This window comes from Orcinus orca, chromosome 15, assembly GCF_937001465.1.
Source record: "Orcinus orca chromosome 15, mOrcOrc1.1, whole genome shotgun sequence".
In the NCBI taxonomy this organism is placed as follows: Eukaryota; Metazoa; Chordata; class Mammalia; order Artiodactyla; family Delphinidae; genus Orcinus; species Orcinus orca.
In genome coordinates this window covers 62,428,855-62,542,124 of record NC_064573.1, presented here as the reverse complement: position 1 = coordinate 62,542,124, position 113,270 = coordinate 62,428,855, and the positions used below count along the sequence as shown (strand labels likewise).

General features: G+C 60.2%; 6 protein-coding genes and 1 non-coding gene across 24 annotated transcripts; 5 read left to right on the top strand and 2 right to left on the bottom strand.

Annotated features, from left to right (window-relative positions):
- The first annotated feature begins 3,192 nt into the window (after positions 1-3,192).
- On the top strand, positions 3,193-28,597 carry TANGO2 (transport and golgi organization 2 homolog). Of its 4 annotated transcripts, none has more exons than XM_004275992.4 (9): positions 3,193-3,240; positions 11,470-11,567; positions 17,433-17,521; positions 21,450-21,569; positions 21,963-22,077; positions 23,030-23,100; positions 25,302-25,455; positions 25,827-25,931; positions 26,421-28,597. In XM_004275992.4, exons 2-9 carry the CDS (start codon positions 11,512-11,514, stop codon positions 26,539-26,541), a joined length of 831 nt encoding a protein of 276 aa, XP_004276040.1. In that variant the 5' UTR covers positions 3,193-3,240; positions 11,470-11,511; the 3' UTR covers positions 26,542-28,597. The 4 variants fall into 4 exon arrangements, with proteins under 4 accessions (XP_004276040.1, XP_049554197.1, XP_049554196.1 ...); XM_049698240.1 differs by lacking the exons at positions 3,193-3,240; positions 11,470-11,567 and adding exons at positions 11,575-14,201; positions 14,288-16,178; XM_049698239.1 differs by lacking the exons at positions 3,193-3,240; positions 11,470-11,567 and adding an exon at positions 11,575-16,178.
- Positions 28,598-31,324: 2,727 nt separating this feature from the next.
- On the top strand, positions 31,325-52,613 carry DGCR8 (DGCR8 microprocessor complex subunit). Of its 4 annotated transcripts, XM_049698228.1 has the most exons (15): positions 31,327-31,496; positions 36,037-36,265; positions 36,364-37,037; positions 37,483-37,642; positions 39,464-39,606; positions 39,768-40,050; positions 41,326-41,523; positions 41,681-41,782; positions 42,342-42,440; positions 43,696-43,778; positions 48,090-48,190; positions 48,420-48,526; positions 49,435-49,562; positions 50,503-50,616; positions 50,911-52,613. In XM_049698228.1, the coding sequence occupies exons 3-15, from the start codon at positions 36,375-36,377 to the stop codon at positions 50,992-50,994; spliced, it is 2,265 nt and encodes a 754-aa protein (XP_049554185.1). In that variant the 5' UTR covers positions 31,327-31,496; positions 36,037-36,265; positions 36,364-36,374; the 3' UTR covers positions 50,995-52,613. The 4 variants fall into 4 exon arrangements, with proteins under 4 accessions (XP_049554186.1, XP_049554185.1, XP_049554184.1 ...); XM_049698227.1 differs by having other exon boundaries at positions 36,037-37,037; XM_049698229.1 differs by lacking the exon at positions 42,342-42,440 and having other exon boundaries at positions 31,325-31,496; positions 36,037-37,037.
- Positions 52,614-53,028: 415 nt separating this feature from the next.
- Positions 53,029-57,449, bottom strand: TRMT2A (tRNA methyltransferase 2 homolog A). Of its 2 annotated transcripts, XM_012535257.3 has the most exons (12): positions 57,109-57,447; positions 56,427-56,992; positions 56,124-56,232; positions 55,699-55,880; positions 55,406-55,520; positions 55,199-55,314; positions 55,011-55,122; positions 54,449-54,571; positions 54,191-54,266; positions 53,804-53,920; positions 53,572-53,668; positions 53,029-53,483 (listed from the first exon to the last, which is right to left on the bottom strand). In XM_012535257.3, exons 1-12 carry the CDS (start codon positions 57,130-57,132, stop codon positions 53,252-53,254), a joined length of 1,869 nt encoding a protein of 622 aa, XP_012390711.2. In that variant the 5' UTR covers positions 57,133-57,447; the 3' UTR covers positions 53,029-53,251. The 2 variants fall into 2 exon arrangements, with proteins under 2 accessions (XP_012390711.2, XP_049554188.1); XM_049698231.1 differs by lacking the exon at positions 53,804-53,920 and having other exon boundaries at positions 57,109-57,449.
- A 60-nt stretch (positions 57,450-57,509) lies between these two features.
- On the top strand, positions 57,510-63,738 carry RANBP1 (RAN binding protein 1). Of its 2 annotated transcripts, none has more exons than XM_004275989.2 (6): positions 57,510-57,811; positions 58,877-59,013; positions 60,523-60,680; positions 62,014-62,142; positions 62,802-62,867; positions 63,326-63,738. In XM_004275989.2, exons 1-6 carry the CDS (start codon positions 57,797-57,799, stop codon positions 63,439-63,441), a joined length of 621 nt encoding a protein of 206 aa, XP_004276037.1. In that variant the 5' UTR covers positions 57,510-57,796; the 3' UTR covers positions 63,442-63,738. The 2 variants fall into 2 exon arrangements, with proteins under 2 accessions (XP_004276037.1, XP_033295418.1); XM_033439527.2 differs by lacking the exon at positions 57,510-57,811 and adding an exon at positions 57,818-58,278.
- LOC117203758 (small nucleolar RNA SNORA77) lies at positions 62,910-63,035 on the top strand. Its single transcript, XR_004486657.1, has one exon. It is a non-coding gene; the product is annotated as a small nucleolar RNA SNORA77 (small nucleolar RNA).
- Positions 63,739-65,934: 2,196 nt separating the features above from the next.
- On the top strand, positions 65,935-81,470 carry ZDHHC8 (zinc finger DHHC-type palmitoyltransferase 8). 6 transcript variants are annotated; one of them, XM_049698221.1, is made up of 12 exons: positions 66,239-66,382; positions 66,597-66,846; positions 73,082-73,203; positions 73,371-73,528; positions 73,606-73,778; positions 73,982-74,084; positions 74,515-74,606; positions 74,768-74,909; positions 75,103-75,223; positions 75,297-75,406; positions 76,727-77,727; positions 80,557-81,470. In XM_049698221.1, the coding sequence occupies exons 2-12, from the start codon at positions 66,743-66,745 to the stop codon at positions 80,780-80,782; spliced, it is 2,352 nt and encodes a 783-aa protein (XP_049554178.1). In that variant the 5' UTR covers positions 66,239-66,382; positions 66,597-66,742; the 3' UTR covers positions 80,783-81,470. The 6 variants fall into 6 exon arrangements, with proteins under 6 accessions (XP_049554180.1, XP_049554179.1, XP_049554178.1 ...); XM_049698223.1 differs by lacking the exons at positions 66,239-66,382; positions 66,597-66,846 and adding an exon at positions 65,935-66,117; XM_049698222.1 differs by lacking the exon at positions 66,597-66,846 and having other exon boundaries at positions 66,237-66,382.
- Positions 81,471-81,686: 216 nt separating this feature from the next.
- CCDC188 (coiled-coil domain containing 188) lies at positions 81,687-84,909 on the bottom strand. Of its 5 annotated transcripts, none has more exons than XM_049697789.1 (10): positions 84,219-84,908; positions 83,798-84,093; positions 83,585-83,725; positions 83,326-83,487; positions 83,182-83,238; positions 83,015-83,074; positions 82,860-82,924; positions 82,614-82,671; positions 82,436-82,485; positions 81,690-82,346 (listed from the first exon to the last, which is right to left on the bottom strand). In XM_049697789.1, the coding sequence occupies exons 2-10, from the start codon at positions 84,077-84,079 to the stop codon at positions 82,160-82,162; spliced, it is 1,062 nt and encodes a 353-aa protein (XP_049553746.1). In that variant the 5' UTR covers positions 84,080-84,093; positions 84,219-84,908; the 3' UTR covers positions 81,690-82,159. The 5 variants fall into 5 exon arrangements, with proteins under 5 accessions (XP_049553743.1, XP_049553746.1, XP_049553742.1 ...); XM_049697788.1 differs by having other exon boundaries at positions 81,691-82,346; positions 84,228-84,908; XM_049697786.1 differs by having other exon boundaries at positions 81,687-82,346; positions 82,860-82,921; positions 83,798-84,909.
- Between the last annotated feature and the right edge of the window lie 28,361 nt (positions 84,910-113,270).

The following is a 113,270-nucleotide window of genomic DNA, read 5'->3' as shown; positions in this document are numbered from 1 at the left end:
TCCTCGGTCAGGGATAACTCGACAGACACCGTGGGCTCAGCCCATCCTGCAGGGCCCCAGGGACTGGCCTCCCTCACGCGGCTCACCGAAAGGCCACAGGTCTGGGCCTGGGGAGAAGTTTGTGTGTGCATTTTCCCCGCTTTCTGGTGTCCATTTCCTCCACCCTACCTGGGGTCATGCAAGATCCCTGTGGGGCTCAGCCACCCGAGTTGGGTTTAGCACAGGTTACATTTCCCTGCCAGGTGGAGAGCAGCCGCCTGGTCCCTGCAGTGACACAGGGCACACACATGACCACAAATGGGACCACAGCCCTAGGCCAGCTCCAGGTAACTTTGGGGTGCAGGGGGCACCAGTGTGGATGCTGCCCAGTGGGGCTTGTTTCAGGGGGTCCCTGACCAGTGACCTTGGCTCGTGCGTGGTTCTAAGCCGTTCTTGCTCTGGTTGCACCTGGAGATGACCAGATCCTCAGCTCACCGTATTCCCCAAGGCTGCACAGAGCCACATGGCCCACCACAGTGCTAATTGGGGGGACCGGGGGGGAGAGACATTCATGTCTTATCCACCCACATCAGGGGTCCACTGTGTTCACCCAGAAGTTCCTTGGTCAGAACGAAGAAATGGAAATGATTTGGGGCTAGAATTCACCACTGGTACCACATTGGGTTCCCCTGTACCCTGACATACATGACAAATCAACCCCCAGCAGCCACTCAGAGCCAGGCAGCCACAGCCAACTGACTGGAATTGGCACTGGAGGTGTCACCAGCACTAGAAGTGACAGCCATTTGGCACCCTGGCACAGGGATATTGCTTGAAGCTCTGGGTGGGCAGAATGAAGGGTCCCTCTCCAGAACATGGCAGACCCTTTCCTGTATTTAGGAGTGGATTTAATTAGCCCAAAGTTCTCTGTGGATCTCTCCAAGGGCATTGGGCCCTGGTCCTCCTGCAGCCCCTCCTCTCATAATGACCTTGTGGCCCAGCACCACCCCTTTCCCACACACTTGCTGATGGTGGCAAGAGGGGCTGGACAGATCTCTGCTGAGAGGGCAAAGGGGAGAATTGTATACCAAGATCGGCCCAAGTGAGGACTCCCTCCATCCCCCCTCATCCCTACCCCCACCTCTCCTGACAGGCTTCCAGAGACCTGTCTGCTGTCAAGCTGGCTCACCAGCTGCACGGAGGGTCAGGGCAGGCAGTGCCAGTTCCACGAGGACCCACCATGACCCAGGCTGCAGATGGGGGTCAGAAACAGAGTGCAGAAGAGATGGTCTCTACCCCTAGACCACTGCCACAGGGCCCAGTAGCCTGGTCTCCTCCATTTTGCCCTCTCTACCTGGCTTCTGGCCAACTCTGTAGGGACATACCTGGGGCATGTGAGGAAAGCTGCAGGGAGAAAAAGGTTTCAGCCAGATATTAGGAGGAACTTCCCAACAGTTGCAGATGCATGAGATCAAAAGGGTGACCACACAAGGTAATGAGCTCCCCATCTAAGGATGTATCTATGTATGTATTTATGTATTTTTTTTTAGATTTTTTTTAACGTGGACCATTTTTAAAGTCTTTATTGAATTTGTTAGCTCCCTGAGCAAGGATCGAACCTGCACCCCCTGCATTGGAAGGTGAAGTCTTAACCACTGGACCACCAGGGAAGCCCCTGGATGTATGTATTTAGAGGTGGGGTAGCAGTGAACCCCTTGTAGTCCTGAGACCACCCCCACCCAGATGCATCTCATTGGGCGATGGCAAGGTGGGATTTAAAGCTCCACGGAACCCAAGCATGGCTGCATCCCCCTTTGCAGGTAATGGGAAGGCACTGCTCAGGAGGGCTTGACCAGTCTGTGTCCCACCCCTCTAAGGCATTGGCCCAGTGATTTGGGGCAGACCACTGCAGTTGCTGCCCCATCCCCCAGGGCATGGTCACTCGCCTCCAAGCCCCCCAGGTCCTGCTTATTCAACACTACTATCTCTTGGCTGAACTGCATGATCCAGCTGCCAGGAGGGGGTCACTGGCACCCACCCAGCATGACTCTCTTGCCAGATGGCAGGAGGGAGGACTGAGTGTCTCACTGGGTCTGCTGCCTGCTGGCCAGGAGTCCTTGGACGTCGGGAGTCCTTGGCTTCCGTACCTGTAAAGGGCTTTTGTTGAGTTCCGGGAGGAACATAGATGAGATGGCAAGAGAGTGGGGTGGAATGGGCCTTTGGGGGTGTCATGCAGGTTTGGGTTTTACTCTTGTCTCTGTTTACTACCAGCCAGGCCCTTGCCCTCTCTGAGCCCCAGTTTTCACAGGGCGTCAGTGCTCCAAGGAAGAATCAGGGCACCTAAAACCTCAACGCAGGGCTGTGGAGCTAATCCAGCCACTGCTACTTGCCATCTTCTTTTGACTTCAAGCAAGTGACATACATACTGCTCTGAGCCTCGATGTTTGCATCTGTAAAATGGGATAAATGAGAGCTGTGTCCTGCAACTCTGGGTTTAGAGCACTTAGCACATTGTTATTAACCTTAATATAACTATTTGCTGAGGGCCCACTTTGGAGCAAGCCCTGGGCCTCTGACTCCCCACTTTCTCTGCACTCAGACCCCAGACACAGCCCAGAGGCAAATGTGCGCAGGGAGCCCAGTGAACGACTCTGTCCTCTTGCAAGGGCCCGGGTCAGTGCCCCTTCCCAGCCTCTTGCTCACTTGTAACCCGGTGCAGATCGAGCCGGCAGCCCTTCATCCTGGGGCCGGCCCTGCAGAACAGCCTCGAGGTGGGTTAAAGGCTGCAGTGGCCGGTCCAGGGTCTGTCCTGAGTTTGGCAGGGATGTCAGGGGTTAGGGGTGCAATGAGGAAGATGGCCAGTTCAGAGGCATGGAGGGGGCAAGCAGGGCCCCACCAGTGAGCATCCCCGCAGAGCCTCCAGCAGGGCCCAGTGCAGCGCGGGACGCTGGGCGGGCAGGTGACATGTCCTCGAGGGCAGGGCCCAGGGCCGGTGTCTGAACCAGACGAGCTGCGAAGGCTGCAGGGGTCACGAGGCGCAGCCGGGCGCTTGGCGCAGCCCCGGGGGCGGGGCGCCGGGAGGTGCAGCCCGGAGCGATGGTACGCGCAGCCAACTGTGCTCCGGCTCGCGGCGCACCGCCCCGCCCCTAGCCACGCTGCCCATTGGGAGCGCGCAGACTGTGTGGGGGCGGGGCCTGGGCGGTGGCGGCGGCGCGCGGGCGCAGCACCCGGAAGTCGGCGGCGGCGGCGGCGGCGGAGGCGGTGAGTACGCGGTGGACTACGGGCGGCGGGTGGCCGGCTGCGTTCCCCGCGGTGCTCGGGGCTCGGAGTCGGGAAGCGGGTCTCGGGAAGTGGGGCGCGGAGTCGGAAGCGGCCGTACAGCCCGCCCTGCCTCAGTTTCCCCTTCTCGAGGCGGTGAATGCAAATCCAGCGGCCGGTCCGGGGAGACCAAGCCAACCCCGGCCGAAGGAGCGTTCCTCCCATTCCTGGAAGGCGTCTCCAGTGTCCCCGCCTGGGTGGGGCGTGGGCCCCGCAGGCAGGGCCGGTGTCCCTCGGTGGGGCATACTGGCCGGCCGGGAGCTGCGCGGTCACCGCGGGGCGAGGGTGGGTGGGCTACGCGGCTGACGGCCCCAGAGCCCTGAGTCACGCTGCTCCCTCCCTGCGCCCTGCTGCGGGTGACAGCTGATGTCTCTCCGGGGAGGCAGCAAGTGCCAGGTCATCTGTGCGTCTGGACACGGTCTTCCTGGGGTGGCTCAGTACTCAGACCTTCCCCCCAGGGCGTCAGGGGAGGGGACTGGTCAGGGCTGCACGCTGGGCAAGGCCTTGTAGCCTCTGGGCTTTAAGATGCCTTCCCGCCCAGCAGCTACCATGCTCGCCTCTGGGCCACAGATTTGACGTGGGCCTTCTGGCCTTGGACCGGTCCCTGAGGCTCAAGCCGCCGTCTGTCCTCCACTGGGGATGTCACATGGTCAGCCAGGCCTGCCGCTGCCATCCTGCTGCGGACCTGCCCACTGATGTTTTGCTGTTGCTGTTTCCATGCGGCAGCTGTGCAGTAATGGTGCTGTATGGGGCTCCTGCAGCTGGTAGTTCTTGGGAATCGCTTTTTGCTGCTTGTTCCTTAGTCTTCTGGGCACCCTTTAACGGCAAGTATTTGTTGGCCAGATACCGTTCACAGCAAAGAAAACTCAGGCTGAGGGCCAATGGTGTTCCCAAGGTCAGTAAGAGCCAGGGTTGGCCTCTCCTCCTGAGCCCCTCTCCCAAGAACCTTCCTGTGTCGGGTGACCTTTCGTGTGGGGTGGGGCTGCAGGAGGGTGGCTGTGTTGGCAGGTGGACACAGCAGAGCTTCTGTTCCCCCCTTTCCAGGTTCCCAGGGCTCCCAGTGGGTGGAGCATGTTGCCCTGGTGCTCCCACCCCCTTGGACCCCTGACCATTCACTTCAAAAGCATGTGTCCTGCAGTCCTGTGGCTGTGTGTTACTGGTGTGTCTGCAGAATGTAGGCCCCTCAGACCAGGCCACTAGCTGTCAGCTCTGCCCTGCTGCCCAGCCCCTGAGCCGTATTACTGCCTCACGCTTTCTTTGTGTTTTCATTTCTGGGCTGTCACTTTGATCATGTTTACCCTGGGTGTAGTCACATGTGGTGTTGTGGGGACTTATTCCTGTGCTGGCTGCTGCTCTAGAAGGCGCCTCCCAGTCCCACTTGCCTGTCCGTGGATGCTGCTGCTTCTGAGGATGTCAGTAGCCCAGGGCAGGGAGGTAGGCGGGCTGCTACAAATAGGGCCACACTCGTCACTGACAACCCAGATGTGTGAGGACTGGGTCCATCCTTTGGCAACATGTCAGCCGGTGTTGAGGACAGTTTGTTGGTCTGGACCTCGGGGTTTGGTGATGGGCTCTGAGAGAATGAGGTCACCCCTGGACCACTGAGTTCCCTTTTCAGGGTATTGATGAAGCCTTTTTTTTTTTTTCCCTCTCAACTTTTTTTTTTAGGTTGCAGAAATAATGGATACACGCTTAAAAGTAAAGAGGCCAGCCCCCACCTCCTGGTACTCAGGGCGGCTCTGCTGGGTCTTCAGGACCATGCCTACTATAAGTATTTGCTTCCACCCTCTTTCAAGGGGCTGGTGGGAATGCCCCCTTCCTCCCCTATTAACCATGTGAGCTATAGGGGCCGCCATAAGGCCGGGCTGGCCCCCGCCTTGTGGGGAAGCTGTTCCTGCCAGGAGGGGCCGGGGTGCGGAGCATCCAGAGCTCGCCGTGGCTCACTGTATCCCTCATCTGTGTTGCCCTTTTGAACCTTGAAGGGACAATGATACTTGGTATGAGGCTGAATTAGTGCTCCTAAGACATCTTGAAGATCTCAGGAAAGAGTGTCGCCATAGAAAATGTGTCATGGTGAAATGCTACTTATCAGCCAGATGACAGAGCGTAGATTGTGGAGTTCTAGGTCGTGGGCGGGGAGGAGGGCGTGGTGTTTGGGGGGTGGCGGCGGGCTGCTTGGAATGATTAGGATGGCAGGGCTTTCTCAGCGAAGGCTCCGAACAGCGACAATGTCTTCCCATGTGTTTACCTCCTCTGCTGGCAGCCTGGGGGGACGTCACACGTCACTTGTAAAGAGCAGCTCCTGCTGTCCTGCTCTGCCCTGTGCAGGGTGGGTGGGGTGCCCAGCTCCTCTGCTCAAGGGCAGATGGACAGGCTGGCTAGCCTTGACCGCGTTCCTCCACATGTGTGCGGTGCTGGGCATAAGGAGTGGGGCCGCCAACTCTAGGGCTCCGTCACCCCCTGCCCAGAGCCCTAAGGAACAGCCAGAGGAGACTGATTGCTGGGGCGCGGGGCCTCACTGTCCCGCTGGCCCAGGCCCCCTTGTTCCTGCTTGCTCGCACGCGTCCCTGCGTTCCTCGCTGCCTCTGGCCAGCGTGCTCCCCTGTCTGACAGAGGGAAGTGCTCCCCGAGGGCACAGGCCCCCACCCCACCCGGCGGTCACCTGAGTGTGTGGGTCCTTGTGCAGAACTCAGGGCAGCCTGGCCGCTCCATCCTGTTCTGAGGAGCTCTGAGCTGGGACTGGATCCGCCTTGCCCGGTCTCCCGAGAATTGCTCTTCCTGCCTCGCCCCTCAGTGCCCCCCACCCAGAGTAGCAACTCAAAGCCAGCGGGGAAGGAGGGCAGGGTCTGTCCATGTTCTCCTCATGGGCAGCTTTCCAGGTGGATGATCCTGTTTTCCCTACCGGAAGTGTGCAGCGTCCAGCTCCAGGGATGGTGCAGAGTGAGCCCAGCATGCAGCCGCCATCCAGATCAGGGTGTGGACACCGTCACTAGCACCCAGACGCTCCCTGCAGGCCCCCATTGTCCCCTGGCCAGGTGGCCTGCCCTGCTTCTGTACCCACGCATGAGTCTTGCTTCTTCCTTGCCTCGTAAGCACCGAGTGGTGTGCTCTGGTGGGTGGGGTCCCGCTCTGCCCCATGCTGCTCAGGCAGGTGGGCACCGCTGTGGGCAGACAGCCTGGCTTCCAGCTCCAGGCTGTGGACTTCCTCGTCTGTGTCACTTCATGGACACGGGTGCCCCACGGGTGCCCTGATCAGTCGGAGTTTTAGAAGCTTCTGTGAAAAGCCAAGAGGGAGACTCACCTTCCAGATACCACAGCATGTGCTGAAGCTCAGGGGCTGAGGGGCCGAGTGGTGGGGTGTCCAGGGCGTGGCCCAGGTGGTGGCAGACAGCATGCCCGTCTGCTGGGAAGCATGGGGGTCCGTGGCTCACACCTCCCACATAGGCAGACCCTGGACACATCCTAGAACAAAGCCCAAACGCAACCATGCACGGAAATCAAGAGAAAGGGGCTCTTGCTTTGGGATGAGGAGGGCAAGAGCCATGCAGTACAAGTGGGGGGACTTGCTGTGGAAGGACAGATGGGTTCCAATGGAGGCAGCACAGGCAGAGGGATGGGCCACCCCACCCCAATGCCACCGCACTGTGGGACAGAGGCCCTGGATCCTGGCACGGTGTGCCAGTGGCTGCTGGGGGATGCCAGCAGACCACCTGAGCATCTCCTGCCACTGTGGTGAGGGTGGGGGGAGCAGTGGCGGGTACCCTCGTGCTGGACGCCCCTGCGCCAGACATTGGAGGGAGTCGGCCAGGCATGCTCATCTAAGAGCGTCACCCCCGCCCAGTGATTCCGCCTCCTGGGTGTCTGCCTGGGAGACAGGAAGGCACCTGTCGGGAAGGTCCTCAGCCTGTTTGTAGAACGTTCGTGCCGGGCCCTGCTGTGTTGCTCTGCATGAGTGGAAGCTGGATGGCAAGAGTGGATAGAAGGCACACGTGCCCTGGGCAGCAGCAGGCAGGTGGGGGACGCCGCTACCCCGGGCGTGGGCGAACTGCACGGCCAGGTGGCAAGAAGACAGGGTGGCGGGGTCCTTGCATGTGATGGAGCATACATCTGTGGAGTACGTGGAGCCATGGGCAGGGGCCTTCCTTCGGGGCCTTGCAGTGAGCACAAAATGACATGCCCCCCAACCCTAGTGGTGACAAAGATGGCTTCTCTCTGCCACCAGGCCCAGGGACCCACTGCCACGCCACGTGGGCACCCCGGGCATTTGTCAGGATGTTCGGCCATCTCACAGCCTGCATGCTCCGGTCCCGGGAGGCCCCCTCAAGACTGCTGCCCATGAGGCTTCCCCTCAGCCCAGGCCACCGTCTGGGGTCTTCCTTCCGTGGGGGCCCGTCTGAGGCCTGGCTGCACCCCTGTATGCAAGGCAGTTGTAAGGCAGCCCCCCAGTGAGATACACATGGGCACAGTGATTCCAGGACTGTGGCCAGGACAGAGCCGGTTGCCCCACTGTGAGCTTTCCTGGGGGCTGCTCGCACCTGGGGAGGGTCAGCAGGGATGCTCAGGGGCACGCTGGCTTCCGAGCATTTCCATGACATGGCTGGAGCAGCTCGTTTGTGTGCCAGGGGGTGCAGATGGGCAGGTCCAATGCCCGGGGCATCCTGAGAGCATGTACAGGGGTCAGGAGACCCCACGTGTGCCCACACTATCACCCCGAGTGCAGCCAGCAGGCACCCCCATCCCCCAGAGCCCCCGTGTGGCCTCTGGCACCACCTGAACTCTTGGTGAGAGAGGAGCCTGCCCAGGATGTGCCCGACCTGGGAAGTGGGTCCCCATCTGTCCCTCCCCTGCCCCGTGGCACTGGGGCCTGGCCTCCTCCAGGTCAGTGTGTCACCTGCCCCATCGGGTGGGGGCCCTGCCCGCCTGGCCTGGGTCCCCCACTGCCATCCTGCTTGCCATGGGGCCAAGCGAGGGGGAGGGAGGGAGCCCCCTCACCTGCAGAGGGCAGGCGTGTGGCATCCGACTGCCATCCGCACACCTGGCAGGGTGTGTGCGTCACCTTAGCGGCCTCCACACCCGTTGGGCCGGCACTGCTTCCTGTATCACTTGAAGCCGCAGGCTTTGCCCACCTCCAGGCGGCGTCCTCCCTGTGGTCGCTGAGGCCCGTGGGTGAAACTCCTCATCAGGCCCCAGGACCTTCCTGCCCACCTCTGCCTCTGCCTCTGCCTCTGGCCACCCGGCCCTCATGGCGGCCCCAGCAGCCAAAGAGCTCTGACGGCGTGTGGACACCCCGGGCTCCAGGTGGAGACAGGCGGGGCGGGGATGGCATTAGAAAGCCGGCGTGCTTCTGCCCCGGTCGACCCCCCTTCCTTGGCACCTGCCAGCCCAGGTGCTCTTCAGGGTGACTTCCTCCTGACAGGCTTAGGTGTCACCTGGTGAGGAGGAGCGCTGAGTTTACCTGGAGCAGTGGGACCTGTTGAACTGCTCCCCCCACCTCACCTTCCCACTCCATGGCCTTGGAAGCCTTGGGAGCGGAGGGGAGCGTTTCCCAGCAGCGGAGCGCCCCAGGCAGGATACCCCAGTTAGTGCCCCGCTGCAGTGCAGTGGTGGGACAGCAGTGGTGTGTCCGGGGCTTGCTCTGGGAGCCCCGAAAGTCACAGGGGTGTCAGGGAGGATTCGCCAGGCCCCGAAGAGGGTGTTGGAGTTCGGCCTGGGTGGGGGCAGGATGGGAGAAGGGCCCTGCACCCACAGGACCTGCGAAGGAGGGTGGTGGGGGTGGTGGGAGTGAAGCGGGAAGGGGAGGGGCCAGTTGGCAGCGGGCCTGGCTCGAGTGGGGGGTGAGGGATTGGAGAGAAAGGCAGTTCCTGATGGTCTCCTCCCCAGGGGCTGGCTTTCCTCTGGTCCTTCCCTCCCAATGACCGCGTCTTCACTCTTCACTGAGGCCGCAGCCCTGGGTTCCGCGCCCACACTTCTGGCAGCAAGCTGCCCGGAGACCTCTCGGCAGCCTTCCTCTGACCACGGAGCCCTTCTTGCCACCACCTTCTGGAGGGCTTGTCTGCCACCCACCTGGGCCAGCTAGGGTGGCAGGGTGCTGCAGCCGAGTTGGGGGGCTCTGCATCTGGCCTGTGAGCAGCGGTGGCCGGCGACCTCACCCAGTGCCAGTCATGCAGCCTGGGCTGGGCGTGGGGGGGATGGCAGGCATGCTGGCCTCCTTTGACGGCCCAGAGTAGTGTGTTCCTGGTGAGGCAGCCCCCTGTCCTGGAGGGGCCGGGGTAGGTGGGATCTCAGCAGGGCTTCTCCCATTGACCTCGGCCAGCCTGGTTGCCACAGATGACACCTTGCCTGGAGCATCCTTGTGTCTGGGAGAGACCAGCCCCCTCAGGGTGGGGGACCTGTGTCTTCTGTGCTGGACTCCGGTCACGTGGCAGGTGCTGGGAGCCCCGCCAGCTACACGGGACGGGTGGGATGACCCGGCCCTGTGACGCCCAGGGTGCTTCCCATCACCCTGCACTGCGTTCTGGGTGGTTCTCATTCTCTGTGCCTAATCTGCTCCAACATTGCCTGCCAAGTTTTAAGTCGTACTTCCTGGGGCTTCTGTTTCTAAAGGGTCTTTCTGGTGCTGGGTGGACCCCCCGTTTACTCTTTATCATGTCCTTTCCCTGCAGATATTCCTGAGCTCCTTTCTCCTGCACTCAGTGGCTGGTTTTTGGGACGTGTGGGGACTGCTGCTGGTTCTTGCTGTGGTGCTTTGTTTTATGTGGTTCTTTCTATTGTACTGCTTTTTGTTCTCGAAATTATTTGTGAGACTTCTCGGAAGTCTGTGATGAAGAGGAAAACTTTGGTTTGCCTGGTGCCCAGGGGCACTGCCAGTGCAAGCACCCATCAGACCAAGTCCCTGGACCCCCGGTGTGGCCTAGCTCTGCACATGGAGCTTCTCATGGACCACCCCCACTTCTGTGCGCCTCCCCTGCGGTCCTGGTGTGGCTGTGGATACAACCCCCCCACCCTAGGTCCCTGTCCTGGGGCGGCTCTGGGCCGTGTCTTCTGTCTCCCTCACCCCTGAGGCCACCAGAGCCCGGTTTGCCCCATGGGCCAGTGCCCTGAGGCAGGAGCCGCTGCTGTACTCTGCTCTCTTTCCTCTCTGGGTTCCTGTGTTCTCTGAGATGTTGGCTAAATCCTGCACCACCTTGTCAGCTCTTGGTTGCTTTTAATATTTTTCACCTTCTTTCAAGCGTTTGAAGTTGCTTTTACCAGGGAGGTTGCTCCCAACAGTCTGCCTACTAGTATTGGGATCATCAGGCACTCCTGGGATGATGGCCACCAGTGGACACTACCAGGCCGCCCTGGCGGGAACCCAGCCTGTTCCCATCACCTTGGGGAACCCTTCTGCACAGGGCCCTTCGGCATCAGCACTGCATGTGGCCCAGCGTCCCTGGTGGGGGGGCAGCGGCTGGCAGCCCATCTCACATGGTGCATGTCCCCTAGCGCCCCAGGCTGCTGGAGATGGTGCTTGTCACAGCGGCAGCGCCTCAACTGCACAGCCACAAAAATTGGTCCTCTGAGGCTGTCACCACATCTGTGCCTGGAGGAACACAGGGCTGAATCCTGGGGGCTGACAGGGAAAATAGTGGGGTGAACCCTGACCCTGCCACCCGCGCCAGCCAGACCAGTGAGCACGAGTGAGAGGAGGGTGGGATGCCCGAAGGCCTTGTGCGCTGGGCAGCTACTGCATGGCTCTGAGCCACGGTTGTGTCTGTGGTGCTGGCCTTGGGCTCCAGCCCCTCCTCGGCTTCTCTTTGCATGGTGGCCAGAGCCACCACGCCCGCCCACCCACCATGCGATGCTGGCATGGCTTTGAAGCCGGGGTCAGTGTGGTGGGAACATCCTCCTGTGAATCCCAAGGTGGGAAGTGTTCCATTTCAGACCCCAGAACCAGAAGCAATTGCCAACAATCCAGGGCCAACGAGGTCACAGGCGTCAGGGGAATGTCTGACCAGTGCCCAGGAGCGTGTTTACAGGGATGGGCGAGTGTCAGGGCAGCCGACACGCGGTCTCCTCGTCCAGCGAGGGTCTGGGTGTTGTGAGCCTGTTCCATTTGGGCAAGGGAGCTTTGCAGGTTTGGGAGGCAATTCTGTCGTCTGCCATTTACTCAACTCATTTTTCCTTCTCCCGCAGACCTCGTTACCCCGTGTGAGCCAAGCCACCCCTTGGGGACCCATGTGCATCATCTTCTTTAAGTTCGATCCTCGCCCCGTTTCCAAAAATGCGTACAGGTAACCCCCTCGTGCTGCGTCTGCTATCCTGCTCGGCCTTGGGAACACGCCATACTCAGTGCCTGTTTGGGCTCCATGTGCGGGGTCGGGGGCAGAGGCCAGGCCTTGGGACACACTGCCCGGGCCCTGCCCTGCCCTCTCCCACAGTGGCCACTCAGTGTGGGCAGGGACCCTGAGTCGATGTGCAGAGATGCTAAGACTGAGCCGCTGAAGGTGGCCATGTGGGCAGGATGGGGGAATGACGTGGGTACAGCACAGCCCTGCACCTCTGACTGGGGATCAGGTGGCAACAGAACAGTGGCAGGGAGCGAGTCCTGGCTTGTGGGGCTGGAGCCTGTGGCCAGTGAGCAGTCTGGGTGGTGAGGGCAGAGTGCGGGGGGTGGGTCAGGGAAGCTGGGGGACCAGCTGGAGGAGGCAGGCGGCTGAGGCCAGGGAGCGGCCACACGGTCTGGTTTCCTCTCCTCCCCATGACCCCTGGCTCTGGACGGCGCCCCTCCATTCCCCGGCACCCTGGTGGGAATCCACCGACATTTATCCACATGGAGAATGAGGCTGGGATGTGACCCTCAATCACAGATGAGCCACTAGTGCGACTGCCTAAGAAGTTTACATCATCTCAAGATCTGGAACATTTCAACTGGCTTCTGGGATTCCGTGCTACCTGATGTGTGGCTGAAGTAACTCATTCCAGGCTGGGGAATGGGGAGAAAGGGGTGCCCAGTGTCCCCTTCCTGCAGGGGAGTGGGCAGCAGGGCCATGCTGGGGGCCGGGAGTTGGCCCTGAACAGCCCCCGACAGAGCATGCCGTGTGAGTCGGGGTACAGCCAGGGGACAGAACCCTGGAGCAGTGATTCGAGCAGGGAATGTCTAACTCGTGGAAATATAAACTGTTGTGAGATCGGGGTGCCCGAGGCAGAGCCTGTCCTTCATCCTTGGGCTGAGACCCAGACCTTGTTGGGGGCACAGCCGTGGCATACCGGGCGGCCGGGAGCTCTCTGGGCACTTGCTGGAAGTCTGCCCGCTCTGCTCACACTGGCTGCTGTCGGGCGTTTGTTGCTGGGGAAGCTGCACCCAGAGCCTGGGAGAGAAGCCTCTCCCCCTGCAGCGTCCCTCCAGCGCCCTCTGACAGAACTGGACCTGCAGCCACTGCAGAGCCCCCAGGAAGGGCGGGAGTGGGGCTGAGGCAACAGGTGGATGGATCACTGGCGCTGTCGCCTCCTGCGCTGAGAGTGGCACTCCTTCCTCCTGACAAGTGAGGACACGCGGCCTGATGGCCACCGAGTCCATGGCTGCCTTGGTTCTTACTCACGGATTCAGCCAAGCCCTGAGGTCACCCCTGTTCTCCTGGGAGGGAGAAGGAACGGAAGGGACAGGGAGGGGAGCCTGCGTCCTGCCACGACCTGCCTCTGACAGCTCCAGGGCTGGGACTCGGTCTCAGCATTGATCTCAAATGTTGTCCTAGCCTGATGGCGCTGGAGGTTGAGAGGGACTTCTGGCTCCGGGGTGGGCAGCTCTCACGTGTGATGTGGGACTAGGATGGGAGGAGTGGGGGTGGGGCTGCTGTGGGAGGGACACTGCAGCAGGGCCGTGAGGAGAGCCTGGTGAGCTGACCCTGGGCCCATCGGAGACCAAGGAGGGGCCCCCAGCTCCTGGAGTGGGGGGGGCAGGCTCAGAGCCAGGAGGCCTGGATGTCCTCACCTGGGCTCCCTCCCACCTAAGCTGTCACTGCCCTGGCTGGCAATGCAGCAGCTTCTACCCCCACCCCAGTGCCCATCACTGAGTTCACTGCCGGCCCCCCACCCAGTGATGTCAGGAGAAGATTTGTACTTTGTGTGTGTTTGTGGTTAAGTATACATGACATAAATTTACCTTTTTTTTTTTTTTTTTTGCCGTACGCGGGCCTCTCACTGCTGTGGCCTCTCCCGTTGCGGAGCACAGGCTCCGGACGTGCAGCCTCAGCGGCCATGGCTCACGGGCCCAGCTGCTCCGCGGCACATGGGATCTTCCTGGACTGGGGCACGAACCCGTGTCCCCTGCATCGGCTGGCAGACTCTCAACCACTGCGCCACCAGGGAAGCCCAAATTTACCATTTTTAATCGCAGGGCTCAGCGGCATTAAGCATTCACACTGTCATGTAACCGTCACCAGAACTTCCTCATCTTCCCAAACTGACACTCTGTCCTCAACAAACACTGACTCCCATCCCCCTCCCCAGCCCCTGGCACCCACCCTCCTTCTTTTTGTCTCTATGACCTTGGCTCTTCTAAGCCCCTCATGGAAGTAGCATCATATGTTTTCTTTTTGTGTCTGGCTTTTTTTCACTCAACATAATGTCCTCAAGGTTCATCCACATTGTAACATGTGTCAGGATTTCCTTCCTTTTTAAGGCTGAATAATGTTCCTTTGTGTGGATGGACTACGTTTTGCGTCGGCGTCCATCCTGTCAGTGGACACCTGTACTGTTCCCGCTTCTCGGCTGCTGTGGACATTAGTGTACAAGTACCTGTCCCAGCCCTCCTTTCAGTCCTTTTGGGTATATACCCAGAATCAGAAAATCCTGGATCACACGGAACCGCCAAGTTGATTTCCTCGTGTGTCTTCTGATGGCTGTGCCAGAGGCTCCCTGCAGCGTTGGTCCGTGTCCTCATGTTGGGTGGTGGAGTGGGTCTTTGTGGCGCTTCGTCGTCATGCATCATTGAGACTAGGTCCTCTCCCCACAGCCGGAAAGGCCAAGACCCAGGGCCGCCGTCCACTTGGACACCGCTGCCCACAAAGCCTGTCCGGGGCCTGGGACCCACACAGTCCCCTGCTCCGGCACCTTCGACATCACACCTGTTTTCACCTGTGTTTGTGAGCTAAGGTCACCCGTGTCAGTAATGCTCCAGGGTCAGCTGATTGCAGAGGACTCTTCCATCTGGGTCTGTGGCCATCCCTGCCGTGTGTAAGCATTGATCTACACAGATCACCTCTGCCCTGAAGGACAGAGTGGGACATCCTCACTCTGATCCTGTGGGCGGTGCCGCTCCTGGCTTTGTCCTTTCCAGTCTCACGGGAACCTGTTTTCTGGCCTCCCTAGAATTAGTTCCTGAAAGATGAGGCCAGCCCTGCCAGCCCCACCGTGCCTGTGGGGTTCTTGAAGCCTCTCTCCCCTCCTTGGGCTGCAGCCGATTTAGAGCGTGTGTCCTGTGGGCTATTCAGCCAAGTGCCCTCGTGGGTGTGGGAAGGGAGGGGAGACAGCCCAGTGTGGCCGGGAGTACATGTGAACTGCCTCTGCAGAGCAGCTCCAGGCCTGATGTTGGGCTGGGCCGTGACTGTCATGGACCCCTCATCTGCACCCCACCCCCATGTCACCAGCCCACTGCCCTCCATATTGGGGCGCCCATCCCTCCAGACGTGGCAGCCCTCCCCCATCATATCCCACTGCCATGTCCCCCCAGACACTGCCCAGCATGATCCTCCAGGCGCCCTTGGGTTTGACCTGCCTTCCAGGCTGCATACCTGCCCACCCACAGGTGCTGCGCCCTCCTGGGGTCGCCCCTGGGGGGTCCCGGCCTCTGCACCGCACCCCCCATCACACCTGAGGTTGCCCAGCACTTGGAACCTCCATATTTTGCCGACACGATGAAAGTTCCAAATCAGGGGACCCCGAGTTCATGGAATGGGGATGTCCTGGGTGGGCCTGACCTCATCGGGGTGGCCTGCAGAGGGACCAGCCCCTCCTCAGGGAGTAAGCTGCTGCCCTTGGAGGGGCCCGTGGCCAGAGCTTGAGGGCAGCCTCCAGGAGGCGAGTGACCTCGGCGGCGCACGGCAGGCGAGACCAGGGCCCCCAGTCACATGGCTTCAAGAAACTGACCCCTGCAACAGCGGAGACGCCGCCGACCAGCACCTGTGTCACCCCGGGGCTGAGCACCTGGCCGAGATGATGGGTGGGCGTTGCTTTAAGCTGCCGCATTTGTGTAGATGTTTGGCTGCATAGAAGACCAGCATACTCCCGTCAGTATGGTGCTGTCATGGCTGTCACGTCACCACCCTCTTTGTCAAAATGTCATTTAGACCCACAGGTTGATGCTTTTACTGGCTCCACCTGGAGTGACTGCTGGGTCAGCTGTTGCCCTTTGGGGTGGCTTCCATGGAGGTCATCACTACTGGACACTTCACTGGACCCTGGCCTGTGCACCCATCACTGCTGCCAAACTCCCCCCGGCGGTGTGCAGACCCCTCCCGACTGTGCCCAGACCCACCCCTCAAATGGTGACAGACCCTTTCCATGACTGTGCCCAGTGGGACTCGGAAGTGAGGAGTGAGGGGCTTCCTCTCGCTTGGAGCCTCCACGTGGTACCATCATGCCCACCAGCAGTTCGGCTAAACAGTGACTCTGATGAAAGCAACCCAGCGCTTCAGGCTCCTAGCGATTAGCAAACATCTCGCTTCTTGTCTACAAATGGGCAGTTGGAGTAAGAGGACAGAGGCACTGCTCTTTCGCTTTGTTCTTTTCCCTAAGTTTTCCTTTCTGGAGTCTTCACAAGAATGGGAACCAGAAGCCACGGCACCGGCCTGGTTCGGGCTCAGCCTCCTGTCCCCTGCGACTGCAGGGGTCAGGCGAGCGGGCAGGTGAGGGGCGCTGGGCACCTGAAGGAGGACGCTTGATCCTGGCACAGGAGCCACTGCACCCTCTGGGGGGCCCAGGCCCCGCAGCCAAGTCTCCCCATGCGGGGAGGGGGGGCATTGCGCTGTCCTTCTCCTGACTGCTGGTTAGTCAGCTTCTGCCAGGATGGGTCCCGGACTGGGTCCCAGGGGGACAGGGCAGACATGGCAAGGGGCCATGGGGTCCAGGTCAGGGCCTGGCAGCTGGAGCTGCAGAGGATCCTTCTGTGAGCGGCTGCAGCTTGTGTCAGGGACAGTGAACCCCCCGCCCCCTGCACCTGAACCTGGTGCAGCCCTAGAGCCAGCTGTGTGGAGGGACAGCCAGGTCACAGGCTAGACAGGCATCCTGAGGGTGGTGAGGCTTCCAGGGTGGTCCCTGGCAGTGCCAGCGCCTGTGGCCGAGGTGACGTGGGAGGCACAAGTCGGGGGTGACACGTGCACACAGGTGAGAGACTTCCAGGGCCCTGGGGTGCCAGCACTGGTTTTGCCTTCAACTTTGTGAGTGTCTTTGTTAATTCACATTTTACCACAAGCCAATATTCATGAAATCAATGAGTCGATGCAAACAGTACTTCTGAAGACTTCTGAGGATCTGACCCCTGACTCAGCGAACTTGGTTTCAGACCCACTGTGGCCCCAGGTGCCGTGCCCGCCTGCGGTGCTTGGAGGGTCCTTCGGTGGCCACTCTTAGACCCCGGGGTCTTCGGGACCCTGTGGGGTGACCCTGCCCACTCAGTCGCCGTCTGTGTTCATAGTTATTTTAAATGGCAGAGCTGACCGAAAACTTCGTTTTCTTACCTCAAAACCAGGGCCCTGAAAACATCGATGTCTTTGCTAATTGCCAAAGAAATACTTGTTTGATTCATAATACAAAACACTAGTGAAACACAGAAAAGTCCTCACTCGCTCCCTCCCAAAGACACCCCAAAGCGCGGGATGGAGCAGCCCTTGGAGTCCCTGAGCGCTGGTGGGAGGCTTACAGGGTGTCCCTCAGGGGAGGGACCGAAAGGCAGGAAGACACGCCCGCCCAGCGCCCTGTTCCGGGTGGCGGAGCCAGCAGGGCTGAGCCGGCAGCCACCCATCTCCTCCTCCCAGCGGGTTCCCGTCCTCTCTGGGACTTGCCCAGGTTGCTGCCTACCAAGGTGCTTTGTCTTGGTAACGAGAGGAAACACGTGACTCTTCCACATTCACGCGAGACCCTCAGCCGTGCTCTCTCCTCAGGCTCATCCTGGCCGCCAACAGGGACGAGTTCTACCACCGGCCTTCCAGGGCTGCAGACTTCTGGGGGAACAACAACGAGGTCCTCAGCGGTGAGTGTCCCCGCTGTCCACCCAGCACTGTCCACTCAGCTTCACGTGCCCGGATCCCCGGGGGAAGCAGCTGGAAGGTGGGGGTTGTATTTGGATCCACCATCCGCTGCGGTTGGTCTCGTGTGAGGCATGATTTCAGACTGGTCACCTCGGAGCATCATGGTTATGCGTGCACGCGTGTATGTGTACATGCATGTGTATGTGCATGTGATTCTGTTAGACACATGCACCCCTTGCCCCAGGGAGAGTGGCCTGAGTTTGGGGAGCAGAGGCCCGGCTGGCAGGGCTGGGGGAGCCGATGGGGAGCCCATGGGGTGGAGTGGAGGTGACCGCACCCTGCCTGCCCTGCCGGTGGCTCCCTTGGAGGGAGCAGCTCCTATTCCTGCAGGCAGGGGCCACTCGGAGGACGTGCAGACAGTGTCGGCCGGGCCAGGGACCCTCTGCCTGCGGAGCCTGGAAGCTCGTCTGGAGCATCCACGAAGGCCTCCAGTGTGGACTGGGGTCGGGCAGTGGTGCTGCGTGGGAGGAGGATGGGAGTGGGGAGACCAAAGTGGGGGTCTGAAAGGAGGTGGGGAGAGCTGTGAGCGGGGCCCTCAGGGTGGGAGTGCAGGAGGGTGGGAGTGCAGGAGGATGAGGCTGGGTCTCGGCCTCACCAGAAGCTGCTCAGGAGACCTTGGATACCTGCTTGCTCGGGAGTGCGGGGTGGGGCTGGCGGGGAGGCCCCCGCTGCCTGACCTCTGGGCACAGCGGTCATGTGTGTGGGGACTTCAGCCAGGCTGGCCATGGCTCCCCCAGAGGTCCAGTGGCAGGCCTGCTGGGCCACGGGAGGGGGTCCTAGGGGAGCCTGTGGGCATGGCCAGGACCATCCTGGGCTAGGACGGAACAAAGGGATCGTGGGGAGAGGGCAGGCCGTGTGTGTCACTGCTGCAGGGCACGCATGGGAGGCTGAAGTGGGGGCTGCTCAGGACGGGTGAGGTGAAGGGTGAGGAGCTGATCCTTCGGGAGAGAGGCAGGAGGCACTGCTGGGGCACTTTGTCGATGAAGACATGGAGGCTCAGACGAAGGGTGAGCCTGCCTGGGCCCCTTGGCTGTCCTGGCCCCTGGGCTCCACGCTTCCTCCCTGCTCAGTGCCCATCCCGCTGGGGAGCCCCAGCCACTCAAGTCCTTCACCCTTTGCAGTGGTTTGGAGGCGGCCCCTGGCGCGTTGATACGCGTCCTGCCAAGCGGGAGGGTGGCCCTGCTGCACCGCAGTGCTGGGTGGGCCCGTGGCCACCACGCCTGGCTCAGGCCTGGGAGACCCCAAGGTCCACCCCCTCCCTCTGTCTGGCGTCGCCCAGCGTGCACAGAATTGTAGCAGCAGCGTCAGCATTGCTGGGGACTTGTTAGGCGTTCAGGAACCTCTGGGTTCTGTTTCTTCAAGTCCTCCGTCTCCTGCTGTCTCTCCTCAGCCCCCCCAATCACACGTGTGTCAGTTTATCTGAAGTGATCAGTGCCCTTCGGTTATGCTTGGTTCACTTAAAAGCCCTCTGTTGTCCCTGCTCCTTTTTAGGTGGTTTCTATCGCCATATCCTTTACTCACGTTCACTAACCTTTTCTTCTTTAGTGTCTAACCTGCTTCTAATCCCATTCTGCATATTTTTCATCTCACACACTGTAGTTTTTATCTCCAGAAATTCCACCGTGGTATCTTCCTTGTCTGGACTGTGTTGTTTGGCCAGATGTGGAAGCTTCATTCACTTTCTAGTTGTTGGTTTGTCAGAGGCCTCTGTGCTCTGGATGTGGATCCTTTGCTGGATAATTGTGTCACTGTCTCATTTTCTTCATGATGTCCTTTGGTGAGCAGAATATTTTATTTTAATGAAGTGCTGTTTATCTTCTGTTTTGTGACTTGTTCTTTTTGTGTTTTACCCACAAAGTCTTTGCCTATCGTGAGGTCGTAAAGATATTTTCCTCTGTGTGCTTCTGGAAGCCTCCTGATTTGGGTTTATGCTTAGGTCTGTGATGTATCTCAAATTAAACTTTGCGTGCGGTGCAAAGCAGGGACTGAGCCACGCCCACCTCTCCGGCTGTCCCCACAGCACCAACCAGTGGGCCTCCTCTGGCCTGTGCATGACTACGGCAAACTGGCTGAAAGTCAGTTGATCACATCCGTGTGGGGCCGTTGTGGACTCTTGTGTCCCACTGACATGGCTCGGGTGCTGCAGCCTCTGAGCAAGTCTGGGAACCAGCTGAGGTGAGCCCTGTGGCTTTGCTGCTTGTTGGGACTGCTGTGGACGTCCTGAACTTCAGGGCCAGCTTATGAATTTCTATAAACACCAGCCCACAGGGTCTTCACTGGGATCATGTCACCCTCTTGGTCATTTGGGGGGAACTGTCATCCTTTTTCTGTTTTGTTTTATTATTTTTTTATTGAAGTACAATTGATTTACAAGTTTGTCTTAATTTCTGCTGTTCAGCACAGTGATTCAGTTATATATACATATGTGTATATTCTTTTCCATTATGGTTCATTATAGGATATTGAATATAGTTCCCTGTGCTGTACGGTAGGACCTTGTTGTTTATCCATCCTATATGTAATAGTTTGTATCTGCTAATCCCAAACTCCCACTCCATCCCTCCCCTCCCCCCCCTTGGCATCCACAAGTCTGTTCTCTATGTCTAATGAGTCTGTTTCATAGATATGTTCATTTGTGTCATATTTCAGATGACACATACAAGTGATATCATATTATATTTGTCTTTCTCTTTCTGACTTATTTTACTTAGTACAATAATTTCCATCCATGTTGCTGCAAATGACATTATTTTATTGTTTTTTTTATAGCTGAGTAATATTCCATTGTATATATGTACTACGTCTTCTTTATCCATTCATCTGTCAGTGGACATTTAGGTGGTTTCTATGTCGTGGCCATTGTGAATAGTGCTGCTATGAACATTGGGGTGCATATATCTTTTCGAATTAGTTTTCTCTGGGTATACGCCTAGGAGTGTGATTGCAGGATCATATGGTAGCTCTATTTTTAGTTTTTTCAGGAACCTCCATACTGTTCTTCACGGTGGCTTCACCAATTTACATTCCCACCAACAGTGTAGGAGGCTCTCTTTTCTCCATACTCTGGGAGAACTGTCCTCTTAACCATGTGAGCTTCCCGGGCAAGGAACAAGACTCCTCCTTTAACTAGGTCTGCCTGACGTCCATCCCTCAGCACACACGTCTTTCCTGTAACGTTTTCCTAAGTGTTTTGAAAATCTTTCAGTGCTGTTGTAAATGATTAATTGAATTTTCATTTTCCAGTTCTTGCCAAGTATTCACTTACTCCAGTAGGTTTTTTTTGTAGATCCTTTTGGATCTTCTTCACATACGATTCTATCTTGTACAAATAAGGACAGTTTTGCTTCTTTCAGATCTTTGCAGCTTTTAGTTCTTCTACTATTATAACTTATTACTGTTATAATAATAATATGTTAATGACTTAGCTATTTTCACTCCAGTTGTCAAGTGAAATGCCCCTCTGGCCTGGGAAGACACTCTCCTGGGGCTGTAGTGGCCTTGCTGGCCCTGCGGCGGGGACCACGGTTATGGAGGGTTGCAGCCTGCGGGGCTCCTAGTGAAGGGCCTGCCGAGGGCTGGGTCCTGCCTAGGGAGGACAGCCAGTGTCCCTATACCTGATCGGGATGCGGGGCTGGGGCCTGGCGCGATTTCTGCGATGGAGCTGGTGCTGTGCCCCCAGCCTGATGCTCACCCAGGCACCAGGATGTGTTGTGCAGGGGCCGGGGGTTCCCAGGGGCATCAGGTGTTGTCCCGGGAGAGGGTCTCTCCCACATACCCATGGTCCCCAGGGGCTGCCTCAGACTGCGGTGTTCCAGCCCCCGTTTCACCACAAGGGCTGCTGGGCTGGTGGTGACACTGTTGTTGCCGCAGGGCTGGACATGGAGGAAGGCAAGGAAGGCGGCACGTGGCTGGGCATCAACACGCGGGGCAAGCTGGCGGCACTTACCAACTACCTGCAGCCACGGCTGGACCGGGACGCCCGGGGCCGAGGTACGGGGCGGGGGGCGGGGCTTCCTGGGCACCTGGAGGGATGGGAGGAGTGACGAAAGGAGGGGCCCTGAAGCCCCCTGGCTGGCAACGCCGGGAGCCACCCTCGGCCTGGCCATATGGCTCCCACTTGTGGCCATGGCATGGCTCCCGACTGCCGTGTTGTCACTGCCCATCTGGTGGACATATACTGTCCCCACTGAAGACGTTTCCCCTCGTGCTGGACTTCCACGTCAGGGCACAACAGGAAAAATTTTCAAAATCAGAGTTCTTGGTGCCGACCTCCTTGGCTGCCGGGTCGCTGAGGTGTGGCCGTCCCGTGGGGGACCGTCAGTCTCCCCAGGAGAGGGGCTCAGTCCTACCGCCCCGGCCATGGGTGTGTGTCCCCTGATGCAGGTGAACTCGTGGCTCAGTTTCTGACCTCAGACATGGATAGCTTGTCCTACCTGAAGAAGGTCTCCGCAGAGGGCCACCTGTACAACGGCTTCAACCTCATAGCGGCCGACCTAAGGTGGGTCTACCGGCTGGGGACGCAGCCCCCAGGCGCCGCACAGGGCCGGGTTGCAGGCTTGGCAGGCAGCGGGAGCCGGGGCATCTGTGGCAGCCTCTCTGGGGACATTACACCTGGTGGGCTCAGGGAGCGTCCCAAGGGCCGAGCCCCTCCCAGATCCACTGTCCTGGGGACTCAGGGATCCAAGCTGGGGCAGTGTGAGGGCCGCCAGCTCCTGCTGTGGGAGCTGGAGTAGGGCCGGGGGTGCACGCGGGCCAGATCGGCCCCTCCGTCTCGTCTCCTCCCCGCTTCTGTGGCTGAGGAGCCCGTTTTTGAGCCATACCTCACTTGCCCTGTGGTCTGGTGGCAGAGGTGCCCCGGTGGAGAAGGCGGTGCAGGCACAGCTGGGTACAGAGACCCCGGGCCCCATGGTGGTCGGGCACTGCCGAGTGCTGGGCAGAGTGGGTGGCAAGGCTCACGTCGGGTTCTGCAAGGGGCTCGGCAGACGGCTCCTGGGGCAATGATGCTGTCCATGCCACCCATGGGCCCTGTCGCCAGAGGATATGGTGGCCGGGAGCTTTCTCCCCCCGGGGTGGGGCAGACCAGCTGGGAGCAGGGCAGGAGCAGGGGCAGAGGGGCCTGTCCTAGAGGCGGGAGGAGCAGGTCCCCCAGGGAGGTGCAGGCCCTCGAGTCTAGGGCGCCTGCGCTGGCTGTGAGATTCAGGAGTCAGGTTGCTGGGACTCTGCAGGAGGCTGGGGCCACGTGGGGAAGTGGCAGTTGGGGTGTGGCCAGGCCCATGTTGGCACACACAGAGATGCTGGGCAGGGTGGGGGGCAGATAGCTCAGCAACAGCGGTGCCTGCACGGATGGTGCCACCCGAATGCTGGGGCCCGGCCTGTGGGGCTTGCCAGGCAGCGAGGGTTGGGGACGCCCTGTGGCTCCTGTCTGACCCTGTCTCCCCTCTGGTCCGCAGCACAGAGAAGGGAGATGTCATTTGCTACTATGGAAACCGGGGGGAGCGTGAGCCTGTTGCCCTGGCACCAGGTGAGGCTGCTCTGGCGGGTGGCACAGGGTGGGGCTGCTCCTGTGGGGACCCCAGTACTTTCAGGGACCGGGTCCCTGCTGATTTCCCTCCTGGTGCTGTTTTTCGGCCGTTCGTGTACCTTGTGCCCAGTAGTGGCCATGGCCTCACCCGGTCCACATGAGGCTGCACACAGGTTAGGTTGCCTTCCCCCTGTACCGAGTCCCTGGCTGTCTGGAGAGAATTGGAAGCTAAAAGGCACAAAAGGACGCAGAGACCTTCCCCCGCAATTCTGTGGCCTTTGTGGAAGCATCTGGAAACCACCCCATGATGCCCTCAACTGTGACTAGAGATGCTTCTTTTCTGCTAAATTGCTGCTTAGAAGGAATTCTTTTGAACTCCATCCTATTTCATCCCTGAGCCAGCCGCGCCTGATCCATGTCCCTTAAAAAAATAAATAACAGCTCCATTGAGACATAACCGCGTGTCATACAGTTCACTCATTAGAGTGTGCCTTCAGGTGTTTTACTCTATCTACAAAGTGGTGCAACCATCACCAAAATCTAACTCCAGAACATTTTCATCACCTCACCAAGAAACCACACCCACTGGCACTGTCCCCGGCCCCTAGAAACCACTAGTCTCCTTTCTGTCTCTGTGGATTTGCCTATCCTGCACATTTTACATAAACAGATGCAGACAATATGTGGCCTTTTGTGTCTGGTTTCTTTCCCTTTGTGTAATGTTTTCAAGGTTCATCCATGCTGTAGCGTGAGTGAGGGCTCCATTCCTTTTTATGGCTGAATAATATTCCATCGTGTGGATTTTCTGCCTTTTGTTTATCCATCATCCACTGAAGGACACTTGGTTGTATCCACCTTTTGGCTATTGTGGAAAATGCTGCTGTGAACGTTTGTTATGTTTTTGTGGGGAAACGTTTTCATTTCTCTTGTGTGTGGACCTAGGAGTGGAGTTGCTGGATCATAAGGTAACCATTTAACCTTTTGAGGAATTGCCAGACTGTTTTCCAAAGCAGCTGTACCATTTTATTTTCCCAGAAGCAACTTATGAGGTTCCAGTCTCTCCCCATCCTCGCCAAGACTTGTCACTGTCTGACTTTTTGATCGCAGCTGTTCTGGGGTATGGTGCGGTCTCACTGTGGCCTTGATTTGCATTTCCCTGATGGTTAATGACGTTGAGCAGCTTTTCATGTGCTTGTTGGTCATTTGTGTATCTTGTTTGGAGAAATGTCTATTCAAGTCCTATGCTTGTTTTTAAATTGGGTTGTCTTTTTGTTATTGAATTGTAAGAATTGTTTTATATATTCTAAATACAAGTCTCTCATCAGTTACATGATTTGCAAATATTTTCTCCCATCCTGTGGGTTTTTCCCCTTTCTCGTTGGTCTCTTTTGAAGTACATCATTTTAAATTTTGATGAAGTCCAGTTTTATGGGGGTTTTTTGTTGTTGCTCATGCTTTTGGTGTCACATCTAGGAAGTCATTTCCTAATCTGAGGTTGTGTAGCTTTTCCCCTATTTGGTTTTAGCTCTCATGTTCAGGTCTTTGAGACGTTTTCAATGGACTCTTGTGTGTGGTGCGCAGTGGGGGTCCTGCTCTGTTCTTTGCATGTGGCTGCCAGGTGCCTGATGGATACAGTGTGGTGATGCCGTGGCTGGCGGTGTGACTATGGGCCCCACAGTGCCAAGTGGCAGTAGTCGTGTCAGAGTTGGCCCAGAGTCCGGTAGCAGCAGAGGGTAGTGGCTCTCTGTCCTTGGTGCATCTTTTCAGGCCGCATGGCTCTGGGTTGGCTGCCCCTGCTGCCTCTTTTGAGAAGAGGCTCTGGGGGCCTTTCCACCTTGAGACTGGGACTCTTCTTGAGAACTTGTCCTGAGAAACTTGCTCTAAGCCCCTACAGCGCCCCCAGCCAGGGACCTGGCCTACGCCTCGGGCCGGCCAAGGTCAGCGGGCTCCCTGACCCCGGCTGACCCCGGTGGGCCGCCTCCTGGCCTCAGGCTGTGGTGCTCCCAGCCTTGACCTTCTCAGGTGGACCCCCACGTCGGGCTCCCCCACTTATGGACGGACCTTCCTCTGCTGTTGATTCTGATCACCCACCCCCAAGGCCTGGCGAGTTCCTGGATGCATGTAGAGAAGGGGCGGGTGGGTGGAGTTCCAGCCAGAGTCCCCCCCACCTCCCACGCTGGCCGAGCCAACCCCTCCTGCAGGGACCTACGGGCTAAGCAACGCGCTGCTGGAGACGCCCTGGAGGAAGCTGTGCTTCGGAAAGCGGCTCTTCCTGGAGGCCGTGGAGCGGGCCCAGGCGCTCCCCAAGGACGCCCTGGCCGCCCAGCTTCTGGACGTGCTCAACAACGAAGAGGCGTGAGTGCTGTGCCACACACACACACACACACACACACACGCCCCCCCCCCCCCCAGCTCTGAGAGGTGGCTACTGTCCTTCCACAGGGCCTGCACGGCTCTGACCGGACAGAGCCCATGAGCTCGTGTCCCTGGGCCTTGGGAAGCTCCTGGTGGCCCCAGCACAGGGACTGGCCCCCACAATGGAGCCCTGAGTTAAAGGCTAGATGGAGGTTCGAGGCCTTGACCTGGAAAGTGCCCGGAACAACCCTTGTGGTTCCCCCAGCCCCTCTCTGAGGCTGGTGGGCTCCTCAGGCGCTGCAGGGCTGTGGCTGAGCGTTGGCGGGGATAGGTTTGGGGCGGCCAGTGGTGACCCCTCCTCTGTCCTTCAGGCAGCTGCCAGACCCAGCCATTGAGGACCAGGGCAGGGAGTACGTGCAGCCCATACTTAGCAAGTACGCAGCTGTGTGTGTGCGCTGCCCGGACTACGGCACCAGGTACGACGGATGGGCCGCTGGTGCGCCCTCCTGTCCCTGGAGGAGCCCATCTTCCCCAGCTCCTCCCCACCTCCACCCTGTCTAGAAGCCATTGCAGGTGTCTAGGCAGTCCCCGGTGGTGGTGCTGGGAGCCCTGGGGGTTCCGAGCAGGGAGGTGCCTGGTCAGCCCAGGGCCTACCCTGCTGAGAGTGGTGGGCGATCAGGGCTCATGCTGCAGAGGGTGGGCAGGGCGGCCTGGGGGTGTTTCAGAGGGGAGGTGATAGGACTTGTGGGCAGGGGCCTGCAGGACCTGCGGCTCAAGGCCCTGATGCCTCACAGGGGACCCTCTGCTCGCCGAGACAGAGGCTGCTGCTCTTTGTGACCCATCTCGAGCCAGGCCAGTGCCCAGCAAGGCCCCTCGCACCTCTGGTCTGATCCATTTGGGGCTCTGACTGGCGTGCAGGGGTCCAGGGGCAGCGGGCTGAACGCAGGCCCCATGCTCTCTTTCAGAACCAACACGGTCATCCTTGTGGATGCAGATGGGCACGTGACCTTCACAGAGCGAAGCATGCTGGGCACGGACCCCTCTTGCTGGGAGACCAGCACCCACGAGTTCAGGCTGCAGAGCTAACCCCCACCCGGGTGTGGCCGGGGCTCCCGGGAGGCCCTGTCACAGGTACTGCCTGTGACTCGGCCAGCGTCCCCCAGGGCCAGAGCCCTCTGATGTCTGTGAACTGTTTGCATCCCCATGTCAAGCTCGGGGTCCAGCCTTATGACAGAGGCCCATGGCCAGGTGTACGGCAGGCCCAGGTGTGCTGTGCCTCCCCCGGCCCATGCACAGAAGCTCACACAAGGCACACGTGACACCCATCATGCATGCGCGCACACGTTACAGGCAGTAGACGTGTACACACGTGCTCAGACACACACACGCTCCAGGCATGCACCCCCCATGCGAGCCAGACACGCAGAGCTGTGCCTCTCAACACCCACACGTGCTTCTGGCCAGTGAGTCTTGCTGTGATCCCAACAACAAGAGTGGATGTCTGTTTCAAAGCGGCCCCTCCTCTCCTGGGCGTAGCCAGTTCCTGACCACCAGCCCTGCTCTTGGAGAGGACACAGGCCACATTTGAATGAGGAAAACCTCCTCCATAGCAGAGGCACAGGCCGCTGGGTGGGTCCGGTGGTTCTGTGGGTGCCGAGGGGTCCTGTGCACGGAGCTATCCTGTGAGGGAGCATCCATATGCAATGGGCCGCCTCAGCAGGCTCTCAGGCCTCCACCTGTGCAGGGGGATCATGGGTTCCGGGCAGGCCCATCTCAGGGAGGGGACACAGTTGCCCCTGCCATTTCCCTTCTCCTAGGGAGTTAAACTTCATAATAAGACTCTGTACTTAAATGTGAGACGCTGATAATAAAACTCTGAGGCCGTGGTGAGCCAGTGCATTCCAGGCCCTTGACTCTGTGACAGGATGACCAGAGCTGCTGTCCGGGAGCCCCCAGGAGCTCCTGGGGCCCAGACCCCGGTGCAGGGCTCTTCCACATTTCCCTTTTGCTCATGGCCTCCTGAGCACTGTGACGGAAGCCAGGAGTTCATCCGGGTGCAGGTGGGAGCCCCGGGGAGCCGTGCACACGGGCTGGACCGTGGAGGCCAGGGGATGGCAGGAAGGGCTGGGCTTCAGGTAACAGAGCAGGTGGAGTCTGTCCTACCCCAGGGCCCTTGTTTTGGGCAAGCACCTGGAGCTCCTGTCCCCAGCTGGGGCCGGGCATTCGGGGGTCCTGTGTCCAATGCTGACACTCAGGCTTCCCTCCGCCTCGGCGGTCGACCCAACTTGGTCTTCTCAGTGCAGTGACAGATCGGGTGGGCTGTAGACCTTGATTGGGCCCAACCTGCCTCTCCATCCCTTCTCCCTTCCTGCTCACCACCCCACAGCCAGGCATGAAGGGGCTCCCAGTATGATGCAGCTTGTGCCCCCCACCCACGTGTCCAGCTGAGCCATGGCTAGCCAGGCTCCCAGCCCCGGCACTGCCAACACCCTCTGTCTGCTTTAGCAGGCCACCCCGCACCATGGAATGGACCAGGTCCCCACACCAGCGCCTGTCCTGGCCAGGCAGGTCTGCCCTCGTGGGGCGCCGCTGAACTGGGTACAAAGCCATCTGAAGAGCCTTTCAGATGTTTGCCGCTGCCCCAGGGACGGGCCTGCACAGGAAAAGCTTCCCCACACTTGTCATGGTCCCCTCTGCCCCTGCCTGCCCTGGGCTCCCTGGCAGCTTGGAGCCCCTGAGGAAGGGGCAGCCCAAGACTTGTTTCTATTGTTATGGGCTGAGTTGTGTGCCCTCCAAAAGATATGTTGGACCCCAGCAACCAATACCTCAGAATGTGATCTTGTTAGGGTCTTTCCACAGGTAATCAATCAAATGGGATCGTTAGGGTGGCCCTAATCCAATATGAGTGGTGTCCTTATAAAAAGGGGGAAACGTGGACACAGGGACAGACAGGCACCCAGGCAGACGTCTGTGAAGACTGGAGCTGGGCTGCCTCACGCCAAGGAACCCCAGAAGCTGGGAGAGAGGCCGGGACACGTCCTCCCCTGGAGCCCTCAGAGGGAGCAGGGCCCTGTGACACCCTGCTCTCAGACGTCCAGCCTCCAGAACTGTGAGAATAAATTTCTGTTGTTTAAGCCCCTCACTTGTCGTACTTTGTTATGGCAGCCCAAGCAAGATTAAAATATTGTGACCTTGCTTTACACACAAGGAAACTGAGGCTTGGGGAGACACAGTAACAGCCCCTCAGTCCCCAGGTGGGTGGGGAGGCAGAGCCACGAGGCCAGGAGGGAAGAGGATGAGGGCGAGGTGGTCCTCAGGGTCCTGCCACACCTGGCTCACCCTGCTGCCTGGCACCCCTGCCTTCGCCTCACTTGCCCTGGCTCTTGCCACTGCTCCTGCTCCAGGGCCTTTGCTCTCGCTGTCCCCTCTGCCTGAAGGGCTCCTTCCCCAGACACCCAAACCGCACTCCCCCTCGTGTCCCACAGGTCTTTGCTGAAGTCCCGGGCAGTCGACCTGTCTAAGGCAGTCTTCCCTCCCTTGGTCCCTGCTCTGCATTGCTCTGTAACAGAAAGCGCTGTCTGATGTGCTGTGCATTTTGATTGACTGTTTCTTCTGTGTCTTCCTGTCGGAACAAGAGCTCCAGGAAGTCGGGACCTTTCCTCTCTTGTCTACCCCTGTATCCTGATGCCCAGGCCAGGTAGATGTTAGAGCTGAGGATGACAGTGCTGGCCCTTCCCAGGCCCCATTGGCTCAGGCCAGTGTCTGGAAGTGAGGTCGGTGCTGTAGGTAGGTTTGGGACCCTGGGAAGCTGTCTCCTAGAATTGCTTTTGACATGCCCAGAAAGGCCTCTGTACTTGTCACCAGATGCATCTGATCCCTGAGTCCCCAACATGGGTCTCTTCTCCTGGGCAGAGACTCTGCCCCTTCCCAGATGAGCTGCTTCTGTTCTCCGGCTCCAGGATAGCCAAGCGGAGGTGTGCAGGCACAGAGGCTGGAGGCGTGGAGCTGAGCGAGGCAGAGGCATGTCTACGAGCACACATGGCCAGCCTAGGGACACAGGAGACCTTGGGTCTAATCCCATGCGGGCCTGGGCTCCTGGCCTTCTGCCCACAGAGACCGCCCCCCCATCCCCCCATCATCCCATCTTTTGGTCTCATCTGCCAGCAGATGGCATCATCCACGCTCTCCAGAGGGAAAGGTTTCCTCCCCCAGCTTGGGCTGGAGTTCCAACTTCCAGGTGTTGATCTTTGTGACTCCAAGGCTGGAGCCAGGTGGGGATGGTGGGGAGGTCCCGTGGTAAGGTCCTTGTCCATCACCCAGTTGGTGCCAGGCCGAGTGGAAGTTGGCTGTAGTGTGCAGGGCTGTTTCAGGTCTGACTGGGGTAGGCAGGGTCCCCACCTCACCAAGCAACAAAGCGTGGCGAGGTGGCTAGTTGGAGGGTGGTGTGCTGAGGGTTTCCATGGGCTCTGACTGCACTGGACAAAGTCAGCAGCTGGCTGAGTCCAGGAGCCAGACCCTTACAGGGCTCGGTGTCCACTGGGGTTCCCGGTGCTGTCCCCTGGCGCAGCCTGACAAGCAGAGGGGCAGGCAGGGAGGGAAGGGCCTGGGTAGGCCTCCAGCTTAGTCACCTGCAGCACCCCTGCCCCACTTTTTTGTAGGAAATGATTTCAACTTGCCACAAACTTGAAAAAAATAGAACAAAGAATCCAATATCCTTTGCACAATTCCTCCCGACTGTAACTTTACCTAACCACAGTAAACTGTATTACAACCATGAAATTAGCATCGACCTTTTCTGAATTTTACCAACTGTCCTGCTAATAACCCTTGTCTGAGTTCAGACCCCTCATCCCACTTAGTTGTCTCTCCTTCAGTCCAAGACAGCTCCTCAGTCTGTCTTTGACTTGAACAATCCTGACACTTTCTGAAAAGCACTGGCCCGTTTTTTGGGTAGAAGGGCCCTCCTATGGGTTTGCTGGATCTTTCTTCACGATTACATTCAGGTTTTGCCTTTGAGGCTTTAATGTGGATATATGTCCCTCTCAGGAAGCCGTCCATACGTCCCTTTACTGGTGCTTTTCTCATTTTTAATCGAGGCATCATTAACACACAAAGCAACACACGACTTTCAAGTGCATCCTCTGATGTTGGTCGTGTGCACCTTAGGTCACCTGGTGAAGGGGTCTCCCAGGTTATTTCTTGAAAAATCACTGTATTCACTTTGCCGTTAGTGAGTCTGGGGCGGGTGGGAACTCTGCAACTCTGCCAAACTGACAACCCCCGTCTGTTTCTCATTCTTTGCCCTCTGTCTAGCACCCCTGGCTTTTGTCTGCAGCAGCCACCGTGCCGGCTGCAGACGGGAGAGCGTGTTCCCGGCGTTCCTGGGAATTCCCGCCTCAGCAAGAGCGGTCCCTGCTCCACGGCTCAGCACCTTTGTCAAGGTTCCTCGCGCAGGATCAGCAAATGGAAAAGTGCCAGACACTTGCGCACACTTGTCTTTTTTCCCCTAGTGGTTACGTTTAATGCTTTTAAATGGAAAACGGGTGATGTCTCTATGTGTACGGTCTCGTCCTCACCGTGCACACAGGAGAGGCACCCTCTACTCCCGGCGTCCTCCGCGCTTCCCCGTTCCCGGCGTCACCCGCGCTCCCCGTTCCCGGCGCCCCTCGCGGCCGCCGTCCTCCGCGCCGCGAGCCCCGCCCCGGCGGCGACCGTTAGCGCGGCCGCGGCCTCAGCGCCTGGTCCCGCCCACGTGGCCGCGCCATTGGGCCGCGCGCCGTGGCCGGGAGCGCCGCGCGCCGCCGATTGGCTGCCTCTGCAGCCCGCTCTGCGGTTCCCCCAATGCGGGGCGGCCGCGCGCAGGATTGGCCGCGCGCGCCAAGGTCCGCCCTCCGCTCGCCCCGCGCGGCAGGCGGGTCCCGCCGACTGGAGAGCGCCCGCGCGGCCCTTCTGGAGGGCGGCGGCGGCGGCGGCGGCCGGGCAGTAGGGATCTCCGCTGCAGTTCGGCTGCGGGCAGCTCGCGCCGGCCGCGGGCGCCGGAGGTAGGTGCGGGGCGCGAGGGGCGCCCCGCGGCCGAGCGGGCGGGCGGGCGGCGCTGCGGCCTGCGTGAGGCGCGCCCTTCCCCTCCCTCCCTCCCGGGCCGAGGCCGCGGGCCGGGGTCGAGCGGGCGGGGGGGCGCGGGCGGGCCTGGCCTCTCCGAGTCCCGGCCTTTGTGAAGCATCATGGCCACGGGCCTCGGAGCGCGGGCGGGGGGCCCGCGGGGGCCGGGGTCTGGGCTGGGCCGGGGGCGGTGGCGGGCCCCGGGCCGGGGGGCGCCGCGCCGGTCGCTTTCCGCCTGGGCAGACACCGGGGTGTGAGGAGGCCCCTCGTCCCGCGTGCCCGAAGCCGTAGATGGCTTTCAGGCGGGAAAGGTACCAACAGGGGCGGTGCTCGCCCAGGACCCTGCCGGGTGTAACACAGTTTGGGAAATCTGAGAAGTCGCCCGTCTTCACCAAATGCTCACGGACTGAGTGTCACGTAGGTGATCAGGATGTGGTTTTGTCGTAACAATGACCATGATAGAAATAAGTGGAAGGTGGCAACCTGTTGACAGAGGTACCTGTCAGGTGTCGTCCGATGGACTTGGGTTGCTCAGGGTAGGAACTTGATTTGTCGTTTGCATGCTTGCATGTACCTTGTTACCCGGTGCACGACAGTCCATTCTGGGGCTGGGGACTGTGCCAGGCCAACCGCTAGGCGGGGATCCTGTTTCCTGGCGGCGGTAGAGTGGGCCAAACCCTGCTACAGGCGGTCACCCACCAGAGGGAGTGAATGGCCAGTCGGCAGTGCCGCCTGTAAGTGCGGGTTGTGAGGCCGATGGAGGATGACAAAAGGACGGGATGAGGTCATACTGCTGCTGGGTTGGGCGGGAGGCTGCAGCGCCGAGAGGCTTGAGCGAAAGGCAGCAGCCACAGCGCTGGACCATCACAGACGGCACCTCCATGCCAGCCAGCAAGCGGACTCCAGTGAAGGGCACTGTCCAAGCGTCTCGGTTTTACCCTGTGTCGGGATCCAGGGGAGCCTGCTGCAAGTCTGCTGCTGGCTTATGGTCCACTTGGCAAGCAAGGTTTGCATCCGTGTGTGCAGTCAGCTGAAGCAGTAGTGAGGCCGATGGCAGGAGAGCCACCCTTTGAGCCTTTTGTGGCCAGCCACTGTGCAGGGCACTTCCCAGGGGTTTTATAATCTAACCGTGACCTTGGGGGTACGAAAGTGAGTCTGGCTGGTTTGCCCAGTCTCGGCTTCAGGTTGGAGCTGCCCTCTACTCCTTGGTGATCTCGTCCAGTCTCCTGGCTTTAATGCCGTCTCTCCTTGACATCTGCATCTCCATCTCCAGCCCTCGCCTCCCTTCTGAGCTGCAGCCTTATGCCTGTGGCTGCCTCTTCCACATCCCCCCGCGTTACTTTGATGCCAAGTAGCCATGTGTAAACCTAAACTGTGATCTTCACTCACCCCAAACACTCCCCATGCTGCCTTCACCACCTCTGCACGTGACATCTCTGTCCTTGAGTATGGAGTCACTCCTAGGCCTCCATTGCAACCCTCAGGACAGTTTCTCACCACCTCCAGCGTGACATGCTGGTCCAAGCTCCCGGTGAGCCTCTTTATTCTTTTCTTTGCTCTCACCCTTGCTCCTCCTACTGTCTACCCACCTGGGGTTTTTCTGGACCTACAGTGTTTCTTTTAAACTGCAAGACTGTAATCCCGAGGCAGTACAGACTGGAGCCAGCTTACCTGGGTGGTAAAGCCGCTCCACCACTTTCTAGCTGTGTGACCTCGAGCAAGTTGCTTCATTTCTCTATCCTTAACTTTTTCTCACAGTGCTGTGTGAGAGCTGGTGAGTGACAGTACCTAAAGTGCTTAGAACAGGGCTTGCCTGAGGGTTGGTTGCCACTGCTGACCTTGGATCATGTGACCTCACCGCTTGGACCCTCCTGTCCAGTGGCCCATCTCTCAAGATAAGAGCCAGAGTCCTGCTTTCCCTCGCCCTCATTGATCTGGCCTCCTCTCTCCCCACTGGGCATACTGCTGTCACCTGCCACCCCACGCTCCTACCCGGAGGCCTTTGCTCTTCTCGCTGTTGCCTGAAATGTCCCCTCCTCCCACCCCAGCTATCCACCCGGCCCACTCCTCTACCTTCAGGTGGACGTTGGCTGTGAGGCCTTTGCTGCCCACCCGTTTTGAAGCTGCCTCCCCTTCCCCAACTCCTTGCTTTGTTTTTTCTTGAACGGTTCTCAGTTTTTCTTAGTTGTTACTTGTCAGTCTCTCTGCTAAAACGTGAGCTCTGTGGCCAGGGGTTTTGTCTGTCTCATGCCCTCAGCATCTAAAATGGTATGTGTGTGCCACCTGGAAGGTATTGATAGGTACCGACAGGCAACAGGGATGGTAAGGAGCTTGCTTAGGATGGCCTGCTGTGGAGCCCTCAGCATGAGCTGCTGCCCCTGGGGCTGGGCAGCTTCCCTGAGCTCCAAGGACCACACTTTCCACGGCTTCTTGGAGACTCCACTCTGTGCAGCTCTTCAAGGCTTCCATTCTTCAGTTTTTATCATTCTCATCCTGGCTTCATGCTGCTCTTAGCCTTTGAACGTGGTAGCAGGTGTCCCCGTCCTGTGCCGAGTGTGTCTTCAGTGCCCCCCGTCTCCTCACATCTCTTCATGTTAGCCTTTTTAGCCCCAGAATCACGAGTTGGCTCTTGCTAGGGTCTCTGCAGACCTGCCTGGTGCCAAGGGGTTTGGTCCTGGTCACATCTGTGTTCTGTAGCACTGGGTATGCTGACCTTCTGTCCTTCTCTGAAATGATCTTTCTTGGTGCCAGGAGACTGGCCCTACTCCACTCAGTGTTCCTCGTGTGTGTCTGGCTACAGCCTCCTCAGCGATCACTGCGGTTCTGAGTCTGTCATCATTTGTGTGCTATGTTTCCTTGGTCCTTAGCACCTTTGACAGACATACCTGTGTGGGAGGTATTATGTTAAATTCCCGCTGAAATCAGAAATGTGAAGACATCTTAGAATCTAGGAAATAGATTGACAGTCAGTGGTTGTTGCCCTGTAGTTCATGGTAGTGCCCCCATCAGAGTAGGTAGTCTTTGGGTAGTTGTTGGATGAATTAATCAAATCTAAACAAGTCTCTGGTTTTTATGTTATGTCCCCTTCAAAGTTCAACCACCACGCTCTGTCCCTTCACTGTAAACTTCTTAAACATGTGGTGTCTGCTGTTTACTGTTCTGTCTGCAACCAGCAAGCTGCCCCGAGTGGGCGTGGGCACGCACATGTGTCTGCATCCGCGTGCATATGGCATGTTTGTGCGTGTGTCTGCACGGTGTGGGGGTGTACATGTGAGCACATGCGTGCGTTTCTGCACGTGCTTCTGCTCTGGTGGGTGCCCTCCCTCCTGCAGGCCCCTGTGTTTGGATGGCCCCCTGCCCTGCCTTCTCAACCTTGTGTCTTCCCTTCCGTTGTGCTTCTCCAGAGTTGCGTCCTCAGCCCTCTTCTCGGTCTGCATTCCCTCTCTGGGCGGCCTCTCCTGCGGTTTGGGTGACCGCCTGGCTGATGTGTCCTGGCGGCCTCAGCCCCGTTGGCCAGGTCTGCCCAGAGGCTCGGGGCGCCCTCCTCTGCAGGCGCTGCTTGACTGTCCCTCCGGGGAGAGGCCTCGTTGGTCGTCAGGGCCCCCTTGTCCCAGCTCTCCACCTCTGCCCACTCAGCAGTGCGGTCAACTCTGTCTCTGCTGTTCTCGAGGGCACGGGCACCATACCTGGCGCAGCTGTTGGCCTTCCTTCTCAAGTAGGGACTGAATTGTGGCCTGAGGGTCCCTTCACTCCCGGTGGCTTCTTGTTGCCCCCCAGGATGGAGCCAGGCTCCGGGCGGCTCCCAGGACTCCCCGTGCCTTGGCTCCAGCTGTCTCCTGCGGCTCCCCCGACCCACCCTGGCTGGGCTCCCTTCCCTGCGGTCACCACCCCTACCTCTCCCGGGAACAGAACCACGCCACCTCTGGCTCCCCCAGCCCGCTGCATCACTGTCCCCATCCACGTGCCCCAGGGTCCCGGGTGACAGAACCCCTGGCCCTAGTGCCGCAGAGTTGAGCCGAGGGTCTCCCGCTTGCCCTCTGACTGACCCGGCCCTCGCAGGTGAGTGGATCCATGTCGCTCTGGTGCTGGAGGGAAGCCGCACACCTTCTGTGTGTTCTGGAAAGGGCAGCCTTGCATTGCATGCTGGCTTGCCTTGTAAAAACTGAGTTAGGGGGTGCTGCGGTGAAGTTTAGTGGAGGATTTTTTTTTTTAATCCTTTTTGAGCCTAAACATAATATGGTTTTTGTGTTTCTCAAGTTGGAATTACCGTGGACAATTAATAAAGTATTTAATTTGGGACTTAAGGTACAATTTAGGTTCTGAAGAAAAAAGTAAAGTTCGATTGTTTTGAAGCATAGAAGGTTCTCTTTTTGGGCAGCATTCTTTTAAATTTTCACTGCTCTGTCAATAGCACTGGGCTCTTGGTACCAGGACGCGGAGGGCTCTGTTGCGTTGTGACGACGCCTTTACGTCTCTTTGCAGGTGGAGGAAGACGGGTGCCCCTCCGGCTTGAGGACAGACTCGCTTAGTCGTCAGTCATTTAAGCTGAGTGCATTGTGATTTCCAATAATTGAGGCAGTGGTTCTAAAAGCTGTCTACATTAATGAAAAGAGCAATGTGGCCAGCTTGACTAAGCCGCCAGCGTGTGCAGCGCGGGCAGGACGGCACCCGGGTCTCGACGGACTTGTGCATGTTAGCTGTATAGATTTATGTAAGGTTTTTTAAAACTCTGGTCTTTTAAAATAGTCTTAACCACTTTTACTATGGAGACATGTGAGAGCCCCTCTCCTCTCCCGCGTGAGCCCGCAGGAGGAGCGGTGATGGAGAACCAAGCTTGCCCCCTCCGAGCGCTGCCCCGTGGACAGTCTCCACCACCTCCCCTGCAAACGTCCAGTGATGCAGAGGTAATGGACGTTGGCTCTGGTGGTGATGGACAGGCCGAACCCCCTGCTGAGGACCCGCTCAACTTCTACGGAGCTTCTCTTCTCTCCAAAGGATCCTTCTCTAAGGCCCGCCTCCTCGTAGACCCGAACTGTAGTGGCCACAGCCCGCGCACCGCCCGGCACGCACCTGCGGTCCGGAAGTTCTCCCCTGACCTTAAGTTGCTTAAGGATGTAAAGATTAGCGTGAGCTTTACCGAGAGCTGCAGGAGTAAGGACAGGAAGGTGCTGTACACGGGAGCGGAGCGCGACGCGCGGGCAGAGTGCGGTCTGGCCCTTAGCCCTGTCAGTGGAGACGTGCATGCTTGTCCCTTTGGCGGGAGTGTTGGTAACGGGGTAGGCGTAGGGGGTGAGAGTGCGGATAAGAAGGATGAGGAGAATGAGCTGGATCAGGAAAAGAGAGTGGAGTACGCAGTGCTGGATGAGTTAGAAGATTTTACTGACAATTTGGAGCTAGATGAAGAAGGAGCAGGCGGGCTCACGGCTAAAGCGATCGTGCAGAGAGACAGAGTGGACGAAGAGGCCTTGAAGTTCTCCTACGAGGTATGTCGGTGTCCCCTCCTTTGGAGCACTCTTAGCAAAACCCAAAGAGAGGTGTTTGGGAATCGCAGCATCTCTGTAAAGCTGATGTTGCAGAGGAAAGAACACCCACAGGAGGTGGAAACGTAAATGTGAAAAGAGAAAGCCATCAGGAGTCCAGGTTTTCAAACTTTGCTAATGAAAAGTTTGGCTGACAGGTCTGCCTCGTACCCTTGTCCCAACTGAGTTGGAAGGAGCTGCTGGCCACGCTCCCTGGTGGCACGCACACCTGCCTGAGCGTGTGCTTCAGCTGGCGGTTTCATTCCATTTGTTTTTCAGATGATCACGCAACATAGAGGCACACCTAGGCCCCCGAGAGCGCCTCCTTTCTGTGTCGTTGTCAGTGACACTGTGACACTTGCCTGGAGGGCACCGGGGGGCTGTGGTGTCTGAACAGCATATTTTGCAGGATGATTTTGACAACGATGTTGATGCTCTGCTGGAAGAGGGCCTCTGTGCTCCCAAAAAGAGGCGGATGGAGGAGAAATATGGAGGAGACAGCGACCACCCATCAGACGGAGAGACAAGTGTGCAGCCAATGATGACCAAGATTAAAACAGTGCTCAAAAGTAAGTCGGGCCAGGAAGTAGCGAGTGTTCACGGGGCTTTGCATGTATGGGCATGAGAGCCCTCGGTGTCAGGCAGCAGGTGTGTGTCTGAGGCCAGGAGGGCCCTGTCTGGTGATAGGAAACAGACAAGATGTGAGGACACACCCAGATGCATGATGGCCCAGCTGCAGGTGGTGCAGGTGCTGTGGAAACCAGAGCAGCTGGGCTTGTGCGGCGTGGTGGGGAGAGGCCTTCTGAGGGGGTTGGGCAGATCCCTGGGGAGGGGGCATCCAGGGTTATGGATGCTGGGCCCAGAGGCGGTTGCTCGGCATGGTGGCTGGTGATGGTTGCAGTCCGGGTTCTAGATTCTGTGCCAAGTGTCGGGGGAGCCACTGGAAGCAAGCAGGACTCGTTCCACAGTCTGGTCTGAAAGCACGGCTCGCGGTGCACGTGTGACTCCTGCACTTTGAGTAGAGGTGGAGGGGTCGGAGACGTGGTGGGGAGCGGTCAGGGGATGCCCAGAGCTGGCCCGTGCAGCCCCCCTGCTGATGCGGAGAGGTCTGAGGGGTCTCCGTGTCTGTTTCTGTCTTGGCCTGGAGGCACCTCTCAGTGTCTAGGTGGAGGTGTCAGGTGGGTGGTGGAAAGGGGCTGGAGGGACACAGGACTCAGGCACACAGGTTACATCTTCTGCTGAGCACCAGCGCAGGTGGCCAGCGTGATGGGAGGAAACCGAGGGTGGCCGACGTACAGTCTCCTGGCTGCGGAGCGGACATGTTGGCAGTGCTGGGCCGCGCGTCTGCCAAGTGGGCCGCAACAGGAACAGTAACAGACTATGAGATGCACGCGAGCTCTCCGGGCAGCTGGGCCAACTCTGTGACAGCTCACTATCGCAGACATGCCTTGTCCCATGATGTGCTCAGCTTGAGCTGTGTGAGTGCCTCCTTCTCCTTACTTAGCCCATAGCTGGTTGCAGACAGCTCCCAGCCCAGCCCGCGGTGGGCATGGGGGTGCCTGACGGGGTCTGTGCGTGTCCAACCTCACATTCCCTCCCAGGGCCGTCCTGACACAGGTGTCTGCTGGTGTTGGCCACGTGTGGGTGTCAGACCTGGCACAAGGGTGTCATTCCCTTTTCTGTGAGAATAGCTGGTGCTGTTTTCATCTTGTATGTGTCTTTTTAGATTTCACTTGGTTTTTCACTTCCATTTCTGAATTTTTAACTTGTTCCCAATACCTGTAAGAAAAGTAAGTTTTACTTAAGTCTTTGCCATGTGCTTTTTTCAGCAGCCAGGGCTGTCAGTAGCAGCTCGAACAGCACAGGCTTGTCACCTGGTCACAGGGAGCAGTGATCCACAGATGTGCAGTTACTAGCAAAGCCTACCCAGGCCCTGCGGTGCCTCTGGCCACACCTGTGGGAGGCGGGCGGGGAGTCAGTGTCCACGGTGCTTGCCAGCCGTGGAGGCAGAGCTGTGGCGAGGCCCTGTGTCTTGCAGAACCCTGCTCTAGGCTCCGAGGCCTGCCTGTGCCGTTAGGCTGGGGAGTATAGCAGTGAGCAGGGTGGACAGCTTCCTGCTGCACGGAGGGACTTGGAGCCTGTGGGTCACACCCAGAGGGACAGGCACAGCAGCAGAGGGAGAGCAGAGTTTTGCAGGTGGGGCTGGGTGGGACTTTCTCTAGTGGAGGGCGGGGTGTTCCCCCCTCCTACATTTTAGAGGTTCTCTGTAACGTTGGGTCCACCTTGCTGTTGTTTCTGACACGGGTTGTAACTTTGGAAACGTCCTGACAGTTCTTACTCAGTTACAAGCGTCTTTAAGTGATTGCAGGGTGTTCTTGTCTTCTGTGCAGGTCGTGGCCGTCCACCTACGGAACCACTGCCGGACGGGTGGATCATGACGTTCCATAACTCCGGAGTCCCCGTGTACCTGCACCGAGAGTCTCGGGTGGTCACCTGGTCCAGGCCATACTTCTTGGGAACGGGAAGCATACGGGTAGGGGACACATCAGTCATGAATTTAGTCTCGTAAGTTGCAGGAGGAGCATGCATGTCTGCCCACGTTGCATTGCAGCCAGACAGGCAGGTGAAAGGCACCGGACGTTCAGATGTTTGGGGCCATCCTTGTAATCTGTGTTGCAATTTCACTGTCCACAGAAACATGACCCTCCTCTGAGTAGCATCCCCTGTCTGCATTACAAGAAAATGAAAGACAATGAGGAAAGGGAGCAAAACAGCGAGCTCGCCCCCTGTGGGGAGGTGTCTCCCGCCAAGCCCCTGAGCCGATCTGCAGAGCTGGAGCTCCCCCTGGAAGAGCCCGACTCCTTGGGGGCTGACTTGGGGCCCCCAGATGAGAAGGATCCACTGGCGGCCGAGGCCGCCCCCGGGGCCCTGGGGCAAGTGAAGGCCAAGGTGGAAGTGTGCAAAGATGAATCAGTTGGTAAGTTTCCAGAGTGAACTTGGTCCCTGAGGAGGAAGGGACCTGTCCGTGCTTGCCTGTCCACTCCCGCATGGCTGGAGAGGCCGTCTCCCTGAGCTTAGGAGATTCTGCCTGCTGACCTCTTGCTCCCGACCCGCACACTGGTGCTGCCCTGCAGTGGCCTTTTTCTCTGGTCATGTTCGCGATCTTTCCTCAAGTCTTGCTTTTCATGAAAATGGAACATGCTCGCATGGAGTCCTGGTGTACCAGTGCGCAGAGTGGGCGTCTCCACCACGTGGTGTGGATGCCACCCCCTTCTCAGACCCTCAGTTGCTCTCAGGTGTGGGGCGTTCCTCCCTGTCCCTCCTGCATCTCTTCCATGGTGGCAGGCTGTCTTAGCCCCCATGTGTTTTTGGGGTCTCTCACTCTGCTACTGCCCGGCCTGTCTGGGAACTCCTGCATGTGAGGGGCTGGGGCTGCTGCTGAGGAGGGGGACAGTGGTGTCTGGCTCCCCGTCCCAGCTAGCTCTGTCAGCGGGTGGGCTGTTCTCGGGACACAGCTGGAAGGGAGCCCTCCCTGTAAGACTCTAACTTGGCGGTCTGCCTCTTCACACCGTCCTTCCGCACATGCAGGACACACCTGAGTGTGCTCCTGTTTTTCTGAAAACAACTGCCTCCCACCTCTGACCTCATGGCTCTTGTTTCCAGACTCGCTTCTCTGCACTCATGTGTAAAGAACTATGTGGTTTTGGTTTGTCACTAAGTGTGCAAGCACGTTGTTCTGTAGCTCACGTGGAATCTCAGGCATCTGCCTGGTGGGAGGAGGGGTGCAGGCAGGGCGCCAGCAAGACTGATGGGAAGCCCTGGGGTCCTGGGGGAGAGGTGGAACAAGTGCCATGGCCCTGAGCTGCCTACTTGCTGCAGGGCGTGGGGGCGGCCATGGTGGGCACGTGGTGCCTCGGCTGCTGCTGGCCGTCCAGCACCTGTTTCCATATGGGGAGAAAGGTCCCAAAGGCTGGTTGCGGTTGGCTTTTTTTTTTTTAGATTCGTTTTTGTTTTTTTATTTTTGTATTCTTATTCTTGTTCTAAATAAACTAAAGGACATGCCAGAAATTTGTCCCTAGGGGACCTGGCAGGGTAATTTGAGCTGGCAGAATGAAGGGACGTGATTCTTTACTTCCCTCGCCCTTGGAGAGGAAAGGGGAAGGGGGTATCGTGTGGCTGGGACCTGTCCTGCTCACCGGGTGGAGGGCGTGACCTCCACCCGTGACTTGGGTCTCTGGTGAATCCCGTATAGACCTCGAGGAGTTTCGGAACTACCTGGAGAAGCGCTTTGACTTCGAGCAAGTTACCGTGAAGAAGTTCAGGACATGGGCTGAGCGTCGGCAGTTCAACCGAGAAATGAAGCGAAAACAGGCTGAGTCAGAGAGGCCCATCCTGCCGGCCAATCAGAAGCTCATCACTCTGTCTGTGCAGGACGCGCCCACGAAGAAAGGTGAACGGGACTCACAGGTCTGATGTTCCTGGGATGTGTGCTCCAAGGGTGCTGCATCGGCCTGTGTCTGCCCTGCGGCGCAGAGGTCCTCTCCCCGCGGGCTGGGGTGTGGTCACTGCAGTCCCCGCTGTTGCTGAGACGGCCCCTCTTGTCACAGAGTTTGTCATCAACCCCAATGGGAAGTCGGAGGTCTGCATCCTGCACGAGTACATGCAGCGCGTCCTCAAGGTCCGCCCTGTGTACAACTTCTTTGAATGTGGTGAGTGTGACCTTCCCCATCTCACTCCTAAAGCATCAAGCACGTCACTGGGGTCACTGCTGGGGAGGTGGGAGCTGACTGTCATTCCCCTCTGCTGGGTAGGAACGAGAGGGGAGGTCGAGGGGGATCAGATGGTCACCTCCCCGCACCCCCTTCCCACTGCACCTCCGAGGGTGGAGGGGCTGCAGCCCTGCAATGGCCACAAGCTGTCCTCTGGCCACCCGCATCACTCCTTAGTGAAAACCAGAAGCTCAGCGTCCGCTATTGTCTTCCTGCTTCTCTGGCTCACAATGTCTGCATGCCACCCCTTGCACTCCTCCGTCCATCTTTCTCAGACGTTGGTCCCTGTCCCCCTCGACTTCCTGGCCATGCTCTCTGCCTGCTGACTGTCCCTCAGCCCCACCCCAGTGCCTCAGGGACCCCCCCACAGGCCTCTGCCTTCCAGCAGCAGCCCTACCCCCACCTCGTCTTGTCTGTCAGCGCGAGCACATTGTGTGTGTGCACGTATGCTTTTAATGTCTTGGCAAGTGTGTTTTAAAATGGTAATTTTAATTTTAAGAGAACCCAAGTGAGCCTTTTGGTGCCTCGGTGACCATCGATGGTGTGACCTATGGATCTGGAACGGCAAGCAGCAAAAAACTCGCGAAGAATAAAGCTGGTAATGTGCCTACTTGGTGTCAGAGACCCGTGTTGGCCCACCAATGGCTAGGGAAGGCTGTGGATGGGGCAAGTCTGTTTTATTTGTGTAATCATCTACTTGGATCTTTTTAAATTATGTACTCACTGGAAAAGATTCAAATAGAAAAAGTAAAATGTGAGAAATGAAAGTAGAGGCCCTTTTCCATTCAGATGGCTGGGCCAGCGCCTCCCGCCCTGTCCCCAGCGCTCACAGATGCTGGTTGTTCTGTGCTGCCTGAGCCCAGGGCACCGTCTGTTTAAACCCAGCAAGGCAGGGTTGTGCTGAGAAGGAGAACAGGTGGCATCTTCCTCAGGTGGTTTTGATGTCCATGAGGACCATTTTTCCAAGTCCTTCCAGCTCCAGACTTGGGACTGCCACTCCTGGAACACAGCCAAGCAGGCCCTTGGGAAAGCTGGTGGTTTTTGGTGGAAGTCTGATGCTCCTCCTGCCCGTGTCCTGCTGCTGGCTATATTCCTGGCACTCCTTGTTGTTGGCGTGCTTTTCCAGAAGCCGCTTAGCCCCAGCACCAGGGTTATTTGGCCTCTTCTGGGGAGTGGACCACATCGCAGGCACGTGATGGATGCACCCCGGGCCCTGGCACCCCCATCGCCGCGTTGTCTTCAGAGCAGCTCTGCCTCTTACAGAGTGCGGAGCGTTTATCGCAGTCTCACCGAGTCTCGGGTTGGTGGAGTGTCTGTGCTCCGGGGCTCAGAGTGCCCCTGGGCCTTGCTCTCTTCTGGTGGTGAATGCCGACGGTGATGGGACCCCACCTTACTGTCTGGCTGACCCTGTGTGAAGCTGTGCTGGGTTCACAAGCTCTGCCCGGTCCCCAGGAGGTCTCCTGTCAATTTTAGAGAGATTCTCTCCAAAGGCTCTTCTGCTTCACAAGTGGGGTGTTCCTGGGGTCTCGGAGCAGAAGCCTGTGAGGGTCCCATGGTGGGTGGGGCCATCCTCATGGCGCTGGCGCCTCGCCTCCCACCCCCACCCCATGCTCCTCCCCACGTGCTCTTCGTTTTGCACCCCTGTTCATGGGGTGCCTGCACTCGGCTTCTCGCCACCCCTGCGCTCGGGCCTGCAGGCGCCTCCCCAGAGTGTCCTTTTGGCCCAGCTGCTGCTCCCCACCACACCCTTTGCCTGTGCCTCACGTGCAGGCCCTTGGGGCTCTGTCCCCGGGGCCCAGGCTCCCTCGGCCGTGGGGACCCCACCCTCACCCTCAGTGTTCCTCTTTCCACAGCCCGGGCCACGCTGGAAATCCTCATCCCAGACTTTGTTAAACAGACCTCTGAGGAGAAGCCCAAAGACAGCGAGGAGCTGGAGGTGAGGGTTGTGAGCCCACCCTGGTGTCAGACTGTGCTTGGGTTTAATCGCTCAGGTGCCAGGTGCTCCGTCTCTTGTATTTCATCAAAGAGGAGACCTGCTTGTCTTTGCAAGCAGAGGAAATGTTCTTGTTAGAGAATTCTGTCCTTGTGTCTTGCCGAGGGTCGTGAGAAGCTGCGGGTAAATGTTTCGGAAGGAAGCCATGCTCCGCTGACAGCAGATCCAAAGTGGAGTGAGCCTTTGAGGCAGAGGCTGCAAAACCTAGATTGTTCTTTATGTTAAGAACCATTTAAAACTATTTGTAAAGTTTTTTGGGTAAATATGGTCCTATGGTTATTTGTAGCAAGCGCTTCTCACTCTGAAGAATGCATTCTTTTTTATAACACCATAAATTTTTCCCTTTTAAACTACACAGTACAGTGGATTTTTGTACATTCAGAATATTTTCATCACTCCAAAAAAAAACTTTGTCCCCATTAGCAGCCACCCCCATTCTCCCCGTTCCCAGCCCCTCAACCCCCAGCAGCCACTCATTTACTTTCTGTCCCTGGATTTGCCAATTCTGATGTCTTCTGTCAGTGGAATCATACGATGTATGTTCCTTTGCGACTGGCCTCTTCCACTTCACGTGCTGTGTGAGCTAGTGAGTATTATCAGATTGAGGACGTTTCTTCCACTCCTGGTTTGTTGACAGTTTTTGTTAAGAATGGGTGTTGGATTTTGTTTTTTCTGTTTCTGTTGAGATGATCTCGTGGTTTTTGTCTTTGACTTTACTGATGTGGGGGGGTGTTTCATTGACTTTTGAATGGTAAACACACCTTGCATTCCTGGGATAAATCCCACTCAGTCGTGGTGTATAATCATTTTTATGCGTTGATAGGTTTGGCTCACTGGTATTTGTTAAAGATTTTTGCAGCTGTACTTATAAGGGGTACTGTTCTGTATTTTCTTTTCTCGTGATGTCTTTGGTGTTGGTATCAGGGTAATACTTGCCTCATAGAATGAGTTGGAAAGTGTTGCTTCCTCTTTCATTGCAAAGGATTTGTATTAATTTTTTTTTTTTCTTTACGGTACGCGGGCCTCTCACTGTTGTGGCCTCTCCCATTGCGGAGCACAGGCTCCAGACGCACAGGCCCAGCGGCCACGGCTCATGGGCCCAGCCGCCCCGTGGCATGCGGGACCCTCCCGGACCGGGGCACGAACCCGTGTCCCCTGCATCGGCAGGCGGACTCCCAACCACTGCGCCACCAGGGAAGCCCTTAATTTTTTTTTTTAAAGATAAACCACACGCTTCTTTGGTGGTACAGTGGTTAAGAATCCGCCTGCCAATGCAGGGGACATGGGTTCGAGCCCTGGTCCAGGAAGATCCCACATACTGTGGAGCAACTAAGCCCTGCGCCACAACTACTGAGCCTGTGTGCCACAACTACTGAAGCCTGTGAGCCTAGAGCCCGTGCTCCACCACAAGAGAAGCCACCTCAATGAGAAGCCCGCACACTGCAATGAAGAGTAGCCCCCGCTTGCCACAACTAGAGAAAGCCCGCACGCAGCAACAAAGACCCAACACAGCCAAAAATAAAAAGATATACCATGCAAGCACAATATTTATTCCTTCATTTATTTATTTATTTATTTATTGGCTGCACTGGGTCTTCGTTGCAGCACACAGGCTTCTCTAGTTGTGGCGTGCAGGCTCTGAGGTTTCAGCACACAGTCTTAGTTGCTCCGCGGCATGTGGGATCTTAGTTCCCTGACCAGGGATCAAACACACGTCCCCTGCATTGGAAGAAAGATACTTAACCACTGGACCACCTGGGAAGTCCCGGTATTAATTTTTTAAACACTTGGTAGAATTCACCAGTGAAACAGTCCAAGCCTAGACTTTGCTTGGTTTTGAAGTTATTTATTTACTGATTCAATCTTTTTGCTTGTTAATACATCTTCAGATTTTCTACTCCTTCTTGAGCCACTTTTGGGATTTTGTGTCTCTCTAGGAGTTTTCCCACTTGATCTAGGTTATCTAATTTATTGGCAAATACACATTCATAGTATTCCGTTATGATCCTTTTGTTTAAACTTTTTTAAAATAAATTTATTTTATTTATTTTTATTTTTGGCTGCATTGTGTCTTCATTGCTGCACGCAGGCTTTCTCTAGTTGCAGCCAGCAGGGGCTGCTCTTCATTGGGGTGTGCAAGTTTCTCATTGTGGTGGCTTCTCTTGTTGCAGAGCATGGGCTCTAGGCACGTGGGCTTCAGTAGTTGTGGCACGCGGGCTCAGTAGTTGTGGCTCATGGGCTTAGTTGCTCCGCGGCATGTGGGATCTCCCCGGACCAGGGCTCGAACCCGTGTCTCCTGCATTAGCAGGTGGATTCTTAACCACTGCGCCACCAGGGAAGTCCCTTATTCCTGATTTTTAGCAGTTTGAGTCTTTCCTTTCTCTTGGTCGGTCTGACTGAAGGTTTGTCGATGTTGTTCGTCTTTTCAAATATCCAACTTCTGGTTTTGTTGATTTTTTTCCTATTGGTTTTTTATTCTCTATTTATTTCTGCTCTTGCCTTTATTATTCTTTTTTTCTGCCAGCCTTGGGTTTAGTTTGTTCTTCTTTTTCTAGTGTCTTAAGATTAAGGTATTGATTTGGGGTCTTCTTTTTAAATATGGAGTTTACAGCTATAAATTTTCTTCTGTGTACTATTTTGCATCCCATAATTTTGCTTTAATATATGTTGTGTTTCTTTTGTCATTTGTCTCAAGGTATTTTCCTGATTTCTCTTGTAATTTTTTTCTTTAAACTAGCAGTTATTTTAGGAGCATTTACTTTTCATATATTTGTGAATCTCCCAAATTTCCTTTGGTTATTGATTTCTAACTTAATTCCATTGTGGTTCAAAAACATAGTTTTTGTGATTTCAGTCAGTCCTTCTAAGTTTATTGAGGCTTGTGTTGTGACCGCCTGAGAGGATGTGCATTGTGTGTTTCTGAGTGGAGTGAACAGGCGTCTGTGGGTTGAGCTGGTGTGGGGTTTGCTGTTCTCGTTCTTGGTGGGTCTTCTGTCTGGACTGGTGTTGAGTCCCTAGCTGTTACTGTTGAATTGTTTATTGCTCCCTTCACTTGTCAGGTTTTGTTCCATGTATTTTGGGGCTGTTAGGTGTGTATGTGTTTGTGATATTGTGATATAAAATACACGTTTGGTCTTTGTCCTTGGTTCCTGGTGGGACCTTCTAACGTAGTAAATAAATTAACGTTTGGTTTTTGTCTCCAGTTCCTGAAATAGTTCCAGTTGATAAAAGTGAAGGGAACGTTCTATTCTAACCCCTTCAACTACGCCTGAGTTCATGTTCAGGAGGTGAATTTTGGAAGCCCCAAGGATGGGGGTTGGTTGCCAGGGGAACCATCATGTAGTCGGAGGTTGGACTTCCAGCCTTGTCCTCTGCCTCCCCCAGTGCCCGGGGAGGGGTGGTGCTGGGGGTTGGGTTCATCCATCGTGGCCAGGGGTCTGAGCAGCCTGGCTCACACAGCGATGCCTCTGCAGACACCGACTAAGGGGCTCGGGGTGCCTCTGGCTGGCGGACCCATTGAGGTGCTGGGGGGGCAGGGTTGTGCTTAGAGGGGGATGATTTCCTGCTTGCTGGAACCAGGGCCTCCTCCTGATGCTGGGTGGGGAGGAAGCCCCCTCTCTGCCAGAGCAGCAGGTTCCAAGGCTTTTATATGAAGAGGGCAGGGCTGTGGTTGATGCTGCTACAAGCCGAGGGGCCCTAGAAGCTGGACAGTCTGGGAAGGGACCTCTCTGAGAGACCTCAAAGGAGCATGTGGATCTCCGTTATGGCCAACCCGGGAGGGGGCCCACACTCCTGAGTGGGAGCCGGGGGCCATGGGGTCAGAGCCGCCTCTGGGCTGGCAATGCCTCTGTCACCAGCTTCCTTTTTCTTCCCTGAACCAGTTGGGCGTCGCCTCTTAAGAACCTTGGTCACGTTTCTGTTCTGCCGTGTCTGGTCACTTTCTCTCTTCTATAACCTCACTTATGATGGTTTTCAAGCTTTTTTCCGAAGGTTGTGTGTCTTTAGACTTCTGACCGGTCGTCTGATCAGCCTCTGATTCAGGATGGGCTCCCCAGGCCAGCGGCAGGCAGCCCGGCCCTTGCCATTCCTCGTTTGTGTCTCGGGCATCTGGGTGGGGAGGTGTGGGATGTGGGATGCAATGTCTCCGAGAGGTAGTGGTGGGGGCAGGAGGCCCCAGGGGAGGCGGCAGCACGGGAGCCGCTTCACGGGGCCACGGGAGTGGCCAGCACTATGACCGGCTGCTTCATTTTGTAGTATTTTAACCACATCAGTATCGAGGACTCGCGAGTCTACGAGCTGACCAGCAAGGCTGGACTGCTATCTCCCTACCAGATCCTCCATGAGTGCCTTAAAAGGTAAGTGGGGGGGGCGCTTCCCTGGCCATCGGGCATGGGGGCCTCTCTTGGGTGCCCAGCACCCTTCCACCCAAGGGGCTGGATGGCGTGTGGTGGGAGAGTCCCTCCTTGGAGCAGCGGTTTGGGGAGAAGGGTTGGTTCTGTCTTGATGGGCCCTTGGAGGGCTTTCTGGAAGCAGCCATTTCCTCCCCGTCATTTGATGTCACCTACTGTCTGTTTTCTCCTACAGAAACCATGGGATGGGGGACACCTCCATCAAGTTTGAAGTGGTTCCTGGTAAAAACCAGAAGAGTGAATATGTCATGGCGTGTGGCAAGCACACAGTGCGCGGCTGGTGTAAGACACACACCCCTCCCCCAATACACCCACACACAGGCTTTCAGTGATCCCGAGGACCACTGCCCTGGCATCAGCCGAGCCTCAGTTGTATGCTGACTGCCCATGGTTGTGCCCACAGCATCCCATGTCCACATCTGAGTCACAGCTGACCTGAGTGCAGCTGTGGGTGTCCAGTCCCCGGGCTGGTCATTTTGGCTGGGCTGTGTTGCTCCCCAGCGGCTGCCACCACTGCCCCTGTCCAGCCCTCGGTCCCTGTAAAGGGAGCAGGAGCCTCCTAAGACAGCAGCAGAGCCCCCCGCAGGGCCCTCTGCTGTTGCTGGGCACCAACTGTGCTCTTCACCTAATCTGGTGTTTGGTTATAACCTTACTTGCAAAGAAACTTTGTGTAACTACTGTAAACACAGACCAGCACTGGGTAAGTGAGAAGGTCATGACCAAGCAGGCCCTGGGTGTGCCCTGTGCCCTGCAGACACCATTCCTTGCTGAGGCCAGCCCTGAGCAAGTGGGCAGGGCATAGGATAGATCCCCCATCTGAGCCAGAGGCCCTTGCTGCTCTCCAGGCCTGTTCTGCACCCTGGCCCCACCTTCTCTCCATCTAGAAACGTCCCCAGCACAGGATGCCCTCTGGATGCTCCCCCACCCCTGTGTCTGCCCTGCAGGTGCGTCCTCTGTGTCGGCAGATGTGGGCTGGGGGCCGGGAGGCCTCATAAGCTATGGCCTTGGGTGTGTCCTGGCCTCCCCGAGCTTCTGATGGGCTGTTCTGCAGGATGGGCCGGGCTGAGGTGCTGTGCCCAGTGCAGCGGCTGCGCCTTCTGCCCCCTCCCGTCGGGAGCACCCCTGTCTGGACGAGGTGGCCTTGTGGATGGCTGGTATCTGTGACTCCCTCTCTCTACATTTCCTCTCAGGCAAGAATAAGCGAGTTGGGAAACAGTTAGCTTCTCAGAAGATCCTTCAGCTGCTGCACCCACACGTCAAGAACTGGGGGTCCTTGCTGCGCATGTATGGCCGTGAAAGCAGCAAGATGGTCAAACAGGTAATGGGGTCCCCTTCTGGCACAGGGGGCCGGGGGCAGAGTTGGGCTCTGGCTGCATGGGGAGGGGATGGGGTGCAGGCCAGGGCTAGAGGGAGAGCGAGCAGACCACACACAGACAGCTCTCCCTGGCCACCAACTTTCAACAGCCCATGTGTGTCATCTGTTTTGTATCTGCTCTTTGGGCCAAGATCTCAAGATTTTAGCCAGTACCCTTAGGTTTTTGTGTTTGGGGTGGAGAGAAGTACAGGGAAGCGAGGTTTATGTTGACTTTTTCCCTGACGTTTACAGAAACGGTCTGGGTCACCAGCACCCCTGTGAGTGGTGGGTGTGGAGGGTGGGGACTGTGGATGGTGACCCCCAGGCCGTCTGTGAAGAGCTCCTTGCTCTCGGCCTGACAGGGTGGGTGAGGGGAGGGGACACTGGGCCCCGAGGTGCTTGGCCCTGTGTTGCTGAGCCTCTGCCTTCGGGTCTGTGCTCTACTTCTGTGCATTGTGCTGGGCTGTGAGTGAGGGGAGAAAGCCTGCTTGGGCCCGTGGTGGGAGCCCCCTGGAGCTGGCGGGCAAGGGGTCCATCCAGAGGCAGGGGAGTGTGGCACCCATGGCCAGCAGGCATCTTCAGATATGGCTTCTTCACCCTGGACGGGCCTGCAGGGAGCTCAGCGTCTGGGCCCCACAGGCTCCCAGGGGCCGCAGTGCCGGGGCAAGTTCTGTCCTGCAGTGTGCTGTCCCCCCGGCTGAGGCTGTGTCCTGGTTGCTCCTGCCTGAGGGCTCTGGGCATGTCGAGTGCCTGCTCAGTGGCTATGTCAGAGGCCAAGGGGGCCGGGGGAGCACCCTGCGCAGGAGGCAGTGGCAGAAGTGGGGAACAGCTGGCAGGCAGCCATCCAGGCGGGTCAAGGGAGGGGTGACCCCAGACGGTCCTGCGAGCGGGCTCTGCTCCCCAGGAGACGTCGGACAAGAGTGTGATCGAGCTGCAGCAGTTTGCCCGGAAGAACAAGCCCAACCTGCACATCCTGAGCAAACTGCAGGAGGAGATGCGGAGGCTGGCGGAGGAGAGGGTGAGGCCTGTCCGCATGCTCTCAGGCTGTGGCAGTGCTGGAGAGCTGGTGGCCCTGGCCTCCTGTGCACTGATGTGGGGTCCCTGTAGGGCTTGTCGGGGCAGCTTCAAACCCCTGGTGGCTGTGACCTCCTTGACCCTCCACTCCCGGGCATGCGTCTTGATGCCCACAGAAGTGCCAGCACGTGGTGCTTTGCGATCGCACACATTCTGCAGCCCCGCCACCGGCCTTTCACCGAGGTTGGGCTGCAGGTTCCCATGTCGCCTACATCCCTGACCTTGGCTGTTCTTCCAGGAGGAGACGCGGAAGAAGCCCAAGATGTCCATTGTGGCATCTGCGCAGCCTGGTGGCGAGCCCCTGTGCACTGTGGACGTGTGATGGCTGGTGGTCCGGGCTCAGGGGCTGCCAGCTCTGCTGCGGGGGAGACCTGCCCTCACTCTGCAGCCCCGGGTCTCCAGTCCACGGTCCCCTGCCACTGCGTGTCTGACAGCCAGGTCCACGCAGCTCTTCCTTGGGGGCCACCCACAGGTCTGGGTGGCCATGTTAAAGCATCGACTCAGCCTGCCACACAGGTGGACACAGAAAGGTGGGAGGTCGCCGTGGACCTCTGCTTGTGTGGACATGCTGCAGACTGGTGTTATGAAGGTTTTCATGAATTTTAGTATGTAACAGGCGCTGACAAGAAATGATAGTTGGATGACATGAAATGAGAAAGCCCTGCGCCTGGTGCTCCCACGGGCACCGTAGGGACCTGGCCAGAAGATGCACGCTGGCACCCCATCCCCTTCCCCGCCTCCTGGGTTTTCCTTTTTTCTCCGAAAAAGTTATAGTTAGGAAGGAGTATTTCAGACCTCTTTGGTTTAAAATAAACACAACTTAGTATCAGAACTATTTTTCAGAGGCTGTAGGCAAACCACCAAGGTGATCATTCTTTGCCTTGAAATGCATTGCCCGTGACGTGGATGAAGGCACCTGTCCCTGCCCAGCTTGCTGCCCCTGCCTGGGCTGGGGGGTGCAGTCCATTCTTCTGAGTAAGTCTTAATGCCCCCAAAACATGCCTTCTTAGACACTGAGGCCCCTCACCTTCGCTGGCCTCTGGCAAGTTTTTACTAAATTTTTGCACAGTCAAGTCTGTCCACCCATCAATTTTTAAAGCTTTTATGATATTTTAGCGTTCGGAAAGAAACTTTTACAGTGAGAGTAGAAGATAGATTTGGAATCACGTAGCAGATGTGAACAGTTAATGCATTTTAGCTCGTGGATTTGAGAGGAAACGAGGACCCTCAGTGCAGTGTGTTCACATGCTGGTGCTCCTGTCCAGAGCTGGTGCGAGCATGTTGGGGCGGCACTGGGTTTTGAGATCAGCCGTCTGGTGCAGCCAGGTGACTAGGTGGCCCCTATGGACAGGTGTGGGGTAGATTTGTTCCCACTGAGTCCCAGCAGTCCAAGTTGGTTGTGAGCCGTTGGCTCCCCGCCCCTGGCATCTGTTCAGGGCACCGTGTGCTCATGGCACAGTGCTTGACACCTCCCCTGTGGGTGGTGTTTTTACAGGAGACAGTATTCTCTATGCCCTGCCACCCACCGTGACTGAGGTTGGCGCCTGTGCCGACCTTTGTAAAAGAGAGTCCGCAAATCGAGTTGCTATAATTACACACTTGCTTCTGTCCTGCCCCGTCTGCAGTTGTGAATAACCATTTGACTATAACTGTTTGCCCTTAAAACAGTCAGATGCACCACCTCGAACCAAAGCTTTGTGCACACTGGAGGCAGGTGAGCCTCACTGAGGCCTCCCCGAGTCCTTCCTCTGTCCCGTGTATGGGTGCAAGTATCCTGTGAACACAGCCGTACTGAGGGGGCAGAGGGCAGGGGGAGCCTATGCTGAGGCCACTTTTGGGTGGCCACCACCCTTTGTGTACCTCCCAGGTGGCAGCTGGGCCATGGCTATAGGGGTGAGCCTTGATTGTCTGAAAGCATAAAGCAAAATGTCCAAAAGGAAATGGCTGGTCTGTCTTTCTTCTGGCCATGGGGTGGTCCTTAATTGGCTAAAGCTGCCCTGAAGGCCAGAGCAGCTGAGCGGTGTCCCAACCCCACCCCTAGCTTTTGTGGTCACTGGGAGGTATGTCCCTTTGGGGATGGGACTGCAATGAGGGTGGGGAAGGGCAGTAGGGCAGCATCTCGTTCTGTGCTCCCCACACCATGTGTACAGTTGGCCCTTGGCCACAAGGCCTGTGTCTCTTGTCAGACAGCAGGCTCTCTGCTGGGACACCGGGACTTTTGGCCACGCGAAGAGCTGGGAGAACTGTTCCAACTGGGCCAGTTCTTATGAGCGCTCCTGGCCCTGCCCCGTTGCACCTGTGGTGAGAGTAGAGGAGAGTCCCTGTGTGCCAGGCTCTTGAGTTCTTATCACAAACATTGGTAGTTCAGCACTTGTTTATTCCAGCCCTTGCGGCCCATTTTGGGGGTGAGGGGAGAGCAGGCCACAGGAGCCCACGGGGATAGGGGTCTTGTACCCTCTGTGGCTACTGCCTGAGTATGCCAGGCCGGGCAGGGCAAGGACTTGGGGAGCCCCAGGATTCTGCCCATGATGCAGTCGGGGTGCTGTTCTGGAAAGGCTGGTTTCTGCTGCCCCAGAGAACTAAGAAGCAGGGGAGGCCCTGGTTTCTGGTGGGGTGTCACCTGGGGGCCCTGGTGGGGGCTGGACAGGAGGATCCTGGGGCTCTAGGGCCCCCATGCCATTGGGGTGCTCCACTCTCTCAAACAGGATGAGCATCTCACAGTGTGGGGTCTGCGGGAACAGGTCCACGGCAACAGCCTTAACTGGCCGGAACGGACTGCCCTTCACCCGGTTCGACGGGGCCCTGCAGAGGCTATATAGGAGGGAGTGCCATGGTCAACTGCGTGGGTACAGCAGGGTCTCCTGGGGTGAGGCCCCATCCACCCATGCCCCACACTCACTCCACAAAGTTGCCCATGGCTGCTCGGGGGTTGCAGGAGACATATAGGAGTCGCTTGAGGTTCTCAGCTCTGCGGACAGCCAGGATCACTTTGGAATCTGGGGAGGCACAGACCCCTCAAGGGAGAGTCCCCAATGGCTCCCCCTCAAGGAGCGGACAGGGGCCCGAGACCAGGCAGCCTAGTGGGCCACCCTCTGCCTCCCCACACCACCCCTCAGGTGGACACCACTCACGTAGACCGGCGCGGGGTGGGTCCAGGATGGCCATGAGCTGCTGGGATGCCAGTCTGCTCACCAGTGCAGGCACCAGGTCCTCGGCCCTCCCGCAATGGAACTCAACGTTGCTCAACTCTGGAGGTGACAGAGCAGCGGCCCTGCCATGAGGCCCGGGACACCCCCCAGAGATCTGCCCGGCCATGTCCAGAAGCCCCCAGAAGACACCTCAAGAAAACCCTTCCCTGCGGGGCAGCCCCAGGCATCGTGGGCACACAATAGGTCCGCACAGTAGGGGCCCTTTCTGCCCCCACCCCGTGAGCCCTAGGAGCCACTGGGTGGGTCCCAGGTGCCCTGTGGAGGGACACACAGGGCCTGCCACCCACTGCGAGGCCCGCTGGCTCTCACCGTTGTCCAGGGCATTCACCCGGGCGTCCTCCACAGCCTCCTGGCACAGCTCGATCCCCACGACTCTCTTTACCTTCTGGAGCAAAAACAGGGCAGACTGATGACACCCCTCCCCACCCCTGGATCTTCTGGGGGGCAGCGGAAGAGGACCTGCAACAGTCTGAGGTTATCTTAGGGGGGTCATGACAGACAGGACGGGTGATGACACAAGGGTGGGGTGGGGGAGAGCATGCTCTTGACCGGGGTAGGAGGGCTCACCCGGGCCAGAGCCAGGCCGATGGTGCCGGTGCCGCAGCACACGTCCAGCACCGTGCTCCCTGCGTCCAGCTGGGCCCAGTCCTGGATGAGCGTGTAGAGCACCTCAGCTGCGGGGGTGTTCACCTGGGCGTGGGTTACACATCAGAGCAGCCTATCCGCTGCCCACCAGCCCCCCAGTGTCTGCATCCCCAGGCGCTTGTGCTCTTGATTGCCCCCCCACCCCGACTCCCTTCTCCACCTCTAACTGCCTGAGGGCCCCAGGGCCCCTCCGTCCACACCCTGTCTCTCGGCCCAAGAAAGCAACTCAATGCTACCCCCCTCCCACCTCCTCGAAAGCTGGACCCATGGGACCCCTGCAGCAGCTGATACCAGACCCCACCAGTGCCAGAGCCTGGTGTCGTGCCCACAAGCCACCCTCCCACAGGGTGGTCACCAGGGTCTAGCGAGTGGCCACGGTTAGTAGCCCTTCTTCCAGGTGGCCGACCTCACAGCCCTGGCAGCTCCCTGCCTGGATGCTCTCCCCTCTCTGCTGCACCAGCCCGGAGCCCAGGGATCTGGTCACCTGGAAGAAGGCGTGAGGGGAAATCCGGAAGGTCAGCCCCAGCAGGTCCTCGCGGATGCACTCGTCCCCGGCCACGTGCTCCAGAGGCAGGCCCTCTTGGCTGGGGGTCTTTCTGTGGGCGGGAAGGTGGGTCTATTGGTGTCACCAGTCCTCGGAGAAACCCGCCCAGCCCCACCTGGACTACCTACCGCTGTCCCTCCTCCACGAAGTAGAGGCAAGTCACCCCACTGGTCTTGCCTGACCCCTCCATGAAGTGCTGTGCCAAAGAAGCCTTCAGCCCCTCCAGCTCCTCAGGGCTCAGATTCTGGAGCAGGCAGTAGAAAAAGCCCATGAGACTGTGTCGAAGTCTGCTCTGGCCCAGACACCCCTCCCCCAGCAAGCCACCCGCTTGAGACCTGCGGGTGGAAGTAGGCAATGGCCATGGCTTGGCCACGGCGGCTGATGCGCACGGTCAGCTGCTTCCAGTGACCCGAGTATGTCTCCGGGTCATACGCCGAGTAGGGAGTGGACCTGTGGGAGCCACAGATGGCCCTGAGTCCCTGACATCTGCCGACCAAGATAGGGTGAGCAGTGTCCCTGCTCTCTCCTCCAGCCACACCCACCAGACCCCCCAGATAGGACCCAAGTCTTCTGCTCCCAGACTGCCTCGGGATGTCCCGAAGCCACCAGCCCAGCCACGTGTCCTCACCGGATGAACTCCTGGAAAGCCTTCACCACCTGCTTGGTGGCCCCAGGGATATGCACGGTGTCGAAGGGGGCTGCCACAGCACACGTCCCGCCCTTGTACTTGCCAAGCCGGCAGCCGACTGTGTTGTCTTCCCCATCCACCCCAACACCAACAAGAAACTCACATTTGTTCCGATACTCGGTCTGCAAGGAGAGAAGGAAACAGAGATGCCCACCCTTACCCCAGCGGTCCAGCACTCGTGCACGGAGGGTGCACAGCAAAAGACAGCAATGACCAAGGCCCTGGTTCCCCCGCAGGCCCTGGCAGCCCAGGGCAAAAGGCTGACAACTAACAAGCACTTGATGAGAACCATAAGCAGAAGCGCAGCAGAAAGAGAGATGGAAGAGCCAGGAAGGAGGAGCTTCTGTGAGATCAGAGGCCCTGACCTGCTGAGGTGATGGCCGGACCCCCTCCAGTGGGCAGCAGGCCTTGTTGTGTTTGTGCCTCTGTAAAAGCAGCCAAGGGAGCAGGGCGCGGTTGGTGCTCCCGATTTCCCTGCGGGGCAAAGGAGGGGCAGAGGTCAGGCTCCAATTGCCCAAGCACCTGGGCCCCTTTTTGGGACCTCACTGTCCCGACCGGTAACACAGGGTTTTTACTGGTTGGCTCCCCAAAGGGGTATCTGAGCAGGCTGAGCGCACAGGGAGCCGCCGATGGGCGCTCTGCCCAGGAGTGCCTGCACCCACACTCACTTGGCAAGCTTCTGCAGCACCTGCTCACACTCCAACCGCTTCCGTTCAAGCTGCTCCGCGTAGGGCATCGTCCAAAGAGGAGTCACCACATCAGCAATGCACGTGGCAGGGGTGGTAGGCGGCTCCCCTTGGTCCTCCCGCTGCCTCTTCCGGGCCAAGGGGTCAGCCTTGGGCCTGGCGAGGCGCACGCTGAGCGGCCGGCCCTTCCACAGGGCGCCGTGCAGCACACACAGGGCTTTGTCGCGCTCGGCGGCGCTGCGAAAGGTCACGAAGGCGCAGGGAGGCTGCCCGAACAGCTTCGTCTTGTGGGGCTGCAGCCCGAAGCGGCCCAGGAAGCGCCGGACGTCGCTAAAGCTGGCGTGGCGCGGCACGTTCTGAAGCTCCAGCTTGAAGATCTCCGAGGTGAAGAGGCCAGCCCGGATGTAGCCGTAGGGCCCCGGCTGAGCACCCGGTCCCGCGGCCCCGGCCCCCGTGGCCTGCTCCTCCCCCTGATGGGGGCCCGGGGCCGCGGGGCTGCCCGGCGTGCTGGGGCCGTCCTGGACGGGGCCCCCCACGCACGCCCGGCCCTGCGTGGAGACAGCAGACAGGCGGGCTGGCTGGGGCCCGCGCGCTCCGAGCCTCTCCCTCCCCGTCCCATGTCACCACCCGCCCCCGGCTCCGCCAGGGTCTCCCTTCACCGTACTTCGCCGTCGAGCTCGTCACCCATCGTCCGCTCCGTCCGCCTCCTCGTCCGGGGCCTGGCACACGGGCGGCGAGCGGAGAGCAGCTGCGACTCGGGGAGGCCGGCCCTGCTCCGGCCCGGGCAGGGGCGGGACTCGTACCCTCTGCGCTCAGGTCCGGGTCCCGGGCACGGGCTGCGTAGCCAGCCAGGCAGGGTCCCGCGCCCGCCGCTCTCCTCGCCTGCCGCTCTCTCGTCAGCCGGCGCGCGCAGCTGAGGCGGCGCGTCTCTATCGTCCCCGCTTCCGGCGACGTCATCGCCACGCGCCGCTAGGACCCCCAGCACTGTCCGCGAGCTCTAGGGGCGCGCGCGGCCGCGGACGGAAGTGCGCGCGAGGGCCGCCGGGAGTGCGCGCTCCCCGGCCTCCGGGCGGGCCGGGCATGCGCTGCGGGCGTTTTGGCGGGAAGCGCGGGGCGGGCTGGACAATGAGAGTGTCCGCCGCCTGAGCCAATAAAGCTGCGCTGGTTTTGAATCGCGGCGCGTTTCCCGCCGCCGGGGTCAGGGGTCGGGGTTCGGGTCGCGGGGCGGAGGGAAGAGAGGGCGGGCGGGAGGTGCCGGCGCCAGACGCGGAGGAAGGAGCTGCGACCAGTCGCCGAGAGGCCGCGGAGCCCGCGACGACCGAGCCAGCCGAGCCGCCGCCGCCGCCGCGCCCATGGCGGCCGCCAAGGTGGGCCGGGCTGGGCGGGCTGGGCCGGGGGCCGGGCGGGCCGGGGCCGCTGCCGGCGGCCACGTGGGAGGCCCGTGCCGCCGCCAACCCCCGCCGGCCAGCGGGCTCAGGCGCGGGGCCGCGTGACCTTGGGGCGGCCGGGCCTCGCTCTCACTCCTGGCCGCCGGGCCGCGGGTAGGCGCAGGCCTCCCGCTCGATCCCCGAGGGCCCCGCACCGAGACGGTCCCCGCCCGCCCGCGGCCCGCGCGAAGCCCCATTCATCCGGTGCTGGTCCCCGAGCCGCCACCGGCCTCCGCTCCCGCGCGGCCCGGCGGGTGGCCTGTGGCGGCGGGGGCCCGGGGGTGGCCGTGCGGCCCGGTGCGATCCGGCCGAGGAGTCGGCGAAGGCCTGCGTTTCTGGGCAGAGCCCGGGAGCTAAGTCTGGGTGTCTTATCCTCCCGAGTTATGGATTGCCAAGCCACGTGCTCCGTGAGACAATCTAAAACATGATCCTTTGTGCTCTATAGTTAGTTCTTTGTACTGGATTAGAATTCTGTAGCTCTTGTGTGAATTCTTTTGAATTTTAAACGTAATTTTCCCAACCTAGGTATAACTGCCGGCAGAAATGTGAGTCCTGTATAAACGCTAGCAGATCCATCACAACTTTTTTTCCTCTTAAGCAAGAACACAGATTTTTCTCAACCAGTAAAAACTCAAAGGGTTGCTTTGTTTTAACGGTAGTGTTTCTTTCTAGGCCCTCTTTTCTCCATCATCGTGTCCTTAGTCTGTGCGTGGCAGTACCAGCATCTGCATCTTGCAGATGAGGAGCCTGGGGCAGTTTCTCCCCGGCACTGGGAGTTTCAGGGTTTAGGGAGACCAGTCAGTCTGTGCAGGTGTGGTTGTTGCATCTGGGGGAGGGTGTCGGAGTCCGGTGTCTCACTGCAGATCCCAGAGAAAAGCTTTGGGTTGAAAGGCTTTTTTAATCCCTTGCTTTGTGGTGAGGCCCTTCCCTAGTGGGGATGATGGCTGTGGCCACTGGTGAGCTCTGGCATGGCCAGTAGGGTCACATCTCCACCCTCCTCCACAGGACACGCACGAGGACCACGACACCTCCACCGAGAATGCCGACGAGTCCAACCATGACCCCCAGTTTGAACCAATAGTTTCTCTTCCTGAGCAAGAAATTAAAACGCTGGAAGAAGATGAAGAGGAGCTTTTTAAAATGTAAGTAAGTTGGTGTTTTTTCAGAAGTAGGCATTTTTAGTATAAGATAGTAACTGGATTTTACGGGTGTCAAGATCTTGGCTTGACCTTTAACCACACGGAGAGTTTTGTGATGGCTACTCCCATGTGGAAATCAAGGCTGTTGTTAGAATCAACTCATTCCTAGGTCCTGGGTGTCCCTGCTGCCCTGAGGCCAGTCCTGGGGAGGGCATGGGCACTCCCAGGTGTCATGTTACCACTGCTCTGTCCACAAGGGACATCTCCCCAAGACCCCTGTCCTTGCCACCCTTGCCTCTAAGACTCTCTCAGACCCCTGCCGCTGGTTGAGCATTGGGTCTTTACTATTATCTTTTTTCCTTAAATGTGGGGGTATTTTGAAGTTTATGAATTTCCAATTCAATACTTTTAGTATACAAAACAATGCCTGGAATTACAAATGAGAGTGGGCGGTGCTATAGTCATTAAAGTTACTCTTTAAAAATCATACTTGATTCTTGGTGCTTTCAACAAGAAGCTACGGTGGCCGTGTCACTTTGAAGCAGTGGTCACAGAAGCCGTGCATCCAGATGTGTGCAACAAAGTGACGGCACCGCGCGGACACGCAGGATCGCAGGAGACGCTAATGTAGCTACAAGTTAGTGGAAATCAGGGGGAAGCAGACTCTCCACCCATTCAAATTCTGTCCAAGATGCCAGGTTATGGTTTGAGTGCTTTGCTGTGGGTCAGGGGAGGGAAGCAGAGGGGATCCCAGCACTGCGACTCCTCCCTCTAAGGCAGGGAGGCTGGAGAGACCAGCCCCTCCCCACCACTTCCAAGGGCCTGGGGAAGGAGAAGCTGTCTGCACCCCTTGAGTCTCAGAGGGTGCTGGGCGGCTCCATAAAGACACTGGTTTTCTGGGTCTCTGATCTGCATAGAAATGCTGCTGCACTTCCTGGCATCCTGAGGGGGGTGGGGCCGTCATGATGGGCCTGGGGCTTCTTGAGGATGCATCTCCCTTGACAGAGTTGAGTTCGGAGAGCAGAGTCTTCCACAGGAAAGGGACCGGCTGAGCTGGGGTCCTGTGGGGAAGCAAAGGGCAGGGCTGCTCTGGACAGGAAGGCAGGCTGTTGGGCCAGAGCCTGGCGGCCTGAGCAGAGGCCTGCAGTCCCGTCTTCCCAGCAGAGGGAAGGCTCCTCGGCTCCTGCCTACTTCCGTGCTGCCCTTGTGGCGCCGGGGACGCCAGGGAGCCCCCCGTCCCATGATTGCAGCCTTGCCCAGGACGTGGTGGGCTCTCTGAGAGGTCAGGTCTTCCTGTTGGAATACGTTGCAACTTCTAGGAATTTTTTTTCTTTTTTTATTGTGAAGTAAAAACCTGGAGTTTGTTGAGCCGCCTCACTCTTTTGTTGATATCTTGACTTGTGGTTCTGGGAGTAAAAAGAAAGGCAAGGGTGTCTCGTGATAACGCGGGCGCAGGCTCATTTGTCCCCTTCCGTGCTTGCCTAACCCCTCGCTCAATGGCTTTCCTCAAAGGCGGGCCAAGCTGTTCCGGTTCGCTTCAGAGAACGACCTCCCGGAGTGGAAGGAGCGGGGCACCGGGGACGTCAAACTGCTGAAGCACAAGGAGAAGGGGACCATCCGCCTCCTCATGCGCAGGGACAAGACCCTCAAGATCTGCGCCAACCACTACAGTAGGTGGCCCCGGGCACAGTGTGGGGCGTCCAGGGAAAGCCACCTGCAGCTTGGCTGGCGAAGGGGTGACAGTAAGATTCCCCCCATTTCAGTCCCTTGGTTATTGGGCTGCTCTGGAGCCACGAGTGTGTGTCTGGAAGCAAAAGTGTCCGGTGGGGCAGGGCCCCTCCTCTGGGCACACAGGTGACCCTGGCAAGAACCAGAGGGAGCAGCCCTGGAGGGTGATGTGGCCAGATGAGCAGGGAGGGCCCTCCTGGCGCCACAGTCCCCCTGGCCTTCACGGGCCAGACTCCATGTCCCTGCCCCATGGTCCTCCCACCCTGCCCAGGCCATCGGCTCTGGCCTGGTCCTTGTCTTCCAACCCAATTTGAGGTGTTTCCCCAGGGGTTTTCCCTGACCCCCTGCTTTTCCCAAAGCCAGGCCAGTCACTGGGTTGTTTGCTGTGAGCTGCAGGTGGGTCCCAGGCCTGGTGCCCTGTAGGAATGCAGGATCACTGGGTGTCTGTGGGCTGGGATGACGTTCTCGGTTTAGAATGTGACGTATTCCTGGGGCTGGGCATGTCCTGTATCTCAGGAGGCTTCTGCCAGGGCCGTGGGGTGAGCGTGGCTCTGGGGTGCTCCTGTTTCTTGGGGAGCTCGTCCCCCTTGAGTCTGTGCGAGGTCTGAGAAGATGGACAGCTGTGCTTATTCCCGGCCGTGGCTCAACCTTCTGTGACGTACGAGCAGGTCACGAGGCCCTCAGTGTCCACTTCTGGTGGCCTCGTTCCCCGTGGTGTCCCTGGACAGTGCAAGGCTGAGAGTGGTTGCCCTGGTCTGACCATGGCCTTCCTGGGTGATCACTCCACTTCCTGGCTTCTGCTCCTCTGCCGCTCCCCACTTTCTGTGGGCCAGGTCCCAGATGGAGTGGCCAAGCATGGACACAGCCATGTGGTGGGTGCCCTTCACTGGAAGGGCTGGGCGCACCAGGCCTTGTGGCCCATGTCTGCGCTGGGTCTGGGGGCTGCTCAGACAGGGGCAGGGCCGTGGTGCTGGGTGTGAGCAACCATGGTGGCATTGGAGGCCTTGGCTGAGTTGGGATTGGAAACCCTCGCTGAGGTGTCCTCGTGGTCAGGGAATGGGCCACCCTGTTCCCAGATTCAGGGCGGTCCTGGTTTTAAGTGAACATAGGATGTTTTCAGAGGTTTGGGTAAAATCCAGACCCCACAGGACTTTGTCTGAGCCTGGTTGGCAAACCCCAAACCAGGCCTGTTTTGCCCCAATTCGGGCCTTCAGGGGTCAGGGTGGGTGGGCCAGCTTGACAGCTGCACCATCCTCATGGGGCTTCTCTCTCCAGTCACGCCAATGATGGAGCTGAAGCCGAACGCAGGCAGTGACCGTGCCTGGGTCTGGAATACCCACGCAGACTTCGCCGACGAGTGCCCCAAGCAGGAGTTGCTGGCCATCCGCTTCCTTAACGCCGAGAGTAAGCAGGCCTGGGCCAGCCTGCCGCTGCTTCTTAACGGTGTAGCGGTTTGGTTGCAGACGCCAGTGCTGTTGCTTTCCTGGGAGAGTTGACGGCAGCTGGGAAGCGTGTGGTGGGGACTGTTCCTGCCCTGCCTGATGGGCCCTCGGGGAAGGGATCTCGGTGCCCTCGAGGTCTTGCCCAGACTCTTGAGTCCATGACAGTGTGGTTCCTTTGCTGAGTTCACAGGGGCCTGTGCTGGCAGTCTGCCCAGGGCCGACCTGTTCTCTCACCATGGCCTGAGTGCCAGCAAGGGCAGTGCCCAGGCAGACCTCTCCCCTGCTGGGACATCTTTCCAGCTCGGGTTGTCAAAAGCAGCACCCAGTGGGCCCTGGGGGGTTGGTTGGGTGCTGGGGCTCAGCACCCCAGTAACTGAACATCCAGTGCTGAGTGGACCTCGCCTCTCCTCTGGGAATGGGGCCTGCAGGAGCAGAGAGCAGAGCGCCTGGCAGGAGCAAGGCTACCCTGCCCTGCCCAGATGGGTGCCAAGTCAGGCAGGGAGGTGGAGGGTTGGGGCAGCCTGGGATAGCCCTTATGAATCTTGGAGTTTCAGACCCACCAGGACACGTACTCCTCACTGCTCAGGGACCTTAAGGGGGTATCTTTTCTCACCTCTGCAGATGCACAGAAATTCAAAACGAAGTTTGAAGAATGCAGGAAAGAGATTGAAGAGAGAGAAAAGAAAGGTGCCAGATGCCCATGGGGTGGCGGGCGCCCGGGGGGGCTCTGCAGACTCACTCTGCACCTGACTGCAGCCCCAGGCGGGTGCTTTTTCTGTCTGCCACAGCAGCATTCCGGGAGGTTGTGACCACTTTGACCTGTTAAGGGCAATGCAGCCACCCCGGTACACGGGTGCTTTCTGAGGGGCAAGCCAGCCACTGGGGCCCTGTGCACGTGCTTTCTGGCCTGGCCTAGCAGCCAAGTCACGACGTCTCCTGGAGTCTCCCAGGGGCTGCAGGGGCTTGGAGAGGTCCTCGTGGTCACCTGCTTACTCAGGGCCCCATGCTGGTCGCCAAGCATCCTGAGTGGGGTCCCAGGCGTGAGCACGTGTTTACCTGGAGGCACACAGGGAAGTGGTCTGTCCGCTGCCACGGGGCTGGGCAGAGCGGTGATTCTTTCTTACTGCGTTTCTGTGTCTTGGCAGGATCTGGCAAAAATGATAGTGCCGAGAAAGTAGCTGAGAAGCTAGAAGCTCTTTCGGTGAAGGAGGGCAAGGAGCCTGAGAACGAGACCAAGGAGGTGGCTGAGGAGGAGCAATGAGTCGGCTCCCGTTGTGTTCTTTCTCCCTGTCTTTTCCCTTTTTCTTTTTTTAAATTTTGCCCTGCACCCTTCTTTTTGGTTTGTTTTTATTCTGTTTTGTTTTTACAAGGGACTTTATATAAAGAACTGACTTCCAACATTCAGGTTGTTTTTTTCTAAGTTTTTGCCGTAATGAAGACGACTTCAGAAAATCCATTACCCAGTCGTGAGAATGTACTGTGCTAACTTTCTTTTCCATAGTGGAAACACTTATTTATAGTCATCAAAATAGCAAATAAACAACACGTTTGAAACTTGCATGGAGGCAGGACCATGTGTGCGTCGGCCCCATCCTGGGACAGTGGGTTCCTGCCCCGTTGGCTGTCACACACGCTCTGCTGTGTGGCCTTTGGGCCGCGGTGCGTCTGAGCTGGTGCTGGTGGGGCAGGTGGCCTGGGGAAGCCAGTGCTGTCCTGGAGACCTAAACAGCCCTGCTTTGCCCCATGGCCAGGAGCAGGGAGGTTTTTTCCTGGCCTTTGGGGGAGAGAGGAAGCCCACCAGGTCCCCTTGGCTGCGGCACAAAGAGACCTAGTGGGTCCCCTGCCTTCGGCTGGGCATCTTTCGTTGGCCCTCAGTCCTGGCAGAGCCACCCGTCCACAGCTCGCACATCTGGCCTGGTGCTGGGTGCAGGCGGGGCTCAGCCCCACAGCCATCCTCGGAGAAGACCTGTCTACATGCTCCTGGCCCTCCGTCTGGGTGGAGGCTGGGGACATCTGCAGGAGCTTTCAGTAAGGGAGGACTTCAGGGCTGCAAGCGGGTTAGTGCCATTTGGAGTTTGTCCTGTAAGGCAGGTAGGCCTAAGCAGCAGAGAGGTTCTCCAAGCACACGGTCTAATGGCCTGTGTCCCGGGAGACCACCCGGGCTTGGAGGAGCTCCCACAGGGGAGGGGAAGGAGCCTGGCAGGAGCCGACCCTGGAGCACCTATCAGAGGCTTCCATCATGGCCTAGCCCTGGCCTGTCTTCCCTGTGTCCTGTGTCCCATTTAAACCTCACTTCCTTGGCACCTCTGGTGGAGGCACCTCCAAAGGAAGCCAAACTGAAGACCTCGCTGGCCTTGGTCACGTGCTGGCATCCCAAGCCCTCGCTCGCCAGGCACCTGTGGTGGTCCTTGCCTCCCAGGGAGGCCCAGGGAGGGACATGGAAGCTTTTGCACCTCCCCATTTCAGTCGTGATGCTGGTGGAGGTCATGATGCATTGACCGGAAAGGCTGGTGCTGGGCCGTGGTCCTCCAGGGAAGGGTGGTCAGACACCCCTGCCAGCACAGAAGGGACGTGGAACGTCTCTGCTTTGGGCTGTAGTACATGGTGAATTCCACTTGCTGTAAAACGCCAGGCTGACTTCCCTCCTCTTGGGTGAGGAGATGTGTCTCCAAGGGGGGAACCCTGAGCGGGGCGGCCCCTCGGGGTGGCTGGGGCACAGCCATGCTGTGACCAGGCTGCACTGCAAGGTGTGGCAGCCAGGACGATCGGGGACACTGTGGGGGCTCCTCTGAGCCCCCAGCCAGTGTATGTCCAGGTGTACTCCCTGAGGCGAGGGGGTGTGTGATGGGGTGTGTGATGGGGTGGGGGTGGGGCGCGAAATAGCCACTCTGTTCCAGGTCAGTCCCTTGGCCTGCAGCTCAGGCACTCTCTGCTGTGCTCAGGAGAGGACACCTGGGCCATGGCCTCACTGGGTCCGCCCCACCCGGGACCCCTCTGCCCAGGCAGTCGGCAGGGACCTCTTCAAGGGGGACACGTGCCCTTCCTGCCCACGCCCAGCGACAGGTGCTTACTGCACAGCTCTCACCCCGCACAGACCTGGAGGCCCTCTGGGGGCCTCCGTGTGCTGGGCCACAGAAGAGCTGGAGCCAGGGCCAGGCCCAGGGGGTGGCGGAGGGCTACAGTGTGTCCTCAGGCCCTGAGGCCACCAGAGGCTGAGGCAGCCCGGGCAGAGCAAGGGGCTGTCTGCTCTCCGCTCACCTCTGGGCCCCGGGCCTCCTGGGGTGGGTGGGCTCCCCGAAGGGCAGAGGCTGTAACTGGGGTGGTGGGAGGAAGCCCATTACCACCTCTGCTGTCCAGCAGCTGCATTAATGCCTCTGTTCTGGCCCCCAAGCCCAGGTTCCTTTCTAACAGCTCACGGCCCTGCCTGCTGGGCTAGGACCTTAAGGCGAGGTGGGGTCTTCCAGTCTGAGGAGTCCCAGGGCCTGTGCAGCGTGGCCCAAGGAGGTGGCCCGAGGAGGTGGCCGCTGGCCTGCGCGGGGTTCTGGCTGTAGAGAAGCAGATGCCCAGGGCCAGGGAGGGCGAGGGCCCCACATGGATTCTGACCTGGGGAGGGGGCAGATGGGTCTTGGTTTCAGAACAGAGGACCCAGGGACCGGTCCTCACTGTGGAGGCTGTGGTCCGCCCACGCGCGGCCCAGCACTGCGAGGCTGCTGGTCCACCTTAAGCGACAGCAGTGGCGGTGCTGGAGGGGTGGGATTTCCTGCAGGAGGTGGGCCCGCCCGCGGGCCTATCCCAGGCACGGGCAGGGTGCCCGGCCCTTCCTGAGGGGCACTCCTTTCTGTCCTGGGAGGCCTGCAGCCTGGGCTGGGATGCAGAGGGACCAGCAGACCCGCCCTCCTTACCCTGCCCGCTGGCCCTGTGGCTCAAGGGCTGTGAGGTGGGCAGGGGATAAACAACCAAGGTGCCCCTGCAGTGTCACAATCCCCCACCCTCATAAATGCTGCGGGTGGGGTGGGGTGGGCGGGGTGTTGCTCCAGATGGGAGGGGCCAGGCCCTACCCAGGAAGAGCTCCGAGGTGTTTAGGGAAAGATCTGTGCAAACAGGGACCCGGAAGGGACCTACATGCTCCAGCGCCGCGGCCTGTGGGCTGGGGACAGGAGGCCTGGCGGTCGCCGTGTGTACCCCGGTGGGCAAGACCTCAGGTGTGCGGCGGCCGCATGGCCTCTGAGGGTCACGGGCTCCCAGCCTGGAGTTGGAGGAGAGGCCCCGCTGCGGGAGGGTCCGCCGCCGGCTCTGCCCCGAGCTCAGAGGGAGGAGGAGGAGGAGGGAGATGGCAGGCCGGGCAGGTGGGAGGGGCCGGCTGTCGCGAGGGGCCCCGCCCGGCCCCACGGCCCCTCACCGCTGGTCCACCTTAAGGGGCGCGCTGACATCAGCACGCTGTCTCCGCCGCCGCCCGGGAGGTGGGATTTCCTCTGCTGCCACCACTGCTGCCTGGGTCCTGCCCGTCCAGCCGGCCCCGCCCGCCCGGCCCCGGGGAGGGATGCGGCGGCGCGGTGCCCAGGATGCCCCGCAGCCCCGGGACGCGCCTCAAACCCGCCAAGTACATCCCGGTGGCCACGGCGGCCGCACTGCTGGTCGGTTCCAGCACCCTGTTCTTCGTGTTCACGTGAGTCGGCCGCGGCGCTGGGGCCAGAAGGGGCAGGGCTGCGCACAGCGGTGGACGCGGCCTGGAGGGACCAGGGCCGGGGTTGGGCTGGCGGGCTGGGCTGGGTTGGGGCACCAGGGCCGTGGGCAATGTGAGACCCCACTCTGGGCCAAGGCTGATGCCACGAGCGTGCCCTTCCTGGGGTGTCAGGGACAGGTGAGACCTGGGTGTGAGGACACTGGTGTCCAATGGCCACCCTGTGAGCATACCAGGCAGGCCCTGGGTGCGAGGCGCCGGCCCGGGCAAGGGAGTGCGTGCGGGGGCTGCCCAGGGTGTGGCTGCAGCCCTGCCCTCCCCACGAGGGGAGGGGGGCCGCCCAGAGCCACCAGCCCTCCTTGCTAGGAGCCAAGGACGACTCTCAAGTGCCCTCCCAGCCGTCCGGCCCCAGGCCAGAGCCAAGTTCCCGCGTAGGTGTGGCCTGGCCCGGCTGCCACGTGCCTGCCCCATGGCCACCGCCGACGCTGGCCTGGCAGTGCCCTCTGCCTTCTCTTGACCTCCTTCTCAGGAAGGTCCAGTGGTCACAGCTGGAGGCCCAGGTCAGGCCACACCCAGGGACACTGGCCTCAGTGGGCGCTGGGACCCTTGAGGCAGAGGGCAGGTAGGTCCCGGGCCCGTGCAGACCAGGGCAGGCGCTGACCACAGTTCCCTCTGCATTGTTGTGCCACCCCCCTCCCCAGGGCTCCTCAGGCACAGGGAAGGGTTGGGGACCCCAGGCTTCAGCCATGCAGGTCTGCGACCACCTCCTGCCACAAGTCCCAGGCTGGGACACAGCCAGGTCACCAGAGTAGCAACCACTCTAGCCTTCCTGGGGACCTGAGGCTTGGGGTGGCTGCAGCCAGTGGAGCATCTGTTCCAAGGCGGGGGTGGGCAGAAGCCAGCCGGGTACCCTTTCACCTTAGCCGGGGCGAGGGCAGCAGCACAAGGATGGAAGGCTGCATTGGGCACCTTGGAGGTAGGCGAGCCCCGACCTGGAGGCTGGGCTGGGTGGGCACCACAGGCTGCCAACAGCGTGTTTAAAAAAGGCCTGTGTGGACAGGCTTATTTCTGGCTTTGGCGAGCAGACTTGTTCTTGTCACTCAGATGCTGCTGGCTATGAGGCTGTGGGCAGCGGGCGCGGGCCGAGGTGGGATGCGTCCCGCTGAGGCTTCTGGAGGGTGGGGCCTGGGCAGGGGTCTTGCGGGAGTCTGGGCCCTGCTTCCCTGCAGCCTGGCCTCCACGTGCTGGTTCTGGTTTCTCACTCCCCAAATGCAATTCAGCATTTGTCCTGACTTTAAAAGGAATATGTGTTCTCTAATGAGAACTTGTGAAACGCTGGGGAAAAGTTCAACAAGCAACTGAGATCAACCCCACCCCAGGGAGCTCACCCACCTCCTCTCCCCTTAGGTGCACACAGGCCCCCTGAAGGGTGCTTGTCCTGAGCCTTCCCTTGATCTCAGAGGGTCCCTACTGTCCTGTGAACTCAACCTGCCCTAGGGGCTGGGCATGGAGGCTGCCTACCCTCCCTCTGCTCTCACTGCTGGGGTTCTGGGTTCTGGGTTTAGTGATCCAGCGCTGAGAGGTTCGGGGTTGCCTCAGGGCAGCACAGGTGTGCCCTGCATCCTGCCCTGAGTGACTCACTCTGCCTGAGAGACCATGCGGAAGATGGAGGTGCAGGGGTGCTAGCCGGCGTCCAGGTGCAGCAATCATCTTGCCAAGGGACCCTCACTCGCCCCCTGGAACAGGGATCCCTGCACCCCACGGCCACATTCCTCGGCTGAATGGCCATTGAGGACCCTGGCTGGCGCCCAGCCCAGTTCTGAAGGCATTGTAGTTCCTGAGGGGGTCTGCTGGGTAGCCCAGGCCCAATGACACCACCCACAGTGGGCTGATTCCGGGTAAGCAGGGGGCCAAGCAGTCCCCTTCTTGGGACAGGCCTCTCGTCACCCCGGTACCCACACCTCTGCCCTGTTTCTGATCCCAGGCCCACTGCAGACTCAGACAGCTGCTCCTGGGCCCTTCCTACCCTGCCCTCGGGGCCCCACAGGATTCTGTCTGCTCTGCTCCTTGGACTTCACTGGAAGCTGAGTGGTCCCCGGCGCCCGCTGTATACTCAGTAAATATGAGTTGCTCCTTTGAGACAGGTCCACGTAGGCAGCAGCTCCGGGTGTCACTCAGGGTGGGGAGCCCAGGCCTAGAGGACCAAAGACCCCTCCCTTGGGCCAGCTCTCTGAGGGGCTCGGCCAGCAGGACATTCAGACATGTCACCAGGAAAGGCTGGGGTGTAGGGAGGAGGCCCAGAGCTGGGGGTGTCCCCCCACGAGGATGGGTAGCATGCCTCAGGGTAGGTTCCTGGTGGCCCTCCTCCTCCAGGAAGCCTTCCTGGGTTCTTGGTATAGTTCTGTCCCCCTGGACCCCAGAAGGCTCAGCGTCAGGCCAGGTCAGGTGCTGGGAGGTGTCCGAGAGTGCCGAGGCCAGGTCTCTGCCCCTTCCCCTTCCTCCTCCTGGAGCCACCTTACAGAACGACAGGGACCCTGTGAACATCAGAGGGCCAGGGCTGCTTGGTGGGATACCCATGCCTGGGGCCGACACTGGGCTGTCTTGTCTCTGTCTGGGGCCAGTGGGCTGACTTCTGGGATGTCATGGCAGGTGCCCAGGATGGGCCTGAGCCCTCCCTATGCTTAGAGGCCCAGTCAGCCACAAGGCCCAGCCTAGGACAGTGAGAGTTCCAGTCCAAGACCAAGCCAGCCTGCGGCGGGCCTAGGTGGATGGAGCCGCTGGCAGGGACCATATGGGGAGGGGGACACTTGGTGTTAGTCCCCTGCCAGGACTTGCTGTGTGTACCCCTGGTCCCCTGAGCTTCAGTTTCCCCATCCGCTTGGGTGTCTGTAGGGTGGGTGCATGTGGCCAGAGGCCCTGCCTGGCTGGACCAGGCAGAGTAGCCGCAGACCCTCTGGTTCCGGGTGTCCCGTGTGTGAGCTTCATTAGTCAATGTTAATGAAGAACCTGATTTAAGTGAAAACGTCTGAGTTAAAATTTTCCATTCTGCATTTAGCCGAGGCAGCATGCTACGCTGCAGAACCCCATCCTGCTGGGCGGTGTCTCCCGCCGGCCCAGGTTGGGCCATGGTGGAGGCTCAGGAGGGGGGCCGGCCCGGGGGAGGGGCCTGCAGTGTGTCTGCCACCAGTGGGCAGTGTACAACCCCTGCCTGGCAGGGCGAGCCTGGAGCACACCATTCCCTGGGAGGGGAGTGGGGTGTCATCCCTGAGGGCAGAGAGGTGCTCCTGGAGCCTGGCACAGACTCAGGCGGCCGGAGCAGTGCTGCCTGCCAGGCCTCGCCCACGGAGCTCGCGTGTCCTCACACATCCTCACACTTGCCCAGCCCACAGGGAGCTGAGAGATGTCCAGAGAGGGCTGGGGCGTGTGGGTCAGTGGAGGAGGGGCAAGTCTGCATCTGTGTTTGTGTGTGAATGAGGGTACAAATGTGCCATTGTGTGCACGAGTGTGCATATCCATACACACGTCAGCACACACGTGCCTTTTGTGTTGATCACATGTGCGTGTGTGTATGCATGCTTGTGCAGTATCCACACATGTACGCCTGGAGCATTGTGTGTGTCTGCATGTGTGCTACACACGTGTGCATGCATGGGTCCCTGCATGTTCATGTGGATGTGCGTGTGTTCTTTTGTCTTCTCCCCTACTTAGCCGTTCCTGGGCCCTGGCAGCATTGGCTAGTGAGCTAGTCCTTGTTGGGCATGACCCAGGCCTCAGCCCCTCTTATGGCACAGCCTGGGGGTAGAGACCCCTGGGGTGAGGATGGGGGGACAGAATGCGTGCCAGTGCCTGATCCTGGGTCTGAGTGAAGCCTGGGGGGCTGGAGGTGGTGAGTGGAGGGTGCAGTGGCTCAGGTCCCAGTCAGAGAACCCATGCCCTCCCAGACTTGCCCAGCACAGGCTAAAGCCCCACCCTGCCCTCCCTGGTATGTGCTGCCCACGCATGCAGTGGGTGGGTGGTGTCCACCCTGGGTAGAGGCTGTCTAGAGCCTCATTGCAAGCGTTACTCCATCACCTTGCAGCTGCTGCTCTCCCCAGCCCCAACTGTGTCACTCAGGGTCATCAAGGCCCAGGGAGGACAAAACAGTGTGGGCCTCCGGGGCGGGGGTTCAGTCCCTGCCTTGGGTGACAAGCCCTCAGATACCCTTGATTGTAAAATGGGGATGACAGAAGCGCCGCCCCCCAGCCTGAAGGGTGGGATGCATGGTTCACTGAGCAGGCCGGTGGGCAGTGGGCTCTCAACATCTGCCGGTAAAACTTGGAGGGCGATGATGAAGGGCCGTGCTCGGCCCCCGTCCCACGTCCTCCCGCCTTCAGCGCCCGCCTGCCTGCTGCACGTGTCTGCATGTCTGTCCGTTCTCGGCCGGTTCCTTCCTCTCGAGAGCAGGCTGGCTCCCCAGTGTGCGACAGTGCAGGTGCCTGAGAGCCACACTTTCCTTTTGCACAGACTACATGGTCAGCCCTCCCAGCAGGCGCGTGGGGAGCTGGCTCGCAGCACCAGGGTGGGTCCGCGGTGCCCACCTCTCCCAGGTTCTGGCTGTGCCTGGCTCTCTCTCACCTGTCTTAACCGGCATCTGGGCTCCTAGGCCCCTCCCACCCATTTGGGCAGACCATGCCTCAGGGACCCACCGTCATCCTGCCAAATGACATTGGATCGGAGGTTACAAACATACATTGAGCGCTGTCTGCACGCCAGGCTCCAGCGTGCAGGGGTGGGGAGTATGGAAGGTATCTGCTCTGGGCCGCCTGGTCAGGGGTGGTGGAGGAAGGCCTCCTGGCAGAGGACCCCGTGTCCTCAGACTATGCATCACTTCCACGGCGGGTTCTGGAGAAGAGGTAGGGGCAACTCACGGCTCCCAGCCTGCCGAGTGTGCTGCCTGCCGTGGGAGCGGAATCTTTAAATAGCCTCTTGCTTTCCACTAAAAATAGAGAAGTTCCGCTACCATGGAGGTGGTTGCTGGGGTGGCAGGGCTGGCTCCTGGCCAAGGCAGGCGTGGGCACCAGTGTGGCCGGCGTATGCCATGGGGGCGGGCAGGGCCACGGGCACGACTCACTCTGCAGGTGGCCACAATGCCCTGTCCACATGGTCAAGTCTGGTGTAGGGGATCCCCACCGGCCCCCCAGCTACACAGAGGGCCTGAGTGCGGGGAGGGAAGCAGACCCACTGGGTGCCCCCTGCTTATCACAGCAGCCATGGGAGAGATGGTGAGCCTGAAGCCAGAGGGGCTTCGTAGCAGCCTAGTGGGCAGAAACCCACCACAGAGTTGGGGCAGGGGGTCACAGGCCATGTGCCTGAGGACTGGTGAGTCTCCAGTCCTGAGGAAGATGCTCTCTGTGCCAGAGTGTCCACCAGGGAGGCGTGTGAGACCTTTGCAGGGAGCCATCAATCTGAGAAGGCTTCATGGAAGAGGGGGCAGCCTTGGAGCCAAGTGGCGAGGGGTGATGAGAGATGGTGGAGGGGTGGGAGGCGCCATGCTTTTAGTCTCCAAGTATTCTGCACTGCCCTATGGAGAATAAGGTGACAAATTAAAAAGAAGAGGCAGCCTGGGTGGGGATGCACCCAGGGCCCAGGGCCTGAGACTGCACCCCTCAGGGAAGAGCAGGGAAGAACCCCCCATGCATTTACCGACCGAGGATTGGGGCTCCCCACACCACACCCCAGAATCTCCCTGGCAACAGGATCCTGCCAAGCTGGGGACAGGTCTGGGTGAGGCCCAGGACTGGCCTGAGCTGCCCGGCAGTTCACTGGCCTCTACCCGTCAGAGCACATGGGCAGAGCCAGCTCCTTTCCCATCCTGGGTTCCCACCTCCTGTCTCCTGTCTCCCCATCAAGGGCAGGGGACCCGGAACGATTCCCAGCTGGGGCAGGAGGACGCGGCTTGGCTCTGGCCTATGGGCCTCCCTGAGCCTCAGTCTGCTCAACGGGGGGTTGAGCTCCTAACAGGCGCTCAGGGGTGTCTGGGTCAGGGCTGGCACACACGGAGCCTGTGCACAGCCCCTGAGGGTTGAGTAGAGAAGCAGTGGGCCCGTGGCAACAGTGGTCTCCCTGACTGCCATGCTGAGCGCTGCACGCGTGTGGCCAAGCCTAATTCCTCTGCCCCGCGTCCCCTCCCCACACACCTGCCACACCCCCAGACCCAGCTCTGCACTGCTGTCCGACACAGGTGCCCATGGTTGACACGAGCTGTGTCCCCAGCCGTTCCTGTCTACAATGGCATCCTCTTCCTCTTTGTGCTGGCCAACTTCAGCATGGCCACCTTCATGGACCCTGGCGTCTTCCCCCGAGGTAGGGCCCTGTGCTGGGGTAGCTCATCTGGCTGACTTTCGCTAGAGTGTGAGTGGCTGACAAAAGAGAGTCTGGCTGGGGGCGGTGTGGGGGGTGGGTGGGAAGGGCTGGCTGGAGAGGGGCTCTCCTGCCAGGGAAGTCACTTTCGTGCTGCCCCCGACCCACAGCGGATGAGGACGAGGATAAGGAGGATGACTTCCGGGCCCCGCTGTACAAGAACGTGGATGTGCGGGGCATCCAGGTCCGTATGAAATGGTGCGCCACCTGCCACTTCTACCGCCCGCCGCGCTGCTCCCACTGCAGCGTCTGCGACAACTGCGTGGAGGTGACCGCCTGCCCCGCCCCCAGCCCACGCCCTCCTCCCCTGCCCGCCGTGTGCCCTGACGCGCTGTTCCTGCCCAGGACTTCGACCACCACTGCCCCTGGGTCAACAACTGCATTGGGCGCCGCAACTACCGCTACTTCTTCCTGTTCCTGCTGTCGCTCAGTGCGCACATGGTGGGCGTCGTAGCCTTCGGCCTGGTCTACGTGCTGAACCACGCCGAGGGGCTGGGCGCCGCGCACACCACCATCACGTATCCTTGGCCTGACCACAAAGGCGGTGTGGACCGGGGACGCTTCTCACAGGGGAAGTCGAGGCTTGGAGGGGTGGGTCGGCAGCCCAGAAGTCCCCAGGGAGTGGGTCTCCTTCCCTGAGCGGGCGGTGGGGAGGGGCGGGTAGTCTGTCCACAGGTGCCTGCTCCATCCTCACCCACGGCCGTTGGCCTTAACGGGCCAGCATGGCCGTCATGTGTGTGGCCGGCCTCTTCTTCATCCCTGTCATCGGCCTCACTGGCTTCCACGTGGTGCTGGTCACTCGGGGCCGCACCACCAATGAGCAGGTGCAGACCCTGGGTGGGGCCATGCAGTGATGGGGCTGGGCATGGGAGGGTCCCCGATGGGCTGAGCGAGGAGCCAGGGCTGCACAGGGACTGGGGTGGGGGGGGCGGGGCAGGGCCGGGGCCCTCGGCTGATGTGCAGCTGTGGTAGGGGAAGCTCTGGCCCTGGAGACCCCAGGTGGGGTTTGGCATGTGGGGTCTCACCTGCCCTGTCCCCCTCCTTGCCCCCATCTGTAGGTACTGCAGCCACCAGTGAATCAGAGCCCAGAAATTCCACAGCAGGGGTAGACCCTGGTGACCTGGGTTGGGGGCACCCCTGGGCTAACCCTGCCCAACTCACCTCTGCGGAACCCCTGCTGTCCCTGCCTGTCCCCCTGCCCTCCTTGGCCAGACCCTGGCTGGCCAGGCTGGCTGAGGGGTCCCATGTCCACAGGTGACGGGGAAGTTCCGTGGGGGTGTGAACCCCTTCACCCGCGGCTGCTATGGGAACGTGGAGCACGTGCTGTGCAGCCCCCTGGCGCCCCGGTGAGGCCCGGCGGGTGTCCAGTGGGCCTCCTCGGGGTTTGGGGTGGGCAGCCATGGGCCCTCAGCCTGATCCACTTCTGCTTTTGGCAGGTGGGGTCCTGCCCTTGGCATGCATTCAGGCCAGGTTGCCCTGGCCACTGACCCCTCTGGCCCTGGTGCAGGTATGTGGTGGAGCCGCCCCGGCTGCCGCTTGCCGCTCGCCTGAAGCCGCCCTTCCTTCGGCCGGAGCTCCTGGAGCGAGCCGCACCACTCAAGGTCAAGCTTAGTGACAACGGGCTGAAGGCTGGCCTGGGCCACAGCAAGGTGGGGGCCCAGGGGTGGGGTAAGGGATGGGGTAAGGTGGGAAGTGGTCAGGTTGGAGGGGCCTAAGAGTAGAAGGGGGAAGGACTGGGTGGAATCGGGGAGAGGTCTAGGTCCCAGGCCTCAGGATGGAGTCCCCAGTTAAGCCCTGCCCGTGGCCTGTACCCTACACACCACTGACCGTGCCCCCTCCCAGTCCAAGGGCAGCCTGGACCGGCTGGATGAGAAGCCGCTGGACCTGGGGCCGCCGCTGCCCCCCAAGGCGGAGGCTGGCACATTTGGCAGCGACCTGCAGACCCCACGCCCCGGCAGTGCTGGTGAGGCGGGGGCGGCCAAACGGAGGGAGGGGCACAGACTGATCCCAGTCTGACAGTGGTCCATCTTCCCCAGAGAGCGCCCTGTCGGCGCAGAGGACCAGTCCCCCGACACCCGCCATGTACAAGTTCCGGCCTGCCTTTCCCACGGGTACCAAGGCGCCCTTCTGTGGGCCGGGTGAGCAGGTGAGGAGGCCTGGCCCTGCCCAGAGGTCCCGAGGTCCCGCCCCGCAGGCTCCACCCAAGAGCCCCCCTCCCCCCGCCCCCCGGACCCCGGGAAACTCCAGAGCCCCGCCCCCAGACTTCGCCACACCCTGGAGGCCACTTCCCAAGGAATCCTATCTAAGGCCACGACCCAGGTCTCACCCCTGAAAGACCCGCCTGGGTCACAGAGGGTGTGGGCATCCCAGCTGGGGCTGGTAGAGGGGAGCAGGGCCAGGTGTCCTGGGAGGGGCTGGCACAGGCAGTCCTAGCCACCCAGCCCTTGGCCAGTGTTGCCTGCTGGCTCTAGGCGCTGCCCCCGGGGGCACTGTGTGCCAGGATGCCTGGAATTCCACAATTAGTCACTCTGTAAGGTCCTCAGGGCCCTCGGGAAGGCTTCAGAGGAATTTGAGATTGTTTGAGGAAGCACATTTATTCTCTGCGTTCACGTGGAGCAGCCTGAGCAGACACCCAGACCCCTGAGGTTCCCAGGCTGCCTGCCTCCTTCATGCCACCAGAGGGCAGGCCCATGGCTGAGCCAGCACACTTGGACCAGCCCCTCTCTCCCAGGGAACTCCCTCCAGGACTGATATCCTTCCTGACCCTGCCTCTGGGGCCTGCTGGTCAGGGCAGTGAGTCTGGGCCTCCCTGGCCAGTGTCCGGTGGCCCTTCTTGGAATGAGGGGGCTTAGGTGGGTTGCCTCCTTCCTGGGATTGTCCTGGGTCCCATGGAGGGTCCGGCTGGTTGGCCAAGTGCCCTGAGGCCACATTTGTCCCCACCCATGCGCCTTCTGGGTTTTGAGGTTCTGCAGGCTCTTGTCCCAGTCCAAGTCTGTGTGCCTGGAATCACGGAGAATCAAAAAGGCCCCTCTCTGTCACTGTGGCTACCCCCTGGGCTGCTGGGCTCTGAGGGCACTGCCCTGCTGTCTGCTTTGCACTGCCCGCCCAGACCCTCAGCCGTGGGCTGCCTGGGAGAGGCCCTGGGTCACTGTGTGGCTAAGTCTCTCTGAGGTCCTGATCCCAAGGCTGCCCCAAGGCCCCTTCCTCTCCCTGGGGAGTTGGGCTGGAGCAGATGCACAGCCTTCCCTGGAGAGATACTGGGGCCCCCGGCTCTGCTCCACCCTGTCCCCGCTTCCCTCCGTGGGGCGCAGGGGATAGAGAGCTTCTGGGAACAGCTCGTCGGTTGCACCTGCCGCCCTCCCTGATGCCACCGGGATTGCAACTTCCTAGTGGGCACAGAGCACCTGGTGAGCGGGCAGGGCACGGTGGGTGGGCCAAGATGGATGTGCGCCATCTCCCCCTGCAGGTCACGGGCACTGACTCCCTGACGCTGGGGGAGGACAGCATCCACAGCCTGGACTTTGCATCCGAGCCCAGCCTGGATGTCCCTGACTACCCGCCCAGTGGCCTGCATGCGGCCTACCCGCCATCCCCACCACTCAGTGCTGCTGACACCTTCTCAGGCGCCTTGCGCTCCCTGAGCCTCAAAGCCGCCAGCCGGCGGGGCGGGGACCACGTGGCCCTGCAGCCCCTGCGCTCTGAGGGTGGGCCCCCCACGCCCCACCGTGGCCTCTTTGCCCCCCACGCACTGCCCAACCGCAACGGCAGCCTGTCCTACGACAGCCTGCTGAACCCTGGCTCTCCCGGGGGCCACACGTGCCCGGCCCACCCCTCAGCTGGCGCAGCCAGCTACCGCTCACCCTACCTGCACGCGGGTGCAGCGGGCGACCCACCACGGCCCCCGCCCCGCAGCTTCAGCCCCGTGCTGGGCCTGCGGCCTCGGGAGCCCTCGCCTGTGCGCTACGACAACCTGTCCAGGACCATCATGGCCTCCATCCAGGAGCGCAAGGACAGGGAGGAGCGTGAGCGGCTGCTGCGCTCTCAGGCTGACTCGCTCTTTGGCGACTCGGGCGTCTACGACGCACCTAGCTCCTATAGCCTGCAGCAGGCCAGCGTGCTGTCTGAGGGCCCCCGTGGCCCCGCGCTGCGCTGCAGCTCCAGGGACGACCTGGTGGCCGGGCCCGGCTTCGGGGGCGCCCGCAACCCCGCGCTGCAGGCGTCGCTGTCCTCGCTGTCCAGCGCCGTGAGCCGAGCGCCGCGGACCTCCTCTTCCTCCCTGCAGGCAGACCTGGCCAACAGTGGCGCCCCGGGGGCCCGGCCTGCCAGCGGCTCGCACAGGTCGCCCGTGCGCCAGGTCCCTCCATCCCCACCTAGCACTCCCCGCTCGCCCTCCTACGTGGGCCCCAAAGCCGTCGCCTTCATCCAAGCGGAGCTCCCAGAACCGCCGCCCTCGCTGTCTGTGCAGAGGTGGGTGCTCAGGGTGCGGTCAGCTGCTGGGCACAGGGCAGGTGTCTGGCTGCCTGCAGGGCCTCTTGGCCAAGCACGTGGGGGCTGCCCAGGAGGCCTGAGGCTACCTAGGGGGGTGGGCCTCACCCACCTTGGAGGATCCTGGCGGCCAGTGTGAGTGTAGCCCGGCTCCAAGGGCGCCTTGGCATGTCCTGGGACCAGGGGCAGGAGAATTTGCATCTTGAGCCCAACACCCACACTCTCCCCTGGCTGGCACAGACCCAGCATGTGGGGGACCCTAGGGTTCTTCCTCTAGAGATGATGCCACTGTCCATGCCCAGAAGGCCAAGTCTGGGTGACCCTCCTCCCACAGCAAAACATGCCACTCTGGGCACCACGGTCCTGGCCCTCGGGGGGCACACAGCCCCAGGAAGCAAGGGCTTCCCTGCTCAGAGATGGGCAAACTGAGTCTCAGAAGGGCAGGCTGGTCCCAGGCCCACGTACAAGAGCTGAGCAGCTGCTGGGCACGTTTGCTCACCAGGGCTTCACCTGGCTGCCGTGAGCACAGGCTCAGTTGACGAGGAGGTTCCTGTTGTGCGTGTGAGAGGCCCAGAGGGGGCAGCTGTGAGGCAGCCCAGGGAGGGAGGGGCTCCTGCCTGCATGAATGCTGGGCAGCGAGGTCCATGCTACTGGTCAGTGCTGGGCAGGCTGGAGGGCAGAAGGGCAGCCCCTCGTTTCCCTTGGAGGGAGCAGGGAAGAGGCCACATCGTCACTGCTGGGCTTCCCAGCTCAGGGCACCAGGACAGGGCAGGGTCTAGGGACTCGCCTGGCCAGCATCCACCTGGCGTCCCTGTGTTCTGTGGTCTGTGCCGAGAGGCCTGGGAGGGGATGGCAGCCATTCTGACATCTGTCTGTCCTGTGACAGCACGGCCCTCCCCTGGCAGGTTCTGCTCCCCCACCCATTTCCGTGTGGGACCGTCCAGGGTCAGAGGCAGGGGCTGCCCAGTGCTCCGTCTGTGTCTGTGTCCTCTGTCCTCTTGCCTCCGCTGGCCCCTGTCCTGCCATGGTCCCGTGTTCACCGTGTGTGTGCGTGTGTGTGCTTGTTTTGATGCAGGGACCACCCTCAGCTGAAGACCCCCCCAAGTAAGCTTAATGGGCAGTCCCCGGGCCTGGCCCGCTTGGGGCCTGCCACCGGCCCCCCAGGGCCCTCCGCCAGCCCCGCCCGGCACACGCTCGTTAAGAAGGTGTCCGGCGTGGGTGGGACCACATACGAGATCTCGGTGTGAGGACTGACTGCCACCCGTCGCCGTGGTGCCATGGGAGCCAGGACCCCCCCCCACAGCGGCTGCCCCCCTCCCAACTTCTCTACCCCGGGAGAGGAGGCCCAGGCTTGGTGTGGACGCATCAGCGGGAGGAGAACTACGCCTCCACGGGCCTATCCCTCGTCCTCAGCCCGTGCATCCACTCATCTGCTCACCAGGGCACGGCTGGGCCAAGGGCCATGAGGCTGCAGGATCTGCGTGTTGGTGGCCTTGCTCCCGCGAGCTGGGGCAGCAAGGGGGCGTGGACTGCACAGGTTGTCACCAGGCCAGTCCCTACCCACTTCCCTTACACATGGGTCACTGTGGCCCAGAGATGGACAGAGAGGCCTGGGCCCCTGGCCGTCCTCCCAGACCGAGGGCCCCACGGCCCAGCTGCTCCTAACCATTGCCTTTCAGGGACCCGCTGGAAGCTTGTAGCTTGGCAAGGCCCACTCTTCTGCAGGGAGTCCAGGCCCGGCCCACAGGCACCCAGCTTCGGGACTGCTCTGGGTTCTGACGGACAGGTGCACAAATGGACAGACGGACGGACAGCCAGCTGTGGGTGGGGTCCTGGCTCCGTGTGTCTCGTCTCGCCCAGCTGGTGGGCGCGTCCCCGTGTCTGTGCGCTGAGCTGCCATGCCACGTCCCATGTGTTCACGCTCGGGCCCCCGCTGCCCCCACTGCCTGGAAACTCGCTTTAATTGAAGCCTTAATCTTTGCTTTATGCTCTTGTGGGAGGTGATGGGGGCAGGGGGAGCGGGCACAGGAGGCCGGATGCCGCCACAGGGGGCCCACGCGACCCCGAGTCCCCTCCCTGCAAACTGGAGACCCCCACCCGAGGCATGCAAAGTCCAGGCCCTGCTGGAGCCTGGGCGCCCACGTGGAAAGCACATCGGGGAGGGGTCGGAGTTTTGTCTGGCGCCAGGGACCCGAGAGTAAGCACACGGCAGCGTCTGCTTGCGTTGTGTCTGTTTTATGTTTTTATATCTACATCTATATATCTATAATTTTATTAAAAAAAGAAAAAGAGTCATTTCGATCCTTTTCCTTGAGCAAGGCCAGGGGCTCCGGGCGGGGGCAGAGGGCGTCAGGCTCCGGGAGAGGTGGTGGCAGATAGTCTGGGCGTGGACGTTCTGCGTGGGCGTTTCCGTGGACTTAAGCCAAGTTGGAGGCCTGGGGGGTGGGGGCTGGCCGGCGGTTCTCTGGCTGACCAGCGTGAGGTTTCCCTGGGCCTGCGTCATCCCTGGCAGTAACAGGACGTTTGGAGAGAAGCTGGGACTGTAGCTGCCCCAGGGGCCCCGGGATCCCAGGAGCAGGGAGTGCCCGCCCGTCCTGCAGCTGCGCGGACTGGAACTCATCTCCCGTCCCCCCTGCAAGTGTCCGGGGTGGGGGCGTCGGGAATCCACAGCTTTTCAGGGGCTGGGGGACCGGGGCAGGGGCTGGCCATGTGTGGGAGGCCAGTGGGTCCTCAGACCCTGAACCGGGCAGCTCTGCCCCTTGCTGACCTCCGCCTTTCTGCTTCTCTCTCACGGGACGCTGCAACCCGCAGGGGGCGGATCGGTACCTGCAGCCGTGGATGGGGGCGGCGTGGCCAGCCCAGGGTGCCCCCCGGCCTGCACCTGTGCCACCTCGGCCTCCCGGTGGACCGCCCGTCACTGCGGGTCCCCTGGAGCCAGGCCACTGGGGCGCCCCCCCGGGGGGCCGTGTGCCGTCTACACTTGGCCGCCTCCAGCCTCTTCCCCAGCCTCTCAGGGCCCGAGCGGGACACCAAGTAGAAGACTCCGGGGCCCAAGAGGCCAGGCTGCCGCGGACCCTAGGGTGTGGGCTGGGCGTCCCGTCTCCACCAGCGGCACCTTGACTGACCCCGAGCCCACCAGGGCCCGTGACCCTGTGCCCTCCCAGCTCAGGAAGTCCCCACCTGCTGCAGAGGGTTCGAAACCCTAGGTGGGGGCCCTGGAGCTGCTGGGACCAGCACAGCCTTCCCGGGTGTCACCATCACCTGATCCCCCTGCCTGACCAAGCACTTTACACGCCACTTCCTCCCAGGGAGCCCCGGCCTCTGTGGGTTGGGCTGGGTGGGGGTCTCAGGTCGCCCCTGCAGGTCGCTATACTCCCCGCTCCCTGCACCCAGCACATGAACAGATGCCTTAAGCTCCTGGAGCTGCCAGCTGGAGGAGACCCCAGCCCACCGGCCCTGCCCGGTGGTCTTCACTCCTTCACTCTGAGATGTTGCACCTGGCGAGCTCAGAGGGCCCTGCCACCCCCAGCCTTGCAGCCCCCAGCCGGCTGGGCCTGGACGCTCGCAGGGGCAGGGCTGGGCCCTGGCCGTCCCCTCTGCCTGGGCAGCAGCTCTGTTTCTCCCACTTGGGGGTGAGCAGCCACAAAGCTATTCTCTATTGTTCTAAAAGGTATTGCCCCGCCCCAGTTTAATGCACTAAATAAAATTTTTGGTGTTTACCTCCATGGCTCTGTCCACCAGCGTGGTCCCCCTGTCCTCCAAGCCTCTGGGAAGCGCCAGGAGGCTGGACTGGACAGGGACCCTGGGGTGGGGAGGGAACAGGAGCCGGGGGACGGGTGGTGGCTGGGTGGTTTGGGAAGGGGGGTGGTCAGCCAGACAGGGACGTGGCTTATGTGAAGCGACAGCAGAGCCGCAGGCTTATGTGAAGGGTCCCTGATCTCCGAGGTCCGCCAGTCCCAGGGATGAGGCCTGAGGGTCTCACTTTCAGTGGAGCCCCTTCTGCACACCCTCTGCTCAGAGCCCTTCTGGTGGCCAGGGCGGTCTGGGGGCGTCCTGTGGAGAGGCTGCCCTGGCAGCGGATGGGGCTTGGGGGACGAGGCAGGGGCACCACTGCAAGTGGGACCCTAGGGACCAGGCAGGGACCCTCACTGCAAGATCCGCCTCAGAAGGCGGCAAAGCCTCCTGTGCCCCGCCCCCATTTCCATGGAAACAAGTGCACAGGCCTTGTGTCACTACTATATGTCCAGTCGCAGGCCCAGCCCTCAGGACAGACCCCGCCTCCACCCTCCTCCAAGGCTCTGGGCTGGGACCGGTGCGTGGCAGTGCCATGGGTGGGGGCTGGCACGGCCGCTGGGCACCCTGGGCCACACCAGCCGCCTTGCTTCCTCCTCGCTGGGGCTGTTGGGCCTCCGGCCTAGAAGGGCAGGAAGTCGTCCACCTCAAGGCGCAAGAACGGGCCCAGCAGGGTCCGGAGCTTCCAGACGGTGGCACGGCTCAGCAGGGGCGGCACCAGCCCCTCGAAGGGCGCGGGGTCCACCATGTACACGTAGGCGGCGGTGCAGGCTAGCAGGGCGCCCAGCAGCAACCTCAGGGCCAGCAGCCTGTGGACGGCTGTGGTCAGGGGGTGGGGGCACCCAGGGGACAGTTCCTGGGGACTGGGCTCTGCCCCTGAGCTCGGATGGCCACCTACCAGAGCTGGCCTTTGAGGCCCTCGGAACATCCCAGCTGAGGCCGCGCCTTCTGCGGGAGAGGGGCTGAGTCAGAGCGAGTTCCTGCTCTCCCTCAGGACAAGGGTGATTCTGGTCACAGGGATCCTCTCCAGCTCCCTAAGCGGGGCCTCCAGGGAGAGGGTGGGGTGGGGGACTTACCCCTATGCACGCCATCTGCTGCTCCTTCCTGACCCGGCTGCGGCACTGGGCCCGTTCCCTAGCGGGGGTGGGGGGGGACAGCGCACAGTCAGCGCCACATGTACCCCCCACCTCAGCCTGGCACCACCTGGTCTGGTGCAGGGGAATTGGGGAGGGGTCAGGGATTGGTCCACCCCATCCGGACCTGGACACCTACCCCCATCCCGGCTCAGCCAGGCCCCGCTGGCTCCCAACCCTGCACATCACCCCAGAATCTCCAGCTGGATGTCCTCCATCTGGTTCAGCACCCCCCGGATGTCCTTCTTGAGCTTCTGGGGGGCAGAGAGGGTAAAGCTGGTCCCCCAACCCCACTGCCCCCACCCAGCCCCCTCATCCTCTGGGTGTTGCCTTTAGGAACCTACCAGGAGCCCGGTGGCCTGGTTGTTCAGGGCCATGTGTACTTCGGCCACGCCGTCCCACACCTGGTGGAGGGTGGAGACTGGGTCACGCCCCAAGGAGCAGGACCCATGCAGGATGCACGTCACAGGTGGCTGCCCCAGCGCCCCCTCCCACCCTTGCAGGTGGGCACCTCGGTGATGGCCATCTTCTTCCTCTCAAAGGACAGTCGGATCTGCTGCAGCTCGTTCTGGGGGAAGGCACAGTGTGGGCAGAGGGAGGGCTGGCGGGTGGTCAGCTCCTTCCTCCCCGCACACCCCCGGCCTCCGGGGCCCACCTGGGACTGCTGCACGAAGGACTCTTTCCCCCGGCACAGCTCCTGCTGCAGCAGCTGCAGAGGGGCCCTGTCCTTCAGGGGCCGGGCGCTGGCCTGCTCAAGGGGCTGCAGAGGAGCCACCAGCTCAGCCCCAAGGCCATCAGCAGCATCCGTGGTCAAGGACTGCTTGGGAGTGGGGTGAGGGTAGCGCATGGAGTGGCAGGGAGCTCCCCAGAGCCTCCCATCGTCCTACTGGGGCCGCACCCCGCCACGCACTCACCCAGGTCAGGGCCATGCAGCTCAAGTGCTCCGGGCACAAGGGCAGGAACTGCTGCCCCGGCCCCAGGAGGGCCCCCAGCTGCTCCCGCAGGTCCTGGTTCTGCCTTTTCTGGGGGTGGGGGCAGAGAGATGGGAACAGCCACTTCACAGGCAGGAGGTCGAAGGGGGCGGTGGTGGAGGGCTTGGGGCCTGGGAGGGCTGGGAGCGCACTCACCAGATTCTGGTTCTCCTGCTCCAGCTGGAGAAAGGACTGCTCTGCAGGCCCCAGGAGCACGCTCTGGAGCTGGGAGGGGGCTGCCCTGGGCGAGGCCGGGGTCCCTGCCCCCGGGGTCAGGGGCGGGCAAGGGCAGGGTCTGGGCCCTGAGCTGGGCCCCGCCCCCTGCGTGGGTGTCCCCTGCTCGCGGCCTGAGTGCAGGGGCCAGCCCCACCCCAGCCCCGTCTCTACTTGTCCTTGTCTCGCCCCCGCCGGGTGGTCTCGTGGCCTCTGTCGCTGCATCTCTCCCTCTTCAGCTGTGATAAAGTTCCCAGGTACCTCGTCACCGACCCTGGGCCCCCCACCCCCTGTCCCCGGGGCTGGGAAAGGCCTGGCAGACTCCACTGAGTGGGTGGAGCTGAGAGGCACCATGCAGGGCCACCTTACAAACCCCTGGCAGGGTGGGTCCAGGCATCCTCCATGGCTGCTCAAAGCTGGGGGTTAGGGGCACTGGGGGTGGGAGTGGCCACAGGGTCCCAGGGTTTTCGGCCCCTCCATACCTCCCTGTGACCCCTTCCTGACCCCAGGTCTAGGCTTTGGCCTGGCCTGAGCTGCCACCCTCTTACAGATGGCCCTGTGAGCCATCTGCCCCTTGGGACTAGATCATGAGACACCTCACAAGTCTGAGGGCCCTCTGGGTGTCATGGCTCACAGGTGCCTCAGGGGCACCTGTCACAAAGGCCTGGGCATGGCCAGGGAGGTCATAATGGGCTGGGGTGGTGGTCAGAGCAGGGCTGGCAGGGCCCCTCCCACCGTGTCTCTGTTCCTCAAGTAACCTCAGGGGGTCACCCCCTCTGCATCGTCCCCACCACACCCACCTCAACTATTTTCTTAAAATGTACAGCAGATCATGCAGACACATGGTTAGAACAAAGTCAAACAACAGGAAGTGTCCAGTGTGACCCTGCCCCCAGCCTGTGATCCCCGTGGCTGAGACCTTTCTGGAGGTGGCTGCACGTCTCATGGTCTCTCTTCACACAGAAGAGATCATCCTACAGCCTGGCCTTTTCACCTAACGTATCTCCAAGTTTTTTTAAAAAAATCATTTATTGAACATTCGATGGTCCTGCAAGGACTATTATTATCCTCTCCCTGTAGGCGGGGGACTGAGGCGTGAAGACACTTGCCCGAGGCCATGGCCTATTCAGTGATGGGACCAGAGTCCAGCCTGGTCTTCACCACTTTAGGGGTCTTTTCAGTGACAGCAGAGCGTGCCTCCCATGCGGAAACAGATCCAGCCCCCGCCCCACAATGGTTTCTCCTCCCTTCCTACAACATCATGTGGTGCTATCTGTCCCACTGCACCCCCGCTGCTCCTGGAGCCCCTGCCTCACATCCTCCTCTTTCTCAGTTCCCTCCCTTGTTCTGTGGAAGCACATCCTCAAGCAGCGTCCTCAGAAAGGTGGGTCAGTGGAAACCCGAGTGCCTGTGTGGTGGAAACAGCCGCAAATCCCTCCTGTCCCCGGGTCCTTGGCCCTCTGCAATGTGACCCTGGGCTCTGGGCTAGCCTGGGGGTTCGCTAGGGCCAGTGGAGTCTTACCAGCAGAGACCTGAACAGTGCTTGTGTGTTGGGCTGTGACTGTCTTGCTGCTCTGGGGACCCTCTGTGGTGGGAGGGGGGCACGACCTTGCTCTCAGATACCAGGTTGTGGGGAGGGAGGCTCTGGTCATCCCAGCGGGTCCCCAGCTGCCAGGAGCTGGGTTGAAGAGCCCAGCGAGACCACAGAGACCCACCACGTGGGGCTGGCCAAGTCGCCAAGGCCCGACTGACTTGAGCTTGTTTTAGCCTCTGAGATTGGGAGCCATCTGCCCCTTGTGACTAGATCATGAGACACCTCACAAGTCTGAAAGCAACTACTCTGACCTCACGCTTGTTGGCTGAGTTTGGGCAGAGTCAGCTCAGAGGGCATTTTCCCACAGGAATTCAGGGGCTCCACAGTCCCTGGAGCTGCTACCCGCAGGCCGTGCTGCAATCGTGCTTTAAAATTTCAAGACATCTCCATTGTTCTTTGTGTTCCCTTATTCTTTTTTCAGAGCTTCCTGTTCTGTTTTAGGGATAACGTGGATTTTGCAGGGAGGGGAACTTTTGCTTCCTGCTTTTTCTCTTTGTGGTTCTTTTTTTCTGTTTGGTAGGACTTCCTATTAGTCCCTGTCCTCAAATGTCTGGCTTTTCTACTCCTGTGCATAGGGAGGCAGGATGGAGCTGAGGAGTTCCTCTCCCCGTTAGCAGCCGGGGTGTCCCAAAGTCAGTCCCCTGGAAGGAAGGCCTCCTGCCTCTGGGCAGACGTCTGGAGAAGGGGACAGCTTGGGGAGTTTGCCTGGCAGTCCCCGTGTCACCTGCCGTCCCTCACACGTGCTGGAGGCCACCCCAAGCCGTCTCCTAGCCAGCCCAGTTTTTATGCCCTGCCTCGTCCACACCCAGGTGATGTCAGCCCCTGTCCTGCTATGTCAGCCCCCGCTTCCCGCTTCCTGTCTGAAGAAGTCTGTCAAAATCCCTTATCTGCTGATGGTCTCACTCCTGTCCTCTTTGTAGGACAGATACACTACAGGGGCTGCTGGACGGGGGCCACCCACAGAGGAGGGGGCATGCACAGCTCACAGGCTGTGTCTACCTGGACACAGGTGGCCCAGCCCCAGGAGGTCACTCTGTTTCTAGGGTTGCATCTGTGAAGCATTAGCAACAGGCTCTGGCTGGGGATGGGCTGGGAAAGATGGGCCTGGAGCCCCACTCAGGCATCAGCGGTCCCCTGAACTCTCCCCTGAGCAGACTCTGCTTAGCCACCAGGGGAAGAGGGGGCCTCTGGGGTGGGGCGGGGAGCGGCGCCCTGTCAGGTGCCAGCAGGTGCCTGGGAACGTTAAATGGGGAGAGGGGATCTCCTCATGGAGACTGGGGACCCCCTGTAATAACAGCAAGGACAGTGGCTGCAACCCGGGAACTGCTAGCAGAGGCCTCAAGTCTCAGGAGCCAGGCAGGGCACCCAGGCGGGGTGCAGGAGGGGGTGCTTGGGACACCCCATGACACAGGAGCCTCGGCCCCACCCACCGTGTCCCGGCCTGGAACCCCATGTTCCTGGATGCAACCTTCACCCTGGCTGCGCCCCATCTGGGAAGTTTGCTGGTGGCTCACAGCCCAGCCCTGAAGAACCCAACACCCTGAAACCTTCCTCACACCCTCCCTGTGGTCCTTGTGAAGTGCCCCTGAGCTTGAGAATGGCCCAGAGGGTGGGGGGCTCTCAGAGGGAACCTCAGCTTTGGTGGCATTTCCACAAATGGGGACAGGTAAGGTAATGTATGCGGGGCACCCTGCAAATCCTTGTTGATTGGAGTGAGGGTCTGAATTGAGTCAGGGCTCCAGGATGGGGTCGGGGAGAGTCTGCATCGTCAGATTTCCTTGCCATGGCGGGAAGCGAGGCTCAAGTGCGTCCTGGAAAGAGCCAGGCCAAGGCCCTCCTTGTCATGCAGTGTGCACCTCCCTGGACACCAGTTGCCATGGCAGCCGCTTCCTGCCCAAGTTGCCATGACGCCCAATAGCCTCAGGGAGCCTGAGCCTGTGAGCAGGGGTTGGGCTTCGGAGGGAGAGGAGGTGTGGAGGCCCGCGCCCTTCCTGCTCCTGCCAGGACTCACCGTGGCCTCGACATTCAAGGCCCCACGCTTATTTCTAAAGCTGGGAAACAGACCTGGAACTTGTGGTCCCTGGACCAGCCACAGCCCCTCAGGAGGAGCCCCATCTCTGTATCCCCTAACCAGGGCCCTGGTCCAGAACCCCCCTCCAGCCCTCAGACCCTCAGGCCCTGCAGGCTTCCTGGAGCAGCCCCAGGCTGGGGATCACCCCCTTCTCTGGGGCTTCAGGTCACTCTTGGGATCTCACCTCCTCCCAGGGCCTGGCGGTTCTCCCAGGGCCTCCCAGTTCTCCTGTGCTCTGAGTTTGTAGCAGACACAGATGGCCTGAGGCTGGGACCCACGGGGCTCTGAGGGTGGTCTTGTGCCCTCTTGGGGCACAAAGTGGTGGTTAGGCCCATAACCAGGAGGACAGGTCCACTGGGTGTGACTGCATGAGGGTGGGTGGCCTGGGGAGTGACCGCCCCAGCCCAGGGCCAGAGCGCAGGCACACTGCAGGCGAGTGGTCACAGGCAGCTGAGCGCTGGGCAGCTCCCTCCCCTCCCCAGCCTGTGGGGAAGCCCTTCGGGATGGAAAACAGGCTGGGGGTGGGCCCTGGGAATGCGTGAAGGTGAAGGTGAGAGGCGGTGCTGGGGGTGGGCCCATGGGGTCCTCCCACAGTGGTTCTATTTCAGAGGCTGTGACTGAGCAGCTCCCAGGGCATGGGCTTGGCAGGCCATTTGTCTCCCCTCCCTCGGTGACTCTTTGGACAGCTGCTGCTCACATTTTCTATTTAAGAATCAGAGGAGACTGTACATTTGAGATTCACCACGAGATAGTGTCAAAATGTTTTTTATCATAAGATCTACAAATAATTTTCTGACAAATCTATGATACCGTATATGTGTAATGTAAAGTCACAACCATGGAAACTGTTACTTTGGAAAACTATGCCTAAATCTAAGTATGATTGGAGCTTTAAATTTTTTTCCAGCAATAATGCTTGTTACTTGTTCACTTATTTTGTCAAGCAGAAAATCAATAATTGATACTACAGATTTAAGCAAAATTTATGAGAAATTTATTTCAAACTAAGGCAATGCTCTCCATGAGCCTAACTTTTATCTGTAAATTAGGAAAGACTGTTTTGGTTCAATCAGTGATCAGACCCATGGATCATTGGTGCAGGAAAAAAAAAAAAAATCAGATGAGATAATGTCAAGGAAAATACTCTCTATAAATTACCATCAGCCAGGGTGCTGAGGAATGAAGCCTGGGGAGGTGGCTGTGCTGCGGCTGCAGGGCCTCCTGCACCCCAGGGTGGGTGAACTGGGTGTGCTTACCCTGCCTAAGCCCAGAGATCCCCCCCAAGAGGGTCTCACCCAGCTAGGTTCACCCCCTTTTCGATATCTGCCCCATGCCCATCTGCCCCTGCTAGCCCGACAGTGGTGCCCGGGAAGCCAGCATGGCCAGAGCACCTGACGGTCAATGCTGGACTCACCTCACCAAGTCCATACCGCGGCCAGAATCCAGGACATCTGCCCACCCCGCTCTCCACCCTCTGCCCCTAGCCAGCTCTTGCTGGGCCGTGAGCTACTGGGTCCATCCCTGAGTCCAGGCAATGGGCCCAAAGGGGTTGAGTGAGACTGGGGGTAAGGTGAGGGACGGAGACCTCGGTGGCAGGTGCTCCCTCCCTCTGAAGGATGCTCCATCCTCTCCCGGCTGGCTCTGTGTAGGTCCCAGGATCCACCACTAGATGGCGCCAGAACGCTGCAGACGGGCTGCAGGCTTTGGGGAACCCCAAACCCAGGGCAGGGGCAGCCCTGGGCTGAGGAGGAGCCAGGGGTGGTTCCACTGAGGCCTAAGCTTCTGGCACTGCTGGGGGAGAAACCCCCTCCCCACTTGGATCTGCAGTTCTGTGGGGGTCTAAATGCCTCCTGCTGGTTCCATCTCACTGTTCACACTGAAATAAATGACCCTGGGACTCACCCCTCACTCCTTCTGGCCCCTCACCTGCTCCCTGCCCAGGGTCTGGGCTCCCAGAATGGGGGGGAGCCTTCCCCAGTGTGGGAACACCACCCCCAACCCTTGCTAGCAGCCCTGGGCTGGCCACATGATGCCTGGTTGTCAGTGGGCAGCCAGAGTTGGTGAGGGGGGTTCCAGGTTCAAGACTGTGAGGCCTTGGCTAGAACGTGGCTCAGGCGCTGGGAGGTGAGAGCCCATCTGCAGGGGGCAGGCTGGGGCGTCTGGCACCCTTAGGGGGCCAGTGCGGCAGGGGCAGGTTGTGGTCACCTGCATGGTCTCCAGGGTGTCTGGGAAGCAGTGCAGGGGGACAAGGAAGGAGGCGGAGGGGTTGGGGAGAAAGAGCCCCCACTACCAATTGTTGCCTCAGCCCCCAAAGCAGCAGTGGCGGTGGCGTGGGGATGGGGGACGCTGATGCTCTGGGCCCAGAGATGCCGCCCCAAGCCTTGCCCTGGGGTGACGGGCTGGCCGGGCAGCAGGGCACAGCCACTGTTTTGGGGTGATCACGTGGTGCTGGCACAGAGAACAGGCCTGGAACCATCTCTGCCTCCCACAAGATCATCAAGGTGGACACACTGGACGTTTGCTTGCGTGCTGGGGACAGGGCCTTGGATGGGTTCTCAGTGCAGGCTCTCCGGACTTGGGACTGGACCCGCAAGGCTTCCGTGCCTCAGCCCTGGGGGGGCCCAGCCCTTTCTAAGGCCTTCAGTCCCCTGGGCAGCCACCCTACTCTTGGAGCCAGGCCAGGGGTCTGGGCTCTGTCCTGGTGAGATGGGGTTTTGGGGTGCGGGACCAATTGCTGGGGTGGTGAAGTTGGCTGTCTGGGCTCTGGGGGTGGGCCTCAGAAGTCGGAGGGAAGTGGGTTAGGACTGGGGCATGAGTTGGGGGTTCCTGGCTTGGGGGATGCAGGCTGGAGGGGACACAGGCTCTCTCAACCCTGGGCTTTTGGGGCCTGAGCCTGGCTTCCTTCCCAGGCAGGCTGTCCCTTTAACTACAATTCCTGCATGAATGGGGAGATGTGATGAGGGAGTATCAGAGCCTCCCTTGGCCTGGCCCAGGACACACAGCTGGGAAGTGGACCGAGGTCACACTGTGCACCTGACCTTGGGGCTTCAACACCGACCATACCACCAGAGCCTCCAGTTGAGCCTGGGCTGCAGGGCCACAGCGGTGGGGATGGGAGGAGCCGGTGGGGGATGGAAAGGAGGCAGGCGCATAGTTGTGGGGTGCAGTTGTCCCATCCACCCACCTGCACGGGGCTTCCATCATCCTCCCTGGCTGCCCATCCGGTCCCCTCCAGGGCTCCTCCAGAGGGCTCAGCTTCAGGGGAAGGTGGGACCTCCAGAGCCAGTATTCCAGGCCCCTGGCAACCCCAGCTTGTAGCCCTTGGCCAGAGTCCGCCCAGACATCCACAGTGGAAACTGATTTGGGGCCTTCCCCCTCCCCTCCCTACAGAGCAGAGACCAGCACCCACCCCCCAGCTTTCTCTTGTGAATAGTCTCACTGTTGGGTCCTTTGTCTGAAGGTGGTTCAGCTGAGCACAGCGGCCAACACTTGTAGCAAACTCAGTCTCTTGTCTGGGCACCTCAGCTTCCCCACTACCCAAAAGGCCACCCACCCACCCAACCAGCAAGAGGCACATTTCTGCACCCACCAGCCAACTGTGACCACCAAACCCACCAGCTAACCAGCTCACAAACTTACTGACCATTCAAACACTTGTCACCTACTCCGCCCTCCCTTCTGGCACTGACCCTGAGATGCCCCAGGACCCTTGGGTGCCCAGCGCAGCCCAGTGGGAAGTTAGCTGCTGGGGTCAGCTTTGGTCAACAGGAAGGGGCAGGTGGGTAACCCCCCTCCCTTGTTGTCAGGCCTGCTCTCTGCTGCCCTTCCCTCAACCCTCTCCGACTCCGGTCCCCTACCAACCACCCACAGCTTCCAAGCAGAGGAACCCACCGCCCACACACCTCCCGAGCCGACCGTGGCCCACTCCGGACTGTGCGGTGGAGCCCAGGCGCCTCCCGGGAGGCAGCGTGAGGCATTCTTCCTAAGAAGGCCCCACGTCAGTGATAAAGGGCAGGATCACCCCTTGCTGATGTGCCATGAGCCGCCCGCCATACAGGGAGACGTTCATTTATCTCAGGAACTGGGCGCAAGTTATAAAAATGGTAATTTCTTGGAGATTCAATTACGTGTTTTCACTGTTACCCTCAGTAATCAAGGAAACGATTTTTAAAGGAAGTCTGTGGGATGATAGGAATCTGGAGGGGAGGATCGGGCCAGGCGTTCGCTGGTTTGAGGACCGGGAGAAGGATGGTGTCTGCTGCGGGCAGGTGGGCAGAGTGGGGCTGGGCTGCTGGCCTCAGTCTTCCACCCAAGATGGGCCCATCTGGGACCCTGCCAGCCCGCAGCAAGATGAAATGATCCTAGGGCTGCCGAGGACGCCCACTCCCCGCCCAGCCCCTGGGCGGGACTCGTCTGTCTCCCAGGGCCTCTGTGGGAACAGAAGTGGCTCCTTGTGGGGTTTGGGCTTGATTTTCCCCCAGTGATGTCTTGACTTTAAATAACAGCTCCAGGATTAATGGTGCTGGCAGCCAACAGCTCCAGGTGATTGGAAAAGGGTTTTATGGCCCCTCGGGTGAAATTGAACTTGCTTCCTACGTGTGTTTCTGAGGTGAGATTGTCCTCCCTGGCAAAGGCGGCAAGTTTCACGCTAATTACAGCGGCTCATCACCCACGCTGCCTGTGGTCGGGGCTGGGGTCACTGCCAGGTCCCCCTAATCTCAGCAGATCCTGGTGCCAGTTCTGGGGAGGTGACCTCACCCAACCAGGGGCCAGGGAGGGGAGGCAAGGCTGGCCCAGCCAGTCACACCAGGGAGGGGGCTGGAAGGAGGCCCCAGCCTGTGGGGTGGGTAGTCTGGGCTCCCTCCCACCAGGCCCACAAGGTGGCCCTACCTGCCAGTGGTGACCCTGACAGCAGGGGGGGCGGTGCCCAGAATCCAAAAAGGGGACTTTTCCCAGAGTAATCACCTTTGATTCACTTGCAGTAAATACTAGGTTATTTTTTTCCTTTCCAATAATTGAACTTATTTATTTTTAACTAAGATTAAATGTTGTCTGTCAGCTCAAGATATACCACTGTGCTGTCAGGTCTGGTCTAGGCTCTCTTACCTGCTGCCTCTAGGGACAGCCCACAGGCAAGGATGGGGCCAGTGGCTGGGGTGGGGACAGTGGTCAAGACATTGTTTGTCTGGGAAACTCTGGGTCCTGGAGAATCAGTTTTCATTACCACTGCTGTCGCCATGAACATGACCATCATTATCATCATCTCTACCGCCACAGCTGCCACCATCACCTCCTCCACCATCACCTCCACCCTCACCTCCACCACTACAACCACCATCACCCCCACCACCACCACCACACCACCACCACCATCACCTCTACCACCACCACTACCAACAATACCACAACCGCCACCACTACAACCACCATCACCTCCACCACCACCACCACCACCACCATCACTACCATCACCTCCACCACCACCACTACCAACAATACCACAACCGCCACCACTACAACCACCATCACCTCCACCACCACCACCACCACCACAACCACTACAACCACAACCACCATCACCTCTACCACCACCACCACCAACACAACCACCACAACAACCAACACCACCAATACCAACACCACCACCACCACCACCACCTCCACCACCACCACTACCACCAACACAACCACAACCAACACCACAACCACCACCAACACCTCCACCAACACCAACACCTCCACTACCACCACCACCACCATCACCAACACCACCTCCACCCCCACCCCCACCAACACCACCTCCACCAACACCAACTCCACCACCACCGTCACTTCCACCATGACTGCGATCACTGCGCCTGTGCCATCAGCACCACTGTCACAGCACCGTGTTGACAAGCCGATCGTGGGTTCAAGCCTCCATCAGTCGGCACTAATCACTCCAGCACAGGCACCTTTATGCGGTTCTGATCACACCTGAGGGGAGGTTGGATGTGGCTGTCTGTGGGGGACATGTGGAGCGGGAGAGAGGCAGGCTTGGCAGATCTTGAAGGACTCGGGCTTTGGGGGACCCCAGCCCAAGGACACTCCCAGTGCCCCCTCCTGTCTCAACACTGACCCACATTCTGTCTTTGGCCACATGGGGGCAGAGGAAGTGCTAGTCCTTCTGTCCGTCCACACCCACGTCACACAGGCTGGCCTCCCCAGGGCAAAGGAGGCCTGGACCAGATGCCCAGCTGTCCTCTCCTTCAGACCCCAGCCAGTGCTTGGGGAGCCAAGGGGCCGGGCTCTGGGCAGAGGTGGCCCTGGGCGAGAGAGCCAGAGCTGGACCAGTCTCCTGCCTCTGAGCTCGGTTTGCTCATGTGAGACGGGGTGACACAGTGCCCTCTATGCAGCAGGCCTTGAGGGCAGGGTGGGAAGATGCCCATGAAGGGCAGCAGGAGGGGCCGTGGACCAGCATTAGCCAGCGGCCTCACTGTGTCAACTTGCTGAGAACAGCGGGAAGTAAGCGGGGAGCTCGCACTCACTGTGGTTCTAGGTCACTGGTGTCACATAATGTTGCCGCACACTGCCAGCTCTGTCCCCGCTGGGATCCCCAGCACCACTGTCCTGCCCTCAGAGCCGACACACAGCGAGAGAGGCACTGCTGGTGGCTCCTCCCTGGTCTGCTGGTCACAGGGCTGCAGCCAGAGTTCCTGGGGACACTGGATGGTGGTGGGGCTGAGTGGTCAGTGAGGCCTGCGGGGACACACAGGCCTGGAGCTGACCTGGGACAGCAAGGCCCTCAGTGGCACCTGACCTGTGATGGGCACCCTCCTGGTTGGCCTTGGTGCCAGGGCCTCAGAGAGGCTGGCGGGTGTGGGGTGGGCATGGACACCAGGAGTGGGCCACTCTCCTGTCCAGGTGTTCGGGGGCCCTAAGGGGAGCTTGGGAGGGCTGGGTCACGCCTGGGGCCCAGGACACACGCGTGGGGGAGCAACCCTGCCAGGGCGGCCTGGGGGGGGCCCCTCCCTGCCTCATCCAGGCAGGGGGGAATATATCGAGGTGCATTAAACCTCCTTGTGCTTGGGAAATATTATTAACAATCAAAGATCTTAAATCTTTGCGACACTCCCGATGACCAGAAAATTAATATAAGAGCAGATAATAATTACTTAATGATTAATAATTACACTTAATAGTTTTCAAAGTAATTGTGATAAAGAAAAAGTTAAATGAAAACCCATCAGAATTGCTGATGCTCTGCACACTGCAGGAATCTTGGTGCTGGGGTGTGGGAGAGGGGTGGACAAGTCATCTGGGCCACGTATGGTTTCTCTGGACCCCTGAGCGGCCCAATTCCCGGGCCTGCACCCCAGGGCTGGATGTTACCCACACACAGACGGTGAGGACCCCACACTCACCTGCAGAGAGGGATGTCTTGCCCAATCACTGGGCCTGGTGGGTGGAGCCTGTCTCCCTCCCTTGGGTGCTAGTGGAGTGGTTACAGGGTTGCCTCAGTGAGCCCATGAGTCTCTGCTCTGTGCCTATAGGTGTCCTGGGTCTCAGGGCTGGCAGGCAGGGACATCCTCTGCCCCCATTGGCCGATCCCTGGTCCTCCCATGGCCTGTAGACCCTCTGGGCCCTGGGAGTACCCCTCTGCTATCAGACTTACCCTGCCATCTCCTGGATCAGCCCACTAATTCTCACTAAAGTGTGAGTGGTTGCTCAGTGCTGCCCTAATCCTCTAGGCCTGCAGTCTCATGAAACCTTCACCTGAGGGAGAGGAATATGGCAGTTCCAGGCAAAGGAGGCCTGGTACTGGCTGCCCTGAGTTTCTGGACTATCTCAGCCCTGGACAGCATGTCAGGAAGACCAGAGCCCTGGTAGGGGCAGGACCTGGGGACCTGCTGCCCTTCATGTCAGTCATTTTTTCTGATCTTGGTTTCTGGCCCCACCTGGTGAGACTACCAGCTGACAGCACTCTGCAGCCCCCTCACCTTGGCCTCAAAGCAGGACCACCTTAATTATGCCCCTCCCCCAAGTCATCACAGCTCCCAGAGCTCTCAAAGCCATGTTGTGCCCTAGCCAGGGCCAGTACTGTCTCTGCACAGCCTGCCACAAGGTGATGGTGGGACAGAGAGGTCCCCCAGCTCCTGCTCTGGGCAGGCAGATGGCCACTTAAACTGCTCTTGCAGCTTTTGTGAGGGTTTAAAGTTTTTCAAAGCACAAGTTAGGAAAAGGTGGCAGCTGGAGGAACGAAGAGAAGATGGCAGCCCCACAGGGAGGGCTGGGTGGGGACCCCTGTCACTCAGCACAGACAGACAGTCACCACACGCGACAAGCAGACAGATGCGGTCCTGGCATTGGCTTCTGCGTCCCCCGCTGTGGAGCGCTCCCCTCCCTCATCAACCCTGTTCCAAGGGCACCCCTGGATGGGTAAACTGAGGCCCCAAGAGGTTCAGGGCTGCCCAAGGTCCCAAAGGCCCTGCGCCCAGCCCAGGCCCTCATATTCAGACCCTCTTGACCTCTGGCCTGGGGTCACTGCTCTGAGTGTCCCTCAGTGTCCCCTCATTAGGCCCGTCATGGTTCCCTCCTGAGTTCAGCAGCTCTGAGGCCATTAGTGGGATCGCAGCTCCTCCAAACTCAATTGTTCATTAAGGCTCCTCCACGGGCCCACCCTCCTTCTGCTCCTGGCGAATGGCCTTCCCAGGGCAGGCGTTGGCTGTCCACCCACGCGAGCACCCAGTGGCCTTGGCCCTGACCCATGGGCGACACAGTGGGGTGGGCGAGTCTGCCCACCACCCGCCCTTCCCGCCTCTGCCTGTCACCACCCCACCCCCGACTCCTTGCATCAGCCAGGAAGGGACTGATGACCTTGGGCCGGGCTGTCCCAGGATGCACCCCAACCAATCTCAGGAGCCAGGAGGGGGCTGGGAGGGGCCTGGTCCCAGGCTCTGCTCTGTAGTTGGGGCTGCCTACCCCGGGTCTCAGTTTCCTTGTCTGTGAAGTGGGTTTGGGTAGCCGTGAGGCACTGACCTTGATGCTGAAGTTTCTGTTTCCCAGAGTCCTTGGGGCCCAAGCCGTCCTGAGGGCAGCCTCCACGCAGCCCTGGGGCAGGGGTCCCCAGCTTCCCTCTCACTGTGAGGAGACCGAGTCCCACTGTGGGCCCAGGTCGGAGCAGAGGCTGCCTCTACCCCCAGGGGAGGGGTGGACAGTAGGGGTCAGCGCAGACCCCTAGGGCAGAGGACCAAGGCCATACTCGGACACATTTGTTGTGGGCAGTGCCTGTGCTGTGGAACCCCCCTCGGCTCCCCTGCTGGGGTCAGAGGCTGGGGGTGGGGTGCTGCCCACGGCTGCCCTGGCCCAGCAGCAGAGGCTCAGCTGGTAAAACGTGTGGCTCAGCCAGAGGCAGATGGAGCTGGGGGTCCCCAGGGCAATGGCGTGGGTACTACTTGGGCCCCTGCCCCGAGGCCTGGACACCACTGGGGTCCTCGGTGCTCAGGGGCCCACCCCCCTGCAGCCTGGCGGACGCCCCTGAGGGCTCGATGACTCCCTGTTAGTCTTCAGGGATTCGGAGTGAGACTGGTGATTCAGTGGTCTGCCTAATTAGGCCTCCTCATTAATAATCCATTCCTGCTAATGACCTTCTCTCCTCCATGACATTAAAACTGTCAGTGGGCTGGTGGGTAGAGGGAGGCAGACAGGAGGCCTGGGGTCCCCCGGGGTGGGGTGCTGGGGGAGGCTGGGTGGGGCTGTGTGCGGGGTCCCTGCTCCCGGCATTGTCATGAGACGCTCTGGAGGGTGGGTGGGGCTGGGCAGGGAACCCAGGTGAGGCCTCTGCGTCCCGTGGTCAGCAGGTGTGGGTTGTGGTCTATGGCTGGGGTGACCCAGGCCCTGGGGGGAGAAGCCTGGGGATGGTGGAAACGACAGGATGAGGTTTGGAGGGAAGGAGGCTTGGAGCACATGTTTGGGGCAATCCCATGAAGTGATGGATAGAAGTAATGGCAGCCCTTCCTGTGGAGCGGGGCCTGGGCCACGGGGCAGGGGACAGATGAGGAAATGGGTCGGGTGGGGAGGCACCCAGCACCGGCCACTTCCTACCCACCCAGGCTCTTCCCCCAGGATCCAATCCCCACCAGGCCAATTCTGCCCACGGGCTGAGAATCATAGCAGATTAAGGACAGAGGACACGGTGGCTCTGGGGGGTGACAGGGGAGTCAGGCCAAGGCCCAAGGACGCCCAGGTGCCAGCCCTGCCCACCTCTGGGGCAGGCCGGCCGCAGTTCTGCTCCCACCGTCCCCTCGGCAGCACAGAAAGGAGTCCTCTGTCAGGTACAGTCACAAAACTTCGAAGACTTAATTAAAATCAAGCTCCAATTACGCAGATGTCATTGACTCGGGTCTCGACCGGTGGGGAAAATATGATCATCATTATGGGAAACGTCGATATCAGGCCATCGACCATTCTTCTCCACACAGAGCTGGCCAGGGCCCTACTGCGCTCTGGCCCAGGCCACTCAGCCCTGGCTCAGAACCCCCGTCCGGGCCCTTCTGGTAGGGATGGCCCTGTCACTCCCCGGCTGGCATCCACGTCCATGCCCTGCTGGCTGAGCTCCAGGCACTCACAGAAACGGGAGCTGCTGGCCGGCTTGACAGTTTCTGAAAAGTGTGCATCTTGGGGTGGCTCCATGGAGGTGGCTGCGGTCTTCTTGCTGTTGCAGTGGGGACCCCTGGCTGAGTCTCACTGGGGTCCATGGCTCCTGCCCAATCAGCCCCATGGCCTTGACAGAAACCCCTCTCACTCAAGTGGGTTTTGAGGCCTGGAGCCCATCGGGCAGCAGCTGTCCAGCGACCTGCATCGGACACCTGGGCCTCTGTGCCCCTTAGTTCAAACCCCTAGGTTCACGCTCCGCAGGGGAGTGAAGATGGAGAGCAGGACACATCAACAGAGGTAGATATCCAGGAGGAAGGAGGTGACGCTGTGTGGGGCTGGGAGAAGTGGCTTAGACCAGGGACCCTTGGGCCTGTCCTGGGGCCGAGGGGCAGCATACCCATGAGGCCTCAAGGGCAGCCCAGGGCAGAGGGAAACCCCGGGAGAGAGTCAGGCTGTGGGAGAGTAAGCCACCTAATCTAGTTTTCTGTTTTTCCTTAGAGAAAGAAATATAAACCCTCAACTCTCCTGCCCTTAAAATAAAAAGTCAGATAAAGCACTTCTCATAAATGCAGCAAATACTCAAGCCTTGTGCGATTCTTGATCAGGGTGCTGGGGGTGAAGGCCAGGCAGGGGTGAGAGGTTGGGAGGTGAGGGGACTCAGGCAGAGGGAGATGGAGGGGACTTGGCCAGTGCTGGCTGCAGCATCCGTGTTTTGTCTCTGTGTCCCCTGCCCCCTCCCCAGGCCGCATGTGGCCCTGCGAGGTCAGGACACGAGGCTCCAAATGGCCTTTGACGTGTGGGCCATGGTGGAGATGATTAGAGGACGCTGGGCTAAGGGGGTCGAGAGCTTGCGGGACGAGTGTGGGGCCATCCCTGCTGGTCATGCTTGGCCTCCCCTGACCACCTGGCCACAGCCTTTCCAGCCGGGCCCCGCCCATGTTGTGCTGAGTCTTTGTTACTTTAATTAATGCCCAGCTTCCTGACGCCTAATTAAACTGGAATCGCTCCATGTCCATGCGTCCCATTAGATACAAGTTAATGCAAGCGTCGCTGTGGCAGTGCAATGAGGCTGGCCTGTCCCCGGGGAGGGGCCCAGAACACAACGGGATGATGGATGGCGGCACACAGGGAGGGCACCAAGCCTGGGCCCGGGAGGGTGCCCTTCACTGGGCTGCACATGTGGGGGCCCAGCCCGAGGGAGCCTGACCCCCTTGGGGCCCTGGGCCTCCAGCTTCCGCCGCCCGAGGGGAGCCTGGTTTCTCCCTGTTGACACTCTCTGTTCTGATTACCTGAGAAACTCATGCCCGTGTCAGAAAAATTGGAAGTGCAGAAAAATGAGAAAAGGGAAACTGCAAAAACAGGTGCCCATTTTCCTGCCTTGGGCTCCTCTGCAGCTGGGGCTGGGGGCTGGGGCAGGGGTCCCAGGAGTGGGCCTTGGGCACAGAGGCTGGTAGGGAGGAGCCCTGTACCCCAGGAGCTGGCCGTACCAGAAGGACCCCTGGGCAGGAGGGCAGCAGGGCCGGGAGCAAACTGGGGGTCCGGGCTCCTACCCTGATGGCCTCGCTGACCAGGGCAGCCCTTGTGGGGGCTCTGTTAGGGGCCAAGGGGCGTCCTGCCTGGTTGGTCTGTCACCCCTGAGTCTTGGTTCTGTTCCAGGAGGAATTGGGTGGGGTGAGGAGTGGACTAGAGGAAAGGCCACTCTGGGCAGCTCCATGGAGGTCATTACGTGGGCGCCAACTGTCCTCAGGTCTGGGCTCCCACATAGGGCCTGGGGGACCCCCGAAGTAGGGACGGCCCTGGCCGGAGGGCAGAGCTCAGGGTTGGGGTAGCTGCAACAGTGGTGGGGTAGGCACAGGTGTGGGGGCCCGGGCTGGCGTCAGGCTGGTGGTGCCACAGGGCTGGACACTCCCTCTATAGCTCGTACGCTGTCTGGTCCCCTCCTGAGGCCAGGGCCATGTCCACCTTGCCCCTACAGTCCTTCAGTGTCCAGCTCGCTGCACATGAGGGCTGGGTGGGCGTGTGTCTTAGGAGATGTCCCATGTCCCCAACCCAGGGACACCCCATGGCTTGGTGTTCCTGCCATGTTCCTGCCCGAAGGACTTGGCCCCCAGAGCCCCACTGTGTGTTTGGCTCTCCAAGCCCCTCTTTGGTGCTGTGGCGTTGCTGCTGTTTGCACAGAGCTAATCCGGGGCATGTTTGTTTAGTGAGATTGCCTCTGCCGCCAGACGCGAAGCAGGGAATGTGTGGGTGTGGTGGCCCGAGGGTAGCACTGCCCGCTGCCCGCTGCCCGCACCCTGCAGCCAGCCCGGAGTGCCGGAGGCACGGTCCTGAGGCGGCCACCACCGTGGGTCACTGGACCCGCACAAGCGGGTCCCTGCCCAGTGGTCCATCACGTCCAGCCCTTCGTCCAGTCTCCGTGGTTCTGAGCTGCCCAGGGAGGGGCCTGGCCCTGGGCCCGAGGTCAGAGGAGCAGCCCCCTTCCCTGGGGGAGGGTGACCCAGAGCAGCCTGCCCACTGGCAGGTACGGGAAGAGTGGGAGGTAGCAGATGTGGACTCTGGGGACCTGGCTGTGGGGAGGGGCAGTGCCAGCCTGTGGCCAAAATGTGGCCCTAGAGCCAGGGACAGGGCTCGCCTCCTCGCTTTGCCGTTTATTTACAGGCCGGGGGGCCTTGGGCAGGTGTGTCTCCTTTCTGAGCCAGTGGGTGAGGACCAGCCTCTGGGATGGTGGGCCACACGCTGGCTAAGCTTGGCTGCCCGGGCATCCTCGGCAAACAGCAGCCGGGCAGCAGGCGTTGAAGGCAGCCGGCCCTGCCTCTGAGCCCAAATCCCACTTCAGCACCAAGACCCCATCTTGGCAAGGGTTCACCTGCTGAGGTCCTGGGTTTACCACACACCTGATCCACTCAGGACTAGGAGGCCCTGGGCTGCTTCTTACCCACAGTCTTGGGGACATTTCTGTTCATTTTTTTCCGGAAAGGAGCTCACGAGGGCATCTGCCCAGAACCTCGGGAGCTTCAGTTGGACGAATTTTCCAGGGGTCTGGGGTCCAGGTGGGCCTCTGCCCCTTTGCCTGCCCCGGCACTCTGGTCTGAGGCGGGCCTGTGGGGACCCAAGGAGGTCCCTGATCCTCCATGACCTCGGTTTTTGTTCCTCCCTGGACCCAGGTGGCCTGGGATACCTCTGACCACAGATGGAGGGTGGACGTGATGCTGAGCTGGGCCCTGGGCCTTCAGAGCCTGGAGCTTCTGCCTCCTGCTCTGGGCCTCGAGCTGCCACTTAAGGAGTCTCACCACTGGCATGGCCACGTGGAGAGGGGCGACCTGCTGAGCCCGGCCAGGCAGCCAGCCCGCCAAGGCCAGGAATGTGCTGAGTGGCACCCAGGGACCCAGTGGACGTCACACAAAAGGGAAACTCAGCCCCCACAGCCCAGCCTGGATTCTGACCCCTAAACTGAGCACATGGGAGGCATGGGGTCTGTCTGTCACCTGTGGAAGGTAACCAGGCACAGCCTCTCCCCTTTCCTTGACTTCCCCTCAAAGCCTGTGGGGAAGTGACTGGTCCAAGGCTGAAAGCCCTTTTTCAGGAGCCTGGCCTCCTGAAAAAGTCCCCAGTCAGGCCGGCCTGGGGGTCCAAGGGGGGTTGGGGTCAGGGTCTGACTCAGAGCTCCCTTTCTAACCCTAGTCTGGATCCCATCCAGCACCGGTGGCACAGAGGATGGTGACAGATGCTTCTCACACTGGCGAGCTCCTACTTATGCCTCAAAGCCCAACTCCACAACTCCCCCCATTGGGGCATCATGGCACCCATGCCTTCCTCTGCTACAGCACCAACCACTCTGTGGTTTTAAGTGTTTAAGGAAAGTCCTGTGCAAGGTTTAGTTGACCTGGTCTGTCTGCCTGGGAGGGCATGAGCTGCTCAGGGCGCTTGGGTCCCCTATCTTGCCAGGCACACAAGGGACACATGGACGAGAATACAGAGTGTGCTGGTGAAGGTCCTGGTCAGGGCGGGGGGACACACCAACCCCCTGGGAGGGGCAGGGGCTGGCGGGGCTGGCGGGGCTGGCAGGGCACCCGGCTCCCACCCTTCACCTCCCGTTGTTTTAATAGCAGCTGAGGAGAAAACAAGGACTTTCCAGCCGGCACAGATACTTCCTCCTGCGCGTTTTACAGTCCACGGCTGCTGCGAACTCTGGGCTTCTGTCGGAGCTGGAAGATTCATAGAACATGCCTGAGTTTTTATGTTCAATGATCCCAGTCCCCATGGGGGGCCCATGAGCCGCCCTGTGTACCACCCAGGCCCCTGATTCTGTCTCAGCCCCATCCCCACCCTGGCCCCCACCTGCCTTCCCAGGGGCTCTGGTGAGCTCTGAATGCTATACCTGTCCCATTACCCCCCCACTTCTCTCCCCTGCCGTGGGGCTGGGTGATCTCCGCTGTTACAGCCAGGGCTGGGGGACCTGGGCCCGGGGGTGGGGGGTGGGAGTGGGGGCTGTGCGCCCACCAGGACCCATTCCTCAGGCTCAGCCTCCCTGGGCCTCAGCTTCCTCTCCTGGAAAGAGGGTATATGAGTAATGTGGTTGCTGAGAAAATTCTTGTCCAGAGCTTGGCACTTGGAACCGTGATGGGGCTGGGCTGGCGCCTCGGCGGGGCCCCCCAGCAGGCGGAGGGCACGGGTGCAGCTCATCAGCTGCGGCCTCACGTCCCTTCGTTACGGTGCCAGCAGAAGATGTTCTCTGATTAGTCCGCTGAATTATGAATTAGGTTCCGGGTCCCTGTGCAGCTGTTCCCGGCTTGTCATCCCCACCACTTTATTTCCCCATCTGCTTATAAAACCAGGAGCGCCGTCCTGCAATAAACACTTCAAACGCTTTTTTTAGGGGCTAATTAATCGTGTTGCATTTCTCCGACACAGCAGCAGGCTGGACCTGCTCCGAATTCCCAATGCTGGCACAGCTCACCGAGGGTCTGGGGAGAGGCTGGGGTGCCTCAGGGCCCAGAGCCTGGGGCTGCAGGTGGCCTCCCCAAGTGCATGTCCCTGTAGGCAGCACCCACCCCTGTTCTGGCAGGGTTCTCCCTGCTCCCTGTCCCCTGGACCACAGGACGTCCCTCCCCTCCAACTCACCGTGACACATCCAAGGTCAAGTTCATGCTCCTCCCCTCCCCCTGCCACTGGCAGTGCAGACTCTGTGGCCCCCAATCCTCCCGCCCCCGACAACATCCAAGCCCCTTCGGCGCCCATGCTCACGCCTCCTGCCTTCGTGCATTCCATCTCCCTGCCCCAAGCACCCCCGGCCTTCATCAGCTGGAGTTTCTCCCACCCCTAAGATACTGTTCCCACATCCCCCTCTTTAGTGGAGTCCCCCTCTGCTCTGCGCTTGGAGGCCCAGTGCAGAATGTGGTGGAGGAAGTTTAAAACAATGACATTAATAAGGAAACAAAATCACAATTATTGAGTTACAAAACAGGGAGCTCTGAGGCAATTAAGTTATAGCAACCATTTGACTGTTCCTGATGGCGGGGGAAGGGGCTTTTTTTTTTTGCGGTACGCGGGCCTCTCACTGTTGTGGCCTCTCCCATTGCAGAGCACAGGCTCCGGACGCGCAGGCTCAGCAGCCATGGCTCACGGGCCCAGCCGCTCCGCGGCATGTGGGATCCTCCCGGACCGGAGCACGAACCCGTGTCCCCTGCATCGGCAGGCGGACTCTCTACCACTGCGCCACCAGGGAAACTTGGAAGGGGCTTTTTATTGAGATGATTCTCACGGTGGACTCTGCATTGCTCCAGTAAGATGTCTGGGTGTTAAGCCCGCGGCCAGGCGCCAGGGTCCCCATCCAACCCCTGTGGGACCCGGGAGGCGTCCTTCCCCAGGCCAGGAGGGCTCCCGCGGGTGGTGTGGTCATGCCCTTCGGAGCTGGTTCCTCATCTTCAGATGATGGGAAGGCAGGGCCTCGGCGGTGTTCCCCAGGAGAGGGTCCTGCTGTTCAGAGCACAGGGCCTGGCAGGGGCTGAGCCTTGGTCCCGCTCGTCTGTTGGGCCTCCAGGCCCAGGGGTCATGGGTGCCCGCCCTCACCTCGGTCCACACCACAGGGACCCGGGAGGGCTTTGCTCCTTTGACCGGCGAAGGAGGCTGAGGCAGGGGGAGGCCGGGAGAAGGCTGGGCTCCCTCCCCATGAGCCCCAGACCCCTCAGGCCAAGGGTGCAGGGTGACGGAGCTCGGCCTGGGAGAGGTGGGCCCCCGGAGACTTGAGGGAGCATGGCCACAGGGGGACACCAGGACACGTGAGTCCTTGCACACGCAGGGAGCACGCTAGCCGCTGTCTTGCTGTGGATCCCCCAGAGCGGCCCTGACCCCAGGCTGGTGGCAGGGGCTGGTTTGGGGGCAAAGTTGGGTGGGGCAGGGCAGGGCTGGGGGGACAGAGAGGCCCACTGGAACTGTGAGGCCTGGCGAGGACCCCCTGGAGGGGATGTAGACTAGCGTCCCGCTGGGCCGGGCTCCACTCAGGACACTTTGACGGGCTGTTAATCTTTATGCCTCCATTTAATTCTGCGTGTCATTCCCTGTCAGCCAAGCCCGGTGGCTGGGATTTACACCCCGAGTTACAGGGCTCAGGCTGGTCGGAGGTGAAACAATCACCCATCAATCAGCACTGACTGGCTCCCTTGGGGCTGGCGGGTGCGGAGGGGAGGGCAGGTGTGTGGGACCCCAGTCACCATCTCTGGCTCCATTTCCGAGAGGCTTTGGGGTCAGCGGCCCGGCCTGGAGGAGCCTGGGGTCTGCACTTGGACGTTGTGGACGTGGACACTGTGACACAGGAAGCCCGTGTGTCCTGTGTGATGCTAACCCTAAACTAACCACCCAGGAAGCGAGGTGTCCAAACGACAGAGGGGGCCTCGACTCGCCTTCTGAGGACCAGCACGAGGGATGGGAGCTACTAGGTGGGGATGGAGCCCCAGATCAGCTCCTGAACCCCTTGGAGATATTCTGTGCCTTGGTTTCCCTCCTGTGAGCTCCGGGCAGTGGAGGGTGGAGGAAACTGGGGGGCCCCATGGAAGGTGGGCTATGCAGATGCCCAGGCCAAACCTTGCAGGGATCTTCCTGGGGAATGAGAGGGGCAGTGACCTGGGAGCTCAGAGGGAAGAAGGGCTGCAAGGTGTTGGGGTGAGGTGATGGGTGAGGTGATGGGTGAGGTGAGGGGTGAGGTGAAGGGTGAGGTGATGGGTGAGGTGAGGGGTGAGGTGAAGGGTAAGGTGAGGGGTGAGGTGATGGGTGAGGTGAGGGGTGAGGTGAGGGGTGAGGTGAAGGGTGAGGTGAAGGGTAAGATGAGGGGTGAGGTGAACGGTGAGGTGAGGGGTGAGGTGAGGGGTGAGGTGAGGGATGAGGTGAGGGATGAGGTGAGGGGTGAGGTGAGGGGTGAGGTGATGGGTGAGGTGAGGGGTGAGGTGAAGGGTGAGGTGAGGGGTGACGTGAAGGGTGAGGTGAGGGGTGAGGTGAGGGGTGAGGTGAGGGGTGAGGTGAGTGATGGACATTCCCACACCTCCCAGTCTTGTGCTTCGTCCTCCAGTGTGAAGGTGCCTTGGTTTTGGGTCCCTGGAGGGGCTGCTCTGGGCACAGGGGTTGGGGGGCAGGGCTGCCACTTGCCGTGGGGGAGGGACCTTAGGGCCCCCTGCAGCTCTGGCCCAAGAAGGCAGTGGCTTCATCGCACTTGCACTGGCAGACCAGCTGGGAGCCCCTCTCCCAGGTGCCCTGTGTCATGGTGCCTGCTGTCCCCTGGCCCTCCCCCCGCCCCTGCCACGCCCAGGCAGCTGCACTGACATTTGGAGCCCTGGGAGCCTGTCCGGAAATGTCAGGCTGGGGGCAGGGGGCTTCGCCAGAGACCACGGGGGTGCTGCTGGAGCTCTGGGGCCGCTGTAGTTGCTGAGGGACCAGGCCCGTCCCCATGGTTTTACTGCCCTGCTAGGCCTCTGGTCAAAGAGTGAGGGTGCCCTGGGGCTGAGGCGTCTGAGGGAGGCCTATTGGTGTCACCGAGTCACCGGGCCCCTTGCTGTCAGGCACATGGGGGTTGTGACGAGGGGCACCGGGGACCGTGGGCTGCCAGGAGGCAGGTGGGAGGGTCTGTGTTGGGAGAGGGCAGGGGCGGTTATGGGATGGGGGCACCGGGGGACACAGTGACAGGGAACCAAGCGCCCCGGGGAGGCCCCTGCGGGACAGAACCGCTGTCCCCGTGCTCTGCTGCCCAGTCTGGCCGACCAACCCGCCTGCACCGCCCCATGGCCGCCACCTTCCTGGCCCCAGCGCCCTCCCTGGAGGCCCTCCTGGAGAGCCCCTTGCTCCTGAGCCCAGGGAGGGCCACCCACCCCCGGGCCACGGCCCTGGTTGGGAAGGGGCCAGTCCCTGGCAGGTGGCTCTGAGGAGGCTTCCCCATGGGGCCGGCTCAGTGATGAGGGGCAGGACCTCAGCCCACTGTCACCATCATGGTCCACGGGACCTCCGCGTGGCCCTTCTCCCTGGAGAGGCCAGGGCTCAGTCAGCCTGTGACCGCGGGCCCCTCCTCCATGCAATGGGTTGTGTGGGCCGCGCTCTACCCCTCCCACTCCTACTCTCCACCTCTCACTCCTCTGGGTGACAAAGTCCCCTTTTCCTGGACTCGTGTCCACCCTAGAGAGAAGCCTGCGTCTGCTCAGCCTTTGGGCCACGTGGGATCTTCCAAGTGCATGGACACTGTAACGACGCTGACCTGGGCCCGGTCCCGGCCAGCATGCTTCCTGTGCACCTGGCCCTTTCCGTACCCCTGTCTGCCTGCCTGCCCCATGGCTGGGGACAGCTGCCTTGCCTGTATTGCTCAGGCAGGCTGGCCATGTCTGGTGGGGCTAGCCTTCAAGTCCAGCCACTCTGAGATGTGCTGGGCTCGGCCCCGTGTCTGCCCCATGTGGCCCCCAGCAAGTGCCCCCCGTCCCCCATACCGAGCTGGCCCAGGCTCTGCCCCGGGTCAGACTCGAGGGTCCCTCAGGACAGTGACTGGCTCCGAGTCGAGCTGAGCCTGGCCCAGGGTCCACAGCCAAGGCCCAACCCTCTGTGCAGGGCCTCTGGGAGGCCCCTGGCCCCTCGAGGGCTCAGGGTTAGACAGGGGGGACAGGTGGCTGTTTTGAAGTCCCTGGCACAGGATCCCACCTGGGGCGCCAGGTGCACAGTGGGACAGATGGCTCTTGGCAGGACAGGAGCCCCCACCCTTCAGGGCCAGCTGCCCCCTGCTGGCATGGAGCACAGCTTCCGGCAGACCCCGAGGGGTCAGATCCCGCGGTGGCCAGGATACCGGGGATTCTTGGTGCCGGTATCTGGAGCTTGATGTGCACGTAGGGTTGGGACCCAGGAGTGCAGGGCTGCAGAGGAAGTCCAGGAATGCACGAGTGTGTCTGTTTCCTCCATGGGGTCAATTCCTGGCAGATCACCGGTCCCCAGTGCCTTGCCGACACTGCCCCTGGGAAGCAAAAATTTTGCTGGCTCCGTGCCATCTCCCGCCACATGGGGCCATCACGGACGCAGCCCCCAGGTGCCCTTGCCAGCCCAGCAGTGCCTTTGGGGCCTTCACCTGGAGCATCCCTTGTGGGGCCCATCCCAAGAGGAAAGACCCTGCAGGGAGTCCTGTGGTCTGGGACTGGACCCAAGGGGACGTGAGTCCCCGTGGGGTGCTTGGAGACACCCCAGAGGCCCAGCTGGCTCCTGGCCTGGCAGCTCCATTGCACTCTGGGTCCAAAACCTGACGTCCCCAATCCCAGGAACACCTTGGAAACCACGTAAAACAGTGACAGGCTGCCAATTGTTTGAGCGGCACACAGCGGCCGGGGCCAATTAGCTGAGATTCTCAGGGGCTCCCATGGGCTCAGGGCTGGGGTGGGGAGTGTTGGCCCTGGTGCCACTCCACCAACTGGGCCCCATTGACTCCAGAGAGAGCCTGCCACCCAGGAAGCGACTCCTTGCAGGAGTGGGATGTTTTTTCTCTCCTTTTTTGGTTCAGATAGAGGGACGTCAGTCGAGGTGCTGATAAGGCCTGCAGGGAGCACACGGCCAAAGGCTGGAGCTGGGTAGGGCCACCTCTGGACACAGACACAAGGCACAGAGAAGTCCTGCAGGGGACCCCTTAACCTTGTTTAACCCAGAGTTCCCCGGGGGACCTTCTTCCTGGCTCTGCCCTGGTCTGTGTGTGGATGCTGCCAGGCTGGGGCTGCCGTCTTCCTGCTCTGCCCTGGGCCTTGTGCAAGGGCTTGGGGTGAGGCTGGGACTGCCCAGGACAGTGGGAGGTGGGGATCCCGATCCCCAGACACCTCCTCTGAACTGGTGCCAAGATTAAGTCATTTCATGTCCTCCCTAGACAGTGCTTGCAGGAGGTGCCCACTTGGGTACCCTCCGGTGGGGCCCCCCCATGTGTCGGGACCAGTGCCCCTCCTAGCTCTGCGTGGAGCTGAGCTGCCAGATCAGGGCTGCAGACCCGCGGGTCCGGGCCTCGCGGGGTTTCATAACATGTTTTGTTTTCATTCTGTTTGTATGGATACCTTCTATTTGTCGCCTGCAATGCTTGTTTTCCATTTCCAGTGGTGCTGTAAGATTTCCTTTCAAAATATAATCATTTAAGTAAAAAAAATCCATTTGAAGGAAACCCTCCAGTAAATAATAGTGAAGCAGGCGGGCAGGTGCAGGATGGAGCAGAGTGTGGTGGGCCTTGGTGGTGGGCAGGGTGAGGGTTGCAGGCAGGGAGGTGTTGGGGAGAGGGTGGGGAGGGGTTGGGGACACCCCTGTTGCTGCCTGGCCAGCTGGGCCCCATTGGCCATTGTCCTGAGGCCGTGGAGCCGTTGGCTGTTTGCGTGTTGAAGTGGCCGTGGCCATGCTTGTCCAGCCCTGGACTCCCCTGGATCTCACACCCACTTGTGCCCTTAACTTGTGTCTAACTGTACTTTTTTTGCCTGTTAACCTTCCAGCATATGTATTCATCAGGAAGGTGCCCAGGAAAGGAGTGTTTGGGGGAGTCTAGGGTGCCCTGAGTCGGCAGGGGGCTCCCAGAGTCCACCTCAGTCGGGGCCTTCTGCGCGTGGACTCATACACGTAGTGGAAGGTCCCGCCTCCCCACACACTCCCTCTTCGCAGGGGTAAACTGAGGTCCAGGGTGCTGCCCCTGCCCGAGGTGTGTGGCTCGGAGGACAGGCCCTGACCTCTGTTCACCACCCCCCCGACCGAGGGCTTGCGAGGCTGTGCACAGGGCAGGCCATCCAGGAACTGCTTATTGGGACTTTGTAGCTGTCGCCCTGTTCTCCCCACACTTTCCTGGCCTGTGGAGCAGAGGTGGGGTGGGTGATGAGGTGTGGGACGGGCTGGACCTGTCACCAGAGGTCACGTCGTCCAGCTGGTGAACTCACACGAGCAGGGTCCAGGATGGACACTGTTGGGGCCTGGACACCCCTTATGGGTGCAGGAAGGGGGGCCTGGCACAGTTGGGGCGTCTGTGGGGCATCTGTGGGCCTGGGTCTAAGTCCTGACCTGGCTGCCCCTTGGCGAGGACAGGCAGGGCTTGGCCTCAGTGTGCCCAGCTGTCCCCTCCGCCAGGGTCTGTGGGCGTGGTGGGCCGGGGCTGCAGAGCCCAGGGGACGTTCACAAGAAGTGGGCTGGGGAGCCCTGGTGGCACTCGGCCCTGCGCCCTCTCTCCGTACAGATAGGATGGGGGTAGTGGTGGGCTCTGCAGCCGACTGTCTGGGCCTCACTCCCTCACTCCAGTTGTCCCCCCCATCCCGCAAGGAGACCCGGCCCAACATCCTCTTCCCACCAACTGAGGGGTGACTCCCACTGGGACTCGTGGGTGAGACCCACTGTGCACCCCCTATCCAGGCCACGCCCTCCTGGGACACCCTCCCCCAGCCCCATCACCTGCTGCTCCGTCCTGTGCCAGACCAATCCTGGGGTCATTTCCAGGATTTCATGACAAGACGCTCGAGCAGGTGTTGCCAACCAGTCGACCTCAGGCCGCCCTGTGGGGCATCCCCCGCAAGCAGGGGCCTTTCCAGAAGGTCATGGACTCCCGACCCAGCTGAGAGCACTGCCAGACAAGCTATAATCCCTGGGCGGGGGCAGGGGGTGAGGGCACCAGGGGCGGGGGCACCCAGGGGCTCCCTGCGAGGCAGCCTGGGAACCAGGCTGGTGTGAGGATTAACAGAGGGTGTGTTGTAATAAAGAGCAGGAAGTCACTGGCAACCCTGCCTCACCCACGTCCCTCAGGGCCCCCAGCCTGCCTGACCCCTCCCCATAGGTCAGACCCACACGTGGCCTCTGGGGCAGGCACTGTGCCTGAGGCTGTGCTGGGCTCTGGGGGTCTCACAGCACAGAGCTCCTGAAGACCCAGCCCAGAATCCTAGGACCACCCCTTTCATCTCAGGGCCTGGAAAGGGTGTCAGGCGTGTGAAGCCAGGCAGCCCGTGAGCATCTAGTGTGCCAGGCTTTTGCAGGTGCATGGTCTCCCTGTGAATCAGGCCTGGTCATCCTAGGTGGGGTGGGGACACAGGGGTCCCAGAGGTGCTGGGTGCTCATGGTGTCCCATTGGGGGTCCAGGGCCCCTGTGCCAGACCTAAGGTCACCCCTGGGCCTGGCTGTGTGTCCTGGCGTGTGAGCTCTGAGCACTGGTTGGGCCTTGGGGAGGTGGGGCTTCCCAGGGGCAGGGGCCGGCTCTCAGCCGGATGCGGCCCTGTTTCAAGCCTGGATCAGCCTTGACCTTCAAGCAGGTGTTTCTGCACTGCCCACTGCCTGCCTCCCTGCCAGAGGCCTGCAACCACCTACTGAGTGCCTACCTTTCACTTAAACCTTAGGATAGGGCCTGTTGTCAGCCCTGGGCCACCCCCCCACCCCGTCCTCCCCCTCCCGGCCAGGACACTCCTGGTCCGACCCAGCTGCCACTCAGGGTCTGCAACCCAAGGGCCCCACCGAGACATAGGGCTTACCGTCACCACCTTGGCTCCCTGAGCCCTGGTCAGCCCAGGGAGGTCTGAGAGGGACCTTAGTGGGTGGATCCCAGCCCAGCTGTTTATTTCCCTGTGCAAACCTGTCCCTGCAAATGCTCAGCACCCGCCGCGGGGGCAGTGGGCAGGGGCAGCAGGCGGTGGAGTCTGTGGGCCACCCAGAGGCCTCCTGAAGCCTCACACCCCGACACACAGGAGCCCTGCTGCCTCACCCGGCCTCCCGAGAGTCCCTAGGTCTGCCCTCCTCCACAGGCCCCTGACCGTGCCCATTGGCCTCTCCCGGGTCATCACCACCTCCTCCACGCTGGCCTCTGAGGCTGATCATATGAGAATTAGGGGCAGAAATGAAGAACAGGCTTCTCTGGGGACAAGAGTTCAGGACGCTGGTCCTGGTCACCACTTTTGCTGGTGGCCTTGGGATGGTCAGTGCACCTCCCCGTAAGTGGGGTCATGAGGACTATCCTGTCTCAGAGACCATGTGAGCCCCAGGGGAATGAGGCGGGGGACACCCCCAGCTCTGCCCTGCACGTTTGTGTCCTCTATCAGTGGCAGCTGCCTCCCCTGGCACTCTCCCTGGCCCCAATCAGGGCTGGCCAGACACCCTGATGGGCTCTGTTCCTGCTTTGAGCCCATGTCCGTGGTGGTCCCTGCTCAGTGCGAGGGGGAGGGAGTAAGGGTCCTTTCTGGGGGTGGGGGGATGCTGCTATCAGGCGAGAGAGTGAGATGCTAGTCGGGGCCCTGGGGACACACCACATGACTGGCTCTGTGGGAACCACTGGGCAGGTCACCCAGCCTCCAGGGTCCTCATGCTTCTCTGCCAGGCGGTCAGACACCGGGCCTGTTGTCCAGGCTCACGCATGGGAGCAGGCCTCTCTGAGGGACCGGGAATGATGCCCTACGGACAATATTGATGCTGTTTCCTCCCTAAACAACCAAATGCCAGATATTAGTTCCAGCTCTGCTGGAAACAAGGAAATCGATGCCCAAAGACCAAGGAGCACAGACCTGAGATGCCCTTCATGGTGGCCTCCCGGCGGGAGGCAATGTCAGCGGGAGGGTCAACAGAGCTCTTGACAGGTGGACCCATCCTGTCACCGCCCCTCCCCCAGCGCAGACATTCCTGATCAGGCTCCGGGAGGTGGGGGGCCCGGCTCCCCCTGCACCGTGAGGTTGACTCAGCTTCCCCAGAGGCAGCAGTGGGACCCCATCCCAGCACCTTCTCACTCCAGCACGGGGCATGCCTGGGGCATGGGGCATGCACCTTCCCACCGGCCTCCTTCTGGGAATCTCCTGCAGGAGGTTCCCAGTGCTCCTGGGCCCATGGCTTGCTTGCAGCTTCCAGGAAAGGCTCCTGGCCTCCTCGGTCCCCTGCAGCCCCCACGCTCCATCTAGGACCCCACCTCTGTGTCCCCCCGCCCTGCCCTCCTGCTTGGGAGCTGGTGCCTCTGTCAGAAGTGGGAGTGGGTGTGGGGCAGACTCTGGCTGGCTGGTCAGTCAGCCTCCTGGTGCCTGGCGCCCAACGTGGAACCAGGGAGGTGCCAGCGGCCTGGAGAATGAGGGCAGTGGAGCCTCTCGGGCACCCTCCGCACCCTGGGGGTGGGCAAGCCAGGCTCTGAAAGGTGGGGGCCTGCATGGAGTCCCCCAGCTTGTGAGTTCTGTGAGCTGAGTGCCTGCTGGGTGGTGTAGAAGGAATGTCTCTGTCCCCCTAATGCAAGTGTTAGAATCCTAACCCCCAGGGCATGGTATCAGGAGGGGGGGCCTTCAGGAGGTGATTAGGTCATGAATGTGGAATCCTCATGAATGGGAGTAGTGCCCTTAATCAAAGAGCCCCAGAACTCCCTTACCCCTTCTGCCATGTGAGGACCCCGTGGGGACCTCTCACTAGACACCCAATCAGCCTGTATCTTGATCTCAGACTCCCAGCCTCCAGAACTGCGAGAGATTCAGCCCCATGGTTGATAAACTGCCCAGTTCCTGACATTTTGTTATAGCAGCTGGAATGGATGGAGACAGCGTCCACTGTAAAACGGGGATGGGGTCGGGGGCATCTCCTGTAGACACACAGCAACGCTGGGGGTGCACGGTGGCCCGCCTGCCCAGTCCCCCTGCTGCCCCGTCCAGCTG

Excerpts from the sequence above, each read along its gene's own strand:
- TANGO2 (XM_049698240.1), top strand. The coding sequence starts at position 15,946 with ATGAAAGCAACCCAGCGCTTCAGGCTCCTAGCGATTAGCAAACATCTC. Across the intron at positions 21,570-21,962 it reads CCGGGACGCCCGGGGCCGAG|GTGAACTCGTGGCTCAGTTT; the intron begins GTACGGGGCGGG and ends CCCCTGATGCAG. Across the intron at positions 23,101-25,301 it reads GCCTGTTGCCCTGGCACCAG|GGACCTACGGGCTAAGCAAC; the intron begins GTGAGGCTGCTC and ends CCCCTCCTGCAG.
- ZDHHC8 (XM_049698221.1), top strand. The coding sequence starts at position 66,743 with ATGCCCCGCAGCCCCGGGACGCGCCTCAAACCCGCCAAGTACATCCCG. Across the intron at positions 66,847-73,081 it reads ACCCTGTTCTTCGTGTTCAC|GTGCCCATGGTTGACACGAG; the intron begins GTGAGTCGGCCG and ends TGTCCGACACAG. Across the intron at positions 73,529-73,605 it reads TCTGCGACAACTGCGTGGAG|GACTTCGACCACCACTGCCC; the intron begins GTGACCGCCTGC and ends GTTCCTGCCCAG.
- DGCR8 (XM_049698227.1), top strand. The coding sequence starts at position 36,318 with ATGGAGACATGTGAGAGCCCCTCTCCTCTCCCGCGTGAGCCCGCAGGA. Across the intron at positions 37,038-37,482 it reads CCTTGAAGTTCTCCTACGAG|GATGATTTTGACAACGATGT; the intron begins GTATGTCGGTGT and ends CATATTTTGCAG. Across the intron at positions 39,607-39,767 it reads TGGGAACGGGAAGCATACGG|AAACATGACCCTCCTCTGAG; the intron begins GTAGGGGACACA and ends CACTGTCCACAG.
- RANBP1 (XM_033439527.2), top strand. The coding sequence starts at position 58,255 with ATGGATTGCCAAGCCACGTGCTCC. Across the intron at positions 59,014-60,522 it reads GAAGAGGAGCTTTTTAAAAT|GCGGGCCAAGCTGTTCCGGT; the intron begins GTAAGTAAGTTG and ends CTTTCCTCAAAG. Across the intron at positions 62,143-62,801 it reads CCGCTTCCTTAACGCCGAGA|ATGCACAGAAATTCAAAACG; the intron begins GTAAGCAGGCCT and ends TCACCTCTGCAG.
- CCDC188 (XM_049697785.1), bottom strand. The coding sequence starts at position 84,208 with ATGGTGCCTCTCAGCTCCACCCACTCAGTGGAGTCTGCCAGGCCTTTC. Across the intron at positions 83,726-83,797 it reads AGCAGGAGAACCAGAATCTG|TGGCTGTTCCCATCTCTCTG; the intron begins GTGAGTGCGCTC and ends CTGCCTGTGAAG. Across the intron at positions 83,075-83,181 it reads AGAAGATGGCCATCACCGAG|GTGTGGGACGGCGTGGCCGA; the intron begins GTGCCCACCTGC and ends ACCCTCCACCAG.
- TRMT2A (XM_012535257.3), bottom strand. The coding sequence starts at position 57,132 with ATGGGTGACGAGCTCGACGGCGAA. Across the intron at positions 55,123-55,198 it reads TTCGTGGAGGAGGGACAGCG|AAAGACCCCCAGCCAAGAGG; the intron begins GTAGGTAGTCCA and ends TCCCGCCCACAG. Across the intron at positions 53,484-53,571 it reads GCCATGGGCAACTTTGTGGA|CCTCTGCAGGGCCCCGTCGA; the intron begins GTGAGTGTGGGG and ends CCTCCTATATAG.